The sequence below is a fragment of the Dromiciops gliroides genome, chromosome 4 (assembly GCF_019393635.1).
Source record: "Dromiciops gliroides isolate mDroGli1 chromosome 4, mDroGli1.pri, whole genome shotgun sequence".
Lineage (NCBI taxonomy): Eukaryota > Metazoa > Chordata > Mammalia > Microbiotheria > Microbiotheriidae > Dromiciops > Dromiciops gliroides.
In genome coordinates this window covers 483,787,572-483,930,444 of record NC_057864.1, presented here as the reverse complement: position 1 = coordinate 483,930,444, position 142,873 = coordinate 483,787,572, and the positions used below count along the sequence as shown (strand labels likewise).

General features: G+C 47.8%; 3 protein-coding genes across 3 annotated transcripts; all 3 read right to left on the bottom strand.

Annotated features, from left to right (window-relative positions):
- Nucleotides 1-9,929: 9,929 nt before the first annotated feature.
- CAPN10 (calpain 10) lies at nt 9,930-27,232 on the bottom strand. The gene is made up of 13 exons (XM_043963697.1): nt 27,115-27,232; nt 26,118-26,314; nt 23,893-24,024; nt 22,553-22,749; nt 21,206-21,423; nt 18,729-18,870; nt 16,997-17,163; nt 16,315-16,601; nt 14,423-14,625; nt 14,062-14,317; nt 12,941-13,140; nt 12,429-12,474; nt 9,930-11,819 (listed from the first exon to the last, which is right to left on the bottom strand). Exons 2-13 carry the CDS (start codon nt 26,268-26,270, stop codon nt 11,790-11,792), a joined length of 2,031 nt encoding a protein of 676 aa, XP_043819632.1. The 5' UTR covers nt 26,271-26,314; nt 27,115-27,232; the 3' UTR covers nt 9,930-11,789.
- Nucleotides 27,111-45,792, bottom strand: LOC122755322 (cytochrome P450 2J4-like). The gene is made up of 11 exons (XM_044003633.1): nt 45,622-45,792; nt 43,920-44,082; nt 42,563-42,712; nt 41,481-41,641; nt 38,159-38,332; nt 37,021-37,162; nt 34,264-34,451; nt 31,913-32,054; nt 31,631-31,828; nt 30,988-31,145; nt 27,111-27,389 (listed from the first exon to the last, which is right to left on the bottom strand). The coding sequence occupies exons 1-11, from the start codon at nt 45,790-45,792 to the stop codon at nt 27,111-27,113; spliced, it is 1,926 nt and encodes a 641-aa protein (XP_043859568.1).
- A 28,875-nt stretch (nt 45,793-74,667) lies between these two features.
- Nucleotides 74,668-113,127, bottom strand: RNPEPL1 (arginyl aminopeptidase like 1). Its single transcript, XM_044002255.1, has 11 exons — nt 112,154-113,127; nt 84,802-84,942; nt 83,454-83,605; nt 82,299-82,415; nt 81,243-81,478; nt 79,893-80,006; nt 79,546-79,658; nt 78,728-78,836; nt 78,163-78,393; nt 77,619-77,761; nt 74,668-77,321 (listed from the first exon to the last, which is right to left on the bottom strand). Exons 1-11 carry the CDS (start codon nt 113,012-113,014, stop codon nt 77,043-77,045), a joined length of 2,496 nt encoding a protein of 831 aa, XP_043858190.1. The 5' UTR covers nt 113,015-113,127; the 3' UTR covers nt 74,668-77,042.
- Nucleotides 113,128-142,873: the final 29,746 nt, after the last annotated feature.

Below are 142,873 nucleotides of genomic sequence, written 5' to 3'. Positions count from 1 at the left end.
AAGAGCGGCCCGGCAGCGGTTCCCTGTGCTGCTCCTTCCTCCCCGGTCCGGCTTTACCCAGCAGGGATCGCAGCTGCTGCTGCTGCTGCTGCTGCTGCTGCTCTGAGCCCCCAGCCCGGGCAGACACACACATCACCCACAGACCTGGAGATGGTGTAGGTCGTCCTACATTCATGCCCTTGTATTTGCCTGCTCACCCACGAAAGGCCAAGGGGTCTCACTCCCGGGACTGTCTTTGGGCCACAGACTGCCTCAGTTGCACTCCCAGGGTCATCACAGGTACCCCTCTCAAGCTTCACCTCCCACCCCGGGAGAACAACTGTGCTCAGCTGTCCAAGTGTGCTTCACGAAGATTCAGAGTCCACGGCAGGGAAACTGAGCCTTGGGGTAGGGAAGGTACTGTCTGTCTCTCAGCAGAACAACCAGAGACCTGGGGAAAGACCCTCGGACCACCCCAGACTCCCTTCCTCCCATCCTTTATCTTGAGATGGCATGGCCCAGCCGGCTCTCCACTGTCCTTCCCCAGCCTGGTGTTTCAGGGGCTCCTGTGGGAGGGGGCTAAGGGTCTGCCACAGGAAATGCCAGTTCAGGGGCCAGTCTCTCTCTGGGACTCCGGCCCACATGGAGCTCCTAGGGTCCTAGATGCAAAGCAGTGAGGACTTCGGAGCCCATCTGGTCTGGGTGAGTCTCCTGACCCCGGAATGAAATGATTTGGCTGAGGTCACACAGGGAGTGAGGAAGGCCACCAGTCAATGGGCAGGCCTTCCCAGGCTGTAGGCAGGAGGGTTCCACAGCAGCCACCCTCCCCTCTGAGCTCCTGCCTGGCTGTGCCCACTCTCTCCCCTGAACAGCCCTAGCTTGTGGGGTTCCCAGCCAGCACAAATGGTAAGAAGTCAAATTGGGATCACAGGAAGAGGGGAGCAGTGGATGAGGGAGGGAAGTGGGAGTGGGCACAAGAAGAGGGGATCGTGTGGGATGATGACATGAGAGGGAAAATGGAGGGATGGGGCCTGGGGCCTTTGCCAGAGGCCACCACCTATGGGAAGGCAGCAGGAGGACTCAGCCAGTCACCAACCCCTTCTTCCTGCAGGAGGGTCACTCTCTCCCACTGGGGACCCCATGTGGAGATTGCATGCAGGGACGTCTGGTCCTGGCCTGTGACTTCACCAGGATAGGGACTAGCCAGGGCAGAAACCCTCTACCTGTGAGGGCGGCACAGGCTGCCCATTGTAGACACTGAAAGGTTGAAGTGACTTGCCCAGGGTCACGTCCAGTATGGGAAAGAGGCGGGGCTTGGACCCACACTCCCAGTCTCCAAGGGCGGCCCTCTGCCCCAGCACCGCCCTCCTCTCAAGCCTCAGGAGCATCTCTAAGCTTCGGTCCCTGATTCAGCCCCTTCTGTCCACGTCCAAATGGTGTGAACTAGAAAGTTCCCTTCCGGGCTCAGAACCGAGTCCTGGCGCCTTTCATACGGGGCTCGGATTCCCCGGCTGTCCTGGTCCAAACCTGTCTCCAAGAAGCCCCTTTGCCGTCAGGGAGTCACCCAGACGTCCCTCAGCATGGCGGATGCCGGGGGTAGCTGGCGGAGGGCTCCTGGGGCCGACCAGAGGATGGGCAGCTGCCCCGACCCTTAGGGAGGAGGCAACTCAGGGCTTCCCCAAGGTCATGCAGCAACCAAAGGGAGCTCGGGGCCGTTTAGCCTGGGGGAGGTCGGGCTCCTATGAGTAAAGGGCTTAATAAAGTCATAACCGAGCAATAAGCGTAGTTTCATTTGTGTGGCCGAGATAGCCGCGGCTCTGTGCACGGGGACGGGGGTGGGGACGGGCATGGGGCGGGGCGCTAAGAGGCAGACCAGGGGAAGCGCCTGGAGCAGCGGGCTGGGTGGTTCCGGGCAGGAGGGGTGCCGTCTGAAGATTGGCAGAGAATCACCTTGTCCACCCCAAGGGCTCAGCGACTGGATGGTTCTAAAGGAGAACCACGCACTGCCAAGTTAGAGAGGAAGCTCCGCACCCACGCACCGTCCCACCTTCCCTCCGCTCCTGGATTCCTGGGGAGCAGCCCAGGTACCGCGGGCGGGACGTTCCTCGGGGTGTAGACTCGCGCTTAATACTGCTAGTGACTTGGGATTTACTTTCAGCTTTGTGCACACGTATATTAAGCGCCTGCTGTGTACCAGACACCGAAGTGGGTAATGATGACGATGAGAAGCTTCCTGCCCTCATAGAGGTTTGTTTTTCAGTCGTGTCCGACTCTTCCTGAGCCCTTTTTTGGGTTTTCTTGGCAAAGATACTGGAGTGGTTTGCCATTTTCTTCCCCAGCTCGTTTTATGGATGAGGAACTGAGTAAACAGGGTTAAGTGACTTTGCCCAGGGTCACACAGCTAGTAAGTGCCTGAGGCCAGATTCGAATTCAGGTCTTTCTGAGTCCAGGCCAGTGCCCTATCCACTATGGTGCCCAGCTGCACCCAAGCTGAGCCTTGAAGGATTCTGGGAATTCTAAGAGATCAAAATGAAGAAATAGGGAACAGCCAGTGCAAAGGGACAGGAGATGGACGGTTCAGTTTGGGAATGAGGATGAGTGTGAGGTAGAAGGGATTGCACACATTGTCCCTGGCAGGGGAGGGAGACTCTCCCTCTGCAGTGTGGCTGGTCCTCAACACAAGAGTCACAGTCAAGCAATCCTGGAAAGATTCTTGAAAGGGACTGGGCAGACATAGCCTGGAGAAAAGCTGATTGAGGAGTTGTTTGACCCATCTTCCAGTCTGTGAAGGGCAGTTCTGTGGAAGAGGCATTGAGGCAGGTTCTGCTTGAAATCTCTGCAGAAACATGAGTAGTGGGCAAAATTTGCAGCAGCAGATTTAAGGTAAAACTTCCCAAGTAATAATAGAAGAGTGGAATGAGCTGCCTCTGCAGACCGTGAGTGGATTTCCCCACAGTGGAGGTCTTCAAATTGAGTGTGGATAACTGGAACGTTGGAGGGGACCTGAGAGATGCTCAACCCAAGGATCCCCTCCCTGTGGAGTCTCCCCGATAAGTGGTTCTCTGGTCAGCCTTTGCCTGAAGACGGACCTCCAGTGAGGCTGAACTCATTGCTTCTTGAGGCAGCCCCCAGGGTCACTTCTGTTAGGAAGCCAAAAGGTGCCTCTCTCATGTCCATCCCCTTGGATCGATGACAGTGGAGAGCTGGCCACCCGCCAGGCGGTGGAGTCATTCACGGGCAGGAAGAGGGAACGCTGAGTGCCTCCAGCCCACCCAGGAAATACCTCGGCACCCTTGGCGGTACCTAGTGTGGTGTCTCGAGAACAGTCCTTAATGGAGAATTCTGCAGCTAGTGGGAGACCATCTCCCAGTGGAGAGGACAGTATCACCCATGGCACAGCCTCTCCCCTCACCCCCATCACATAGAACTGGACCCCAAGAGGGTCCCTGTTTCATGCTCATTGTCTCCTCCCGAAGTTACTGCAGGAAAATCTCCTACTATTCTTCGTGGTCTATCCACATTAGGGCAGCAAGGTGGTGCAGTGGAGAGAGCACCGGGCCTGGAGTGAGAAGACAAATCTCGAATTCAGATCTGGCCTCAGACACTAGCTGTGACCCTGGGCAAGTCACTTCACCCAGCTTGCCTCAGTTTCCTTATCTATAAAATGAGCTGGAGAAGCAAATGGCAAACCACTCCAGTATCTCCCCCAAATGAAAACCCCAAATGGAGTCATGAAGAGTCAGATACGATTGCAAAACAAGTATTTACATTTAGGTTTCCTTAGACGTCGCTCAGAAGGGTATCCCTAGCTCCCATATAGAAAGCATGTTGGGACAGCTTTTATTTCACAGGATCACAGAATTGGAAGGAAGGGACCCCCAGTAGCCACCTAGTTCGACCCATACATCAAAGGAGTCCCTACCACCACATCCCAGACAAGTGGTCACCAACAGAAGATGCATGGGATGCACGGACACACGTAAATACAGAAATCCAAATACCACATAAAGTCCATCAACTGCCCCAAAGGTAACCGACCTGGGAGTTATCCTTACAACAAACCTCTGACATTGGTGAGTGAAGATGTCACCCAAGCACACATTCAATGCCCCACAGCTCTCACAAGATCTGGGCTCACACACTAATACTTTGGGGCTGCAGAACAGGCAATGTTACAGCACCCTCAAGATCTGGGCTCTGTTGATGAGACTCACCAGTGGCCTGGGCAAAAGGAGAAGAGTTATGTTGGTGTCTGATGGTATGTCCTCTTCATTTCAGGAACATGGGAGGAAAAGGGACTTGTCCAAGGTCATTGCAGCCTGTGGTGGCAGAGCAGGGACTCAAACCTTACCTGCCCACCTGATTCCCATCTCGTAGTGAGCCTCAGATCAATTGAGGATGCAAGAGATGGGGACCACAGAAGACCATTCCAGTGGCCGGAGAGGGCCGCGGAGGCCACTTTCTCTGGCGGTTCTCCACTGAGCCACTGCTGCCACCGGCTACTTCTCCCCAGACTTTGTTAGGAGGGGGTGGTTACAGTTTTGTGAGATAGACCATAGCCTGAGCGTTCACTTCAGCCCTTGGGTGAGTTTCACAGCTGAGTCACCTCCTCCTTCGGTCCAGCCTGATTTTTAGCTTGAGATGAATCAGCTCCTTTCAGTTTCCATCATGGCCCTGGCTGTGAATCCAGGACCATCAAATTACCCTGGGCCAGGGGCAGCTAGGTGGTGCAGTGGATAAAGCACCTGCCCTGGATTCAGGAGTACTTGAGTTCAAATCTGGCCTCAGACACTTAACACTTACTAGCTGTGTGACCCTGGGCAAGTCACTTAACCCCCATTACCCCGCAAAAAAAAAAAAAAATTACCCTGGGCCTTCAATGAATGAGGCTGGGCTGAGCCCCAGTCTTCTGTCCTGCCCCTGCCAGAACTCTTGTAACCCAAGGAGAGGTACCTTCCTTCAAAGGAACCTTTCCCTCTGTGCCATCTTTAGCCTGATTAACTCTTGGTACCCTCATTGAGCCAGAGAGATGTAGGGAGAGGGTCAGAATGGGTCAGTGCCAACAGATGGAGCCAAAATAGCCAAGTAGAGTGAAGACACAGAGCCATTTACCCATTGACCCAAACTGATTCCTACCCATTTCATTTTCCTGCTAAGTAACATCCAACAGTTCACTTCCATCAAGCTCGGGCAGGGTCTGGTTTGACCCAGCTTGGACCTGGTCGTTGAAGATGTGGCTGAGACATGCAGGGCCTCTCCTCTTCCTGTTTAAGTTGTGGGAACTAAGACCCATATGTAAGTTATTTGATAAGTGAGTCTAATTTGCTTCACCAAACAGAATTGTCACGCTGAGCTTCTCAAAAGGTCTGCTTGGACCAGCAGAGCACCAGCCAAATTCCCAAATACCTGTCTATCAGTCAGGCATGGGGTTTTCTTTGGAGGGAGATGGGAAGAGGGGTGTTAAGGAGGATGGGGTAGCCAACAAAACTGCTTCCACAAGTGTGTCTTAGTTCATGTCCTTGTGAAATGAGGACAGTGGGACACTTGCTATGGTCTGCCAGGATTTAAAAGTCTTCAGGAAGAAATGCGGGGTCTAGCAGGTTACAAACTGGTGATTTGCTGGCCTACAGTTGGGAGCCAGGAGTTAGGTGAGCTCCATTAAGAGACAAAATCGCTCGTTAAAAGATAGTGACTTGACAGGCTAGGCTCATTAGGAAATATTTGGGAATAACTAAAGTTATGTATCACTCGGTTCACAGAAGTTTTCATAAAAATCATCTCTTACTATGCATATGCTTATTTGAGCTCACACAGTTAATACAAGGCAAAGGTGGTAATCCAGCCTAGGTGCTGACTGTTGGGATTGACTGAGTGGTGGCCTGACCTAGAAAAGGGGGAAAGGGGGATGAAACAGCACTCCTGGGGGGGGGGTCAAACTGGAGGGAGGAAAGGATGAGGAGGATTCTCCCTCCTCAAGAATGAGCAAACATCACAGTGTGTCCATAGCACATGTAGAAAGAGAAAACGCATCAAGAATGGGTTCTTGTGTCCAAGTCCTGAATTATCCTGGTAACCTTCAGAATGTGCTCTGACTTGTCTGCATCTACTAACATGTGGCTCCAGAACAGAACCATACCCCCAGCCTAGCCCCACCGGAGCAGCAGATGGTGGTAAGACCCCCACTCTTCCCCACTCATCCTTCCAGCCGCTGCCTTTCAGACAGACATCTCAAACTCGGTATGTCCAAAACAGAACTTGCTGTCTTTCCCCGACACGCACACCTTCCTTATTACTGGATAGGGCAACCTCAGGCTCCCAACCGGGGAGTCATCCTGGACTCCTGACTATCTGCTCTCCCTACATTCCAGCTGTTGCCCTGCTGTTCACCCTTCTCTCCTCTGACATTGCCACCTCTCTAGTGCAGCTGCTCATCGCCCACACCTGGACTATTGTAGGAGCTGCTGGAGGTGGGGGGGGGTCTGCCTGCCTCACATCTCTCCCTGCTCTAATCCATCCCCCATTCACCTGCTGAAGTGATTTTCCTCAAACGCAGCTCTGTCACCCCTTCTACTCAACCTCCAGTGGCTCCCCATCACCTCCAGGAGCAAATACACAATTCTCAACTGGCGTTGGAAGCCCTCCATGCCCCACCCCTCTCCTACCTTTCCAGTCTGCTTCCCCCTTCTTCCCCAACATGAATGCTGATCCAGGGATAGCCAGGAGGCTGCTCCTCAAACAAGACCCTCCATCTCTCAGCTCTGGGCCTTCTCTCCGCTGTCCCCATGCCGGAACACGACCTCCCAGGCTTCCTTGAAGTCCACACCATCTACAGAAAGCCTTCCCTCTGTTAATCATTCCCTATTCGTCCTGTCTCTAGCTTGCAATGTACATATTTGTTGTTGCGATGTACATAGTTGTCTCCCCCATTAGATTGTGAGCTCCTCCAGGGCAGGGACCCGCTTTGGCCTCTTTTTGTATCCTCAGTGCTTAGCACAATGCCTGGCACAGAGTAGGCACTTAATGTTTATCGACTGGTTGAAAGAAGCACCCTCTTCTCCCTTGAAGCCTTTCCTGATGCACTCCCTCCCTGGTATTACTCAACTAAATACTCTCCCAAACTCCCTTGGGTTTTTTGTACAAATTTATTCTGTATAAACCCCCCACACACACACACACACACAGACACATCTCCCCTGATAGAACGTGAGCTTCTTGAGAGCAGGGATTGCTTCACTCTTTCTCCCCAGTGTTTAGCACCGTGTCTGGCACATGGGAAGAGGGACTGAGCCTGTGACGTCATAGGTACAGGAAACTCCCTCTACCAGTACAGGTCAGCACTACAGCTTTAGAGTCTTAGAATCGCCGAGGTCGCGAAGAGGTCAGGTGACTTACCAGGGTCACACGTAAACTGGTTGTTTGTCCTTCATCTTCAAGGAGGACCAGTGACATGGGTGGTGTCTGGACTTGCACATGAATTGGATTTAAGTGAGGCAGAGTTATACAAAGTCAACAGCCTTACTCTCTCTTCCAGAGTCCTCAGAAGTCAAGCTGACTGGCGGTGGCCTGCGATGCAGCAGATACCCTTGGCATCTTTAATATCTGACCAAGCTCTGAGCACTCCGCAGAGCCTGCTTACATGCACACATGCATACACATATACATATAATATACACACATATGTGTGTTCAGAACTTCTTTGGCTTCATCTTAGCCAGGGGCTGGCTCACTATTCTTTGGGGTTTTGGGGGGTTTTGGGGTTTTTTTTAGTGAGGCAATTGGGGTTAAGTGACTTGCCCAGGGTCACATAGCTAGTAAGTGTGAAGTGTCTGAGGCCGGATTTGAACTCAGGTCCTCCTGACTCCAGGGCCGGTGCTCTATCCACTGTGCTGCCCCCTGGCTCACTATTCTTTGATCGGGAGCTCTGGTCCAGAAGTCCACATCCCAAGCTCAAGAACGTCCATCTTTCTTTCCTGAGGCTGCCGCCTTCAAACGGAGGCAATGATAAAGTCCCCCGCTCCCTGAAGGTCTTCAAGGATGCACCTCGCTGTGTTTCCCAGTCCAGTATACTCGTTTCTCCTTCTCTTCCTCATCTCTAGCCTGTTGCTGCTCAGCTGGAGTCTTAGGAGTTCTCATTCAACAGCACTGATGGATTAAGGGTAGGAAAAGCAGTAAGGTTCAGAGAAGACGGCAGTAGCCAAGACACATCACTCATTCCCCAGGGGTGACTGTATCTCCAGTTGTAACCAAAGGGCCCTTCCCCTCTTCGGAGAAAGTCACTTCCTTTTTCCCTCCTCAGCAGAATACAAGTCAAAGCCAACTCCACTTAACTCGTGGAAATCAGACCCTAGTTTGAACTTAAACCTAAATAATTGTTTTACCCAGATGAATCTCCACATTGCTGGGACTTTTCCAGTCCTTTAGTGGAAGAGTGGAGGGTAAACACAAGACACTCCAGTATGACAGTCCCGTAGCCAATTTTGAAGCCTACTGGCTGGGGATCTTGCAGGCAAGGTCTGCAAATGGCATTTAGCTCAAATTTGGGTTTGTGCAGAAGGCCATGCCAAACCTGGGGCTTTTTTTGTAGGTGACGTGGGCTTATGTTCATTTTCTGCATTTACATCTTGAGCATCCTTGGCTGCATGATATTTCTTAATCATCATTTTCTTGTGTTTATTCATTTCCTCAGCTTATTTACTGAACTAGAACTCTGTGCCAGGAGCCAGGCTCTGCACACTTCTGGAAAGAATCATCAGGCCTTCTCTGACACTAATCTGTAGTCTCTGGGTTCTGGGTAATATAAGTCAGATGTGTTTTACAAAAACCTCAGCAGCAGCTGGTGAAACCCCCACACTGGGATGGTCTATAGTGGACTGTCTACACCAGGGTGATCTGAATGGTGTGTTCGGATCTATTTTGCCCCTCACTGCTCTCCTGGTCAGAGCGCCGCGAGCTCTTGAGATTGTGTGGAGTCAGAATAACAAGATGCCCTGGCTCCCCTCCTTCTGGGCTACTATCTCTACCCCTAGCACATGACTTTAGGCCCTAAGGCCCCAGCATCCCCTGACCCACATGCTGGGAGCTCCCCAGTCAGGCTCCTCTGGCTGAACCCCTTCCCCAAGGCCTAAAGGCTTCCCAGGCTGCCTCTCTGTGAAGACCCAGAGTGTGGATTTCACCTTCCCTCCTTGCTGGAGTGGTTATGAGAGAGTGGGGCTTTCCCACTCCTCCAGCTTTGCCTCTTGGAACTCCTGGCTCCCTACGGTGAGGCTCAAGGGCCACACCCTACACAAGAGCATTCCTGAACCCCAGCCTCTCCTCAGACCACGAGTCAATCAGATTATGTTGTATCTGACTCTTCTGTGTGCATGATGGTTTTTTCCCAATAGAATGCAAGGTACTTGAGGAAAGGGACTATTTCCTTTTTGTCCTCGTATTTCAGTGTCTGGCACACAGTAGGCACTTAATAAGCATCCATTGAACTGAATTAATTCTCAAAGGCAGATATGTGGAAGCACCTACATCTGCATGGAAAGTAAGACTGACCCAGTGACCCAGCCAGCCCACAACACGCTCCCATGAAGAACTTTAGTTGCATTTCTTTCTTATCTTATGGGCACATTTTGGCAGAGAGGTGGCACAGCAGATGGAGCGCCAGGCCTGGAGGCAGGAAAGTTCACCCTCCTGAGTTCAAATCTGGCCCCAGACACTTCCTAGCTGTGTGACCCTGGGCATGTCACTTAACTGTGTTTGCATCAGTTTCTTCATCTGTCAAATGGCAAAGCCACTCCAGGATCTCTGCCAGAAAAGCCCAAATGGGGTCACGAAGGTTTGGACATGATTGAACAACTACGAATGTTTAAAACCATGTAAAAATAAATGGGTAATTCATCTAATGAGCACAGTCATGGCAACTTTCAAATAAACTTTAAAAATTTTTTAATTTATGTGTTTATTACCAAAATTACAATCTTAAAAATGTTTCAAAGAAGAAACAACTTTATAATGCGTTTCTTCCTGATGCTAGAGCATCTCTCTGAATTCACCAGAAGATGACTTAGAATATTGCAAACATCAGGAGAGGCAGTGCAACGTAGAGGACACAGGGCTCAGCTTGGGAGTCATACTCACTCCCGACCTGTGTGACCAGGGGCCTGCCCCTGGCCTCTCTGCACCTCAGGTTGCCGTGTGAGACAATGTCAGAGACGAGGCGCAATCTGCATGTGTGGGCTGAGTACCCACGCCAATGAAGGTCACAAATCCTTGAAAACAGACTATTCCCTCACTGAGATTTGGGTTCACTCGATCTCGTGCCAGAAGAGACCACAGGGGGCATCCAACCCAACTGATTCCCGAACAGGGATCTCCTTGACAATGTCTGTGTCAAGCCATGTCCAAGTGCAGGCTTCCCCGGGAGGGGGAACCCTCCCCCCCCAGCCCCAAGCACCCTGCCGCACTCTTGGCCAGCTCCTTCCAGGAAGCAGGTTCACCTATTACAGACTTGTTGACTAACATCGGTCTCTTCGGCCTACACCCCAAGCCCCACTCAAGGCTCAGTGCTTCATGCCCTGCTTCCTCCCGGCTGCCGCGTCCTCCTCCGAGCGCTTGTCCGCACATTAGCTGGGCTCTGGCTCCACAGACAAGTCAGCTCCTTGAGGGCAGGGACCATTCCCTTGCCTTTTCTGTCCCCGGTGCCCAGCACAATGTCCTGCACAAACAGTGCCCAATGTTTGCCCAACTGAATGGCCTGCTCGTGACTGTGAGGTCCCTTGGGGCTCACGAGCATGTAGACCATAAGTGCCAACAAGGCACTGTCCTCCATTCTGAAAACCCAGAGTTTCCCTTTTCCAGGTCTGTTCTCCAAAGGTTTTCCAAGGCCAGCCGGGCCAGTTCTTTCAGAACCCCAAGAGGCAGCTTGTCTGGGCCAGGGGCCTTGTGGGAAGCCGCCTGGCCTGTCTCCGCTGCCTTATTCGTCCTGGGCTTCCACACCCTTTCAACCATTTCTGTTTATCTTTCCAACTCAAAGGAGCTTCTAGACAGAGAAGGCAGGAGAACACTTGGAGCCCCTCGGCCTGCTCTGGCATCCATTAGTCCTGATCCAGCCCCGTACACTGGTGGTCACACAGCCCTGCTCTGGTCTTCCTCTCCCCGGGCACAGCCAATCCTTCCTTGCTGCCCTTCTTCTGTCTGTGCTGCTGTGATTCTGGAACCTTCTTTGGCCTTTGTGCCCCATTACAGGAAAGGGCAATGGAAAGAGCAGAGCTGGAGGTGCCAGGTCCAAACTTCCCGCCCCCTACGTACTCCCTGTGAGACCCTGGGGCCAGCAAACCAGACCCAGGAAACAGTCGTTAGGGGATGTCTCTAAGGTCCCTGCCGGCGCTAAATCCCACCCTCTACGAGCAGGCCCAACTCTCAATCCTCAGGCAGGGACTCCCAGGCTTGAACCCTGTCACCATTGTGCGGGGAGCAGGGATGTTTCCAGCTTCCCGCAAGCCTGAGGTTTATCTGTAAGAGGTGACATAATTCTGCACTTTTTCACCGTCAAGTACAATGAGGTTTCTATATAAAGTCAGTCTTGTCAAATCGGCAACATGGGGCAGAGTGAAGAAATGAGGTATATGTCCAGTTGTGGAACTCCGGGGAGGGGGCACTTCTCCTGGGGAGGGGCAAACAGGAGGGTGGGCCAGACCCTGCCGTGAGCAGACCTGGCTCCATGGCATTTTGAGACCATCAGTGGCCAGGGCAGACAGCAGTGTGGGCAACCTCAAGGAGGCTCAGTGTCCATCACCTCAATGCTCTTGCTGGGCATTTTCCAGTTATCTTTTCATCACTGCTGTGAAGGAGACCTACAAGGGAGGGAGAACACCACTGGTGAGTGTGTCAAGGACTCCACAGATCTTCAAGCTAAGGGTGTTTCTTACACTCCTATTTTTATTCTGGGCACCTTAAAAGAAAACAGTAACAAGGGGCAGCTGGGTGAAGGCAGGAGCCAAAGACTTCACCTCCCCCCAGGTACAGATGGCAGGAAGATGAGCCTAAGAAAGGTGTTAGGATTCCTGGGGAGAAGGAAGCTGGTGCCAGCTGAGTCCTCCCTCCCCAGGAGCTGAAAAACCATCTCTGTGCCAGACGGGAGCCTGTGACCCTGGACACAAAGACGTGGCAGTGGGCAAATGCTCCTGGGCATCAGTACTTATGGGGCCACGAGGCATTCTAGGCCAAGGTCACCAATGTTCAGACGACAGCCAATCGTACGCCTAGCCACGTGAACTGACAGTCAGCACCTCCTCCCTTCCAGAAGGTGCCCGGCTGGCGGCATCTCAGTCAGGAGACACTTCTGAAAGTCCGGCTCCTGGCAAACCTAACTGTACGGCTACGTTAGCCTGTGAGGCACAGCTTCATGCCCCCACCAGGGGCCCAGCCCCACCCCTTCCCACAACCCTTGTTAGGGTACCTACCTCCTGCAGGAGCTGCCCCAAAGTCTCCTGGCTCCGAATAGGCCTCCTGCAAAGGGGGTAAGGTGGGGAAGGGGGGTCAGGACATGGCCCCACACGCCCCACATAGCCCAGATCTCTGCAGGAGCGATGTGCTGTGGGCTCAGGGGAAGCTTCATCCTGCGCTTGGCTGGGGCCGGGCTGGATATTCTTGTCCCTCAAAGACCTGCTATGGGCCCTCCCTCCCTGTCTGACCCTCACCCACCTCCCCCTAACTCAGAAGCTGGTCCCCCCAGGTCGGCCTGCACCTAGGCATGACGGTCCCCCAACAGAACCCCACTTTTCATGGGACCCACACACATTTGGGGCTGTCTGCCACAGCATGCCCTTTGCTGACAGGACCTTGGAGAACCAAGCCAGGGGCACCTGAACCCACCGTGGGGTGGTGGGAATAGAGAAGTCGGAGGGGTGGGGGCCGCTCCAGAGGCAGCAGGTCAGGAGGACAGGGAGGACAGGCTTCCTCGGGAGACACACACCTGTCTATCTGGGTTGCTATGATGATGGTGAAGTCTCCCTCTGAGTCAGGCAGGTACGTGGAGGGCACGATCTTGTAACTGCCCGGAGAGAGTCGACACAGGTGGCTGACTTCCTGCGCATAGCGATGAGGCACACTGCTGAGCAAGGGCTCCAGGTGGAGCAGGGAGGAAGCCCCCCGAGGCCAGCCACCATCCGGCATCTACAGAGAGGCAGAGAGAAGGCAACCCCATCGAGGCTGGTCCCTAGGGCCTGGGAGGTGCTTTTGCATAAACTACTTCCTGGGACATTTGGCTCCAGGGAGACTGAGGGGCACTGGCGCCTGCAGCCTCCTTGCCCTGTGCCCCCCAAGCCTCTCTGGCCCCAGGGGCTGTCCTGCCTGGGGGGAGCTCCAACAGGAAGCCGCCTCCCACGAGCAGAAGCGGAGCTGATGGGAACTGTTTGGTCCCTGCAGAATGCCCAGGCCCTGAGGGCGGCCTCTGACCCCTGGGGGGAAGGGCCAAAGACCTGCAAGTGGGGGGCGGGCTGCCACCATCTCCTGCTGAACGTGGAAAAACCAGATGACTAATGCTGATCTGCGGTCTCCAAAGTTCATCTTGCCAGGAATGGTTACGATCCATGGAAGACACAGATGCCAACGCACCCAACGGGCGGCTCATTGTGTGAAGCCAGACAGACCAGGCTTCCGCCGAGAACTACTGTCATTTCATGCATCGGCTCATCCCTTGGGCCCTTGGGATCTTTGGGGCTTATTTCCCTGGTTAGATTGGTCACATCCTTAAGGGCCCTGTCTGTGTCTTTTCCCATCCAGTGCCCCCCAAGCTCCACATAGTGTTTGCTGGCCAGCAAGCAAAGACGTAAGAAGCGTCTCCGTTGTCTTGGGCACCGGGGCTTTGATGGCAAAAAAGAAGCTGTCTCTTACCCTCAGTATGCACAAAGTCAGGTGACAGAAAACAATGACAAGGTAATGGGGGGCGGGTAGGAGTGCAGAGGTAGGAGGGAACATCTAAGGGGAGGAGACCAAGGTGGAGACCTTGGGCCATACAGGGAGCAAGGCCCCCTCAGTGCTCAATAAAGCCTAACAGAGACACAATCCCTGCCCTCCCCAAGAGAGGAAGTTTACCTGGAAGATGTGGAAGCCAATTGGGTGGCACTCACTGTCCCCACAGTGCTGGCGCAATGTGACCCGGATGCTGCGGGGGCCCACGCCCAGGGGCACAGAAAGAGGGAAGCAGGGGTTGCTGGGATATGACGGGAAGTTCCTGCTGCCCCCTGCAGTGTGCCCACTCCTCCAGCATCCCTTCAGCTGCACTGTCTCCCACTCCCCAGCTGCCAAGTCTTCTCGGGCGGAGGCACTACCAGAGGCTGGTTTGATTTCACTGCCCAGTAAGAGAGGACAGACAAAGGGAACATGAGAATGAGGAGGGAGGGGGCACGCCGAAAGTGACCGGCCTGCCCGGAGCCTCCCCTTCCACCTCTCTCACCTGAGAGAGATCCTGCCGCTGGAAAAGGCCCGCAGCAGGAAGTGGCCAGCGGCGTCCTTCAGGAAGGTGCTGGGCACCACCAGGTAGTAGCCAGGGGAGAGGGGGCAGCGCACGTGGACTTCCCGGTCATAAGCATGGCAGGCAGTGCCAGCCACGGGCGGGGCAGACAGGACCCCAGGCAGGCTGACCCGCTTCTTCTCTACCTGCGCAACATGATTAAAGGTGAGAATCCAGCCGGGCTCAGCCCTGACCCAGAGACCCAGAGCATCATTCAATTGAGCAAAGAGGACCCTGCCCCACCCCCAGAAGACTCTAGGAGAAACCAAATTCCAGCTGAGTCCATCAGGCTGGGAGACGGCCGGAGCAGGGGCCTCGGGGGAATCTGACTGGGCAGAGCAAGCAGCCGGCAGAGGCCGAGGGGCTTCTATTAAGAACCTGTTCCAGGGCAGCAGATTCACGGCTTCCTGCACTATCAGCTGCAGAGCCAGAGCCGGAGACCCAGCTCTGGAGAAGGGCCCCTGCCGAGAATGGCTGAGGACAGCAGGCCTGCTCCACAGCTTGGCACACAGGACGAGCAAGTGTGGACGCCACAGACTGAGAAAACTCACCACACATCTTGGCTCTGAAGAACCACAGAGAAATCACAAGCTCCTCACAGCTGAGACTGGAGCACAGGCCTCGCCTGATTCCCTGACAGCCCCGCCAGGCCCGCCCCACCCCCCAAGATGCCCTCGGCTGACACCATACAGGGGGATGAGCAATGCAGGGGCCCCACGGCCAGAGCATGTGCTATCCCACAGGTGCTTTCTGGGCTTCTGGGTTCAACAGGAAATGAAGCTAGTCGGAGAGGAGCTGCCCCCACCACACATTTCTTAGGCCCTTCCCTGATTGGCAACTTGAGATCCCCCTTTCCTTTCCTGTTGTTCTCACAAAGACAACAGAGCCTTGGGGACAGAAGCTTCCAAGCCTGGCTGCCCAGGCTGCTGGATGCCTCAAGGGCAGCATAGGGGACTGGAGGTGAGCCCATGCATCAGGTGACCCAGGGAGGGCCCCTCAAACACGGAGCCAGAAGGGTACAGTTGAGGGGCAGCTAGGTGGCGCAGTGGATAGAGTATGGACCCTGGAGTCAGGAGTACCTGAGTTCAAATCCGGCCTCAGACACTTAACACTTACTAGCTGTGTGACCCTGGGCAAGTCACTTAACCCCAATTGCCTCACACACTGTCCTGTCGTCAGCACCTTTCCCTACAAATGGTAACACAGACAGAGCAGGAGACCTTCAGGCACTGCCTGTGTCAGGTGCCTCAGGAGGCAGCTGAGTGGTGAGGCTCTGCCTCCTGGTGCTGATGTGATGTGACATCCCATCTCTAGACACAGGAAAGGCGCCTGCAGACCAAAGCTTCTTAAAGTATAGGTCATGACCCCATCTAACAGAATGTGGGGGTTGCAAAACATTTGGCAACAGTAAAAGGTTATACATTCCTATTACACATACATACCCAGGGTCACATAAGAATTTCTCAGAGGAAAAAGGGGTCACAAGTAGGAAAAGTTTGAGAAGCCCTGCTCTAGACAGCACATCAGATGGTCATGGTTTCTATTAGGTTTCAGAATGTTTCACAAACTTACTTTTCATAATTATTATTACTCTCTTTCCTGCTTTGGACAAGTCGGATGCCTTTTAATTTCTGGAGTATGACCAGTCAGGGGGAACCACCCAGAAACACGCTGGGTGCCAAAGGGAGACTAAGTTGCCCGGCGTTTCAGATTCGGCGAGTTATCTATAGTGTTCCCCCACCCCACCATCAATCGGTCAAGGAGGCTGGACATGGCTCAGGAAGGATCTGAAGCCTCTGGCTTTTCCCCTCGTTTCTCTCCTCTTTGGTGGTTACCTTCCACACGTGGAGTCCCACGGCTTGGTAATCCTTCCCTGGGAGGCCCTGCGGGCTCAGGGCTGGTCTGCTGCCTCTGGTCGGAGCTGAGGCCAGGATCCTGCCTGCCCAGTCAGCCTGGCACACTCGGGGTCTCTGCAGGAGGGCAATGCACACCTCACTTGGTTCCAAGACCCGCAGCCAGAATTTGGGATTGCTAGGGAAACTGCTGTTGTTACGGCAACCTCCCGCAGACTGTCCTTTGACCCAGGCCCCTGGTAGCTTCTGAGTGTGACGTAACACCTTTGCTAGTACAAAAACACACAGAGCATGTCAGTGCGGGGAAAACAAAGACATTCGGTCCCTGCTTTCTCTGTGGCCAAGGGAAGGTGTAGTAATGACCCAAATCAGGATTACATTCGCCAAGGAATGTGAGGCAGTCTCATCCTTCCTTAAAACAGAAGGCTAACAGTCTTCCTCCAGAGGATCGCGGAGGCACAGAAGGGAGGCTGAAGAGGGCTTTGCTCAGGGCCGTACAACAAGGCCGAGGTGAAACCGTGACAAACTCCTGTGGCCCAACTACACGTCTGCACGTTTAGATACGCTACAGGTGCCCCCAAAGGTGACCTTTCTACGCCTCCTTGAGGTCCTGGGCCCGGTGCCCCTCCCCCTGTAGCCAGCCTGTCCCAAAGTGCCCACCTACCAGTATAGAGGCTCTGCAGGTGACCCTCCTCCGTGACTGGGTAGTTGATGGTGATTTCATCAAACTCCCTGATAAACTCCTCTTCTTCAACCCAGAATTCCCCTTCCTGGAGCTGAGACAAGAGTTCTGAGGCGTCTGCTGCGTCCACCTGGCTCCACCCCTCACCCCTGGAAAAAGATCCCCAAGCTAAACCGCTCTGAGTTTTCAGTCCCTCTGCGTCTGCCGGTCCATTCGCCAACAAACCCAGCCACGACAGCAGAGAAGGAAAACCCACATCCTCCTCCAGCTGCAGGAGTTCCCAGAACCCGGTGACGGGCACCTCCCTGCACCCGAGTCATTCTCACGCGCCCCGGCCTCGTCTGTGATGGAAACCCTGCCCTGGCCCTGCAGAGAGAAGCTGCAAACACCGCCAGGCCTCTCCGGTGCCCTGGGGCAGCCCCTGCTTTTCTTCCTGGCACAGCGGGAAAGCTGCTGGACGTGCAGGAAGGAGACCCTCGAGAGCAGGGCTTCTTAAACTTTTCCCCCTCATGACCCCTTTTCACTCGATACATTTCTCTGTGGCCCCGGGTTCAGAGGTGTATAAAATCGGTGCACAGAACCTGTTCCTGTGGCCACACGTCCGGCAATCCCCACATGAGGTCTAGACCCACCATTTAAGAAGCCCTGCTCTAGAACCCCCGCGAGAGCCAAAACACTGGGCAGGTGGGTGAGGAGGGGAGGAAATTCAGTCCGCAGTCCGGTTATCGAGGGTCAGCAGGAATGGTGTGGCACAGTTAGAGGCCCCAGGGCAGAGCTAACTGACCCAAAATCACAGCAGGGCTGCACGCAAGTTCAGCAGCCACGGAGAGCCCTGGTTTGGAGTCAGGAGCTGAGGCGGCACCGGCTCTGCCCCTGCCCTGCTGCAGATGCCGGAACTTCGCTGGACCAGATGACTTCCAAGCCCCCTCCAGCCCTAAGTCTATGACTCTCTTGCCCCAGGACGAGCCAGGATGAGAACTCAGGTGTCCAAGTCCCATTCTCCTACACTCCATAAAAGCCTGTCTCCATCCAGCAGAGTCTCCCTGGCTCCCATCTGCCCAAACAACTTCAGCACACACCAATACGAAGGCATTCCCCAGGGGGATATTCAGTTACTTCCTAGCGGGGTGACCCTGGGCAAGTCACTTCACCTCAATCTGCTCCAGTTTCCTCATCTGTGAAATGGAGATAACAGCAGCACCCAACTCCCAGGGCTGTTGTGAGGATCAAATGGGATAATATTCAAAGAGAGCCGAGCAGACCTAAAAGGACTCAATGTAAATGCCAGCTGTGATGATGAGCCAGCTCTTCTTAATGACCAGATCTAGCTCGGGACCAGGTGGCCAACTCCAGGGTGCTGGCTGGATCCCCAGCACGGGACCCTGGACAAACTGTCTCCCACCTCTCTGAGCGCCATTTACTGTTCAACAGAAAAAATACTGGCACTCGTGACTTCTCAAGCTGGTTGGCAGTAAATGACAAAGGGATAGATAAACGTGGACTCCCCACTAAGCAGAGCTCTGGCCACAAAGAGGGAGGCTCTGACTTATGTCCCCAGACCTCACACACAAGGGCTTCAGTCCCGGTTGCCCCTTCTCAAAACCACCCACATCTTCTTCCACAAACCAAGGGCCAAGCTAGTTTCTGCAGAGCACCATGAACACTGGGGCTGCCATGGCGATGCGAGGGCCCAGCCCCTGCCCAGGTCACTCACTCCTCTCTCCAGGGTCCTCTCCAGCACCGCCGACCCCATGGGTTCAGAATTCGGAGCAACAGCACCTCCCTGCCCAAACTGCTGCGTAGCTCCCGTACATCTGAGATGATGAAGGCGTGAAACTCCCCTAATTCACTGGCACCTGCATGAAGATGAAGGGCTCAGTCACTGGCTGATGAAGGAGACGTGATCCCCTCCCCTCCACCCCCCCCAAAGGTGTGCCATGCTTGGCACTGATGGCACGGCCATCTTGGGAGCTCTGGTGGGACATGCCATGGGCACAGTCCAGGTGTTGCCACCTTCACTTAATTGCTTTCTGTCTGTTACAAGCAAAGGCTCAGGCTGAGCAGGGACACATGCAGAAATGGCTGACGTGTCTAAACAAGTGTTCGATAAGACTTTTAAAAGTTAGAAAATGCAAGTCCCTCTTGTTGTACAAGGAGAGTCTCCTCTCTCCATGTAACTCCCAAAGGCTGGTTTGGCAAGGCCTTGAAGAATGAAGGCAGGCTGCAATTGTAATGGTCCCTGCTGTTTGGTGTGTAGTCAGTTAGTTTTGTCTAACTCACTGTGCCCCCATTCAGGGTTTTCTTGGCAGAGCCACTGGAGTGGTTTGCCATTTCCTTCTCCAGCTCATTTTACACATGAGGAAACTGAGGCCAACAGGGCAAAGTGACTCACCCAGGGCCACAGAGCTGTGTCTGAGGCTGGATTTGAACTTAGGAAGATGGGTCTTCCTGACTCCAGGCCTGGCACTCTATCCACTATGCCACCCAGGTGCCCCAATGGATCCCTGGCCATCTGACATTTCCCAAAAGCCCCTTCCCCAGGAACAAAGCAGAGAAGTGATTTGGAGACATTTCTTCTTCAGTAGGTTAACCATGTAGCCAAAAATCCACCCAAAGTCACTGTGAAGGGGGCAGCTAGGTGGCGCAGTGGATAAAGCACCAGCCCTGGATTCAGGAGGACCTGAGTTCAAATCCGGCCTCAGAACCTTGACACTTACTAGCTGTGTGACCCTGGGCAAGTCACTTAACTCTCATTGCCTCACCAAAAAACAAACAAAAAAACAAAAACAAAGTCACTGTCGACTGAAGGGTGATTTCTAGTCACTGGGCAAACACGAGTCCTCAATTGTAAAATGTGTAAAGGCAGACAAAGGGAGAACTTCCAAAACAAAACTCAAGACTGTGAATGTCCTGCTTGTGTTGAAGAATTCCTGAAAATGGATGAGGTGAAGGAAGTACAAGAGGAGGACTCTGCAGACGTGGAAGGGCTCAAAGTCTGCCTTCAATTTAGAACCTGACAACAAGGATCCACGCTCATATCTTACTTTGACAGTTTACAAATAGGTCCCTCCGTGCCTGGGAAAGCACTGATGTGAACAGTTCAATAAGGAGAGCCCTAAGAGGCAAGGACAGGAGAAAGTGAAAACACTGAGCAAAAGGGGCACCTCAACCCGCATATACAAAAATGTTTATAGCAGCTCTTTGTGGTGGCAAAGAACTGGAAACCGAGGGGCTGCCCATCCATGGGGGAATGGCTAAACAAGTTGTGGTATAGGAACGTCATGGAATACTGTTGTGCTGTAAGAAACGAGGAGCAGGAGGAGTTCAGAGAAACCTGGAAGGACTTACATGAACTGATGCTGACTGAGAGGAGCAGAACCAGAACATTGTACACAGTAACAGCAACACAGTGTGATGAACAATGGGGATCGACTTGGCTCCTCTCAGCAGTGCAACGATCCAAGACAATTTCAAACAACTCAGGATGGAGGGTGTTCTCAACATCCAGAAAAAAGAACTGTGGATTCTGAATGCAAACTGAACCATGTTGTTTCTACTTTTGTTTTTGTTTTTTGAGGTTTTTCCCTTTTGTTCTGATTCTTCTTTCACAACATGACTAATGTAGACATATGTCTTTTTAAAAAAAGCTCAGAGAAATGGAACAAGAAGCTAAGAGCCTGTAGGGGCCAAGAAAGATGCCAATGAACAGTAACACTTTGGGGAAGGGGCCTGAATACGACAAAGTGTCATCAACGCAAGGACAATGAGGATCGTGGCTTACCTGGCCGGTGTATAGTTTATACTCTGAAATTCCCCAAGGGATAAGGTCAGGTTTGTGCTCTGAACTGATTCTACGTGGCTGATTACAGGCCTAAAGCAGCCAAGTCCTGGAGAAGAGGAAGGGGAGCACACACTGGTGGCCCAGGGGCAGGGTCTGTCAATATGAATCCCCCTTTCTCTGCTTTCCAGTGGGTGCAGCAAAAAAGTGAACCTGAGATCGAGGGATCCAGGATCCAATGAGGAAACTAGCTTGGGAAAGGAAGCCTTCTGACAGGGTGAGATGCCTCACTTCATCCTAAAGTCAGGCCTGGAGGCTGAGGTGACCAGTAAAGTGTGTTCTGGGATGGGAGGGCTCAGGGCGGATGTGACAGACCCAGCAGCAGTGTCCCAGCCACAGCCTGGGGACGTTACCTTCCCTGGAGCTGAGCACCGAGCAGCTTATCACACACTGGTCCTTGAGGTGCAGCAGCTTCCGGAAGGTCCTCTGCTCCAGGCTGCCGGGACTGCTCGGCTTGTCTCTGTTTCTTCCTGGGTCTTTCAGGCTCCACCTCTCTGCCAGACCTCCCGTTAGATCCACCAGGGCATCCGCCACCTGCCCTGCCCACAGATGTTCATAGGACCCGTGCACCCTGGGGAAACACGGTGACAACAACGTGCATCTCGGCCCTCCAACTAAGCCACGCCTTCTGAATCCCTTGTCTGTCCCCACAGGAAGGAATGTGCCAGGGCCTCCTCCTCTCACTGCTCCAACCAATTAACTCTTCATTCCCTCTCTTGGCTTCCTCCTCACCTCTGTATTTTTGGTTTTTGCAGGGTAATGGGGGTTAAGTGACTTGCCCAGGGTCACACAGCTAGTAAGTGTCAAGTGTTTGAGGCTGGATTTGAACTCAGGTCCTCCTGAATCCAGGGCAGGTGCTTTATCCACTGCGCCACCTGGCTGCCCCCCTCACCTCTGTATTAAGTCAGAGCTCACTCTTGGCTTTCAGCATAGAAGCTGCTAATATTCTATTCACATTCCTTCCATCACTTCCCAGATCTTTCCAGGAACAGCTTCACTAATGATTTCCAGAGCTGCCCACTTCCTACCTGTCCAGTCTCCACCAAGACCAGGCCCCGCTTTCCCAGGGAGCGAGCCTTCTGGGTCTAAAAATGCTTGTTTCTGACACCCTGAACCTTGCCAAAGATAAATGTGAAGCTGTGGGTTCATCCTGCTTTAGCTGACCTGTAAACTCAGAAATGTTCACATAACCTTAAAGGACTATGAAAACGCCAGCTGGTATTATTGTCAGGGTTACTATGAGACAGAATCTCATCTTCACTGTTTGACAAAGCATCTTGGTTAGGCCCGGGCATCCAAAGTCGCCCCAATCAATAAGGATCCACGATAATGAGAAAAAGCACAGACACAACCTTCTATAAACGTAGCCCTTTCAGATCAATATTGCTGTTCAGAACGCAAGCAGAGAGCCGACAGGGTCTGGAAAAATTAAAAAGGAAGAGGAAGCTCTCCCTTTCTCTGGGAAGTTATGTCCTGAAATCTGTCCCCCAAACAGAGATAAAAGATACAGAAATCAATCTCTTCACTCCTTCCTTCCAGGTTAACCGTAAACACCAGTGTTGGTCCCCAGGATCCTTTAGGCTCACATGGACTTCTGCTGTCAAGCAGAAGAGAGGGGGCCCTGCCTGAGGCACCCAGGGAGGGTCTGGTCTCGTCTCCCCCACCCCTTCCAACAGGGCCCTGGTTGCTGGCACACATACTTGGCGTACACTTTTTCCAGCAAGGGAAGCCAGAACACATCTTCTGTCTGACACTGGGAAAAGCACAGGCGCCCCCCAAGGCAAGGCAGGCGGTCATCCACGGTCACCTCTACCCACTGTCCAAACTGCCACACCCGACACGTAAAACAGCCGCGGTATGCCAGGTCTGGCCAGCTGGGCTGTCCTGGTGGAATCACCTAACAGGGAGAGAGGGAGTCAGTGAGAAGTCACGGCAGACAAAACAGAAACGTCCTGAAATAGTGACTGTCCACATGGCTCTTGACCAGCACCCGGCTACACACCAACTGGCCATGCTTTCTTATAGCCAAGAAAGAGAAGAAGGAATTCATTCCTCATTACATAATTACTAATAGTAATTAGTATCTGGAGCTGTGATTTCATGCAAGTGGGACATCCCAGTGCAGAAACTCCCTCCAGTGATGCAGATTGGCCACTTGCCTGCAGCTGATGCTCTTAAAGACCTGCCTGGGACACTGGGAAGTCCATTTGATGTGCCATGAAAATGAAAATGACTTTTCAGTCAAAGATTCTAGGGTCAGATCAAGGGAGCTGACAGCTGAGAGTCAGCCCTCACCTTCACCCCGACCTAAACCGACATCAGAACAACTTCCACTGGCTAAACATATCCTCCGACCCTGGTGTGCCAGTCCCTCAGCTACCCTCTCTCTGCTTCAAGAACATTGGCCAGTGTCTAGCCTAAAAGGTGACCTGACGGGTAATAATGTCACCCAATATTGGAGGGGCAGGGAGGGACAGGATGGCTGTCGCTGGACATTACTTCGTTGGAAATGTAAAGCCCTTCGATGCCTCTGAGATCCTCAAAAGCCTATCTGTGCCTGCAGAGTTGACTCAGCTAGGACTGTGGACCATCTCCACTGGAATCTCCTCCTCATGCCATCCACACCCTGCTGGGTGTGTTAGGAGACACAACTAAGGCAGTGGGCGGGGCTGCTTCCCCCAGGTGAAGTTTTCAAATATATAGAATAGTTCTAGTTCAAGCTCATTAACTGTAAACCCCTGAGGCCACTGGAGGGCTTGGGAGACAGGGCAGGATGGCACAAAAACCAACTGGATCCAATTAAGCCAGTAGGCAAAGGAGAAACTGGCTGTCTGAATCCCTGCTTTTAAACTTTTAAACTCACTTCCAACTAACCATCCTGAGGCACCTGAAACAGCAAAAACTTCCATGGCCTCTTCCCCACCCAGCTTCCTGCCACCGCTCCCTCACTAGCTTTCTCAGGGGTCTCCTGACAGGAAGAGAAGAAGCCTGTGCTTTTCAGCCCCACGAAGGCCAGGGAGGGGAGGAGGAGCCCCCATACCTGATCCAGGAGATGTTTGCTCTTCTGCAGGGCGGCACAGGCACAGAGGAACCAGCAGTCTCCCAGAATCCCTTGCTTTATCTGACCTTCCTGGGGGTTATCTGGGAACAGTCGAGGAGTGGAACAGATTTCCTACAATAAAGAAAAACTGTTCCCAGTTAGACCATAATGAGGCAGAGGGGTTACAAGTCAAATTTTCCCAAGCATCCCCTGTACTAGGTGGCATACAAAAGAAACAGCTGAGATTTCTGACTGCCAGACACTCACAACACAGGTGTAAAGACAGAATGACTACGCACAGATTAACGATCAGAGTTAGAGGAGACCTGTACAAAACACCACCAAGCCCCGCACAAAACGATGAACAAATGACATGAAGATGTGCTGGAGGGACCCGGATAAATGAAAGGCATGGCCTGAATCCAGTGGTTGAGAAATGAGGCCATGGAACATAAAATGGAGGATGCCAGGGCCCTGGGCAATTTAATCCCCGCTGGTGACGTGCACGGAGGCCAGTGCCAATGGAAACAGATCAGCAATGACTACGTTGTTTTTCTAGGGCCCTTCACCCTTATTAGGTGCCCAAAGGAGGAAGGAATGGCACTCATGACCCTAAGGATCACTGCATAGAACCACACAAGCCTGGGCCCTCCCTATGCTGCACAAATAGGCCTTGGTGGCACGGTGGACAGAGCACCGGGCCTGGAGTCAGGAAGACTCACCTTCCTGTGTTCAAATCTGGCCTCAGACACTTACTAGCTGTGTGACCCTGGGCAAGTCACTTCACCCTGTTTACCTCAGTTTCCTCATCTGTAAAATGGACTGGAGAAGGAAATGGCCAACCATTCTAGTATCTTTGCCAAGAAAATCCTATATGGGGTCATGAAGAGTTGGACACAACTGAAACGACTGAACAACAACAACCCTGCTGTCAGGGGTCTGACAATTTTGTGGAAAGAGATTGTGAGCTCCTTGAGAGCAGGGGCTGTTTCTTCCCTCTTTCTTCATATCCCCAGCATGTAGCACGATACCTGGCACATATTAAGTGCTCAATAAATGCTTCTTTTTTTTGTTGTTTTTGTTTTTTTGCAGGTAATGGGGGTTAAGTGACTTGCCCAGGGTCACACAGCTAGTAAGTGTCAAGGTTCTGAGGCCAGATTTGAACTCAGGTACTCCTGAATCCAGGGCCAGTGCTTTTAACCACTGCGCCATCTAGCTGCCCCAATAAATGCTTCTTAATTTGAACTTGGGAGAGAGAACATGTTGTAGTGATTGAGATGTCCGTGAAGCCTGACTTTATTACCTACCACCTTCTACTCTTTAACAATTTGAGAAACATGTTACCTAATCCCAGCATCTTATGAGAGTTCCTCAGACACCATCTAGGCTCATCTATACCTGAGCAGGGCCCCTTTTTACAATAACCTCAACAAACGATTCTCTGACCTTGACCTGAAGGGCTCTGCTGAGGGGGAGTCCCCTACCCAGAGGTAGTCCACGCCACTTTGGGATTGCTTTTCCTTACCAAGCACCAGAATCTTCATCGAGGTCATGAATTGAGAATGCCAAACAGCAGAGCCAGGCCCAGGGCCCAGCACTGATCCACTAGAAAATGTAGGCCTTTGCCCAGCTCGAGTTTTGTGGCACTTCTCCTGGTCTTGATTTCTCAAATATAAACAGTGGTTCAGCAATCCCATTCATGAGGCTTTTCAGACCCAGGTAGATGTTTAAAATTTCAAAAGGACAATTACTTTTCTTTTTTTCTTTTCTTTTCCTTTTTGTTTTTTGGTGAGGCAATTGGGGCTAAGTGACTTGCCCAGGGTCACAGACAATTACCTTTTTTTTTTTTTTTTAAGTGAGGCAATTGGGGTTAAGTGACTTGCCCAGGGTCACACAGCTAGTAAGTGTTAAGTGTCTGAGGCCGGATTTGAACTCAGGTACTCCTGACTCCAGGGCCAGTGCTCTATCCACTGCGCCACCTAGCTGCCCCGACAATTACTTTTAATAAAAATATTAAATAATTAAAATACCCTTTAGCACAGGTAACGGTAGGTACTATGTAAGTGTGTATGCTAAACTGAATTGGGACTGGGGGGAGGGGTGGTGTTCACAAAATAGAAAACAGCATGTTCCTCCCTAAGAAAGGCCTGAGAAAGCCGTGTCCGGGCCCCCAAAATAATGTTCTATGGTGGACACTAGTCAACTTGTAAACCCGCCAACAGCACCTGTGGTCGCAGCCAGGTGATGTCTTCTCGGAACTGTGCCAGGGGAGTGGAAAAGGTACAAAAGAGGGAAGAATCACAGGCAGGGAACGTGGCATCCTTGAAGAAATCTCTCTCGGTGGGGGACTCTCTTCCATCTGCTGGCATTTTCAGCATCACAAAGGAACATTGGCTGCCAAAACTTTGTCTCCAACCTTAAACTGCAACATAAAAGTCGAACCAAAGGTTTGCGGAGGAGAAAAGCAGGTCCCTCAGGGTCTTTTACAGTTACAGAATTAAGCTGGTGGGGGGCAGCCCTGGGGGGTTCATAACATGGGACTTTGCCCTGATTCCAGATCTGGGGCTTCTCCCCCGAGAGCAAACGAACAGGGGCCGTGGGAAAACTCCAGCTCCCCCTCCCCCCTCCCCTGACAGCCCAGGACACCGAAGCTCTGGAAGAGGGCTTGACTTGGGGAATCCAGATATGGTGACTCTGAGGCCAGGGGGCCTCCCACTGGAGAGCACTGACCACAGGGCCAGCCTGCCACACCCTCGCCCCCCCTCAGACCCAGGGGCAGAAGGGGGGGTTCTCAAATAGTTGGGGGGGGGACAGGACTGATAAGGAAGAAAGGAAAGGGTGGGACAGAGCAGAGGGGGAGGGGAGAAGGGGGTCTGCCGCTGGGCCTCTAAAACTTTTTCCACGCGTGACCCCTTTTCACCCGAGAAATGTGTAGGGGACCCCGGGCAAAGAGGTGCATCAAAGAGGCGTCAGAACCTTTTACTGGGGCCAGTGACCCCCACGTTCAGTTACTGGACCTCAACCACAGCTTAAGAAGCAGGGTCCAAAACCCTGAAGAGAAGGGGCGGGGGGGGGGGGTGAAGGAAAAGGTTAGACCACCGAGGAGAGGGGGGAGGGGGACCAGGGGGCGGGGCTGACAGGAGGGGGAGGGTCCGAACCCCATCAGTAATTAGAACAGCTGCTGCCCAGCCAGCGACGCCCCCCGCCCGTCCCCTCGCTCACCTCCGCCCCGTCCCGGCCCACTCCTCCTCCCGCTCCAGCTGCCGGGGCCGCCGCCGCCGCCGCCCCGAACCCGGCCGGACCGTCACCCGGCTCCTGTCACTCCGTCTCCACAGCAACCGCTCCCCCCATGGCACAGCGGCCAACCAAACCGACCCTAGCATATCACGTGACCCGTCTGGCGAATAGCGTGCCACTTCCCCTGAGGCCGGCCCAGGCCCTCTGCGCAGGCGCAGAAGCCCGTTCCTAGTCTGGGGCGTTTGGTTTCCCTTGCTGGTCTCCAAGACAAAAAAAAGGAGTCGTCCTTTTCCCCAAGGGGCTGCTCTTCCAAAAAGTCACTGCCTTTCCCCGAACCTCAGTTTCTCTATCTGCATGTAACACTCCCTCTCGGGACAATCCCCCAAACTGGGCACTCACACCCTCGTTTGGGGTGCCCACAAGGTGCAGCTGCTTAGGCTCCAGCTCTTAGAGGTTACCCTGCGGGACTGTGTTGCCTCATGAACCCCCACCAGTGTGTTTCCCAGTAACTGTCGGCCAATCGGCTCAGAAAGCTTTTAGCGAAAGTATTTATTAAGAAGGTATAATAAAAGCCGCCGAGACAAACATTTACTGCACCAAAACCAGGGACGCAGATGTACATGTGTGAGACACGGTGAAGAGAATCCCTTCAGCAAAGGCGTGCTTCCCACTTCTGGTCTCGAAAGTTCTTTTCTTCCTTCATGCAGTCCTCACCAAGTTCCCCTTTGGGAACTAGGCTAGGCTACAAGGAACGCTTCCTTTCTAGGATCCAGAGCCGGCACATCTCTCCCAGGTTAGGACTCACACTTCCTAAAACCCATGCTGTTATTGGGTGTCTTTCTACATCCTTTTCTGCCACTTTCACAGCTGTCAGGTTACCGATATAATCACTATTACTGCTGCCATTCAAGTCTGATCATGGAGCCTCTGGATCTCCCAAACTTACATCATCTGAACGCTTCCATCTCAGAATACTCATTTACAAAGAAACAGAAAACAAAAAATTCAGGAAGGTGTCTTCCTGGCTTCCTGACTCTTGGTCTGGCACTCTATCGCCGTGCCACCTCCATGCTCCATATTATGCCACACAATTCCAACTCAGCAATACCCGAGACATCAATTCTTCTAATTCTGCAGCTAATTAGAAAACTTCATCATCACAGATGCCAGCCCCTTAATCACCCAATAGGCTCTACAAGTACAACATTCCCCCACCCCCACCCTCTCTAAGTTTCTACGTGGTTACTCAGACTGGTAGCAGGTAGTCAACAACTACAGATGAGTTCAGGCCCAAAGGTCAGTCTGCTCATGCTACCTATAAAAATAGGGATAATAATGATCGCACTCTACCTTGTCATAAAGTTGTTGGGAGAGTCAAAGGAGAGTATGTTACCAATCTTCTCAGAGAAATCTGATGGATTCAAGGTACAAAAAGAGACAGATACACTTGGACAGGGCTACTGTATGCATAGCATAAGTTTTGTGGGTCTGGGCTTATTTGTTACAAGGTTTTGTTTTTCTCTTTCTCTAAGTTTTAATGGGGGGAGAGGCAGGGAATCACAATAGTAATATAAAAAAGGCCATTGTAACATTTTTTAAAAAGACAGTCAGAAGGAAGCACAGACAAGCAGGATAGGTTTGAAAGTGTAGAATTTATTATATATTTTGCAACAAGCAATCAGTACAGATTTACAAAGAATAAACATGACCCCAGAGAAAAATTATGAAAAGGTCTCCCCCCACTCCACTCCTTTGCAAAGGAAGAAGGGCCATGGGTATGGAACATTGCTTTTATTTTCCAATTTTTTCCTTTTGTTGATTGATTTTCTAATTACTTTTTTATCCCTCTTATTGCAATTTTTAAAAAAAGGATTCTTAGTCATGGGGGAGGGGGCACCTCTTTGAGAGAGGGCTGGAAGAGGATTATAGGGGAAATTTTAAAATGATTTATGAACAGACACGTTTTAAAGAAAACACAGCACATGAAGGGGGAGGGATGGATATTTACTGCCTTATAAAATCCTCTCTGTTTTATTATGTATGGAATTGCTCATTATTTTGTTGTTTAAGTTCAGAATTAAAAAAAAATTTCCAAGGCCATAGAGTTAGTCAAAGCCAGGTAGCAGAATTAGAACCCAAGTCACTACTGACTCCAATTCTTCTACCACTTCTCCAAAGGGCAAGGATAAATGAAAGTGGAATCAGCTTTGGCAATTTTGAGGCTCAGCTGGGCAGTCCAGGAAGGTACTAAGGATTCATCTTGGGATGCTGTGAAGGTAGAGCCAGGAACCCTGTTCTCACTGCTTTGTGCATCCTTATCTTTAACCAGGCAGTGTGGTGGAATGCAGAGTGCTGAGTTAGGGGCCAGACCTAGGTTCAAATCTTGCCTCTACTGCCTAGCCCTCCACCTAGAGGTGATGGGTTTAAAAGGGGATGAAAGTGGAGAAGGTGAGAACTCTCAGGCCAAAAAGCAGCATGAGGAAACTGAGGCAGGGAAGAGTAGTACTTAAAATCTCTGTCCCCAAAAGGATAAGTTCACAGCTTCCTCTCCTGTCTGGGCTAGGGCATGGGATGGAGAACTGGGGCAGCAGAGTGAGGCACTTGAAATCCTAGAGAGGAGGCAGAGAAATCCCCCTAGAGTGGATGGTTGAGTGAGGGAGGTATTAAAGCATCACAGTGAGGGCAACGGGACTCCCCAGCTGACACTTCATTTTGCAGATAGCAACCCCAGCACTGAAAGTGACCACATTTTTTGTCACTCCTGGGGAAGCCAGCAAGTGTGTGGCAGTTGGCACCAGGGCTACAAAAACATCGACAAGAGGCCAGATGACACTGCCCCAAAGATCGGGCACGCCCTTCTCCCCTGTTGCTTACTGGAGATGTTTCCTCTTGAGAGGGACTGATCATCCATTATTCCATTGAACTCTTTCCCTGTCAGAAACAGAGCAAGAAAAGGAGGCAGCTGGGAGAGGGTTAGGCAGCAGCCACCAGCTACTTGCTGTTCTTGGGCTAAGCCCCTGAGACCTGAGCTGGCCTGGCCAAGGCAGAGCTGGGAAAGAGCCTTGTGGGAGTCAATCTGGAGATCGTGGGGTGAGGAGATCAACTGGACAGCAGAGGCGGAGGCAGAGCAGGCTGGGAGCTGACCGGCAATGGCCAGCTGTGACGCCTCTGCCTCAGGGGTGAGCGGGCCAGAGAAAGTTTCCCCTCATTTCCTCTGCTGTTTGGCAAAGCTGATCCCAGAGGCTTCCTCACGTGCACTCCTAACTCTTAATCCTTCCCACAATAACAGGAACCTGCGTCCTCATAGCCTGCTGCCTGGTCTTCCTGCCCCGAGCATCTCCCCACTTCAGCCCACCCTCCCCTCCCCCACCAAACTGATCTTCCTAAAGCCAGGTCTGACCATGTCACCCCTCTCCTCTGCACTCAGCGAACTCCTGTGGCTCCCTATTACCTCCAAGGCTGAATAGACAATGCTCTGTTTGGCTTCTGAAATCTCTCACAACTTCTTCCCCATCTCCTTGCTCTATATCCCCTCCACAAGCCCTATGAGCCAGCAAACCCACCTTCTTACTGCTCCTCACTCATCGTGCTCTGGCCCCTGGCTGTCCCTAGTGCTGCTTCCTCCTCAGCTCCCGGCTTCTTTGTCTTCCTTCAGGACTCAGCTCAGACCCTAGCTTGCACAAGAGGCCTTTTCCGTTGCCTCTGTCCCCGTTACTAGCGCCTACCCTTGGGGATCACTTGACATCCATTCTATGTCTCGTCCATACGTCCAAAGCTATATGCTTGTTGTCTCTTCCTTCAGGGCAGGGACTGTGCTTTGTTTGCCTTTCCTTGTATCCTAGTGCTTAGTACAATTACTGGAGCATGGGAGGTGTTTAGTAAACGTGTGGTGACTGACTGGAGGTCCAGTGTTGGATTGTCCATTTGCAGGCCCTGAGTGGAAGGCCACAGAATACACTGGCGCTTCTGGGCTAGATTTGCTTGGGGTGTTTTGGAGGGAGCAAAGGGCTGGTGTTCTGGAAGCAGAGTGAAGACCAGCCTTTGGCTCCCTCTGTGTCCCCCCCCCCCCGCCCCCCGTCAGCAGCAGGACCACCTCCCTAGCCCCTGAACAAAGCAGAGAGAAAGGTCCGGAATTTCCAGTATGGTCAGCCTCCTGCCTCTGCTCAGTCTCCTCCCTGAAGCCCCACATGGTTTAATGAGTCAGTGCCCACAGCAATAAACAAGCAGCCTCTAGGTACCAGCCAGCAAAGCAACAAAGCAAAAGTCATCTGCCTCACTCCTGGGCTGCTACAATTAACAATGAGTGCTCCCCCAGCGGCTCTGGGGCCACCTTGAGACAGCTGCAGGGGCTCGGCAGAAAAGCATCGGCTTCCTATTTTCTTCCCCCCAGCCCCCTCCCCCCACATCTCTCCCACCCTGACTCTGCAGAAGCCCAATGAGCATGAGGAATGGAGAAGAATGCAGGAGAACATCTCAGGATCTTAAAGACTCTCTCCCCCACTGCATCCTCGAGACCAATCTAGGCGAGGGGTGGCACAGATTTTGTACGTCTGGGGCTGCAGTGTGCCCCAGAAAATGTAATCTCGCTCATCGCCAGAGGCCCCCTCCGGAGCCTGCAGCTGAAACTCCCGGAGCAGATTCGTAAACATCAGGAAGAGTTCCGCCTTGGCGATCAGCTCGCCCAAGCACACCCGGTGACCTGGAAGAGGAATAGGAGCATAAGTGCCACTTAGGGTGTCTGCCACCCAAGCTGCTCCTGGGACTAGGCTCTTGGGGCTGTTACCTGCGGAGAAGGGCAAGAAGGCTTCATGGATCACAAAGTTTCCTTCTCCATCCAAGAAGTGCCCAGGATTGAATTGCCACGGGGTCTCCCAGTGTTCGGGGTCATACAACACAGAAGCCAGGTTGGGTAAGATGATTGTGCCCTACAGAAAGGGAAGGAGTTTGACTGCTGGGGTCTTCTCAATAAAGCACAAGCTAAGAGAGAAGCTGATGCTTTGCAGCTTCTCCCTGCCTCTTTTCCTCATTGGGACCTCCAGGGTTGAGAGATGAGTGCTATCCATTGGAGTCATCCATCAGGGGCTACTGAATTAATAGGATACCAGACCATTAGGAATGAATGGGCATTTCCCTAAATGCTTCCTCTGTGGTAATCACATTATCCACTACAACCCTGAGCCTCCTGTGGATAGTGAATTGTTCTGAATCATATTTGCAACCGAAATGCCAACTTGGAGAAGGTGCTGACATCTTGTTGATCCCGAGAAGGAAGTGAAAGTTCTCCCCCTGATCTTAATGAGCTTCAGGTTTGCAAGTAGAGATGGGCACCTTTCCTGCTCAGATGGAAGACCCAGGAAGCAAGGGTACAAAAGGGAGCTAGATCACAGTGCCCAGCTCTGCCCTGCTTGGAGGGAAGACTTTCTGTCTGTTTTCTTTTGCATTGCATTCTGTGCACATTAAGGCTGCAGTGAATCGTGTTTTGTGTTTAAATCAGTGGGTACAGAGAAAAGCAGAGAATTCCCTCAAGGGGTGGGAACTGGGAAAGAATTGTACGAATTTATGCATTTTAAATATTTTAGTCTCCCAGACAAGAGTTCAGCTCTGTTCCCACAGCATGTGAACACCACAAGTAGCTGGTTGGAGTGTTATGGAACAGGGAAAGCCAGGTGAAGTAGGTAGGTGGTACAGTAGATAGAGTGCAGGACCTGGAGTCAGGAAGGCCTGAGTTCAAATCTGGACCCAGATACTTCCTGTCTGTGTGACCCTGGACAAGTCGCTTAACTCTGTCTGCCTCAGTTGTCTCATCTGTAAAATTATCTGGAGGAGGAAATGGCAAACCATTCCAATATCTCTGCCAAGAAAACCCCAAATGGATTCACTAAGATTCAGACACAATTGAAATGATTGAATAGCAAAAATCTGTTTCCTCATCTGTGAAATGAGGATCATGATAGTACCAACCTCACAAGGTTGTGAGGATCAAATGAGAAGTGCTTTGTGTGTACGTATGTATGTATATGTATATATATGTATGTATAATTAGTATATTATTTTGTTCAGTCATTTCTCTTTTTTTCTTTTTTTTGGGGGGGGGGCAGGGCAATGAGGGTTAAGTGACTTGCCCAGGGTCACACAGCTAGGAAGTGTCAAGTGTCTGAGGATAGATTTAAACTCAGGTCCTCCTGAATCCAGGGCCAGTGCTTTATCTACTGCAGCTCCTAGCTGCCCCTTTGTTCAGTCATTTCAATCATGCCCAACTCTTCCTGAGCCCTTTTGGGGTTTTCTTGGCAAAGATCCTGGAGAGGTTTGTCAATTCCTCTTCTAGCTCATTTTACAGATGAGGAAACTGAGACAGACTGGGTTAAGTGATTTGCCCAGGGTCACACAGCTAGGAAGTGTCTGGGGTCAGATTTGAACTCAGGAAAGTGAGTCTTCTTGACTGCACTTCCAGCACTTTACCCACCTAGCTGCCATATATATGTGTGTGTGTGTGTGTGTGTGTGTATACATATATATATATATATACATATACATATACACACACATATATAGTATGTAACTATATATTTTTGTTGTTGATGATGATGCCCACACTTGTTCAGGCAATGAGACTAGCTCCATCTTTGAATAATGCGCTAGTGACCAGAGGGAATGTTTCAGCCTACTGAAAGGTTGGGACTTTACCCCATTCCACACACACGCACATACACACGCACGAACCAGAAACAGTTTGGGTCGAGTTCCACCTAGTGGTCAGTCTCATAATCTAGGTTACTCCAAAACCCTTGGCTGGATTTCTACCTGGGGGAGAGCGCACAAACACCTGTGCCCCACGTGATGTCGCATGTACAAAGTCAAGGGGAGACATCTGTTGGAGGAGCTCTGGCCTTGGGGAGGATTGGGTGCTGCCGAGTGGAAGAGATGGCAGCTGAGCCGAACCTGGAACCACTTTCCCCTGATGGTCCCGAATCAGGCTCAGTCCCTGGCACATCACGGATGCTCCATCAATATCTGCTGAACCAGCTAGAACTGATGGGGGAGAAGAGAGAGCTCCCCAAAACCATGGACATCATGGCGAGTTGACGGCCGGGCCTCCGGGGGTCTGTCTCACTGGAAAGGGGAGGGCTCTCGTACCTTGTGAATGGGGAATCCTTGCACAGTGGTGTCTGCCACACACTTGCGCACAGCGCCCACGGAGATGACGCTACAAAAGCGCTGTACTTCGTGCAGGACGGCGTTGGTGTAGGGCAAGCGTTTCCGGTCCTCAAAGCTGATCTCCTGGGTTGGACCCAGGACTGTTCCCAGCTCCTGCTGAACCTTTTCTGCAGAGAGATGCTCAGGGTCATTTGGGTCCTGGTCTTTTGGGATCCGATGCTCTTGGAGCTTGTCTCACTCCAGAGCAGGTGGGATTCTCTTCTAGGGAAGAAGCTTCCACTTCAGGGTACCCGAGTCACACCCAGTCCTATCATGTCATTCCAGACAATCATATCCTGATCACCTTTTGTAAGCAGGGTCATACTCTTGGCTGTGAGGAGAGAAGGCTGAGCAGCCAGAGATCAGGGGTGGGAGACCAGACAGACACACGTTTGGTAGGCGGCTAGGTGGCGCCATAGTGCACAGAGCACTGGACTTAGAATCAGGAAGACTCATCTTCGAGAATTTAAATCTGGCCTCAGACACTTACTAGCTGTGTGACCCTGGGCAAGTCACTTAACCTTGTCTGCCTCAGTTTCCTCGTCTGTCAAATGAGCTGGAAAATGAAACAGCAAACCCCAAATCGGGTCACGCAGAGTTGGACACAAGTGAAATGACTGAACAGCAACAACGAAGCAGTTGGTGGGTCCCCAAGATACTCTCCCCCTTCAACAATGCTATCAACCTTTTCCCACCCCTACCCCCACTGCCTGTTGCAACTTAAAACTGCACTAAGACTTTTGGGACACCCAGCATACATTTGCAGTCCGAAGATCAGATGAAGTCTGGCTGTAGATACTGATCACTAGAAAGTTGGTTTTGCCTATAGTAGCTCCAAAAGATGTAAACTTCTTGAGGACAGGGGCTACTTTGCTTTTGTCTGGCAAATAATAGGTACTTTAAAATATTTGTATTGATTTACTAAGGCACAGAGGAGTTGCATTCTATTTCAATGGGACGAGTACCCACTAGAGTCACAATAAGACAGGGAAACCAGGGTTCTGCCCTAGGGCACTGAAATAAAAATACATTCATTCTTCCAACAGCTATACTCCTCTAAAGTAACTAATTCCTTCTCCTGCTCAACAGAACTTGTCCTAATGACTTCTTGTATTAGCTGCACATTGTGGATAACAAAGTTGAATTAAAGACTTTTCATGCCATTTGTCCTGGACACCAAAATTCCTAGCTATTGCTCTGCAAATCACAGGTCTTTTGAAAGACTGATTGTTATATACATAGATGGGGAAATTAGGTAAAGTGGCTAGAGCAAGGTGATAGAGAAAGTAAATGGCAGATTCAGAAATTAGTACTAGGTTCTCTGAGATTAGCACATCTGCCCCAAGACACAATATAACTAGAGGATCACTCCAAAAGGTAGATAGATAATCATGTCCTAAATTCACCATTTGAGACTTTACTTTTGCTCTGTCTTTTGCCTTGAACAGAGACACTTATCCATTTTCAGAAAAGTCATCTTTCTTTTCTTTTTTCTTTTTCTTTTCTTTCTTTTTTTTTTTTAAAATTCCAGATTCTTTTTCTCCCAAAAAGACCTTAGAAGCCTTTCTGACCCGGGGGGTGGGGGGTGGGGTGGGGGAGGTTCTTCTTAGAAAATGGACCAAGACTCTTTCCTTCCTCACCAAGGAATTTCAAAACATCATTCACCAACACTGGTGAAAGGTTGCTTATAGGTCCACACTCAATGTAATGGATGCGGGGAGGGCACCTAGCCTCTATGATTCCTTTTGTTCTTCTAAAATAGGCCACAAAGGCATAAGACATTGAGATGATTCCATTAAACTTCTCACTACAAAGATGAGGAAACTGAGATTCAGAAAAGTGGTGACCTTCTCAAAGTCATCTACACCAATAAAAATAAATTAGTCTCCTTACTAATAAGAGCTCACCTTTCTAAAGCACTTTCTTATTTATTTATTTATTTTTATTTATTTTGGTGGGGCAATGAGGGCTAAGTGACTTGCCCAGGGTCACACAGCTAGTAAGTGTCAAGTGTCTGAGGGTGGATTTGAACTCAGGTCCTCCTGAATCCAGGGCTGGTGCTTCATCCACTGTGCCACCTAGCTGCCCCCCATAGAGCACTTTCTTGACAACAACCCTCAGTACAGATATGATTTCCCCATCCTACAGGTGGGGAAACAGAGCTCCAGAGAAGCAAAGCCAACTGACCAAACTCATCAACACTAGTTGATTATTTCTACAAATGACAAAAAACTTTTCTGTAGCTTTTTACAAAGCACAACCCTGTGAGGCAGGTATTTCCCCATCTTATGGATGAAGAAACTGGGGACCAAAGAGGAAGTGTTTTATTGAAGTCACATTCTTCTGAGTAGCAAGTGGCAGAGAGAGAGTTTTAATGCAGGTTTCTGACTCCAAGCCTGGCGCTCTGCATTGAATCATACTGGATCTCTGGGTGAATGACAGCCAGGACTAGAACCCAGGTCTGCTGCCTCCCAGCCCCATGCTTTCCCTTGGGAGGCTAGGGAGAGGGAAACATAACAGCAAGAAATTATAGCCTCAGGTTCCCTGGGAGGAGCTGATGAGCCATTGGGCATCATTCCATGTGTGTAACTGCCAAGCCTGGGGCATGACTGATCTGCCTTTGAGTGTCCAGGGATGGCTTCTCTGCCCAAGACCAGAGGAAGACTTCCTTAGGGTCTTCTCCCAGCCTGCTCTCACCTTGAACATCTTTGTGATGCATCATGTAGAGCAGTGCCCAGCGCAGGGTGGTGGCTGTCGTTTCAGTGCCCCCAAGGAACAGGTCAATGATTACTTGGACCAAATTCTCCTCATTGAAGGTGGACATAAGGTCATTCTTTCTCTGTGAGAGATAAACACCAGGCAGGATTATGGAGTGGATGCTCCTGGTTCTCTAGCCCCTTTCTTGTTCTGAATACCCACTGGTAGGTACTGATTTCCATGGACAATCAGAATCCTCAGGAAGTCATCCTTCATCAGTCAGCCTGATGCCTATACTGCTAGCCCCAGTCTACAGGGCTTCATCTCTGGTCAGTGTTGTTTAAAATCTAAATTGTGGGTTCTAATCTGTGCCCCACCCCAGTCTTGGGGGGAAGCTGGCTAAAATCACTGATAAATTCAGCAAGAGTTTAAGCTTTTAAAGATTTATTAAAATATATAAGTTAGTGAAGAGAGAGATTGAGAACAGATTCCTCATAGCATGGAAATCCTAGATCAGATCTAATTCAGTATAGCCAGAGAAAAAGAAAGCTATTTTCTTTCCTAGCAGCCCACATGAAATATCTCACCACCAAGCCGGTGTCTGAATGACTAAGAGGGCACCCCCCCTTCTCCATCTGCTGCTACGCTCATTTCTCCTCACCAAAAAGAGAGCTCTTCTCTGAGCGAGTATTCACTTCTTCATTCCTCTTTCCCTCCCCCAAAGGGGAGGTCCTTCAAACTGATTGTTTGAGAGTGGTCTCTTGCTGATGTCAGTAGTACACCGCCTCTGAGAACAACTTCACTCAGGGCCAGCCAGGTGTGGTCCCCATCCAATCACCCTTAAGTAGGTACTTAGTCAGTTTCTCATTCTCACCCAATTCAAACAATACTAAATCAATCAGGTGGGACCCCTGGGTTTGCCAAATAACATTATTTTATCACAGGTCCAAGCCGGAGAAAAGTCAAAGGAACGATTTGGGGGGAGGGGTGTCAAGGAGCTCTGAACCCTCTCCTAAGGATGGAGATCATTGTATCAGATTGACATATTGAGAAAGCAAGGGCTCCCAGGCTCACTACGAGTGTCCAAGAATAGAGCTGAATCTTGAAGGTGGCCCAGGATTCCTGACCTATCTCTTACCTTAGTGATTTGAGCCAAGTAGCAGCTGATAAAGTCCTCTGAGTCTTTGGGCTCCCTTTGCTTGTGGCTCTGGATCTCCTGGCAGATGAGATTCTTCACTGTCTCCTGATACCGAAAGACCTTGTGATGAGGTCCAGGGAGTTGGCGCAGTAGCCATGGAAAGACATCATACAGCTGGATAAAAAGAGCCACATTTAACATAAGAGTATGTGGGAGCCATTAGACTCAACTTGTTGGAACCAACCTGGAGAAACTTGGAGTTTCTAGAAGCTCATGAGACTAAATCAAAATGACAAATAGTGAGTCCACTGTAAAAAATGAGTGGAAGGAAAGATTAAAAGCAGACAGGAAGTTCCTATTAAAGTGGCAGGATAGCTAATTGCTGGCTCTGAAGTAGGGTGCTGCTTTCATCACTAACTAGTCATTGATCCTAGGCAAGTCCCTTAATTTTGCTGAGCCTTAGTATCCTTCTCTGCTAAGTGGGCTTAATTATACCTGCCTAACCTACCTTGCAGGATAGTTGTGAAGAAAACACTTTTTGTAAATTAGAAAGTTCTATTGAATAGTGTGACCTGTCATTGTTGTCCTAGTGTGTTACTACCCCAGATGACAAATGCAGAGGATGCTTACCTGGGCAATGAGATACCTGGAAGTACAATTGGACCTGGAATGACAGAAACATCTGAGGAAGGTAAAGGAAGAGTGAGGCTACAATGACAGTCATGATCGAGTCAGCCAGGGCCTGGTCCTCCAGCTAATCTCTGGGGTCATGATGTAGGAATCTTTGAACATGAGGTGCTTGAGGTAAGATTCTTTGGATAAGTCTTGAGAAATTAGAGTCATTTAAAGAGAAAAAGACCTCTTTGTAGAAAAATGTTGATAGCAGCTCTTTTTGTGGTGGCTAAGAATTGGAAATCAAAGGAATGCCCATCCATTGGGGAATGGCTAAACAAGCTGTGGTATATGATGGTGATGGAATATTATTATGCTATAAGAAATGATGAAGGGGCAGCTAGGTGGCACAGTGGATAAAGCACCGGCCCTGGATTCAGGAGGACTTGAGTTTAAATCTAGCCTCAGACACTTGACACTTACTAGCTGTGTGACCCTGGGCAAGTCACTTAACCCTCATTGCCACACCACACACACACACACACACACACACACACACACACACACACTCACACACACAAGACATGACAAGCAGGATGATTTCAGAAAGGCCTGAAATTCAGACTTGTATGAACTGATGTATAGTGAAGTAAGCAGAACCAAGAGAATGTTGTGCACAGAGACAGCCATATTGTTTTTTGTTTTTAGTCATATTGTTTTCAGTCATATTGTTTGATGAAGAACTATGAATAACAACAGTTCTCAGCAATACAATGATCCAAGGCTATCCCAAAGGACTAATCATGAAGCATACTCTCCATCTCCAAAGAAAGAACTGATATTGATTGAATATAGACTGAAGCATACTAATTTTTCACTTTCTTTCATTTTTTTCTTATTCGAGTTTTCTTATATAAGATGACTAATATGGTAATGTTTTACATAATTATACAAATATAACCTATATTTGCTTACCACCTCAGGGAGGGGGGAAGAGAGGGAGGGATAGAATTTGGAACTCAAAACTTTAAATAAAAATGTTTATTAAAATAAAGGAATAAGAGTCTTTGGGCATAAGTCTGTTCTGGGGAGCAAGCATGGCATGAATTTAGAGCCAAGAGAGAAGTGGGAGGCATAACAAGAACAGAATGCCTAGAAGGTGTATAGGAAGGCAGAGCTAAAGTATTTGGCCTAGTCATGGAAAGTTGTAAGTGATAATGAACACTTTTCTCTCTCTGGGGCATCAAGAGGGGAAGGTTTGAATAGGAACACTTGGCCTGTGTTTCTTTGAACTCTACAGCTCAGGCTTGTCTGAACCTGAAGTGGGAGGTTTGAATCTGAGTCCCTGGGCTGTGTCTCCTTAGCCCTTGTTTCAGACTACCTAAATCTAGGAAGGATTTGGGCTCCCAGGCAGTGTTGATGACTTTAATCAATTTGGTTTTAGTCATTTATATATTCAATTTGCACAAGCCTTCAATAGATATGCATTAGGAATGTGACAATGGGCTGAGTTTTCCAGAAACTCAAGACTAAAGATTGATCCAAAAATCTGTCTGGATAAAATCCAAGGGATTAAATCCTTTGACTAAGAGATGAGCATTGCCACACACAAAAGAGTTAGAGTTAGGAAGGAAAAGACTCCTAACCCCTCAAAGCCAAAGAGAGCTTGGCATCATCACCCATCCCAGAGTGCCCTCTAGTGTTGGATAGAGACAGATGGGGAGGTATATGTTGGGTCAATAACACCTGAACAAGATCAGGAAACTAATCAACAGAACCCCTGTTGGTTAAATTTTTTTTTGACAGCAGACACATAAGTGACACTCAAAAGTCAAACACTGACCTAAGGTTAGGCTGCTCCTTCAATTCCCAATGGTATATTTTTCCTTTTGTGCCATTTTCCAATGGGAGGGGAGTGTGTCACATGATTGGCTGGGCAACAAGTAGAATAATTGCTAGCTATGTATGCCTGGACTATGGTAGAGTCTCCTAGTTGGGCTCCCTACTTCCAGTTTCTCCTCTCTTTAATCAATGTGCCAAAGTAATCTTCCTAATGCACATTTCACTTACCTGATTTTGAATGGCTTCCTATTGTCTATATGATAAGACACAAATTACATATTCTGCCTCTGTACCTTTGTAATGCTGGAGTGGTGCAGACCCAAATTACAACCACCAGCTGGTCTGGTACCTTAATTGAAGGTGTCCTAGCACAATGCTCCACCAACATTGATTGAGAGGCAAGAGGCTTAAATAAGGTTGCAAGTCCAGTGTGTTCTGCCCACTTCTTTGTAGAATTTTGCATAAAGGGTGGGAAGGAGTCATGCTGGCTGGTGACCAGGGATTTTAAGACTTATGATTTTAACAATTGGGATTCCAGGGCTGCCCTAGTCTCCCTAAACCCTACATGCCTATTCACTCAGCTTCCCACAAATCCCAGTTAACAAGGAACCTCCTTTCCAATGCAAGTAGAAACCAGGAGATGCTTCTACCAGAAGAAAAAACAACTCCTGGGGAGAAGAACTTGTCTTATCTTTTCTCTCTGCCACAATTGTTTAGTCAGATGCTTCTTATGTTTATTTCCATTGGACTTCAATAAATACTGGCTGAGGAGACAGACTATAAAGGTTGCTTCCTGTAGGCCACTATCCAAGAAGGCATCGAAATAATTGAATGAATGACTGACAGCATGAGCCTAACCACAACTTACCCGGCGCCAGAAGGTATTGACAAAGGCCAGCCCAAAGTCAATTGCTTTCATCAACTCTTGGAAGAAGGGATCCCCATGGGAGAAGCGATGGCCAAACACTAGAGCACAGATCACATTGGCTGCTGTCCTGACGATGGGAATGTGGGGGTCAAAGGACCTGCCTTTGGGAGAGAAAGGAGAAGGGTTCAGGACAAGGACATAAAGGTTCATGGCAGGGGAGGTTCTGGCTCCACCTGCATGGTATCCCAGACTGATCGAAAAAGAAATAATAACTTCTTTATCCCTCCCCTCCTCATCCCTTCCCTTCTCCCTTTCCTTCTCCCTTCCTTTCTTTTTCTTTTCCCTCTTCCTTCCTGTCCCTTCCCCCTTCCCTTCCCTTCCCTTCCCTTCCCTTCCCTTCCCTTCCCTTCCCTTCCCTTCTCTCCTTGACCTGACTCAGCCTTGATTTGTAACTACAGTAGCTATTACCACTGACTCACCAACTCATCACCTCATATACATGCACACTTGAGCTGCATGTTGGAAAGGCAGTGTGGTGTAGTAAAAAAAAAAACTGGACTTGGAATGAGAAAAGACCTGGATTCAAATTCTGTCATCAGCACTGCCAACTGTACCACATGGTATCTGTGTGACTGACCCCAGACAAGTCACTGAACCTCTTTGTGACTCTCCAAGAAGATAAGTAAAGAGTAGATGCTCATCGACACTGGCAAAGAGGGTTTCCTCAGGAATTCCCTGATTTATTCTTTTTTTTCTTTTTTTTAGTGAGGCAATCAAGGTTAAGTGACTTGCCCAGGGTCACACAGATAGTAAGTGTTAAGTGTCTGAGGCCAGATTTGAACTCAGGTCCTCCTGACTCCAGGGCTGGTGCTCTATCCACTGCACCACCTAGCTGCCCTAAAAGGGTTTTTGTCTGTTTGTTTGTTTTGGTAGGGCAATGAGGGTTAAGCGGAATTCCCTGATTTATAATGTTGAAATCCCTTGTCCCAAACCACTCAATTCCCAGGGCTGTGACAGGACCCAGTGCTATATGTCAGCACTAGTATTGCTGCCCACTTCTACCTCAGCTTCCCATTCTCTACCATTCTCTCTGCGAAAGATCTCCACCAGGCACTGCGCCTCCTCCTGAAGCCGCTGCTCCAGGACTTTCTTTCCCATGCCCAGGCTTCGTAGGGTGGTGAGGCCAAAACGTCTCTGCTGTGTCCAGGTATGACCACTGGTGGAGATGATCCCTGATCCCAATGGAGAAGAGAAGGGTCAGGAAAAAGTATTTTGTCGGGGGCAGCTAGGTGGCATAGCGGATAGAGCACCGGCCCTGGATTCAAGAGTACCTGAGTTCAGATCCGACCTCAGACACTTGACACTTACTAGCTGTGTGACCCTGGGCAAGTTACTTAACCTCCCATTGCCCCACAAAAACAAAAACAAAAAAACAACAACAACAGTATTTTGTGTCTATTTGCTAGGACCAGTGGCCACACTCCCAGGTTTCCAGCAAAGATACTATGGGATAGGAGAGTTCCCTCAGCCCCCGGATGGCCTTTTGGATGCTGTTAACTGGCTCTGTTGTCCAATATGGGACGAGAAGTATGAAAGGCAGAAGCTGGGAGGAGACTGGGCAGTGGGGTCTGCGTTCTACTCTAGCCTTCTTTTTGCCTTTCACTCTGCCTTGCTGCTCCCTCTGACCAAAGGCCACAGGCTGGGCAACTTAGCACTCTCAGCTCTGAAACTGCTTCCTCGGGCCCCATGCTGATCTGGTTATCACATACACTGCACAGCCCACCTTATCTTAGCAGCTTCTGGGCAACCCTGGCCATCTTCTAGTCATTTCCCCTGCTGTCATGCACGGGTCCTCTTCCCAATCCCAACCAGGTCTGAAGCCACGATCAAGTCGGTGCTTTCAATGCTATTGAAGAGTGTGTGTCAATCTACTGCAGTGCAGCTGCTCTCACCATCCTGGTTATTTCTCTAACCAAAACTTCCTTCCCTGGCCACCAATCCCCTCTATTTGCTGTCTCCCCTATTGAGAATGGAAATTTGTTGAGGGGCTAACTTGCTTTTCTTTTTGTAACCTGTCACTTGGCACAGTGCTTGGCACGGAGGGAGCATGTTGTAGATGCTTTTTTATTCATTTCAACCATTCATTGATATGTTACTCTTGGGTTCAGCAGCAGTTCATTATAATACCCATAAAACCTCCTGGGTCTCCCCACTTCTGTTTCCTCCTCTAAGTTTCTCCATTCACACCTCCCAGAATGCAGCTAGAGAAAAGCATAGACAGAGGCTGAAGCAGGTTCACCAAGTACGTTTCTTTGGCAACTCATGTAGGGAACAAGCCCCAGGCATAGCCCCACTACCTGCAACATCCCGAAGCCTTCTCCTCAGACCTTTCCAATGGCCTCTCTACCATGCTGCTCCTGGACATAAGGAGAGCATTACCTTTGTCACCAAACAGGTCCTCAAAGAGGGGGGTAACTGGCCGATCAGCAAAGTTCTCTGAATGAGTGACCAAGGCATCCTTCACTGCCCGGAAACCATTCAGTACGACCACTGGCGTTGACCCCAGCCACACAGTAAAGATGCTCCCATGTTTCTTGGCCAGCTGCAGAGGGAAAAATGACTGTATGGTTTGGTGGCATCAGATGAGTGGGGTTTAAAACCTAGCTCTGCTACTAAGCTCCTGGCCTGGGACAAATCACTTCTTCCAGACCTCAGTTTCCTCTTCTATAAAATGAACAGATTGCAATCTTAAGGACATGGTCATGGAGAATGTGAAAGCTTAGTTGGCCCCTTCTCCTTTGTGGATGGTGTTAGTTATACTTTCAGCATAAAGGCCCATCCCCCCCACTCATGGGCCCAATTCCAGGTTTGCCCTGGGTTAGGCAAACTCCTGGAGCCTCTCGGGACTGTCAAGACTACCTTAGGGGCAGCTCCTCTGGAAATCTGTATCTCCAGGATACATAGGCAGGTAGGGTAATACAATGGAAAGAGGATGGCCTGTGGGTTCAAGTCCTACTTCTAATACTTAGTACCCATGTGACTTTGGGCAAGTAATAGAGCCTCTCTGGGCCTGTTTCCTTGACTGTAAAGTGAGGGGGTCAGGGACAGATGGCCTCAGAGTTCTCATCCAGCTCTAAATATATGATTATTGATAACAGACAAGTCATCCTGTAGCCTTTGCTTGGGAATTTCTAGTTATTAGGAAAATTTCCCTTCTATCCAATCAAAACTTTACTCATTATAACTCCCAACCATAGGGGCAGCTAGGTGGCACAGTGGATAAAGCACTGGCCCTGGATTCAGGATGACCTGAGTTCAAATCCAGCCTCAGACACTTGACACTTACTAGCTGTGTGACCCTGGGCAAGTCACTTAACCCTCATTGCCCTGCAAAAACAAAAACAACAACCAAACAACAACAAAAAAAACCCACCAAAACTCTCAACCATTGCTCCTGTTTTGGCCTTTGGAAGCAAAGAGTGAGACTAATGCATCTTCTATCAGGACAGCCTTTCAAATACTGGAGGACAGCTCCCATGACTCCTCTTCCCCAAGGCAAACATCCAGTGTTTGCTCCTTCCCCGCCAAAATCCTGACCAGCAGGAAAGTGGGCTAGCAAGCTACAGGAGAGGCACAATTGGGGTGAACAACAACCATAAAAAAGAAGGACCAAAGACTGGGGGAGGCTTGTGACCATGCCATTGGTGGCAAGGCATTAGCAATTGTGGACCTCAGGAGGGATGGGGATCAGAATCTGAGATGAGACCACTGTCTTTCCAGAAAGCTCCTTGGGTATTGCAGGCAGCCCACAGTCAATTATTCGAGCAGATTCTTAAACACCATTAGTACTCCCATCGGTATCTTATGCACCAGTTGAAGTTCACCAATTCTGGGCAACAGAAGTCAACAAGCACCATCTCATGTTGCTCCCTCCCAACCCAGAAATCCAAGGATGAGAGTTGGGAGAAAGGAGAGCCCTTCCCTTGCATTCTCCTTCTCTGCTCTCCTCCTCTTCCCTTCCCTGAAAAGTTGACTCCCTCCCATTGCCATGCTATGACTGAGGGCCGGGGGTGGGGGTGGGAGGAAAGCTAACAAACCTCAGACATTTTCGTCCCCTGAGGGGTCACCAAGGAAGCCCTACCTGGCCAAGCTTCTCAGGGTGAAGCTGAAAATTCAGCTGCAACAGGTTGCCAAGGACGGGCAGTGGGAACGGGCCAGGAGGGAACTGGTTTCGATCCAGGAAGAAGGTGAGCATTCGCAGGAGCAGGAGGGAGGCAGCCAGCAAGGCCAAACCACTGACCAGGGAAAACATGTTCTCTGTGTCTCTGGCTCAGCTTGGCATCCCAGACTTCCCTCTCCTCTCTCTTCCTCCTCTCTTGCCTCCTCACCTCCACTCTCTGCTTTCCCCTTCTACTCTCCTTTTCTTCTTTAGCCTGTTTGTCTCTCCTGTCTTTTATTGTCTCTATCCTTCTCTTTCCTCAATGGTGTTCTTTCTTCTCTCTCCTCTCTAGCCCATTCTCTTATTTAGTTCATGTTCTTCTCTTCTTTTCTCTTCTTTTTTATGCTCCTCTCCTCCCTTCTCTCTATCTCCTGCCTTCTATGTTCTAATACATTTATATTCTTTTCCTCTTTTCCGTTGTCTTCTCTATTTCCTCTCTTCTTCTCTTTTCTATTCTCCCTTTCTCTATTTAATTGTGTTTATTCCTTCCTCTTCTCTCCACCTCTACTCCTATTCTGTTCTCATCTGTTCTGCTCTGTTCTTCTCTACTCTACTCTACTCTACTCTATTCTATTCTAACCTAGGCTATTTTCTCTTTTGGTTTTTTGTCTCTCCTTTCCCCTCTTCTTTCCTTTCTGTCTCCTATGTAACCACACTAAGTTTCCCTTCCTATCTCTCCTCCTTTTATGTCAAGAGCACTGTGTAGGTTCCAAGCAACAAGAAAAAGCCTCAGGCATTTTCTCCTTGGTGGAATGGAGTAATTTCTATTTGGTCACAGTAGCTGTGCCCACACCCTTATCTCCTAGAAGGAGCTTAGCCGGGCATAAGCAGAGGCGGCCTCACCCTAAGTGAGGAGTACCACTCCCCCAGCTGACTTTGGAGAGCCAGCATTGTCTCTGGATCATCTCTGACAATCACTAAATCAATGGGTCAAGAAACTGACTGCCAGATCCCTTTCCCATTTCTCTTGACCTTAGACCCCAGAGTCAACTAGCCACAGCTAGCATCCACATCCAGAAGAACCCCATTTCCATGGAAAGTAATGGAAGGGGAATCAAACAGTCCTCTCTCTAATTTCAGGAAGTAATAGCCTCTTTTTAATTTTGTTTTTCCAGACCTTTATTTTTTTCCCAATTACATGTAAAGATATTTTTCAACATTTACTTTTTTATCATAAAGGTATTTTGTTATTTTCTAGTTACATGTAAAGATAGTTTTCAACATTTGTTTTTATAAGATTTTATTTTCAAAATTTTCTCCCTCTCCTTCCCTCTCCCTCTCCCCTCCCCAAGACAGAAAGCAATCTGATATAGGTTATATATGTACAATCATGTTAAACCTATTTCTGCTTTAGTCATCTTGTGAAAGAAGAATCAGAACACAAGGGGAAAACCTCAAAAAAGAAAAAAAAGTCAAAAAGTAGAAACAATATGGTTCAATCTGCATTCAGAATCCACAGTTCTTTTTTTCTGCATGTGGAGAACATTTTCTATCATGAGTTCTTTGGAATTGTCTTGGGTCATTGCACTGCTGAGAAGAGCCAAGTCTATCACAGTTGATCATCACACAATGTTGCTACAACATTCACTTTTGTAAAATTTTGAGTTCCAAATTTTTCTCCCATCCTCCCTTCCCTTCCCCCTCCTGAAGCCAGCAAGCAGTATGATATAGGTTATACATTACAATCATATTAAACATGTTTCCACATTAGACATGTAAGAGAAGAATCAGAACAAAAAGGGGAAAACACAAGAAAGAAGAAACAATAACACAAGTGAAAATAATATGCTTCAATCTGCATTCAGACTCCATAGTGCTTTTTCTGTAGGTGGAGAGCATTTTCCATCATGAGTCTTTTAGCATTGTCTTGGATCATTGTATTGCTGAGAAGAGCTACATTTATTACAGTTGATCATCACAAAATGTTGATACTGTTTACAATGTTCTCTTGGTTTTGCTCATTTCACTCAACATCAATTCATGTAAGTATTTCCAGGTTTTTCTGAAATCTTATCATTTCTTACAGCACAATAGTATTCCATTACATTCATATACCACAACTTGTTTAGCCGTTCCCCAATTGATGGGCATCCCCTCCATTTCCAATTCTTTACCACCACGAAAAGCAGCTATAAATATTTTTGTACATGTGGGTCCTTTCCCTCTTTTTATGATCTCTTCGGGATATAGATCTAGTAGTGGTGTTGATGAGTCAAAGAGTATGCACAGTTTTATAGCCTTTGGGTGTGATTCCAAATTGCTCTCAGAATGGTTGGATCAGTTCACAGCTCCACCAACAATGCATTAGTGTCCAATTTTCCCATATTTCCTCCAACATTTATCATTTTTCTTTTTTGTCATATTAGCCAATTGGATAGGTGTAAGGTGGTACCTCAGAGTAGTTTTAATTTGATTTCTCTAATCAGTAGTGATTGGGAACATTTCTTCGTATGGTTGTAGATAGCTTTACTTTTTTCATCTGAAAACTGCCTGTTCATATCCTTTGACCATTTCTCAATTGGGGAATGACTTGCATTCTTATATATTTGATTCAGTTCACTATATGGTAACAGCCTCTTAGTGGGTGTCCTCACCTCTAGTCCTCTCCCCATCCTTTTTACCACTCCCAGACAAAGTGCTAAGGAGCCAATAGCCTCATGTGACTAGTAAAGCCAAAGGTATGGATCGCCTCAGGAGCCAACTGTCTTTTCTGTGCTCCCCAGTCTAGTCCCAGAGTTATCAGGTGGTAGAATATTCTGAGCTTGTATTGGTCTGATCAGCCACAGTGGGATGCAGTATAACTTGATGCTAACATAGTGAGGTCATTTTGGTCCTCTTTGATCACAAAGGACAACAACCATGTAACACCGCTAACCACTATCACCACCAACCCTTCTGGATGCTTTCTGGGTTTTCATGGTGTCGTTGGTTCTTCTCTTGCATGTCTGACTGCTCTTCCTTTTTCTCTTTTGATGGATACTCAGAACATTAGTAGGTGTTGATTGATCATCATTCATGTCCTACCCAATATGCTTTTGTATACAACAGAGCTGTTCTCTGGGCCCTCTTCTCTACTTTTTCTCTACAGTCTCTCTTGGGGATCTCATCAGCTCCATTTGGGTCAGTTATCATCTTTATGCAGATGGCTCAACAATCTACAAATCCAATTCTCTCCTGAGCTCCAATTCAGCATCACTAATTGCCTGCTAGACAGAGGCATCTCCAGCTCCTCATGTATGAAATGCAACTCACTATCTTCTCTACAAAATCTACCCCTTTTCCTACCTCCTCTTTCTGTAGAAGGCATTACCCTCCTTCCAGGCACTGAGGTTTGCAGTATCAGGGAGATCCTTACTCTTCCTTCTCTCTCATTCCCATATCCAATTGGTTGAAAGTTTAACCACCATATGCAGTTAGTAGCCATTATCCCATGTCTAGTCAACAGGAAGGAACTGGAGCTCACACTGTCCCATGATGCCCAAGTAATCATGTGTACCCATCCCAGTGTGAAGAAATTTCTAGAGTTCTCAGAGAGCAGGGGAGGGGTTCCCTCCATTTCTCAGAGTCCTTTCTCTCTCTCTACTGGACTATTTTCTAGGTGGTGCCTAGATGATTATAGATTCACCCAGTCAGAAATCGGTGTCCTATACAGTGCTTGGTACATAGTAGGCACTTGATTTAAAAAATTGAATTGAAATGGAATCTTTCTACATTGGACTCAGGTGTGATCATCCTTCATTTCCTACTGTTCCATCACCACCTATGATGAGACTTGAAAGATTTAGGAAATGAGACTAGATTAGATATAGTCCTTGTCCTTGAGTAGCCAAAGAGGGGAGTTATGAACACACTAATAGTTCTGAGCATATTTCTGGATTAAATAAGAACATTGAGAAGCAGACAACAAGAACGGGTCATTGGATTTGGCAAAGCAAGAGCTCATTGGTAGCTCTGGAGAGATCAATTGAAGTTAAGTGGTGGGGTTGAAAACCAGACTCAACAAAAGGTCAAGTGAGTAATAAATAAAGAAGAAAAAGAAGCTTTTTCATGTGTGTTGTAATGGAACTCTTATCTAGTCCTAATCTGTTTAGCCCCTACTTCTTTCCCTCTCTTCCTCTTCCTCCTTCTCCATAGGGTTGTGAAACTATCCAACTAGAAGAGACAGGGTCCTGCTGGCTTCCACAGAGACCTTTCTCCTGACTTGGAGACATGCCTCACTGATAAAGCCAGACTGGGACCAGGTTTCAGAGATGATAATCTCCCAAGGAGCACAGGTATGTATTTGGACCCTGTTAAAAACTTTCATATTTTACCACACTACCTTTTGACTTTTGGCACAACTAGGCTCTTAATGAATGTTTGCTGATTGATTAACTAAGTCCACCAGTATATAGCTACATAGAATTCTCAGCTGGGTAGCTAGATAGTGCAGTGGATAGAGCACTGGGCTTGGAATCAGAAAGACTCATCTTTATGAGTTCAAATCTGGCCTCAGACACTTCCTAGCTGTGTGACCCTGAGCAAGTCATTCCACCCTGTTTGCCTCAGTTTCCTCATCTGTAAAATGAGCTGGAGAAGAAAATGGCAAACCGTATCTCTGCCAAGAAAACCCTACATGGGGTCATGGAGAGTCAGACACAATAGAAACAGCTGAACAATAAGGATTCTCAACTGCCGTTGGAGCTAGAAGGAACCTTAGAGATCAGCTAAGATGATCTCTAGTGGAAGAACCCGAGTCTTTCACTTTAAAAACAGAGTTCTAGACAGATAAAGGTCTTTGCATAAACTAACAGAGAATAAGAGGTAGAACATGGTTTGAGATCCAGGTCAAACACTTTCTCCTATTGCTTCACTTCCAAAATAAGACTTAAACAGGGCAGCTTTGTGGTGCAGTGGATAGAGCACTGGCCCTGGAGTCAGTGAGACCCTGGGCAAGTCACAACCCGTTTGCCTCACTGTCCTCATCTGTGAAATGGGCTTAATAACACAACCTACCTCCTAGGGTTTTGCGAACATAAAATGAGATCATATTTGTAAAGCACTTTGTAAACCTTAAAAAGCTATAGAAAGACTGAGTGTGATCATCATTATTATTATGAACATGCCCTCCTCCCAACATAAGAAACCAAAGAGACAGACTTTGGCTGGGCCTACCCTTCTGCTTCCCAGCACAATCTCTGAGCCAGTGAGTGCTCAGCTCTCCTGCACTGTGGTTAAGGCATCAGTCTAGAGTTCCCCTAGAACAGAGACACTCCAATGTGGGGCCGCTGGAATCAGCCAGATCACTTCCTTAATCCCCCAGCTGCCAAGTCAGCAAAAGTCCAAATCATGGAAATAGTGCTAGGTCAGTACCACAGGGGTAAAGCCAGGCAGGGCAGCACCTGGCAAGGATTTCAGATTTAGTAACTTGAAGGTCCTGACAATTAAGAAGCGTCACTAATCGAGATTGTCAATTAAAAAGTTCATTAATCCTTCATTCCTAGCTAGGATCATAGGACCTAGGACTGGAAATATCTAAGTCCAACTTCTCCATTTTACAGATGAGGAAATCGAGGCCCTAAGAGATGAGGTACTGGTCCAAGGTCACGCAGATTGTAAGAGGCAGAGTTCAGCTCCTCTGCCACCAAATTCCCTAAGATTCTCTCTTAGCATTTTCCCATTGGTCCAAGGACCCTCTGGGTTCTTGGAAACTGCTCCATGGAGCACACATCTGGCAGGTCCAACAATCTGAAAAGTCTGCCAGGCCAAACTCAGGAATGGACAGAGATGAGCCTTTCCACCCTGCAGAATCTCCACTCTGAGGCTCCCTCACCTGTTTGGAGAGGCCTGGCCCTGGCCACCATCTCAACCACGCTTGTTTAACGCCCAGTTAAACTTCCTTTGTCTGGATTTGTTCCCTTTTGTCCCTCTGTCCCCCCCCCCCCAAACTCTTCCCTCTCCTCACTGAGCTTTTTTATCATAGAAAGAAAAACCTCCTTAGGAGTCATGTCTGAAAACGTGTGACCTGCATGTTAAGTTCCTCACCCCTCTCTCTGTCAGGAGGCAAGTGGCAGGTTTCATCCTTATTCTTTCAGGCTCCTGGTTCATCACTACAGGGAGCAGAGCTCCAAGGTCTTTCAAAGCTGTTTTTCTCTCTAATAGTTCATCGTGTGCATTGTTTTCCTGGTTCTTCTCACTTTACTCTGAATCAGTTCATAGAGGTCTTCCTCATTTCCTACTAAACTATCCATTTTGTCATTTCTTATCACGCCCATTAATACCCCATTACATTCATATGCCACAACTTGTTTGGCCTTGTCCCAGTGGACACTCCCTTAGTTTCCAATTTTGGGCTACCATGAAAAGAGATAATATGTTCTTTGTAATTATAATAATAATAATATAATAATAATTATAATAATCTTTGTAAAATGGGTCCTTTTCCTATTTCTTGGGTTCTTTTTTTAATATTTTATTTTTAATTTATGGAATAAAACAAGCATTTTTATAACATAGTATAATAAAAAGATGATTGAACATGAAGCTGCAAATGTATTCTATGCAAGTTGCTATTCCTTTTTAATATATAATAAAATAATTTCTTGGGGTATAGCTGGGGCAAAGGGTAGTCGTGATGATAAGGGTTAGGATTCAAACAGTGCTTTAAGGTTTGCAAATATTATTTCATTATATCCCCACAACAACCCTGGGAGGTAGATGTTATTATTATTCCCACTTTGTTAATGAAGAAACTGAAGCAGATAGAGGTTAGATGACTTGTCCAGGGTCACACAGCTAGCAAATGTCTAAAGCCAGATTTCACCTCAGGACCAGCCTTACTCTGGTCGCAGAGTATACCTTGTACCACTTAGTTATATACATAGTAACCCTTTGGTCATGGTTACAAATTGCTTTCTAGGATGAGTTTGATTCAGTTTCCAGACTTCATCTCCTTGCCAGCCATCTTGGCCCCATGCAGATGCTCTTTCCTGCCTTCCATGGTTCCCGCTTCTTCCACTCCCCATGCTTTCCAGTCCCCTTTAGGTCCTGCCTTCCCTCATCATTAAGTTTCTCTAGGGGAGGGACTGTCTTCTTTGCTTGGATTCATATCTCCAACACAACACATTGCTAGGCATATATTAGGTTCTTAAATGCTCTACCTAGCTAGCAATTGACCCTACTTAATACACAGGTCAAACATCATTTGGACACTGTGTTGTATTATTTCCACTCCTTCCTATACTCACCGGAACAATGATTGGAAGGAATGAAACTATTGTGTCTTCCCAGAGGCTCCTGGCTGGTTGGCTGCTGTCCTTCATTCTCAAGGAAGACCAGTGACATCGCTATGTTGGAGTCAAGGCGCAGTGCCTCCGACATGGTTGGTCAGACCAGTAGGAGCTGAGAAGACTCTCCCTCAGGTCAGACTCAAAGAGTCCACATTAATGTTTGGAGTGGAGCTGGCTCTAAATTTGCACATCTCACATTTCCTTTGAGCCACTTCAATTTTTCTTCCCTCATAGAGCACAGGCCTTCTCTGAGGAGGGCATGCCTCGTGGGGTGGTCCTGCGTGAGGGTCTCCCACATTACACAATCGATTCCAAAGTTATTCAGGGAGACCTTACAACTGTCTTTGTATCTCTTCTTCTGACCCCCATGTGAGTACTTGATTTGTGGGAGTTCTGCATAAAATAGGCAAGCATATGTTGGGCATTTGAACAACATGTTAGCCCATTGAAGGTGCGCTCTCTGCAGGAGAGCTTGAATGCTTGGCGGTTCAACTCAAGAAAGGACCTGGGTGTCTGGTACCTTGTCCTGCCAGGTGATCCTCAGAATCTTCCTAAGACAATTCAAATGGCAGCAGTTCAGTCTGCTGGCACAGCACTGGTAGGCTGTCCAGGTTTCACAGGCATACAACCGTGAGGCCAGCACAATGGCTCTGTAGACCTTCACTTCAGTAGGCAGCCTAATGCCTCAAGGTAAAAAGAAAATACCTCGAGAAAAAGGTGAAACCTGGGAGTGGAGAGTAAGCCAGACCCATGGCTGAGCGAGGACATCACCATGACAAGCAATGAGCCTTTATCAGTGAGTCGCCACTTCTAGCTTCAGAGGAATGATTTAAGGCCTAGATGGGACATGTAACTGAGATGATGTCATAGGGCCAGGTGGCCAAAGTGGAGACATGGAAGAGACCAGTGAGCCCTTTGATGGGGCCACCCTTAGATCTGGCCAGCAACCCCAAGTCAGGAAACCTGGATTTGCAAGGACAGAATGCTGTCAAAGGCAGGAGAAGTCATTGCCCATGCAGAGAATCTGTAACAAGCAATGACCAAAGGCCTCATCATGTGCCAAGAAAGGGAGAAGCTGCCACATTTTCTATGGCTTTCCCTACTCACTTTCCCCGTGACTCCTGAAGCCAAAAAGACCCCCACCCCTGCCACCCTCTTCTACATGAATTATCTCCTAGACAGGGACTGATTTACTTTTACTTTTGTATCTTCATGCTTGATACATAGTAAGTCTTCTCCTCCCCCCCCCCCCACCAAGGCATTGGGGGTAAAGTGACTTGCCCAAGGTCACACAGCTAGTAAGTGTCAAGTGTCTGAGGCCAGATTTGAACTCAAGTCCTCCTGTCTCTAAGACCAGTACTCTATTCACTATGCCACCTAGCTGCCCCATAGTAAGTCTTAAGAAATATTTTTCATTCATCATTCATTCATTCATTCATCTATCCATCCATTCATACCGTCCATGAAGAAACTACTTTGGAGTTTTGTATTCAAGGAACAGTGTAGCCAGAAGATGTAGATGCATCTAGATTGCCCCAACAATAAGTCAACACAATGACCATCTCTGACACAATAGACTTATTAGAAAGAGGAAGGGGGGGGGCAGCTTGGTGGCTCAGTAGATAAAGCACCAGCCCTGGATTCAGGAGAACCTGAGTTCAAATCCGGCCTCAGACTCTTAACACTTACTAGCTATGTGACCCTGGGCAAGTCACTTAACCCTCAATGCCCCACAAAAAAATAAAAGAAAATTTAAAAAGAAAAAGGGAAGGGAAGGGGCAGAGAAGAGAGAATGACAAAGAGGGAAAGAGAGGTAAAATGCCCAAACACTTCCATGCACGTGAATGATGTAAACAATACGAGAGACTCCACCTGGTCACCCAGATACAAAGTTGGCATCTGCTGTGGAATGGAACACTAGGCAGAAACCTGAAAGGACAGAGGATCATGGGACCCACCAAGGGGTGCAGGAGCCTGAGGCAAAAACCCAGAAGCAGAACCGGCTGCAGAACCATCATCTGCTCTAACTGTGCCTGGGGCTGCCACGTGAATGGGTGGGACAGGCTATGGTCAGGCCCGTCCACATGGCCAGGGCTGGGACAGGCCTGAGGGGCAGCTAGAAGACCATGAGGATAGAATTTCAAGGAGAAAGTCCTCATTCTGACTGTGGGACAAAAGGACTACAAGGCATGTGGAAATCGGGAGATGCTGCCCCTGTCACGTAGGCAGCCAGAGTAGAACAGTTTCTTTGTCTTGCAGAACAGTGGAAGACTCTGCCCTGGTGACAGGGCTCCTGGCATCCCCCTGACCCTAGGGCGAGCACTGGCCATGGCCACTTCCCACCTCCCCGGGCCCAAAGGCTTCTTCCTTCCATAGTGGCCCCATTTACCACCACTCAAACATCATTGCTACAGAAAGAGAGACAAAGGAAAATGCTGGGTCTCAGTCAAACTCGATGATTTGGGAAATAACAATGTGTTTGACAAATGGATCTGTCCCATCTAAACAAGGCTCGCCTGATGCCCTTTGCATCATCTTAGTACCTATACCTGCTGTGTGGCAGATGCATTCAGAGGACGAGTGCTACCCTCATTTTGGCAAAGGCTGTGGTCTCTGGCTCCTGCTGGAATGGAAATGACATCACCAGAGAGTCCCAAAGTCTCTCTGTATAGTTCATTGAGGCAGTGTGGAAGAAGACTGAAAAGATTCAATTGTGTGTGGACTACTCAACTTTTTTTTTTCTTTTTTTTTTTTTTTTAGTGAGGCAATTGGGGTTAAGTGACTTGCCCAGGGTCACACAGCTAGTAAGTGTTAAGTGTCTGAGGCCGGATCTGAACTCAGGTTCTCCTGACTCCAGGGCCGGTGCTCTACCCACTGTGCCACCTAGCCGCCCCGATTAGTCGATTTTTAATGAGAGAATGAAAAAGAAGCAGCAACACCCCTCACAATGCTCCAGACTTTGTTAAGTACCCAGGGCCCTCAGTGCTAGACCTGCACAGTGGGTACAGTCAGATGCCAACGGGAGGAAAATGATGAAAACAAAACCCTTAATCGTCCATCGGGATCCGACTGATTTGCTGCACACCAACACTAGCCTGGAAGGCACAGAACCGTGCTTTGTTTCAAACAAGTAATGGACTGGTCCAATTCGGCAGTGGACAACTTACAGAGGGAAGGAATCACTGAAGGCTCCACAAAGCAGAGTTCCTGGCTTTGCCATGTACCGTCACAGAAAGGCTCCGAGACTGTGTGTGGAGTGTCATTTCAAGTACTGGCCGACAACAATCCACTGTCTTCCATTTCAGCTAGTGCTAAGCTGAATGCTGCTTGTCACGGATGGGCCTCGACCAGCAGCTAGGAGCGAGTGACCAAGGTTGGGGAGAAACAGAAGATGTGCTTCCTGAGGTCGCCAAGTAATGCCCCTTAGTGATTCCTCTGATGTGTGTTTGGGGTCGTAATTGCAAAATGTGTGGGACCCACATGTTGGATGTCACCCCCAAGTTTGCTGTGCATTGTGCTGGTCTTGCTGTATGCTCATTGGTTATTTACAGTAGTGTACATTTAATACATGTACAGTTATTCCTCTATGTCCATGTGGGACTCATAGTGAAATGTGTTACCTCCCTCCTGAGAGAGATCTGATAGACTCAGAGTACAGATGGGGACCTTTTTTGGGGGAAAGGGGGAAGAGAGCTGAGCATATGGCCCACATGGGGATTTGTTCTGCTTGACAGAATAAATAATATAATACATATATATAAAGTATGTATATTTATTATATGATACATATTTTATATATGTTTATATATAATGCTTACTATAGGAAAAACAAAACCAAAAATGTCTATATAGACTAGAACATCATATATAAGCCATCAATTCCCTGGGTGAGGCATCTGATTTTATTTATCTTTTTCAGCTTATAGCAAGATGTTTTGCATAGAGTAGAGGTTGAACAAATATTCATTGAATTAGAAAACAAAATTAAAATTAAACTGGGGCAGGTAAGTGATATGGGATAGAGTGCCTAGCCTAAAGTCAAGAAGATCTGAGTTGAAATCTGGCATCAGACACTTACTAGCTATGACCCTGGGCAAGTCTGTTTGCCTCAGTTTCCTCATCTGTCAAATGAGCTGGAGAAGGAAATGGCAAATCACTCCAGTGTCTTTGCCAAGAAAACCCTAAATAGGATCACGAAGAGTCGGACATAACTGAAAAACAACTGAACAACACCAAAAATTAAATTAAGCCCATAATACAACAAACCCAAAGAATCCCAATGGCCTCATCAGAGCTGGGACCCCCATAGAAGAGCACCAACCTTCAACACCCTTAATTCCACGCTGGCTACTCTAACAAACGGGGAAGCATCTAGACATGCTGCCCCCTTCCTTGAGTTTTTGGCTCAACTTGACATATGAATCAAATATCATGTGGAAACTGTGTTGCATCATCTACATTCCCTTGCCTACATGTGGGAGCAATGTCCATGGGGACCCAAGCTAAAGCTCTGTCTTTCCTGAAACTCCTGGGCTCCAAGGAGATATACTCTAGAGACTGATAGGTAAAGAGTCTCTCCAGAGAGCTCATCACTTATTGTTCAGTGTTTTTCTATTTCCTAGGCTAAGAGGAAAGGCTGGATTCAATACCCCAAATGGCTCATCCTCTGAGGAATCACTTCTTTTATGCTGATGTTCTGCACAATATCTGGAGGAGGGGGTTGTCAAATGTAGGGACTTTAAGAGTTATTGGGGGGGGGCAGCTAGGTGGTGCAGTGGATAAAGCACCGTCCCTGGAGTCAGGAGTACCTGAGTTCAGATCCGGCCTCAGACACTTAACACTTACTAGCTGTGTGACTCTGGGCAAGTCACTTAACCCCAATTGCCTCACTAAAAAAAAAAACAAAAAACAAACAAACAAACAAAAACAAGAGTTATTGGGGGAGGGACAGTTAGGTGGTGCTGCAGTGGATAAAGCACCGGTCGGGATGTAGGAGGACCTGAGTTCAAGTCCAGCCTCAGACACTTGACTCTTTTTTTTTTTTTTGCGGGGCAATGGGGGTTAAGTTACTTGCCCAGGGTCACACAGCTAGTAAGTGTCAAGTGTCTGAGGCTGGATTTGAACTCAGGTACTCCTGAAGTCAGGGCCAGTGCTTTATCCACTGTGCCACCTACCCACCCCGACACTTGACTCTTACCAGCTGTGTGACCTTGGGCAAGTCACTTAAGCCTCATTGCCCTGGGGGTAAAAAAAAAAGAGTTAGTGGGGGGTTTAAATCCATAAATCCAGAACAACCCACAGCCTCTAGATCCTAGCTTCTTAAACCATGGTTGGGGTTGTGTAACTGAATGTGAGGCTCATGAAAAAATTGGCAACAGTAAAAGGTTCTGTCTACATATTTTATATACCTGTATACTTGGGATCACATAAAAATTTCTCAGGTAAAAAGGGGTCATGAGTGAGAAAAGTTCAAGAAGCCCTGCTCTAGGTCACAGGTTGGTACTGCCCCCCCCAGTCCCCCCCCAGTCCCCCCCCCAGTCCCCCCCCAGTCCCCCCCCTCCGCCAAAGGCAGAAGGGAGTGGTTGGAGGTTATTAGCTCTCTGAGAATCACTTCTATAAATCTTGTTGGCTGGGTCTCACCTCCAGGGAGATCACCGGGTCTTTTTTTGTTAAATAAGATCAAGACAGCGGCCATCAGCACTGCCTGGAGGTTAAGACAGACGCCGTTATTGACAGAACTATAGGGAATAGGGATTACAAAAATCTCCTTATCCCTTAGTGCTGGCCCCTAATTCCTTGAGACAGGTACCTGTGCCACAACGAGTTGGCTTTTCCCCACCTGTCTATCTTTGAGAAACCTTCTAGGGAGTGCCTCCTCTTCTTTTGCATCACCCCAGCAGCTGCCTTTGAAGAGGGGAATAGGCAGAAAAAGAGTGGGAGTCTCTCTAGACCCCAAGACTCAATCAGCAGGGGTTGACATGAGCAAGGTCTCTGCTACCGGGGCAGAAGGAGACAACCAAAAGCTAGAAATCTCCTGGGTGCCCACCCAAAGTGGGAAACATAGGCCATTTGGCTGACCGAAGAAAGAGACATGGAAATGTCTCTACCTGAGGAGTCCCTTTGTTGGGATCAGGGGTAGTGGGACCTGGAGCATAGAACTCCATGCGGGCTGCCCCAGAAGCAGCTGTGAGACACAGCACAGACTTCCACCTCGCTGGTGCCCCTGTGCAAGGTGGTTCCCTCGTTCACAGGGTTGTCTGTGTGTCTGGTCTGAAGCTGGATCACCACAGTGGAAGAAGGTCTTCCAAATCTCCTGGGCTCAGATCTGAGTCCTTTTTGGGATTTTTACTTTGTAAATAAAATCCTTCTTTGGGGAATGTCAGATACTGAGGTTCCCATGGCTCCCAGGGGAGACCTTTCATGTGAAGGGAAGCTCTACCTGGGTGGAGACAGTTAAGAAAGAGGGGTGGCAAAGTGAGGCTGGGACATTTGTGTCTGGTTTCAACCCCATGCCAGCGGCCTCTCTCCTTAACTAGCTGGTATTTATTGGCATCAATTCTTTATATTCTTGTATATAGGTACTTCTCTCCTCATTAGAATCAAATCTCCTGCCAAATGGCAATTGTTTTATTCTTTTTTTTTTTTTTAGTGAGGCAATTGGGGTTAAGTGACTTGCCCAGGGTCACACAGCTAGTAAGTGTCTGAGGTCAGATTTGAACTCAGGTACTCCTGACTCTAGGGCCAGTGCTCTATCCACTGCACCACTTAGCTGCCCCAATTGTTTTATTTTTAATGAGTCTCTGCCTGGGCATCTTGGGGACCCTTCTAAGTGGCATTGTCTTCCTCGTCTTTGGTCCTCAACTGCATCCAAAGCCTGAGCAGCCCTTTGGCAAAGTCCTCAGCCCTGAATCCTCCGATACTTTTCAGAGACCAGCAAACCCCTTGGCACAGTCCTTGCTTCAATAGGATTATGTTGATCTTAATCCCCTTTTTTCAATATATCCCTTCTGGTTCATTTGCAATATATGTTGTTGTTTTACCATAATTGTTTTTAATGTCTGGTAGGGTCAGAGACACCCTTAATAGCTAGGAGGAGCATCAGCGATCTAGTTTAACCCCTTCATAAAGCACTTGACCATGACCTTGTCTTTTACCTGTGGTCCTAGGAGTAGTTGGGCAGCTAGGTGGCTCAATGGAGAGAGTGCTGAGCCTGGAGTCAAAAGACCTGAGTTCAATTCTGGCTGTAGATACTTACTAGCTGTGTGACCCTGAGCAGGTCACTTAACCTCTGCTTTAATCCACTGGAGAAGGAAATGGCAAACTACTCCAGTATCTTTGCCAAGAAAATCCCATGGACAGTATTGGTGTCTGTGGTCTACCAGGCCATGAAGAGTAAGACGCAACTGAACAACAAGCCTAGGAGTAAGCTGGAGCCCACTAACTGTCCCTGGAGAGCTAGTTGTTCAGTTTATTATATGAGCATTTATACCTTGGAAATTGTCAAATATCACCAATCAGGACTTGAATTATTGTTTTGTTGGTCATCTAGATTTGGGGGGGAGGGGGCGGAGGCAGGGCAATGAGGGTTAAGTGACTTGCCCAGGGTCACACAGCTAGTATTAAGTGCCTGAGGTCGGATTTGAACTCAGCTCCTCCTGAATCCAGAGCCGGTGATTCATCCACTGCACCATCTAGCTGTCCCAGTCATTTAGATTTTTTTAAATGATAAAGAAAATATTAATAATACAGACCAAACTTATCAGTGTATTCTGCATTTTCAGAGAGCTGGTTGTTAAACATTTACCAGCATCCTCTGGAGTAGAGCCTCACAGTCATGAAGTTCAAGGATTTTCTGGCATACTCACTGACTAAGGGGATAAAGGGAAGGATTGAGGAAGAGATTCAATTCAACAATTCCCCTCCTTCCCCATGGCAAAGTGAAATTTACTCTCAAGAGGTGGGTTCTTTATAGCTGTTTCTCTTCTCTGGTGTCAGAGAACACATTCTACAAACAGTTCCTTATCTTGACTCCTTGATTGATTCCTTAGACAGAATATTTCACTTTTAAAGGGCCACCCAATCCTTTGCCAGTCAATTGGTTTTGTTATTGTTCAGACATGTCTGACTCTTCATTACTGAATTTAGGGTTTTCTTGAAAGAGATACTGAAGTGGTTTGACATTTTCTTCTCCGGCTCATTTTTTTTTTTTTTTTTTTGCAGGGCAAAGGGGGTTAAGTGACTTGCCGAGGGTCACACAGCTAGTAAGTGTCAAGTGTCTGAGGCCGGATTTGAACTCAGGTCCTCCTGAATCCAGGGCCAATGCTTTATCCACTGCGCCACCTAGCTGCCCCCCTTCCCCAGCTCACTTTACAGATGAGGAAACTGAAGCAAACAGAGTCATGACTTGCCCAGGGTCACACAGCTAGTAAATGTCTGATGTCAGATTAGAATTCAGATCTTCCTGACTCCAGGACTGGTGCTCTATCCACTGAACCACCCAGCTGCCCAGTCAATTGCTAGCTGAACTTTAATTCCATCCATTTTGATTAAAGAACTTCATACCTCATAAAAGGATAATAAGCATAAGCCTTTCTTTACAATTCATTTAACCTTTAAACCTCACTCTCTCAGGCAGCTGGCTTTTCCTCAACTATGATTTCCACACTGGGTTTAAAGCTCCGAATAAATCAGTTGATCAGGTGTGTCTGGATTGACTCTCCTCCTCCTCCTCCCAACATTCTGTTTCTTCCAGATTCAGCTCAGGTGCCTGAACTATTTTCTGATCCATTAAATCTTCCCTAATCTCCACAGCCACTCGTGCTAAGTCCTTGGACAGATTTTCCATGAGCATTTTGTCTCCGTCTCTTCTTTGCCCTCTTTCCATCCTTACCTTATTTTTATGGAGCAGGGATGTAGGGCTGAGTATCCTCCTAACCCACACAGAGGTGGACTTTGGGCCTACTACTCCACTCATGATCCCATTCATCTGCATTCTTCCAAATTCTAAAGTAATCCAGGAGAGTATTGAGATATTTCTCAATGACTAAAATTGCAACCTCTTTCACTAATTAATAACTGGCAGAAGAGGGGGGCAAGAAGGATGGGCAAGAGATGCCAATCGTGTCGAAGCTTGTATCCCTTTATCCAACCTATTTTCTGTGAAATCAGCAGGAGAGAATAGGACAGAGTTAGTCCCGCCTCCAGGGCACAGCCCAGTGCCAGAAAATGTTGCCACGCAGCTAGGTAATGGGGCAGCTGACTGTTCCATCCATGGATTTGACATCAGTTAGGAACATAGAATATTACAATGACTAATGTTTCATAGTCGCTTCATAGAGGTACCTTTCCTCTACATATTTTTTTTACCTTACCTGGTGAGAGGCAGAGCAGTTAAGGTCTCTGTATGAGCAAGGGGACCGACTGAGGCACAGGAAGGCAAAGTGATTTGGCCATGGTTACCCAGTGAATGGAGAAACCATCTGGGAGAAGTCAGCAAAGAGCACTAAATGTGAGCAGGAAATTGTGCTCAAAACTAGGATTGGGCTTTGATCAGCTTTTTTTTTTTACATTAACTAAAACCATTCTGTATTTTTATTCATATATTTTGTGGTGTTCACTTTTTTTGTTTTTGTTCAGCAAATATAACACTGTAGGTGATGAGAAGCTGCAGCACTATTGTTTAATAGCAGCAAGTTATATTTTATATCAGGATATCTGAATAATAGTCTGTTTCTTTGGGTGTGAATGTTTAAAATGAAGTGCTAATGCAATGTGATAATGAGATTGCTATTTCACAGAGTTTATATACAAAAAAAATATACCATCTTTGCCTGTATTTTATACAACAGTAGTTTGTGAATACATTTTAAGTATATATACATGAAAAGCAATTTGATTTCCCATATCATAGGATAGCAATTTTAAATGCAAGAGCAATATACAGGGGGCAGCTAGGTGGAGCAGTGGATAAGGCACTGGCCCTGGATTGAGGAGGACCTGTGTTCAAATCCAGCCTCAGACACTTGATACTTAATAGCTATGTGACCCTGAGCAAGTCACTTAACCCTCATTGCTCCCCCACACACACAAAAAAGAGACATACACAAATTCAGATGGTATTCTTTTTGATCAGGAATTTAGGAAATTAGGAAAGCATTTCTCAAGCATCCAAATAATGACAAATAATTAAAAATTAGTCCCCTACGGGGGTTTATATATGCACATCAGTTGGGGAATTCTTTAAAGTTGTGGTTCATGAATGTAATGGAATATTGCTGTATGTATGTTGTGCTATAAAATTATGAAGATAAGGGATACGGAAAAGCATGGAAAGACTTATATGAACTGATGGAAAGTGAAGTGGGCAAAACCAGGAAAATAATGCACCTAATGAATACAACAATTAAAAGAATAGAAAGGACAACAACAAAACAATCAAAACAAAGTTCAAAAGTATGATGACCAAATTTCATCCTATAGTTTGTTCAGTCATTCCCCAACTGATGGGCATCACCCCAATTTCGAATTCAGCTTCAACATGAGTTCTAATGTAATTCAGGAGTATGTTTGGATATATCTCTTTATAAATCACTAAGGTTGCAACTTCTCCCTCATTTGTTGTCCTAGAGGACCCAATCTAGTTGAACAAATATTTACCAAACTAGAAAAGCTTCTTCCTATAAGCAGTTGCTCATATCTCACTCTATCAGAAGCCCTAATCTCCCAAACTTCAATAAACATCAATGTTACTGGTTATACAATGTATTAACAATGTAACAAATAATAACACATCAACATAAATGATTATTCGTGGTTTTTTAGCTGTGAGAAACATCACATTCAGTGTGATATCCAAACATCACTTGAATTATAGATATCTGCTCCTCACTTCTAGAAATAACAGTCCCATAATTTGGTTCACCCAATTAATACCCTTTTTAAAAAATCAGGGTTGATGTTATAAGTTTATTGGTCCTAACATTTTTTGTAAATGCTTTTCAGTCTCCTGAACCCAGGTTATAAGATACATTTTTGCTCATTCCATGACTTCTCAGCCCGTTCAGCTGTGCTATAGCAAGAAGAGCACAGGAGGGAGGAAGCGTGGAGTGGTGGAGTAACTCCAGGAAGGGGTACAAGGAAGAAAAAGAATCCAGTTCTAGAGAGGATAGAAAGAACTTCAGCATCTTCTGAAGAAATCCAAGTTTTTATTAGAATCAGGAGATAGAAAGAATATAAAGAGATCTTGGTGGAAGGGAATTTTATTAAAAGCTGAATGAGGTGGAATGGGAAGACAACAGATATGCACTGTGGCATAAAAGAGATGAGAGTAGTAGGAAAGAATGTGGGAGGGTAGTCTTTTGGTCTGTACTTTTAAAACTGTATAGCTCGTGGCAGCTAGGTGGCCCAGTGGATAGAGCACTGGCCCTGGAGTCAGGAGGACCTGAGTTCAAATCCTGTATCAGACACTTAACACTTATTAGCTGTGTGACCCTGGGCAAGTCACTTAACCCCAATTGCCTCACTAAAAAAAAACAAAAACAAACAAACAAAAAAAACCCTGTATAGCTCATGAGCCCCCACTGATGAATTATCCCTTACTCTTGTCATTCAGTAGAGACAATTAACTCAAGAAAAAAAGGTATTTATTAAAACAGACAAATAAGATGAGTAGCATACAGCTTCCTCATAAACTTGGGGCACACTCTCCCAAAGAAATATACAGTATCAATGGGAAGACTGGACACCCACAGAGCTCTCAACAGGAGAGGCACTCATGTAAAGGAACACATGTGGCCAAGACTTTTTCAAGGAAAAGTAACTCATGTCTCTCTTACATTAGTATTGTAGGGCCTCTGAGATCTTCTCAGTGGTTAATACCATTCTTCCACATCTGCAAATTTGGTGTCATCTTCAACTCCTTAATCTCATTCATGCCTGTAATGATTGGAATGATGCCACCTGCTGGAAACTTATTGTAGGAAAGCTCCACCATGAGAAGAAGGTCTCTGAGGGCAAGACCATGCGTCTTTTCTTTGGCATCAGGAAGTGGCATTTGCTTATGGGAGGAAGAGGGGGAGGCTGGTGCTCTGACTCTCTCTTTCCTGAGGACTCCGATGGAGAAGGGAGCTAGAAATGCACTCTCCCTTTAATAGATAGATGAATCTAGGCCTTTCTCTCTCTCTTCACCAAATTCTTATTCTCCTTAATAGATGCTTAAAAGTCTAATTCTTGCTAACACTTATAATTTATTGGCAACCACTCACTAGATATTTTAGACAGACTAGCTAGAATTTTGGCCCCTTACATGCCACATCCAATCAGTTTCCAAATATTGTTCTTTCTATCTCTATAACTGCTCTCTCCTATGTCCCCTTCTTTCCACTAATGTGACCATTTCACCATTTTGAACTATAATCATTCCTTGGCTAGACTATTGCATTGGACTCTTATTTGGTCTCTTAGCTTCAAGTCTCTCTTTTCTCCAATCCATCCATCGTAGAGCTGGCAAACTAATTTTCTGAAAGCACAGGTCTGACCATGTCACTTCCCTATTTAACTTCTAGTGGTTCCCTATTACATGTAGGATCAAAAATAAACTCCTCATTTTGACATTAAAAGCTCTCAATGACTTTGTCTCATCTTTCCTTTCCAGTTGTCAGTATCCCAGTGCCAAAACCACCCCCTCTCTTTTTACTCCTCTTTTTGCTATTAGGAGACACAATGTTTTCTAGAGCTAAGAGCCAGCAAGCAAGCTGTGCCTTGAACTTGGAACAACAATAATCCTTTGCACTCACCATCTGGATGATCTCAGCTACAGCTAGATTTGTTTTATACCAGCACCAGGCAGTCTCTGAGCTTGGACAAGAACTGTAGTACCCTTGTTCTGGTCATGAAGTCCTGCTATGACTTAAACTTGTCTCATTGTTGCTGTTACCCCTCACTGTCAGGGTTACGGTTTACCATGTAGACATTGGTATGAGTCCTAAGATTTGTCCACACTAAAGTGGGTCTTCTACTGAGGGGGTGGAGATGGGTGGCACATATGTGTCTAGTTTCCCTCCTCCAATGGAATAAATAAAGCTTTTTGCTCATAACCACTGTTAGTGATTTGGTTTTATTTTATTTTATTTTTAGAGTTCACTGTAGTTTTGATAACCCATGTGACCTCTCTGGTTTTTAAAGAGTTAACAGCAGTTGCAGAGCTGCTGTGGCTATTTGCTCATTAGGTTAGGGTTGACATAGTCTAACACTCCCCTCCTTGCTCTCTATCTAGTATCCAGCCATACTAGCCTACTCATGCTCTACACACACACACAAAGTTCATCTCCCTCTCTCTCTTTGCCTGGAATTCTCTCCCTTCTCACTTCTACCTCTTGGAATTCCTAGTTCCCTCAGCTCAAAAACTGAGTTCAAATGTCAGTTTCTGCATGGGGCCTTTCCTGATCTCCTTCCCCCCCAGTTACTAGCATAGGGTGAGCATAGTACACCCAACACCAATTTCTTTTTATTGAACCAGACCAGGATAGTGGCTATTGATGCCACCTAGTGGGGAAACTTAAATGAAATTCAGGGTCCATTAGGGGACTATGTTGTTGAAAATTGTGTCAGAATGATTGTAATGTATAACCTATATCAGACTGCTAGCTCAACTCAGGACGGGAGAGGGAAGGGTGGGTGGATGGAAGAAAAATGTGGAACTAAAAATCTTACAAAAGTAAAAAACAATAAAAATTTAAAACCTTACTAAATCTTACTAAAGTAAATGTTGAGGGGCAGCTAGATGGCGCAGTGGATAAAGCACTGGCCCTGGATTCAGGAGGACCTGAGTTCAAATCCGGCCTCAGACCCTTAACACTTACTAGCTATGTGACCCTGGGCAAGTCACTTAACCCCAACTGCCTCACACACACACACACACACACACACACACACACACACACACAAAGTGAATGTTGAAAACTATCTTTACATGTAATTTGAAATAATAATAAAAGTCTGGTAAAATAAAAAAAAGAAAGAGTATTAAAACTAGAGGTGTGGGTTCATGTGCTGACTCCTTGATTTACCAGCAACTTGAAGTCATATGATCCTGGACAAGCCATTTCTCTTTCCTGAGACTCAATTTCCTTGTCAATAAAATGCATCTCCAAAGTATTAATATACTTTGGAGGAAAATGCTATGTAAACTTTGTTACAGAAATTTGAACTAGTTATGAATGTTTTCTCTGTGCTGAAATTGAATGCCGGTCTGGTTTCAGCCTGTTCAGCCACTCCCTCTTTCTTCTCTTCCTCCCTCCCACCCCCAAATTCCAGACATATGGTAATACAACCACATGTGCCAGGACCCTGATAGATTCCACCGGGATAGTTCTCCTGGAATAGAAACACATCTTGCTGATGAGGCTAGAACTGAACCAATTTTCCGAGATGACAGTCCCACAGGGGACACAAAGGAATGTCTCTTAGAAAACAATAATCCCAACACTTAGAGCTATCCAAAATTTGAATGGTATTCCTCAAAAACACTGGGTTTCCCTTCACTTAAGGTCTTTGAGCAAGGGCTAGATGAACTCTAATTCGGTATGTTTTATAGACTATTCAGGTTGGGGTTGAACTAGATGATTCTATGATTCATCTTAATTGCTATTTCCCATTCCTCATCTAGCATATTAAGTATTGAGGCATCCAGGCAGTAGGTCAACAGTCAATAAGCATTTATTTAATGCATTCTATGAAGCAGGCATTGTGATAGGCATTGGGGGTACAAAGAAAAGCAAAAGATAGTCCCTGGGAGTTCCAAGTTCAATGGGGACAATATGTAAACAACTATGTATAAACAAGCCATTTGTTGTTGTTGTTCAGTCATGTCTGACCCTTCCTTGTCCCATTCAGAGTTTTCTTGGCAGAGATACTGGAGTGCTTTGACATTTGATTCTCCAGTTCATTTTTATGGATGATGAAACTGAAGCAAACAGGGTGAAGTGACTTAGAGTCACACAGCTATTAAGTGTTAAGTGTCTGAGGCTGGATTTGAACTCAGGTCCTCCTGACTCCAGGGCTGGTGCTCTATCCACTGCACCATCTGGCTGCCCCCCTTACTCTCTTCTTAAAGGAAGTATCCATGATCTTCAGGTGTGGGACTGCTGAGTGGCCTACAAACCTGGGCATCATTCATTTCTTGACACTGAGCCATGTTTTTTCCTCTTCTGTGTTTCTCTTCACATTAAAGACACCAAATATCAAGGTCTACATTAACTTTGTTTGGGGGATCTCATGAGGTTCACTGCTAAATTATCTATTGAATCATCTGCAACACGTGCTGCATAAGTTACAATGATGTTCAAGGTGACACCATTTTCTACCTACATCCATCCCAAGCACATCCAGGTAAGATGACCAAGAATAATGAAACCAACTCTAGTGAATCCTTTTGTTAGTCCCTTTGTGGTAAAAATTATTGGAGTTTTAGCTAACTCATTTGGGAGGGGCCACACCTGGCCCACCCTGAAGTTACATATGCTACTGAGGTCAGAAGGAGAACTCTCCATAGGCAGTTTTTGAAGGACCTCCCCTTTTGGGGGAGGGAGATTGAATGCTCGCTGAGCTCGCTCACACATTCTCTCTCCCTCTCCCTCTCCCTCTCCCTCTCCCTCTCCCTCTCCCTCTCCCTCTCCCTCTCCCTCTCCCTCTCCCTCTCCCTCTCCCTCTCCCTCTCCCTCTCCCTCTCCCTCTCCCTCTCCCTCTCTCTTCCCTGTGATGTGAGAAACTACCAGATGTCCCAGGTGTGGTGAGTGAACACAAAACCCCTGCATTTCTTTGAATGAGCTTAATTGGAAACAATCTGGGGATTGTATAGATTTTAGGTTAGAGTTAGGAGAATTTATCTGTATTTCTTTTTCCCTATTTCCTTATCTTTGATATTTTAATTAATTTCACCTTGGTTGTTTAATTAGTTCCCAAGTAATAAAATCTGATCCTTTTGTGGAAAAGAAGCTGTAAGGCTCCTTTCTTATTGGCCTGGAAGAAATATCTAAAAGGGCAGTTCAGAGGGGAGGGAACTTTGAACCTAGAGGTCCCTCATTATTTCCAGGATCCCAATATTTCAGTGAGTCACCCAATTAATGCTCCATATATTAAATTTGGGCCCCATATCTTAGAGAAGAACCTGTGAGCAGTTTTTCCTTTTAGTGGAAATTTCTGTAGGTCTTCTGGCTTCATTTACAGCACAAATGTGGTCCAGTTAATGTGGATATGGGCCAGTGCCCTCAGCTGTGTCTCAATGCACTGGTCTCTGGCCAAATTCCTTCCCTTTAGCAGTCCGACAGTCACACTAATGTTCGTAGGCAGTCGAAACCAGAATTGTTATCCTCCTCTGCCCCCTCTTCCACCACCACTCCATCATCACTTCCAGAAGTAAAGAGGGTTGGGCAGGACTGGGGGTCATTTTCTATTTTTACCTGCTAGGTGGGTGCCAGCAATCTTTTGCCTTGCTTCATATCTCTAGCGCTTAGTATAGTACTGGCCACACAGTAGGCACTCAATGTTGATTGATTGATTGCAATATATAAATAACAAGTGTTAGAAACACAGCTAACCACTCTTCATGTTGCTCAGCTCTAGTGTTAGCAGCTCAAGTGTTGGCAGCCCTATTGTTGCTAGCAGGTCTCTGTTCAAAAATCCCAAGCAGGCAGCAGTTGGTGAGTAAAGACTTTATTCATCTTCGAGAAGATGGGCACTCTTCTGAATGTGCTGGAGAGTGCACTGAAGTGAGGTCCCTCACCTCTATTTATACCCCTCAAGGGGTCCCCTCCGACCAATCACATTAAGGCCTTTTGGCCTCATTTACATTTCAGTTATTACAGTTGCTATTTATATAGAATGACAGTAACAGCCTAAGAATCCATCAGGTGGTACCAGTTAACCAATCAGATTTTACAAACTACGATACCAGGCCTTAACCTATTCTGGACAGGAGTGTTGGCTCCCCGTCAGAACAATACTGTGTTAACATACATAACTCTTCAAGAAATAAAACCTGTCTTGGGGTTTGACCAATCAGATTGCCCCATTTACCCACCAATAAGATTTCGGCCTTAGGCCCCACCCCTATGCTGGAGTAAGAATGTCCCAGTTCCCCACTAAACAGTGCTTGTGTAAACATAACTGTTCAAAACAAAACTAAAGTCAGGGCTTGAGCTCTGAGTCACGTGGGGATCACCTCAGGCACCTCAAGGTGAACTCCCAGCCCAGCCCCACTCCCACAAAACCCAGGCCCTTCTTCAGGCCCTTATTGTGCCTAAGGCCCAGGAGCCTCAGCTGGAAACCTCGTGTGCCCAGCGGCCCCCTGCTGGGAGGTTGGGGGTCAAAAGCTACTGGCCTGAAACCAGACTCACTCTCTGCCTTTAGGGCTCTGAGAAGAGTCCAAATATAGTCTTTTCTCTCACAAGGAACTGTGAAGAACTGGAGAAGAGGAAGCATTTCTATTGAAGCATTATATGATTGGAAGAGAAGCTGGAGGAATGACATGGCAAGGGATGAAGAATGTGGGCTAGACAGCCAGAGGGCTCCACTGATAGACACCCTTACAATGCCAGGAGAAGTAAGGAATACTTTCAGAGTGCTTGGTGCAGCCCATGTAGCACACTTATGGGAGGATATGGACAAGAATTGAAGAGATTGGCTGGGTGTGGATGGGCTGCTGCCTGTACCAATGGAGGAAAACTCCCAAATCAATGCCAGCAAGAGGTGAATAGATCTGACTAGGTCAGTGGATTTCTGCTCATAAGGAAGCTTGTGATTGCTTTCTACCTGTGTGACCTTGAGCAAGTCACAACCTCTTTGAGCTTTAGTTTTATTATCTATAAACTGGGGGCTGGGTGGATGAGGTAGCTTCTGAGGTTTCTTCCAACTCTATAATAAAATACTTGATGAGGTAGCTATAAATGGGACAGTGGATAGAGCCCTGGACCTGGAGTCAACAAGATCTGAGTTCATATCTGGCCTCAGACACTTACTAACTGTGTGATCCTGGGCAGGTCACTTTACCTCTATCTGCCTCAGTTTCTTCATTTATAAAATGGGGGTAATAATGGCACCTACCTCCCAGAGATTCTCAAATAAAATATTTGTAAAGTGCTTTGCAAGCCTTAAAGCTCTATAGAAATGCTAGCTGTTATTATTGGGTAGTTGGTGAAAAAGTGGATAGAGTGCTGGACCTGGAGTCAGGAAGACCTGAGTCTGGACAAGTCACTTCACTCTGTTTGCCTCAGTTTCCTCATCTGTCAAATGAGCTGGAGAAGGAAATGTCAAACCACTCCAGTATCTTTGCCAGATGAGGTCACAAAGAGTTGGGCAAAATTGGAAAAAAAATGACTGAATTATTGTTGCAAGCTACAAAACTACCTGTGTGACCTTGGGCAAGTCATTCACCTCTTTGGACTTCCATCAAAAATGAAGCCAAGGGGGCACCTAGGTGGCACAGTAGATAAAGCACTGGCCCTGGATTCAGGAGGACCTGAGTTCAAATCTGGCCTCAGACTCTTGACACTTACTAGCTGTGTGACCCTGGGCAAGTCACTTAACCCCCATTGCCCCACAAAAAAAAAATGAAGCCAGACTCCACTGCCCAAACCAGATTAAAATGTAATTGGGAGGGGAAAAATATAATTGGGATATTTAACAAAATAAAAAATAATACAATGCAATGTAGATAATGCTAATTTGTGGTTTTCTAAGCCAATAAGCCACCCATAAGGATCCACTTCTATTTGAGTTTGACACCAAAGGGACTAGAAGATTCTCTCCCTTCTAGTTCCAACTCTTTGTGTTTCTGCCCATGTCAGAGTATGGCAAGCATGGGCCAATTACACCCCCCACAGGCAATCAAGCAAACTGCACCATCCCACTGTGGGAAAAAGACAATCCTGAATAAATTTGTTTACCCAGAAGCTCTCACTGTAGCAAGCAGGTATAGAAAAGAGGTTGTGTGTGTCAACAGTCAGCTACAAAGGTCAGCCAAGGGCTTTGCTTAAGCAAAGGGCAAAAAATATGGCTTGAAGCATACATGGAGAGCAAGGGGAATGTTGCAGTGATGTCAGAGGCTGTGTAAGATTGGGGTTCTGCAGGGCCAAGCAGCAACCATGGGGGTACAATGTTAGGGGTGTCTATTCTAGAGGAATATACATAGTGAACACTTCTCTACTTCCCAGGTCTTCCAGGGCACAGGAGGATCCTGATCTATAAGTTGGGAGGGGGAAGAAACTGGACATTAGGAGCTCTTCCTATATACAGGGTGGGGGAACTGCAACAAGTAATCAAGAAATGGCTTCTTTTTTTTTTTTAAATGAGGCAATTGGGGTTAAGTGACTTGCCCAGGGTCACACAGCTAGTAAGTGTCAAGTGTCTGAGGCTGGATTTGAACTCAGGTCCTCCTGACTCCAGGACCGGTGCTCTATCCACTGCCCCACCTAGCTGCCCCAAAATGGCTTCTTAATCTCCGAAGAGTGATGATATGATCTATGTGGCATATGTTTATTGACTGACTATGGGAGCTGCTATGTGAGAGGACATGCAGTGTCTTCTGAGTGGTACTTGGTAAACTGAGCAATACCTGGTGACCCCACCCCCCACCCCCCAGGATTTCTGGCTGAGAGATGGTTTGATGCATATGGGCAGAGAAGTGGCCTTAATCCTGGGTTGAATACTTACAAACAGTACAATCCACAGAATCAAGGAATTTCACCTCCTGGAGCCTCAGTTTTCCCATCTGAATCTTTTTTTGGGGGGCGGGGCAATGAGGGTTAAGTGACTTGCCCAGGGTCACACAGCTAGTAACTATCAAGTGTCTAAGACTGGATTTGAATTCAGGTCCTCCTGAATCCAGGGCTGGTGCTTTATCCACTGCACCACCTAGCTGCCCCTCCCCATCTGAATCATAATGCTTATTCTACCTACCTTGCACTGTTGTCATGAGGCTCAAATGAGATAATCTGTGCAATAAGAATAGCTGAAATTTATATAGCATTTTTAAGGCTTGCAAATCATTTAACATATATGATCACAATTGATTTTTACAGCCCACTTGTGGAGGTGGGGTACTGCTATTTTACAGAAGAGGATGCTGAGGCTGAAAGAGGAGAAATGACTTTTCCAGGGTCATACAATTAGTATGTGTCAAAGGCAGGATTCAAACTCAGGTTTCCTGACTGCATTACACAAGCTAACCTAGTTTTGCACATTTTAAAGCACTGGAGGTCACCACGATGGTGGTTGTGGTGGTGGTAATGATGCTGGAGCTGCTGGTGCTGCTGGGGATGGTGGTGGACTTACAGCTGGAGAGAACTTCAGAGGTCATGAAGTGCAATCCCCTCAGTTTGCAAATAGGGAAAACTAAGGTCCAGAAAGCTTCAGAGATTTACCCAGTCACACAGTTCATGTTAGCAGTAGGATTTGAATGCAGGCCTTCTGGACTCCTTGAGCCAGAGAGCCATCTCTTGTAAGTAAATCACCAAGAATAGCAAGTGCTCCCAGCCCCAGCATAAGAGCTAGAAGGTATCTCAGAGGGTATCCAGCCCTGCTTTCACTTTTTGCAGATGAAGAAACTAAAACCCAGGGAGAGTCAGTGACTTTGCCAAGCTCACACAGGGAGTAGGTGTCAAAGGTGGAATTTGAACCTGGGTCCTCTGACCCCATAGCCAGTCAGGAACATTTAAATTCAGTCGCGTTTTAGGACAGGCAGTGGGAGAGAAGAAAGAGCCCATTGGGGGGAAGGACTTGAGTTTTTAGCTTTAGAGTTTAAAAGTTAAAGCTGTCAAGACCTTTCCGAAGAGTCTTCGCTATATGGAGGATCTATCTGGGCGTCTCCATCACATCCCTATCCCCAGCTCGCTATGCTAGAGACTTTGGGCCGCTTCCCCTTGGCTCTGCCCAGCAGGACTCAACACAGGAGATGCTTGACTCAGCTTTGGACACTACACATTCTCGGCTCCCTGTGCCTTCTCCCACTCTGATTGGAGAGCTGGATGATGGAGCGCTCAACCCCTCCCAAAGCTTCTTAAATCGAGGGTCGGCCGCATATGGGGCCGTGTCACTGAATGTGGGGGTCATGAAAAATTTGGCCACAGTAAAAGGTTCTGCATCCCCATTTTATAGACCTAGGATTTGAGGTGCCCCTCCATGCCACGCCGCTCCTGTTTTGCATCCCATCCCCCTAATAGACAGCAAGCTGTGTGTGAAGGCAAGCTCTGCTCTTTATCCCAACTTCGCATCATCCTCGTACCTCAAGGGGATGCTCTGCACTTGGGAGCAAATGAATGGGGTGGGGGCGGCAGGTGTTCCACTGTAACCCCTAAGATTCAGCTCTTGAAAAAAGATGCCCCGGGAGCCCCCCCAGGGCCAGAGACAAGAGAAGCCGCAGAGAGAACCTGAGGAAGTCCACACAAGAGCAGAGCTAAAACCCTGATCTCTCAGAAGCCAATGGAAACCTAAGAAGTAGGAAGGGAGGGGGGGGGGCATTATTAGGTGCCCACTGTGTTCCTGGCTGGCACTGTGCCCTTTCCAGATTTCAAGTCATCGGATCCTAAAGTGATCCATGGCAAAACCATCAAAGAGAATAAGGATAGAAAAACTCTTCAGTTGAGGAACAAGGAAGCCCCCAGGGATCTTGGTGTGAGCAGCAGGAAGACCAATGAGGAGGAAAGTGTTCAACTCAACATTTATTAAGCACCAACTGTGTGCAGAGCATGGTACTAGGTTCAGTGGGAGATACAAAATTTCGATAAGACACAATGTCTGCCCCCGTGGAGCTTACAGTCTAGTAGGAATTGGTGGAGTAGACAGAGCAGCAAAGGCCACTCCCTTGAAAGGTTTGACCAGGAATGGAAGGTCAATGCTGGGGCCAAGGTGGCTGTCATGCCCTCAGGGCCTCTTGTCTGGAGCAAGCAGGGTTAGGAGAAGGATGTGTCCCTGCTGAAATCACAAGAGGAATTGAGGGGGAAGCATCTGCTGGGGCAGGATGCCCCCCAACAGGCATGGATGCCAACCACTTCAGCTTGGGCCCTTCTCACTCCTTTCTCTCCCGTATCCTACCCTTCCTTCCCCGCTCAGCCCCCAGCCTTGGGGAACCCGCCAGGGCCCCCACGGGCCTGGTCTCTAGAGCTGGCCATGTGGGCGCTCACACAATACAGGGACCACCTTCCTCTCATCTTTCCAATTCTTCCTGCCCACCCCACTACCTGCCCCAAGGCAGCAGTGGCACAGTCCTAGTGGCTGTCAGAAGTCTCCTGTGAGGAAGGAGGCTGTGGTTAGTAATGCAAAGCCTCTCCCCTCAGGTTAATCACAGGAAGGAGCTTTATGGTAAGTTAGCCAGTCTGTGCCCCCACCCCAGGAGGGTGTGAACCCCACTACTGAGGGTGAGGAGGCAGAGCATGGTTTAACTGGATGATGACTGGTAACAGCATAAGGCTTTCATGCCAATCTGACTGGTTCTTGGCTAGGCTGGTGGTGGGACAGGCTCTCCTTCAGGGCTGGCTTTCACGGTGGCCGCTTCCAGTTAGGACACGGCCCCTAGAAGTGGTGTCTGGGGCTTAGGACCCCTCAGTGGGAAGGCCAAGGGCCCTGGGGAGGAGGTACCTCCCCATTCAGTTTCTATTCAATGGGGAACAGCAAGGCCAAGTTGCATGTTCCCCTCCCTGACATGATTCCCTGTAGACAGGGGAATGAAGTCAACTATGCATCACAGGGTTGGCGTGAGTTGGGGCAAGGGGCAGGGGGAGGGGCATGGCTGGGAAGGAGTCCTGTGGGGACCTATCCTTCGGCGGGGGGGGGGGGGGGGGGGGGGGCGGTCTTATTGCTTCCATGCCAGTCTGGCTCCCAGATGGAACTAAAGCCAAGGTGTAGATAGATAAAAGGCAGGGTGTTTAGTCTCCGTCAACCATCCCATGGAGGCAAGGGGCCTGGGGCAGCCAGGCTACATCTTCCTGTTTGACCGAGCGTGGTGGTTCCCTGACCTTGGCTGGAGACTCCAAGGGCTGGGAAGGTACCGACATCTTACCCACCCACCCATGACCCTCCTCCTCGTGGGTGCCCTCCTCAATCTGACTTCCTATCTCACCTGGGTAGCATGGGGGGGGGGCGGGAATGGGGGGAGGTTGGCTGACCGTCTCTGCCTTCTGGAAATCTTGGGGCAAGGGTCTGGCTCCAGGAGCCTCTCATCTACCCCTCTCTCCGTGGGCCAGCCTCAGCACAGAAAGCCCACCCCCAAGGCTGGCTTGTAAATTGTCCCCAAAGGAGAGTCAGGAATGGAGGAAGGGGAGACAGGAGTCTGGGCTCCAGGGGGTCATGTCTAGAAAAAGGCTCATCCTACGCCTTCACGGGCAGACGTAAGGCACAGTGTGGCGGTCGTCAGGGTCAGGGAGGGGAGGGGAGGAGAGAGAGACAGACAGAGAGTAAGAAACCAGGCCTGGCTGCTCCAAGGCCTCCCTGCAGGAGCAGCCTGGGGGGAGGGGCAGGGAGGGTCGTGCTCACCTGCTCTGCCCCCAGCCCCATCACGAGACACGTCTCAGGCCTCCCTCATAGGAGGAAGGCCCAGCTGCAGACTCTACAAGTGCAAACTCGGGGCAGTTGGGGAGGGGCACGGCTCAAGGGGTCTGGCCCTTTCGCAGGAGACCCTCCTGGCTTCTCACCACCCCAGGAAGTGGTAATGAGGTTGCTTGTTTCCCAAGGGGGCAGAGAATCCCTCCCATGCCCTCAACAACCCTGAACCCTGAGGTAAGTGGCCAAGTGCCTCTTGACAAAAGCCCATCCCTGGACGGCTGCTGGGCAGACTTCTCAGAGTACCAAGGAGTTCTTGCCGGGAGCCCTGCCTACAAGCCCCTGCTCCAGGTCCAGGGAGGGCTTCAGGGTGCCCACTGTAATCCTCCAGGACCCCCCTCCAGCTTCCACTCGGAAAATACCCAGAGCCCCATCCAGGATGGGCGTGGGAAGGCACATTCAGCTCGGTAGCTGGAACTGCCAAGCAATCCCAGACCAAGAGACTCCCGCGGGGGCCTGGGGGCCGCCCCAGAACCAGGGGCCGGGCTAGGCAGACACATTGACGTCCCTGAGAGAGATGGCACCATTCGTGGCTTCGGGGGGCTTGTCCTCCAGCAGCAAGGCTGGGGTGTCTGTGGCAATGGCCAGGGTGGGGGTGTCCGTGGGGGCAGGAGAGGCCAGGCCCTGGGCCAGGATCTGCTGGATGGTTTTACGGAGGTTGGGGTGCAGCCGGCCCTGGGTCTGGTAGAAAACTTCCAAGGCGAAGGACTTGAGGGCCCCAGTGCAGAGATCCTCATAGAGCGGGATGGTGTACATGCGGGACATCTGTAACACAGCAGGCACGGCTGCGGCACGGCCATTCACCGCCACCTCTAGCAGCTCGGGAGGCTCACATCGGGACTCTCCCATCTGTCCACTAGAGGGAGCCTTTGGCCACGAGCTTCCAACCACTGGGAAGATGCCGGACCCGGCCTTTGTTGTCATTCTGTCCCTGGCTCCCTCCCAGCTCCCAAGGTCCCTGTTCTAAGGCACTCTCCCACGTTCTGACGACCCGCCTCTTCTGCCCGTCCCTTCTCAGGCCCCTCCCAGCCCACGGTCCCAGTACCAAGGTCTCTCAGGTACCTGGCTCTCCAAGAAGCGCCGGACTTTGTAGAGGTCTGGGTAGTAGTCATTCCGGACAACGATCTGGAGCCACCGGATGCGAATCTCAGCATTCATGGAGTCCAGCAATGAGGAGTAACACTTAGACAGCCGTATCACCACTTCTGAGGGGGCCACACAGGCAGACCCATCAAAAACATCCTCCCCAGAGGCCTCTATCAGGCAGGCCAGGCACCAACATCTTGGGGTCTCTGACGACCCTCAGACACTAGCGATCAATCCCCTTGGGCCAACAAGGATCCCCACCATCACCCCAGCCAGTGCCCACACTCTGGGTGACTGGGGACCCCCTACCAGTACTTGCCACAGAGCAGTGGAAACCCCCATCAGCCCCAGCAGGGAGCAGTGGGGACCCCAACCAGCATTCCCCATAGGGCAGTGCTCACCTGGTATTGCAGGGCCCTAGCCGGCCCTAGCCAAGGCTCACCTGGGGTCCACAGGGCCCCTGGCCACCCCCTGGAGCACTCATTGGCAATCCCCGGCTACCCCCGCTGCGAGTGCTCACCCTGGGGCAGTGGGGACCCATCTAGCAGTCGATCCAAGAACAGCACAGTCTGGAATGTCTTCCACTTGGTGATGTCAATGCTGCTGGCTGAAGCGGCTGCCTGGTCCAGGGGCTCTGCCGTCCATAGCCGGAACAGGGTCTCCACTGGCCTGGTCAGGCTGGAGCCCTGTGATAAGTCTGGCTCAGCGAGAGGAGGCCCCGTGGCATTGAGCCAGCGCTCAAACTCCAGCCCTGGAAGGAAAAGCAGGCAAGCGAGTAAGAACCAGGACCCAGGCAGTAGGCCTGGGCGGGAGACAGGACCCGGGCAGGGGGCCTGGACCATGCAGTATGCTCCCCATGACTGATCTGGCATCACAGAGATGCCTCAGGAACCATCAAGGGCCCAACCTTTAGGTTGGCACTGCTGGCAGCCTGCCTGGCACAACCCCAGCCCTCCACCCCTCAGCTACAGAGAGCAGGGAGCTTCCCACCTCATTCCCTGAGCCTAGATTCTGGTCCCTCAGCCCCAGGGACAACGCCCTTCTGGGAAGGACAAAGCAGAGAAAACCAGGCCTCAGTTGCCCACCTGCTTTGCTGTCCACACTCTGTTCCTTCAGCTCAGGAAAGAAATTCAGGAAAGAATCCAAAAGATCTTGGGCAACAACACTGGTAAACTTGTACTTCTCCACGTAGGCCTGAGAGAGAGAGGGTGGAAGGGCAAAGAAGAAGACTCGCTGGGTTCCAGTGGGGGCAGTGAAAGGGTGAGGCTTGGGCCCCCTGAGCACAGAAGGAAGGCCTCAGTGCAGGCAGCCCCACAGGGAGGTTTGGGGAAGAGGGCACAGACATCTATCTGATCCTGGGGGCTGGCTGAAGAAATGCAGAGATCTGAGGCCCAGCCAATGACCCCGGGCAGCAGCTACCGGGCATGGGGGCATCTCTCAGCACTAGACGCAGCCCAGCCCCAAGTGAGGTGTTGGCTCTGTGGGTGTCTGAGTGAGGAGGTTGGGAAGACCATCTAGGGGGGCACTGTAGCAAGATGACCCCACCCCCGGGAACGTTTCTTTCCTTGAGAAACTAAGTCAAGGCCCTGGAGCCCAGCTTGAAGCCCATGGGCTCCCCTTGACAGGCCCAAAGACCCTCTAGAGAAGGGGCCACAGAACATGCCACCGCCAGGTCCAGTTCTCTGGTTTTACAAAGAAGGAAACTGAGGGCCAGGAAGATGATTGGCCTTGTTCAGGGTCTCGGAGGCAGAAGTGACAGAGCCAGGGTTCAGACCCAGTCTCCAGATTCTGAAAGCAGGGCTCTGTCCACCACACCATGCTTGGGGCCACTGCCCTTCCCATAGCTCACTGCCCCCAGGGATGGTAGTCAAGGCTGGGGTGAGGGGAGGACCGGGGCACTAACTCGAAGGAAGGAGTCAAAGTGCTGGGGGTCTCCGCAGAGCTGCGACAGGTAGTAGACAAAGCAGTAGCCCTTCTCGTAGGTGAACAAGTTCATGAGGTTGCTGGGATTCACTCCTGAAAAGAGAGGAGTGGTCACCCAAGATGGCACCAAGATTGGGAAGCCCCCAGCCCCGGCCTGCCCCTGGGAGGTGGGGAGGGGGCAGAGCAGAGCCTTCCATGTCCCTGGCCCCGATGAGACGTGGGCTGCAGGTTCTGTTGAGTGCCAGGAAAACAGAGGAAGGTGGGCAGGCAATGGGGAGGGGCCAGAATGGAAGGCGGGTGAGGCAAGGGCGGGACGAGGCAAGGTACCTGGCTCCAGCTTGACCTGCAGCTTGCTGACTGGGTTGTCCTCCCCAAGGAGCTTCATCTGCCGATGGAGAGCGTCGAGGCGGAACGCTGTCTCCAGGCACGTGAAGGCAGCGCCTAGCCCGGGAGGGAGGCGTGGTCAGTGTCAGCCCTGGCGAGAGGGCAGGCCAGGGGATGGCAGGGAGGGGGCCGAGAGGAGGGTAGAAATAGAAACAGCCCAGCGAGGGCCAGTCCACACTGCTCTGTCCAGGCCAGGGAGCCTCGGGCACAGGAGGACTGAGCAACACATGCATTCATGCATTCATTCATTCATTCATTCATTCATTCACTCATTCATTCATTCACTCATTCACCCACCAAGCATCTGCTATGTTCCAAGCATGGGGCTGGGCACAGGGGATAAAAAGATGGAAAGAAAAGTGTCCCTCCCCTCAGAGAGCTACCACTCTATCAGAAGGGGGCAAGAGGATGGTGCGTACACAGAAGGGTGAACATGAAGAAAGCAAATACTGTGGGAGGGCCCTTAGCACCTGGGGGAATCAAGGCAAGCTTCCTGGAGGAAGTGACACATGTACTGAGAAGTGAGAGAATCTAAGAGGTGCGGATGACAAGGAAGAGGATGGGCATCTCAGGCAGGGGGTTCAGCCTGTGCAAAGGCATGGGGGCCAGAATGCACGGCAGGGGGCATAACGTCTAAGCATAGGAAGACAGGCTGTAGCCAGTTCATCAAGGACTTCTGGCAGCTGGGAGTCATTGAGGTTTCTGGAGAGGGAGAGTGACCCGGTCAGACCTGGGCATTAGTAATGCCAATTTGGCAAGGCTGGAGATGGTAAAAAGCCCCTAGACAGCCAAAGTGGAAATGTTTTGCATCATTTCATACATACAATTGATCTCATATTGCTTCCCTTTTCAGGGGGTGTGGGAGGGAGAGAATTTCATTGAAAATAAATAAATGAGGGGCAGCTAGGTGGTGCAGTGGATAAAACACTGGTCCTGGATTCAGGAGGACCTCAGTTCAAATCTGGCCTCAGACACTTGACACTTACTAGTTGTGTGACTCTGGGCAAGTCACTTAACCCTCATTGCCCCACAAAAAAAACCAAAGAAAAAGAAATGATAAATTAAAATGTTTGAAATCCAAAGCCCCAGGACCAAGCTGCTGGAAGGAGGTCCTGCTCTGCTCTGGGGTCTCCCTGCCACCGCGGCCCACGAGTAGCAAACCCTGGCGGGGACGACTGGTCCCTGGAGGCTGAGCAAACGAGTACAAGGAGAAGGGTCTGGCTTGGCCCCTGCTGTGGTCGCTGGGGACCCGCATCCCTGCTGTCCCCTCCCATCGGTGCCTGGCGGCAGTACCGTAGGTCTCAGTGGTGATGCGGCGCTGGGCGTAGGTGGCCAACCCCTCACTCAGCCACATCTCCTCCCATGTGGCGTTGGTGACCGCGTTGCCGAACCAGCTGTGGGCCACTTCATGGATGATGTCAATGATGAGAAACTCATCACTCTCCAGGATGGAGGAGATGATGAAGGTCAGGCAGGGGTTCTCCATCGCCACGATTGGGAAAGAGGGGGGGAGGAAGACAATGTCATACCTGGAGGGAGGAGACGACAACCGGAAGGCTCAGCCTGGCTCTGCCCTTGGGGCCAGAAGGCTTCCTTGGCCAGGAAGCTTTCCCCAGGAGCGAGAAGCTAGCTGGTGCAGCAGATAGTGCTCCTGGCCAGATGCCAGGGAGACCCAAGTTCAAATCTTGGACACTTGCTATCTGTGTGACCCTGGGCAAAGCACTTAACCTCCCTCTCTGCCTCAGTTTCCACAGCTGGAAAATGGGGGTAACAACAGCACCTACCTCCCATGGCTGTTGTGAGGTCAAATTAGATAATACTTACAAAGCATTTAGCATAGTGCCAGGCATAGGGGCTAGAGAAATGTTAGCTATTATGGTGATGACAAGCTCGCAGAGCGCGGTCTGCACCCCTCAAAGGCATCGTGGCGCTCTCTTGTGTGGGCTTGTCTCTTCCATCCCCTTAGACCATGAGCACTTCAAAGGCAGGCACAGCCTCACCCCACCTTGTACTTCCCCCATAACTTTGTGCAGGGCTCCCCCACACAGTTGGCGCCTAATAAATGTTTGGGTGAATTTGAATTTGTGACCAAGCTGATCCCCCAAAAGAGGAGAATGCACTTCCCCCATTCTCTGAAGAGGCAGAGGACTCCAGATGTGGAGCATGGTTGGAAATGGCAGAACCTGGTGGGGTCTGGACCAGGCTGAGTTTAATATTTCACCTTTGCCTTTTTAAGTGATTGGCGAGGGAAGAGGGGCAGAGTGGGAAATGAAGGTGATAGAAAGCTCCCACCCTTCACACGCTGGAGGTGCCCCTCCCCCTGGCCCCCCCCCCGCCCCCTCCACTCACCTGCCCCACAGGTAGGGCCCGTAGAGCTTCTCTGCTATGCTCAGCCACTGTTCCACCAGCCCAGACAGTTTGCTCGTGGCCGTGGACAACAGACAAGGCTCAGCCCATACTCTGCTCCTGCCACAAAGCAACAGCAAGATTTGAGGTCGTGCATCCAGACTGATGGAGAGCTGCCTCTGCAGCTTCCCTAGAGGATCTGGAAGATGATCCAAGAGACACCTGGGTTCGAATCCTGCCTTGGGCTCCCGCCGGCCCTGTGGCCAAGGCCTTAGCACATTTACCTCTTGGAGATTCCGTTCCCTCATGGGTAAAATGAGGATAAAGATACCTGTAGCTGCTTGGCCCCAAATGAGAGATACCAGGAGACATCTCTCCCCCTTCTTAGCAGAGGTGGGGGGCTATGGCTGTGAAACACTGCATACAATGTCAGATTTTTGTTTTCCTGTTGGTTAGTTTCACTAAACTGTTCTCTTTGTTCTAAGGAGGTGGGAAGGTGCTTCTGGGAGGGGAAGAGCAGAGAGACATTGAGCAATGGAGATGAAGCCAAAGATGACAATGAATGTTTAAAAAACCCCTATCAATTGTCATCTCTCAACAGGGCTGGTCTGTTGATCTTTAAGAGGGGAGGGGGGGTGTGCTTGGCATGTCACTGCTACAGGAAACTCCTGGATGAGGAAAGTCCCTCCACCAAGGCTGGTGGCCATCTCCTATGGCCTCAGTTTCAGTGACTTGGCCATGGTCACCCAGCCAGGAGGTACTCAGAGGTAGGACTTGAACCCAGGCCTTCCTGATTCCAAGGTGGGTTCTCCCCTCCTCAAAGCTGTATGTAATTATCAGCTTTGAAAATCCAGGTATAGGGGACAGCTTAGGTGGTGCAGTGGATAAAGCACCAGCCCTGGATTCGGGAGGACCTGAGTTCAAATCTGGCCTTGAACACCTGACACTTACAAGCTGTGACCCTGGGCAAGTCACTTAACCCTCATTGCCCTGCCCCCCAAAAACAAACAAAAAAGAAAATCCAAGTATCACTGCCTGTTCCCCGCTTGGGCACTGGTCACTTGTTCTAGGCTAGAACTGTCTCATGAGCAGGGCAGAGTCCAGACCCAGGTCACATTCCTCAGGACACTCCCCTCCCAGACTGAAAGAGTCTCTTACCTGGGCCCGATGTCAGCTGGCACGAGCTCTCCCGCTACCAGTGCCACCAGGTAGGCGGGCACTGGATACTCCATGTGAAACTGGTACACGCCCTCCTTCTCCAGGTAGGCACTTTGGGTGGCGCTCATCAGCACCTGGACCCCGGCGGGAGCCTGGAAGACAGCACCAGACACTCAGAACAGGGGAGCGTGCAGGCCAGCCCAGCAGCAGGCAGCCAGCAAGGCCCACCTTGGCAGAGACCCCTAGGATCTACCCCACGCACCCAGGCTGACCTCTCTGCCCAGAACAGGCATCTTGATAGAGGGGAGGGAGGGCAGGTTGGAAGATACAGATAGATGGGGGGGGGGGGGGATGGGGGGGGATGCAGATGTCCCTCCTCCCCAGCTCCACCCCTTTGGTTCAGACATCATGAGGCTGGAGTGGGGGAATCTGGCAGGAGGCCCGAGGCGGGGGGCATCTGTGTGGGAGGAGAGGAGACCCCGAGTCAGGGGGTGTGGGGGCTAACAAGAGACTTTTGCTCAGGGCGCTCCCACCAATGCCCTCCCCGGCTGGCCCCACCCACATTTCCAGTCTTATCTCCTGCCACACCCCTGCTCCAGAAAGGTGAAGCTGGCTGCAGTGGCCAGTCCTTCACACCACCTCCAGACTCTGCAACTTTGCCCAAGCTGGGCCCCCTTCCTAGAATACCCTCCCTCCCCACTCTGTCTGTGGAACCCCGCCATCCCACAAGCACAGCTCTGACAAGGTCTTGATTGGCTCCCAACTGGGGGTGCTCCTGCCCCCCGCGATGACACAGGGGTTCCCTCTGTGTACACTTTGGGTTTTCCTATCTAAGTCCATGTTGTATCACCCCAGAACGCAAGCTCCCCAAGGGCAGGGACTACGCCCCTTTTTGTCTCAGGGTGCCTAGCCCAGTTCTGCTACATGACTACCCACGTGACCTTGAGTAAGTCACTTCTCCCTAGGATTCTGTCTCCTCCTCTGTAAAACAATGGAACTGGACCAGACGACCTCTGAGTCCCTTCTAGCCATGGAGACGATCCTCTAATTCACGTTACCTCCCTTCTCAGGGACTCAGTTTCTTCAACTGTAAAATGAGGGAGGTGGAGGAGATGATTTCCCGCCCCCCACCACTGCACTGAGAAACTCCCTTTTCGAACCCAGGATCCCACCATCTTTCTCCCCAGTTTCCTCCTCTGTAAAATTATGGGACTGGACCAGACGACCAAGAGAGGCCCATCCAGGTCAGGGCCCAGGAGCCCAGGAGAGCGCATGGGCCGTGAGCACAGGAAGGGAGGGGGGGTTCTCACCTCCTAGAAGCAGGCCCACGGGAGGAGGCAGGACTCACCTTGACCGTTGCAGAGTAAGTGCATTTCACTGCGGGTGTGTCGAAACAGGGGAAAAAGGAGCGGTTGCACACCGAGTGGCCTTGGGTGAAGACAAATGGCTTGGAATTGCTGTAGGTCAGCTCGGGATCCAGCCACCATATCTGGGGGGCAGGAAAGGGGACAAGGTCAGGGTGAGTGTCCAGAGGATACCCAGCAGAGTAAGTGCCGTCCCGGGTTCAAACCCCGTCTCGGCCATTCACTAACACCTCTGTGATCCTGGGTAAACCATGTAATCTCGGCTTCCTCATCAGTAAATCAGGGGGTTGGACAAGATGGCCTCTGCGGTCCCTTCTTGACCTAGGACAAGCCCCCACTCCTCGGGATACAGGTCATGTCGCCTCCCTAAGCCTCAGTCTCTCCTTCAGTAAAACGTGGACAATAACCCCACTCTCGCAGGATTGTGACATCCGTCAATTCCAGCAAGCTGGATAAGCCAGACAAGACAGTGTTGTAGCGAGGGGGCTGGCCTCGGTGTCCACAGTCCAGTGCTGACCCCTTGCTGCCTCTTCAGCCCTGGCCAAGTCACAACCTCCCCAGGTGCTGGGCAACAGTCTAAAATTGGGAAGTGCAGAAGAGGCGCCAACCTTCACTGGCAGAGGGAGTTTCCTCACTCGGAGTTCTCTACACAGATGAAACCCCAGGCCAGGCCCATCGCATAACACCCAGGCCCCATCACAACGCGTCCCCTTTTCCAACCCTGCGAATGCTCATCCTGGAGCCGGAGGCCCAAGTTCAAGTGCCAGAACGGACTGACCATGACTAGCTGTGTTGGCCTCCACTGATCGCATGAGTCTGTTTCTTCCTCTCTAAAACGAGAATGAAAACTCTCCTGTTCCCTAATTCCTTCAGAATGCTTGAGAAGGGGCTTGTTCATGGAGACAGAGACAGCAAAGTGGACCCTTCCTCAGAGCCGGGAAGGAGGGCAAGAGAGGGCAAGGGCGTCTGGACACGGCTGGGCAGCCGGAAGAACCAAGGACTAGAGGCCTGTGCCAGGGCAGGAGAGGGCAGGAGAAGGAAAGGGGCGAGCTTTGCCAACGCCTTGGCTGCTCCATTTGGCCTCCTCGGCAGGGCATGTGCAAGCCCCTGGAATCCTCAGGCTTCCCTGGCCATCATACTTAATGGCCCTGGGCTGTCTCTGCAGGCCCGCTCCTAACTCCTTCCTTCTGGGCCTCCCAAGTACTGTCAGATCATCTAGCTCCCCAGCCAGGGGCACCCCCCCCCCACACACACACACAGATGCTTAAGAAAGGTGGACTGGCAGGTCTGTCAGAAATCCCATTGTACAGGTGAGAAGCCTGAGGCACAGCAAGGAAATATTAAGAGCTAAGGGAGGCCTGACCAGGAAACAAGTCCCCTGAACATCACAGACTGTCCTGTCAGTCTGCACAGAGCAAACAATGTCCCTCCCACACAAGCTGGGGCGGGGGGGGGGGGGGGGGGGGGGTACCCTGTCCCTCCCTCCCTGGGTTACCTTGGCCAAGTCATGGGACTCCTGAGTGTCAGCTTCCTCTTTAGAATGAGGGAATGTGGGGCAGCTAGGTGGCGCAGTGAATAAAGCACCAGCCCTGGATTCAGGAGGATCTGAGTTCAAATCCAGCCTCGGACACTTGACACTTAGTAGTTGTGTGACCTTGGGCAAGTCACTTAACCCTCATTGCTCCAGAAAATAAAATAAAATGAGGGAGTGAACTAAAATACTCCCAAGGTCCCTTCCAGGTCTAACCCTTTAATTCCAAGAACCTAAGGCAGCCAGACGGACACCAAAATAAAATATACTGGTGAGGTTCATCATTTCCAGCTGTGGTTCTGCTCAGCCCCAAGGCACTCCCAGTCTTCTCGAGGACTACCATGAATTCCCCCAAACCATTGACTGAGTTGGTTTCACTTCAATCAATCAGCATTGATTTATCAATAAATTGATAAAACCATCGATTAGGTTGGCTCTACTTCAATCAATCAGCATCTACTCTGTGCCAGGCCATGTGCTCAGCAGTGAGGGAGGTGATGTGTAAGCAAATCGATACCAAACAACCTACACACAAGATCATTGGGAAATGTGCAAGAGGGAAGGCCCCAGAATTAAGGGGATGGGGAAGAAAAAGGTTGGATTTTGGCTGGGACTTAAAGCCAAGGGAGGTCAGTAATTGGGGCCCAAAAGAGGGAAAACACTCCAGCAAGGGGGTCAGTCAGAGCAAACACCTGGAGCTGAAAGGCGAAGGTTCGTGTTTGTAGAGCAGCCGGGAGGCTGGTGTCCTGATCCAAGAGAAAATGTTGGGATCGGTGTGTGTGAAGAGCGCACAGGGAGGAGGGGGCAGGTTGTGAAGGGCTTTTGAGGCTAAGCAGAAGATTTTATATTGGATCCTGGAAGTGACTGGGAGCCACTGGAGCTTATTAGGTGACAAGGTCAGACTTGAGCTTTAGCAAAATCCCTTCAGTGGCTGCATGTGATGTAGGAGGCAAAAAGGAACGGTTAACAGAAAAACCTAAGACCCAAGCTCTAATTCAGATATGAGCTCTAAAAGGGATTCAGACCTCAGGTAATGGATAATTTTTGGTTGTACCCCCACAGCCTTTCAGAGCGATAGCCAGGTTCTGAAGGTGGGTGAAGGGAAGTTTCTGACTTCTGGATATCTTTACAGGTGTATGTCTACTTAAGAGTTTGAATTTAAAATTGGGATGTAACTTCTTTTCTAGGCATTCATAGCCTTGGATGAACATTGTAAAAGCTGGTTTGAAAATGCTGCTACTTTGAAATCTTTTGTAGTGGAATGGTTAAAAATCAGAAACTAGGGGCAGCTAGGTGGCGCAGTGGATAGAGCACCGGCCCTGGATTCAGGAGGACCTGAGTTCAAATCCGGCCTCAGACACTTAACACTTACTAGCTGTGTGACCTTAGGCAAGTCACTTAACCCCAATTGCCTCACTAAAAAAAAAAAAAAAAAAAAAAAAAAAAAATCAGAAACTATTTGTAATGTGTAAAAGTTTCAAAGCTAGTGAAGCGTGACTTGTGCCACTGGTCTTTTTCTCCCTCCCTCCTTCTCAGGTGCTGGCTGGCTGGCTGCGCAGCACAAGAGTGATGAGTGGGTGAAAAATGTTTAGAAAAAATTTTAGAAGCTGTCCAGAGTATTTTAAATAATTGGTAAAAGAAAACAGAAAGAAAGCCATTTTGTACTGGCTGTTCAAAGAATTTGGAATCTTGAGGGGAAAAAAAAAAGGGGGGAGTATATTCAAGGTGCACTGCCACTTTAAGTACTCACCTGCCATTTCAAGGTTTGTGAATTCTGGAAGAAACCAAAGAGTAATTGATTTTGATTGGAAAACTGAAATACTGTTGGAATACTGTTAGAGTTTTAAAGTTACTTTTAAATTGGTGTATGTGTGTCAAAAACAAAGCAATTGATGGTTTTAACAAAAACAACTATAGTTGTTGTTTCCTCTAAGGCACAGAGGAAAGCACTGGTATTAAGCTGGTAAAATATTATACAGAAAAGGACCTTCTAGACTTCTTTTAACTTGTAAACTTGCCAGAAAAGAGCTTGTTACAAGGAATGGTTTTGCTGAGAATTTATAAGGCTGCTTATTGTATAGAAGTAATTTCTAACAATTGATCTTTACGCCAGGATAAAGTTTAAACCTGAGAAGAAGGAAGGAAAACCCAAGCAAGACGTGTGTGTGCCCTGGCAAATCTTTTTTGCTCATTGCAATTTCATGAGAGTAGAGGTTTGCTATTTAAGATAAAATACTCTGTGACAGTAATTAATATTGTTTTGGGTTTTGAATTCATGTATAATTGTTTGGATGGTTAAGCCAGTAATCCAAGTACTGGAGAGAGTGCCACAAGAGGGAATATGCAGCTCACAGGTGGAGGTATCTGGAAAAAAGCTGAGAGGATGATTTCCGACTCAATCCGAGGCTCCTTTTGGCTTATTGTGTTCTTCTGAACAGGAACTGTTTCCCCACCTGGCTATCCCTGAATTTGGCTAGTACTGTATGACTGACTGGTGGTCACTTGTAACTTTTACCTGAAATCAAACAAAGCTAAGTATGTTTTATCCTGGCCTTATAATCATATCCCTGCTTTTTCTTTTATAGCAGATTTCTACAATCAGAGCAAGTAGTCAGTACAAGAAAAGAGCACAATGCAAGTATGTAAGATCTTACTGTTTTCAGTTTAAATGTGTGCTCACTTGATATGCCAAACAACTAGGTATATTAAGATTCAGGTTTGCCATCTGCTTGCTAATGTTTATATGGTATTATGATAAGGTTAAATTAACTGGGTATCTTTTCGGTTTAGAAGGAAGTGAAATTCCTCACCATTGCAGATGAGAGGGAGAATGGTAACTAGGAAACATAGTTATGCATTTTAAGTTTTACCATAAATCTGCCCGGTCAGATCTCTGTTAGTACTGCCAAGGGCACCAAGCTACCAATTCCACAGCACAAGGGAATCACAGGGCAGATCTTGCTGCTAGATTGGTTGCCAAGTCCATTCACCTGCCCACCCTAGCCCTGGTCCCCTTGCACCCTACTGCGCCCCAAAGGTATTTCCCCTTCCTATAACAAGGAGGAGATTAGAGTAAGTCTTTAGTGTTAACTACCAACTGCTTTAGCCCATATGTTACTTTGGGCTATTTGGATCTCAGAGTAAGAATCCTACTCTCTCTTCTCATACTAGAGTCAGAAGAGGAATCTGGGATAATTTTCTTTGGTGGGTCTGGAAGACTGAGGCCCTCACTCTTCCTTTTGTTGGGTAGCGAACATGAAGCTATGCTTACAAATTTAACATTGGTAATAGAACAAGTTTCTAATTTTACTGCATTAGGGTTACAAGAATTGGAAGAGTGCTTGAACTCTCTGGAAAATGTGGTCCCGGCCTGAGATGGAGTCTATATGGTTCAGAACACCTCCGGAAGGTTGAGTTCCAGTACAGAGGTTACCTGGACGGCTGAAATTGTTCACAACTGTTTGCTTCATCCAGTTTTTTCATGGATCTCTTAGATTTATTCTGTATTAGGGTCCCTGTTGTCCCTTGATCTATTTGTTAATCATTTGTGTTTTGTGTTGTGGTCCTTGCATTTGTAACACTAGCTCCTAGATCTCCTTCAATTCATAACCCCCCCCATGGGCCCCTATGTCACCCCCATTCAGCAGGAAGCAGTAACAGAAGAGATGATCTTCGTCCTTTTTCCTGGGGTATATGAAAAGGGGGGAATGATGTGGGAGGCAAAAAGGGGTTCATAGAAAAACCTAAGACCAAAGCTCTAATTCAGATATGAGCTCTAAGATTTGGAAAACAAGTTAGGGCCTAGGTTCTCTTACCCACATAAATCAGTACCTATGACAAGAACATACAGGGGCAGGTCAAAAAGGCCCTAACAGTAACAATGATATACTGACAGGCTATAGAAACTCAAACTGGAAATAAATGAAGATGTTTTGAAACTAAGCATGGGAATCAGAAAGAGACATGCGCAGAAAAGGCGAAATTTGTCCCCAGATTCACCTTATGATGTGTAAACCCCCAAAACACACCTCTACTGAAAAAGGTACCCGCCTCGGGGGTTGGCTTAGGCCCCTAGGAACTCCAAATTAGGACAGGCCCTCCCCTGTACCTCCCAAAGGTGGAGATTATTACAATGAGACTGATAATTTATCCATACTGTCTTTTCTTTCCCTATTCGAGAGATACCTTTCTATTTTTCTGGTTTTCTCCCTGTGTTCACTCACAGTATTGCAATAAAACTGAGTCTTCTAATTCTTTTCTTTTCTTTTTTTTTTGGTGAGGCAATTGGGGCTAAGTGACTTGCCCAGGGTCACACAGCTAGTAAGTGTTAAGTGTCTGAGGCCGGATTTGAACTCGGGTACTCCTGACTCCAAGGCCAGTGCTCTATCCACTGAGCCACCTAGCTGCCCCTGAGTCTTCTAATTCTTTTGGGATGACTCATGATATCAATTTGACCCTAATTCCATCCCACATCACATGGATGATGGACTGGAGCAGGGAGAGACTGGGGAGAGACAGACACCCCCCCCACACACACACACCCAGCACTACTGCAACAGTCCAGATGTGAGGTGATAAGGGTCTGCACTCGAGGGGTGAGAAAAGAAGGTATGAGGAGACAAGGGGGAGGGAGGATCTGAGAGATATTGCTAAGATGAAATGGACAACAGATGTGGCCAAGGTGAAATCGACAAGCCTTGGCACCATATTGGATATGGAAGGGAGAAAGTAAGGAATCCATGATGACTCCTAGGTTGGGAGTCTGGGGGACTGGGAAGATGGGGGTGCCCTCCACACTAGCAGGGAATGTAGAGAGGAGGAGGATTTCTCTTTTGGACATCTGTTTGAAACGTGAGATTGGAGGTGAGCAGAGAGCTTGAGAGTGATTCGACTTAAGGAAATAAGGCTCCAACCTGTGTGTGTGTGTATGCATGCATGCAGGCTGCCAAATAAGATATGTGTCCCAGAAGGAACTTCCCAAAGGCCGGAAGGACTTCAGCGCACTTGGCCAACAAGAGCTACCATTAATAACCTTAATATTAAAGGCAGTATCTAGAGGACACTGAGACAGCCTAGAAACCAGAGGGAGGATGCCACCTACAGGGAAGTGAAACGGTTGGCTGACTCTTAAGTTATTTGAACATTACTCTTCAAGTACCTAAGAAAGGTATTTTTAAAAACCACCAACAAAGAAACAACCTTGACTACATCTCAGCTGAATTAAGGCAGAAGTGTCCAACAATCCAATTAAGTTCAATTCAACAAGAATTTATGCCAACTCCTGTACCAGACAATGAGGAAACCTCCCATGCACCCATGTAGCTTACAGACTAGACTACTAGATGTATACAAAGGCTACATAATCATGTATGAACAAGGTAAATATTTTAAATAAATACCATCATCAGGGAAAGTGCGCCAATAATCATCGGCGGGGCGTTGGGCTTTCCTGGAAGCTAAGGATGAGGGGAGGGGGGGTCAGTGAGGAGGAAGTGAAGCATGGCTGAAAACAGACAAGGAGGAGAAAGGGAGGTGCATGCTGGGGGTCATATACAGCAGAGCTCCAAGAAGGAACTGATGTGGGACAGAACACAGAGGATCAGGAATCAAGATGGAGGATGGCAGTCAGTGACCAAAGGGATGAAATATGCCCCCACTGGATGGCAGTGCCTAGGGGTGGAGGCCTTGTCACCTACCTATACTCCAGTTCTGACCTCTAGTCCTAAACTGAGTAGACTGCACCAAAGAAAAAAGAAAGAAGGGATTGTTAAGAGACAGGCACTCTGTGTACTCTGTGAGAAAGTAATTATTCATAATGAGTTTTCTTGGGGGGACTCAGATCAGTTTTAGCCCTTTTTCCTCCCACTTTAGAGTTCAATTCTTAGGAGGAACTTTAGCTGGTTTGGGGACCAGCCTAAGGGTACAAGAGAGATGGAGATAGATTCTTTTGTCTAGCTAAATTGAGCTGATGGGATTATACCGCACCTAAAGACTGGATTCACTCTTTGGGTCCCTCTCATTAGGTCATCCCATCATTAGTTCATAGGTAGAACTCATTTAATATGGACCACCCTCAAGTCATGCCAACCAATGGAACTGAATGAGCTTTGCTCATGTATAGGGACAAAAACCCAAGGTGGGGGGTGGGGGTGGGGTTCTTGGACTACAGTCTTGGTGTGTGCTCTCCTCTTAGAACAGAGTAGGTAATGTAGAGACTACATGGTGCTGGGGCTTTTCTGCTTGTGTTAACTGCCACGCAGTCAATGCATTACTCATATTTAATATCAATTAATAATGAATACTTACTGCCAAAACAGGTGTAATACCCATTATCATAGAAATAGCCATTAATATATAAGTAGCAATAATTTAAGAAAGCACAGCCTAGCCACCAATAATTTAGCAAACACACCAACAACATGTGAAGTCCCCCTCCCTGACTCCCAAGAGAGCAGGTGCTGAACTTGGAATAGAAGGGCCTGAGTTCAAGTCTCCGCTCTGCTACCTGTGTGCTTTGGGGCAGGCCACTTTACTCCTCTAAGCCCCGGCTGAAAGGGCTGGGCTGGCTCTGAGGCTCTTCTGCCTCTCCAACTGGGGCCCTCTTTCCTCCAGCGACCTTCATCCATCCCTACCAGTTTGGCTCCACATCTACCTATGCTTTAAACAGCAAAGACAGAACGTTGTGAGCAGGCTGCCAGGCTCCAAAGAGATTTCTCCTTTGCACTCTCAGGATTAAGATATGAATGAGCCCCCAAACCAGGTAGAAATATTCACCCAGGAAAACCCCCTAATTCCTAGGAGAACAAAGGGGTGCCCATCACAGATTACGTGATCGATTGATTGAAGGTACAGCAGGAAGGGGCCACTAGGTGGCGCCATCATAGCGCATCAAGTGCCAGGGCCAGAGTCAGGAAGACCTGAGTTCAAGTTTGGCCTCAGACATTTTCTAGTGTGTGACTCTGGGCAAAATAAAAATACAACACAGAATAAATAATGTGAATTTGTGGGTTTCTAAGTTAATAGGGCTATCACATTCTTTTAAGGTTTGATACCACTGGCTTAAGCAACTGCTGGACATGGCGGGTCCTACTAGATATTTACTATGTTATCATGAGATTGGAGAGAAAGAAGAGATCTAGTCAGTAGACTTGCCCATGGTCACACGGGCAGTGTCAGAGGGAGGAATCCTGAGATCCCAAAGCCAGTGCTCTTGCCATTGTACTAGGCAAGGCTAGCCGGAGAAGCTCCACCCCATAGAAGTCTGTTCTTGGAGCCAAGAGAATTACTGGAGAGTTGGAACTGGAGGGGAGAAAATTCTCCATTTGAATTTGATTGTGGGAAACTCCAGTCTCAGCTTGGTCAGTTATCATGACAAGAAAATAGTCAAGGCACCAGCCCAGTCGAGCCAGCAGCAGGCCCAAGGACAGGTCTTGGTCCAGTTCAAATACCAGTTGGGCCAGGCTAGCAAGGCTGTAGCGCACAGGATGCTGCTGCCAGGGGCCAGACCATGCCTCACCCAACTCAGGGATCAGGCACCCAAGCAGCGATTCACAAATTGTGCCTGCCTGTCACAAGCACTGGCCGGACATAGCTCAGGGCAGCAGATGAGGCATGGGAGGCCAAGGTCTCCTTTAGTATCTGGAAGCCAAATGGCTACCACGGAGAGGGGTTTCCTCAGATCTATTTCTGTCATTCCCAAATTCCCTTAAGATGCCCCAGAGGCAGAGAAGATTATGAGGTGATATAAAGAATTAATTTTGATTTGGGGTTTCCATGGCCACATCTTTGCTTCATGATGGTCAGACTGAAAAGATGTCATCTTGAAAAGCCTAAGAGAAGATGGGTGTGTACTTGAAGAGATTATAGAAAAGAACAACTAAATATCTAAATCTCCTCTAGTAGTTCCCCTATGCCCACATGGGCCTGGCCAAATTATAATGGGGACAGCCCAGGGGGTATGTTGAACCAATTGGAGACTCGGCAGGGTTAAGAACCTCCCCTTCCTGTGGGAGAGGAAAAAAGAGAGAGGGAGAGAGATGCTGGTGTGGTGGTGAGTTTGTCTATCCCCTTTTTCATTGTCCCTAGCTCTATTAACTTCACCTGTGTTTTAAATTTGTTCCCATTAATAAAACTTGTTTTGTTTTGGTTTTTAAGAGGCTGTTGGGAGGAGCTAGGTGGCACAATGGATAAAGTACCAGCCCTGGATTCAGGAGGACCTGAGTTCAAATCCATCCTCAGACTCTTGACACATACTAGCTGTGTGACCCTGGGCAAGTCACTTAACCCTCATTGCCCTGAATCTCCCTGTTAATCTCCTTTCTTACCCCAATATTACAGCAAGCCTCCCAATTAACTCTCCCCATACTAAATTACAGTGAAGAGGTACAGAGGAGGGTATCCTTCCACCTCACACATTGTGGAGTCTCAGCCTCACCCCCATCAAACCAAGAGACAGTCCACCCCGCCAATAAAGCAGACCCTTCCAGCCCTGGCTCAACAACTCTTCATCAAGTGGACTGTTTGGATGCTCTTGAGAGGCCTGGGAACAATCATAAGTGAGAACAGTTTAGTAGTGTCCAGCTCATATAAGCAAGTGGTGTTTCTGCCAACAGAATGGAAACTCCCTGAAAGCTGGGCCTGTCTCTCTCTTGTCTTTGTATCTCCACAGCCTGGTATATTACCTGACACTCACAAGGTACATGAGAAATGAATGTGCCTAACAATCATTAACAATATGTATGAGAGGGGGCAGCTAGGTGGTGCAGTGGATAAAGCACTGGCCCTGGAGTCAGGAGGACCTGAGTTCAAATCCGGCCTCGGACACTTGACACTTACTAGCTGTGTGACCCTGGGCAAGTCACTTAACCCCCATTGCCCTGCAAAACAAACAAAAAAACCCAATATGTATGAGGACAACAAGGATGTAAATGGAAAGAACCCCCCTAAAAAGTGAATGCTGTCTAATGATAATCACCAACTCTGCCCCCAGGGAAGAAATGAGACCCATATCTCCCTCTTGGCTGGGGGGGGGGTGGTCTCCAGAGTTAGAACACCCCTCCATGGACAGACGGATTCATTTTGTTAAAATGCCTTTCATTTTTTCCTTCTCTTTTTCTCCAATCCTTTGTCACAAAGGAAGGCTTGCTGAGTAGGAGGGGAGGAAGGATATATTTGGAAATGAACTAAAGATTTCAATTAAAATGTTTTTAAACGTCCAAGGCAGAGGGTTGGGATTGGATGGAGTGTGGCAATCCAGATGTTCACCTGGAGTCTGGGGTTTTTCAGGCTCTGTCTCGGAGAAATAGAGGGGAAAAGAAATATGACCAAACAGAAGGTGGAAAATGCCAGGGAGAAAGTGGGAGAAATGAGTTGCTATGTGCATGTGGGCAAGGAGATGAAAGCCTCTTTAATGAATTAACTGCTCAGTGTAAGCTTCCCTGAGCCCAGCCCAGCCCTGGAGTGGCAGCTATTTCCTGGAGCAGAGGGAGGATGACAGGAGACTGTGGCTGGGGCTGGGGGCACCTGGGGGCCCTCCAGAGCTCTAGTTGCCAGGAGGGAAAACCTGAGAAGAGCCGTTCCTGGTGACTGAAGCCAAGGGGTTTGAGCCTGGAGCAGGCAGAGAGACTCTGGGGGGGGAAGCAGGAGACCAGGAGAGAGGTCTGGGACTAAGAATGTGGGAACAGCCTCCACTAGGGGGTTAGGTTGGCAGGGCAGCCAAAGAACAGCCCTTGGGACCACAATCAGGTCATAGCTCAAGCACCAGTGGCTCCCTAGTGCCTGGAGGAGCCAACAGAAATAAACGCCTGGGCTTGGCATTCAAAGCCTGGCACAATCGAGTCCTGGCTTCTGGGGCCTTCTCCCAAGCTGTACCCCATACCTGAAATGCTCTGCTTTTTCACTTCTGACTCCCACAATCCCTTGCTCCCCTCAAAGCTTAGCTCAAGGGCCACATTTCAGGAGCCCTTCCTGGTCTACTAGGGTTTCCTCCACAAATTTAGGTGAAGTCAATGTGCATTTATCAAACACCTATCGAGTGCCAGGCCTTGAGCTAAGCCCCCAAGGGTACAAAAACAGAAGTCAAACAGTAGCTGCTGCCAGATGCCAGATGCGTGTGTAGACATGCATTGCGTTTACTCTAAATCCTTTGGGTTCATCTGATTTCTTTCTCTTTTAAGATATTTGAAATGCAACTTTATTTTGTTCAAAAGGAAAAGAAATGGGAGTAGCAGTAACAAAAAATATTCACCACTGAATAATGTGCTGGGATTGCAGAAGTCTTGTCTTTGAAACTCAAGGGGGTGGGGGGGCATAGCAGCTAGGTGGTGCAGTGGATAAAGCACCCACCCTGGATTCAGGAAGACCTGAGTTCAAATCCACCCTCAGACACTAGCCACTAGCTGTGTGACCTTGGGCAAGTTGCTTAACTCTGGGGGGGAGAGAAACTCACAGGGGCCAGAATTATGGATTCAAGACAGCAAGATACACACACAAATCCAAAATAGGAATTCTTTTTCTAATGTCGCATCCACTCTGAGGCCATTCATCTCCTTCAGCATCCCAAAGATTAAGCACCTGCTCCCATTAGGTATACAAGAAAGAGGGAAGGGAGGCAAGAAGCATGTATTAAGCACCTACTATGTGCCACAGAAAACCTTTCCAAAGCTCTCTTCATTCCAGTGCCCCCCCCATCACTTCCTATTTATCATATACATGGCTACTTTGTATATATTTGTCTGCCTGTGATCTCCCCCACTAGACTATAAATTCTCTTTGGCTGGCACATAGTAGGCACTCAATCTATGTGGATGAATGGATTGATCAGTTGCTAGGCACTTAAAAATATGATCTCATTCGAACCTCCCAACAACCTTGACAGGCAGGTGCTATTATTATCCCCATTTGACAAATGAGGAAACTGAGGCTGGCAGCGATTAAGTGACTTGCTCAAGGTCACACAGCTAGTAAGTTTCTGAGGCCAAATCTGAACAAGTCTCTGTGACTCAAGACTCAGAGCTACCCACTGAGCCACCTGGCTGTCCCACTGACATCCCAGGACAGTTACCTATAAAATCCTGGACTCTTAACTTCCCGTTACAGGTCATTGTCTTCTTTGGGAGCACAATGCCTGAGGTGGATCTATCTGCTAACATCGATCCTAACTCCATGCCTGGTCCAAGACCTCTCCTCTCTCCCCATTTATGACCATGCGCCCTCCTCAAAAACCTCACCAGTCCCCTGTGACTGAGCGTTCATTCACTTCAATCCCAGAAACCTTTACAACTGGCGCCTGCCAGGCTCTAGAAAGACAGACACAGGGGAGAGGGTCCCTTCTCTCATTCTTTCAGGAATACGTGACAAGAAAAGAAAAGCAAGAACCCTTGGGGGGGGCGGGCCTAGCAGTGCGGGGAGGACACAAGGGGAGTCCGGAAAGGCCTCAGCTGGTGGGGGCAGCAGAGCCCATGCTCCTCGCCATCACCCTGCACTGAACTGCCTTTTTCTCTCCCAAGCCTCCAGCCTCTCCTCGGCCTCATTTCCTGCCCTTGCATCCCATTCTTTTGCCTATGTTTGCGCGCGCGCGCGCACACACACACACACACACACACACACACACACACACACACACACACACACAGACTTAATACATGAGAAGCAACATGGCTTAGCAGATCGTCAGCCTCAGAGCCAGGAAAATCCGGGTTCAATTCCTGCCCCTCAACTTACTGACCATGAGATTCTGGACAAGTCATAGCCTCAGAGTGCTCTGAATGATGAACTCTAAGCGTGTAAGCCACAGAGGAGGTGCTGCCCTGCTCTGGCGGAGGGGGTTTCCCTTTCCAGGAATCCCCTAAGTCCCCTGTCCCTACCCTGCTCTCATTTCCCAGGGATGACCTCTCCCATCCAGCCACCATCTCAAATGTCCATTTCTGCCCTCCCTGGCATGACCTAGTCTTCCTTTCTCCTTTGTGCCCATGGGGCAAAGGAATCCAGAGCGGGAAGGAGAGAGGACAAGAGCTGTCACAAGAGAGCCAAGCCCTCAACGGGCACCAGGCATTGTTCTTCTGATCTTTATTTAGCTCCAACCAAACACGCCACATGACTCAGGCAATAAATAAGTAAACAGACCTTCTTTGGAGGCCAGCGCCAGAGGTCTCCTGCGGAGGATGGCTGTTTTTCACATCTCCCACAGAGGCGGTTATGATGACTAAAATACAAATGCATCTGAAAGCACTCCTGAAGCCATTGTGTCACTGGGCATTTTCTCAAACAGATGTCACTGTGACAGCAGACTCCAAGGAACATCCTGATATTTGGGAAGGGGGAACCATGGATGTTGTCGGTCCAGGCTGACGTAAAGGGTCCCAGCCTTTCTTGAACATGATGGGTCCAATGGAAGGGGCCTGGGTTCAAATCCCAGCTCTGCTCCTTATCCCTGGGGCCACTGCCCTCTGCGCACGGGCCAGATGAACTATTCTAAATTCCAGTTCTAAATCCACAGTAATCTCCCGATTATCCTCTCCTTAGTCGGCCTTTCAAGCCAACTCAGACTTGTGCCCTTCACCCCGGCTGACCTCCCTTCTCTGCTCCCTTTCCCACCCCCCTTTCTCTCCTCTACAGCTACTGATGTGAAACAGCTTCAAATACAGAAAAAACAGGCTTCTGGCCAGGGACAGAAGGGATCGCTTAAGGGCTGGAAAGGTTGCGTGTGGCATTCAGGAAATCTAATCAGAGGATCACCAACTTGGGGCTGGAAGGTCCTTAGAGTTTATCTAGTCCATCCCCTTCACTTCACAGATGAGTAAACTGAGGCCTGGAAGTTAGGTGGCACTAGAGCGCATAGAGCACTGCACCTGGAGTCAATAAGCTTCATCTTCCTTAGTTCAAATCCCACCTCAGACACTTACTAGTGGTGACCCCAGGCAAGTCACTTAACCCCGTTTGCCTCAGTTTCCTCACCCATAAAATGAGCTGGAGAAAGAAATGGCAAACCACTCCAGTATCTCTGCCAAGAAAATCCCAAATGGGCTCACAGAGTTGGGAACAACTAAAAAACCAAGAAGAAACTGAGGCACAGAGTGGGAAAAGTGACTTGCCCAGGTACATGAGTACAAAGGAGCTTTAGAACAAGAAGGGACCTCTGAGATCATTGAAGCCAACACCTTTGTTTTGCGGATGATGAGAGGAAGGGTTTGCTCAAGACCACCCAAGCACTAAACGGCAGAGATGGGGTCCGGCCTCAAGTCCTCTACCTCCAAGGCCAGCACTCTGCACTGAACCCAACGCCTCCTCAAGGGGGATTGGAGCCAAAAGGGATGAGAGGAGGGCAAAATGCTCTATTTATATCCCCAAGCTCGGTACCAGAGAGTTGTTACAGAGTAGGGGGAAGAATAGAAGTCCATTATGCCCAGCGATCCACAGGAGAGAAAATCTATGAGAGGAGCCAACAATAAAACCCATGGTCTCAAATGTCTCCACCAAACTGTGCCGAGTAACGAGGAAGATGACCTGGTAGGTAAATTTAGCATCACTCACACCACAGAGACACGATGTGATAAAAGGCGTGACTGAGTTATGGCTCAGGCAATACCTAATTAATGAGGAACAGATCTGCTCTATGCAAAATTGCTCCAAACTACAGATAACAAGAAATACAAATTAAAGGAACGGTGCATGTTGGAGGGGCTGTGGAAAGGCAGGCATACTCACTAACGGCTGGTCCAGGTCTCTGAGGAGCAATGCAGAATTGTGCTAAGAAAGTAAGTAAAAGGCCACCTCCTTTGACACAGAGGCACTGAATGGGGCATGTACCCAAGAAGGTCAAAGATAGAAAAAAAAAATCTCATACATAATAAAGTATTTCCAGCACTACTTTTTGTGGTAGTGAAGAACTAGAAGCAAAAAGCATGCCCAATGATTGGAGATGGCTGCAACAAGCTGCTATTCATGAGTGTGATGGAATATCACTGTGCCTCAAGAAACAAAAAATATGCAGGTGGGAGGTATGGGAAGGTTCATATGAACTGATGCAAAGTAAATGGAAGCAGGAAAATGATATACACAATATAAACAGAAAGAACAAAAAAATCAAAACTGAATGTTGTGAAAGTATAATGATCAAGCCTGACCCCACAGAAGAGATATGAGAACTCCCCTCCCCTCCACTTCTGGAGGTGGGGACTATGGATGCAGAATATGGCATATAATATCAGGCTTGATTGATGCGCGAATTAGTTTTGCTGAATTGCCCCTCCCCACTTTTGTTTTCAGTGGCAGTTGGGTGACTTTATCAGTGGATAGAATTTGGGATGAGGAGTCAGGAAGACCCAAGTTCAAATTCAGCCTCAAACACTAAGTGCAATCCTTTCCTCATCTGTAAAATGGCAGTGATAATAGCACCTACCTCCCAAAGTCGTTGTGAAAATGAGATGATAATTGTAAAGTGTTTTGCAAACCTTAAAGCAGTCTATAAATGCTAGCTATCTTTATTATGAGGAATGGTTGGGAACAGGAGAATTAGGGAAGAAAGTTGATATAAAAACAAAAAACTACTTTGAAAAATAAGGAACAGAATTTACAAAGGGGGAAGTGTGTGTGTGTGTGTGTGTGTGTGTGTGTGTGTTGTGGAGGAAGGGGAAGCAATGGATTCGGCCTTAATTCATCTTCAATATCCTCTATTCTTTTCCATTTCTTTACATATTCTTGGTGGCCTCCAGAGAACCCCTCCTTCCTTAAGATAATGCATCCCTCACTGCCATCTTCAGTACTCGATGCTCCTTCTCTTCTGTCCCTGGACACAGAGAGCCAGGAAGAGGAATTGGCAGTCTTTCTGTTCTTTCCTGCCACTTCCAGACCCTCCCCCCTGGACACCATCACTTAGCAACCTCTCCTCCTCTGAGGCTCAGACCATCTGTCTATGTCAGCCAGTTGGGATCCTTACTGCTAGGATTCGGAGGCCCCCAGGTCACGAGTTCTCCCTCCTTTCTCAATACCTGCCAGGTCCTCTCTCAACAATCCATTCCTTCCCTTCCTAACCAGAGATTTCAATAAACAAATCTATCCACTCACAATTCTCTTGGCCTCCAATCCATCATTCCCTACAGCTTTACTCTATCTGACCTGCCCAGGAAAATACAGGACTGTGTCACCTCCAGTAGTGGAAACTTTAAAATGCCCTTTTCTGCTCAGTCTAGCCTTGTTTCACCTCTGCTTTCCTTCTCCTAAACGGATTCTGTAATAACTGAAATCTTCAGGCCTGCCATCATTCTTTGCTCCCCAAATTCATTATCCTTATTCTGGCTTCACTGTCCTCCTGTGTCAAAGCACAGCAGTAAATGAATATAGCAATCTCCTATTTGATAAAACCAAAGAATTTAGCTTCCAGGATAAGAACTCACTATTTGACAAAAACTGCTGAGAAAAATGGAAAATAGTATGGCAGAAACTAGGAAACAACATCTTACACCGTACATCAAAGTAAAATCAAAATGGATACAAGATCTAGACATAAAGGGTGATACCATAGGCAAATTAGAAAAGGAAGGAATAGTTTACTTGTCAGATCAATGGAGAGGGTAAAAATTTATGACCAAAGATGAGATAAAGAACATTATGAAATGTAGAGTGGATCATTTTGACTATATTAAATTAAAAATGTCTTGCATAAATAAAACCAATGCAAGACAAGAAGGAAAGCAGAAAGCTGGGAAACAATTTTTGCAGACAGTGTTTCTGATAAAGGCCTCATATCTAAAATATAAAGAGAACTGAATCAAATCTATAAGAATACAAGTCATTCCTCAATTGAGAAATGGTCAAAGGATATGAACAGGCAGTTTTCAGATGATGAAATTAAAGCTATCTATAGCCATATCAAAAAATGTTCTCAATCACTACTGATTACAGGAATGCAAATTAAAACTACTCTGAGGTACCACCTCATACTTAGGCAATTGGCTAATATGACAAAAAAATGAAAATTAATAAATGATGGAGAAGATGTGGGAAAATTGGAACACTAATGCACTGTTAGTGGAGCTGTGAACTGATCCAACCATTCTGGAGAGCAATTTGGAACCATGCCCAAAAGGCTTTAAAACTGTGCATACCCTTTGATTCAGCAATATCACTACTAGATCTATATCCCAAAGAGATCATAAAAAAAGGGAAAAGGACACACATATACAAAAATATTTATAGCTACTCTTTTTGTGGTGGCAATTAATTGGAAATTGAGGGGATGCCCATCAATTGGTGAATGGCTAAACAAGTTGTGGTATACGAATGTAATGGAATACTATTGTGCTGTAAGAAATGATAAGCAGATGGATTTCAGAAAAACCTGGAAAGACTTAACATGAATTGATGCTGAGTGAAATGAGCAGAACCAAGAGAACATCGTACACAGTATCAACATTTTGTGAGGGTCAACTGTGAAAGACTTAACTCTTCTCAGCAATACAATGATCCAAGACAATGCCAAAAGACTGATGGTGGAAAATGCTCTTCACAACCAGAAGAACTGTGGTATCTGAATGCAGATTGAAGTATATTATTTTCACTTTTGTTGTTGCTTTTTTGTTATTCTTTTTGTTTATTCTTTCCTCAATCTTTTTTTCTTTTTGTTCTGATCCTTCTCTTACACCATGACTAATGTAGAAATGTGTTTAACATGATTGTAATGCATAACCCAAATAAATAAATAAATGGCTGGATGAATAAATAACTATATAAGTGAATCTATATGTGTTTTAAGTATATATTATGTATATGTATATATAATGTATATAGGTGCATATGTATATATACCTATATACATATATATTTATCATTTCATTATTTTAACTTTAACTTTAAAATTAAGTCCTGGGGCAGCTAGGTGGCGCAGTGCATTGAGCACCAGCCCTGGATTCAGGAGTACCTGAGTTCAAATCCGGCTTCAGACACTTGACACTTACTAGCTTGTGACCCTGGGCAAGTCACTTAACCCCAACTGCTTCGCAAAAAAAAAAAAAAATTAAGTCCTGAATTCTCTCCCTCCCTCCAGTCCCTCCTCTCTCATTGAGAAGGCAAGCAATATGATATGTAATTGACTAATTCAATAATACACTGTCCTCCATCCTTGTATCAGCCAGCAAGTCCCACCTGCTTGTCCTCTATACTAGATAAGCACCAGGTTCAAACACCATCTCAGCTCATGGGATCACACAAGAATAGATTGAGAAATGGAAAGGATCTTAGAAGCCACTAAGTCTGAGCCCTCATTTTATGAATGAGGAAATTGAAGAAGAGAGAGGTTAAGTCACTTGTGCGGTGGCCTCCCCTAGCATCCCACAGACATTAAGAGCCTGGGTCTGTCTTTCTGACTCTCCAGCCAGTACCCGCCCATGGCCCTATCTGCTACACTGCAGCGCCTCAGGGCATATGCTCTCATTTCTTGTTCATCTCTGCCAGAGGAAGCCACAAATCAGCGCCGTACCTAATCTCCACTCATCCTTCTTTGCTGTGTGACAAAGGGTGTCTTCTTCACTGATTGGCTCCATCCAAGGCCCCGCAGTGGCTGTTCTAAGCCTCCTTCTTTTTTTTTTTAGTGAGGCAATTGGGGTTAAGTGACTTGCCATGGGTCACACAGCTAGTAAGTGTTAAGTGTCTGAGGCCGGATTTGAACCCAGGTACTCCTAACTCCAGGGCCGGTGCTCTATCCACTGCGCCACCTAGCTGCCCCAACCTCCTTCTTTCTTTCCCCAAGACATCGACACCACCCCACAACTGCCTGATCTCAGTAGGTATCTGAACGTCCCACTTACTAAGAAAATAGAAGGATGTTGGGGCAGCTACGTGGTGCAGTGGATAAAGCACTGGCCCTGGATTCAGAAGGACCTGAGTTCAAATCCGACCTCAGGTATTTGACTTACCAGCTGTGTGACCCTGGGTAAGTCACTTAACCCTCATTGCTACACATACACACACACACAAAAGAAGAGAAGGATGAGCTCCCTCTACTTTATGCCCCCAAACCCTCCAACACCCCCACCCATTCCGTCCTCCTTTATTCTCTTAAGGAAGAGACCACCAAGGTCTCCTCTCCCTCCCTCCTGTCTCATCTGAGGGCTTCTTGCTCGGTCTTCATCTTCCTTGACCTCTCTGGAACTTCTAAGACTGTCCAACCCCTTCGCTGAGGGATGCTTTGTGTCCCTTGGCACTGCTTTCCCCTGGCTTACCTCTTACCTGTCTGACGGCCTTTTCTTATCTCCTTTGCTGGTTCATTCTCCAGATGCCTCCCCTTAGCATGGGGATTTCCCGGGCTTTGTTTCTTCAGTTGATCTTTCCCCTCTTTCTCTCCTCTCTCAGAAACCTCATCAGCTCTCCCGAATTCAGTGTGGACCTCTATGGAGCTGCCTTCCAGATCCATCATGTTAGCCCTAACCTCTCTGCCAAGTTCCAAGAATGAGGCACCACGAGTCTGGTGGCTCTCTTCCTGCATGCCCTGTGGGTATTGCCAACAAACCTTGTCCAAAACAGAACTCACTAACTTCTCCCCTGACCCCGCCCCTCCACCAGACCCCCTATTTCTGTGAAGGGCACCACTGTCCTCGCAGTCACCCAGGTCAAAACCTTGAAGCCACCCCTGACTCTTCCTTCTTCAATACCACCTAGATCTAAACACTTGCCAAGTCTCATGATTTCCAGAGTCAGCAAGGAGTAGCCAAGAGAGCTCTGGCCTTGAAGTAAGGAAGATCCAAGTTCAAATCCCACCTCAGGCACTTACCAACTGTGTGACTCCTGGACAAACCTCTGGGCCTCAGTTTCCAAATCTGTAAAGTGAGGAGGCTATACACCAAGGATTCCAATGTCCTTTCCAGCTTTAAACCTGTTATTATTTACACTTTAGTCCTAGTATTTATGTCCACTCTCTAGAACATCTCCTGTGTCTATCTCCTTCTCTACCTTCACAGGGCTACCATCCTCTCAGAACTCTTATCACTCTGGTCTAGGATAACCTCCTAATGTGTCTCCCTGCTGCCACCCTCTCCCCTCTCTAATTTACCACCCAAACAATTGCTAAAAGAATCTGCCTGAAAGAATTGGAAGTTGAGGGAATATCCATCAATTGGGGAATGGCTGAACAAGTGGTGGTATATGAATGTAAAGGAATACTATTGTGCTGTAAGAAATAATAAGCAGATGGATTTCAGAAAAACCTGGAAAGACTTACATGAATTGAGGCTGAGTGAAATGAGCAGAACCAAGAGAACATTGTACACAGTATCAACAACATTTTGTGAGGGTCAACTGTGAAAGACTTAACTCTTCTCAGCAATACAATGATCCAAGATAATGCCAAAAGACTTAAGGTGGAAAATACTCTCCACATTCAGAAGAACTATGGAGTCTAAATGCAGATTGAAGCATACTATTTTCACTTTAGTTGTTGCTTTTTTGTTCTGTTTTGTGGGGCAATGGGGATTAAGTGACTTGCCCAGGATCACACAGCTAGTAAGTGTCAAGTGTTCGAGGCTGGATTTGAACTCAGGTCCTCCTGAATCCAGGGTTGGTGTTTTATTCACTCCACCACCTAGCTGCCCCCACTTTTTTGTTATAGTTCTTGTTTATTCTTTCTTGAGTTTTTTTCCCCCTTTTGTTCTGATTAATGTGGAAATATGTTTAACATGCTTATAATGGATAACCTATATCAAATTGCTTGCTGGCCTTGGGAAGGGGTGAGGGAAAAGAGGGTGGGAGAAACATTTAGAACTCAGAATATATCTTTACATGTAACTGAGAAAAATTGAAAATAAAAATAAGATAGAAAAAAAAAAGAATCTGCCCGAGGCACAGGTCTGACAAGAACCTTCCCATCAGACAACCTTCCCATTGCCTCTGGGGTAAAATACAAGCCAGTCTGCCACTGAAGGGCTGCCACAATCTGGCTGCCCCCTACATTCCATTCTGTACCCCTCCATTCTAGCCAAGCTGAAGTAGCAGCTATTCACCATGCACACCATTCTCTACATCTGAGAAAACACCCACACACACACACCACCTCTCAGAACATTTTCCTTGGAGAAGCCTTCCCTGACTTCACCTCACTGGTGGTGCTTCCTTCCCTCAATTTTCTTTACACTAGATTTGTTTGTGCACCACCAGTAGAGGCGTAAACTCCTGGAACACAAAGAATATCTCTGTGTGTGTGTGTGTGTGTGTGTGTGTGTGTGTGTGTGTGTGTGTGTCTCCCTCCCCGCCCCCTCTCTCTCTTCTTTGTATCCCCAATACCTAACACAGTCCCTGGCACATAGTAGACTCTTTACAACCATGTGATTAAATTGAAGATCTACTCCTATGAAGAAAGAGAAGCACTGTGGAGAACATTCAGGTGAAGATTAACGGATGTAGGAACAGAACTGATATTGTCACTGAAATATACTACAGACAGCTGGGCAGAAACAGGAAAATAGAGGAGCTGGTGAAACAGATCACAACAGGCCTGGATAGAAGGGAAGTACCACAGAGCAGTGACTGGGGATTTCAATTATCTATACGTCCCAGGACAGGCCACGTAATCATTTTGCGCTTTGCTTTCATGATTTCATCTTTCAAAAGGCTGAATGAATCTGTTCAAAGAAATAAGTCAATAAAGTATACATATACGAGACAGACTTGAGGGTCCATAAGAGAGGCTGACAGTCCTCTAAGAACAGCATCAGGTGTGCTGAAGCTCTAAGACTGGTGGAGAAAATGAATAACATTAAGGGGTGAAATGCAGGGCTTGGCTATATTGGAGAAAGGGGGAGGATCCAGGGAGGGATAGGACAACTGCTCAGGGTGGAGAGGACAATGATGATCAAGGAGGAGGAGAAGGCTGTTCTGTTCTCCCTGCCAAAAAGGATAGAACAAAAGTAGACAATAGGGAGGTGATGTTCGAAGTGAGTAGAAAGAGAAAGGGAGCAACTACCCTTAATGAGTTTAAGGCACCAGGCCCAGGTCAACTAAATACCAGGTTACTGAAAAAACTGACGATACTATTGTTGATCACTGTCAGTAACCTTTGAAAGATCATGGAGGGCCAGCCAGGTGGCGCTGTGGAAGGACCTAAGTTCAAATCCAGCCTCAGACACTTGATACTTCCTAGCTGTGTGACCCTGGGGAAGTCACTTAACCCTCAATGCTCTACAAAAAAAAAAAGAAAAAAATTCTACTGGATACAATGCAATGAAATTTGTATTGACATGTAACTTAGGGGGAAAATTCGAAATGAAAGATCATGGAGCATCAGTCACAAGGCTTGAGGAGGGTTAAGGTACCAATTTTCCAAAATAAAGAGGAGAAAATGGGGTCTGCAAATTATAGTCCACTGAGGTTGACTTCAAATACTGGAAAAATTCCAGAACTTATAAAGAGACGGGTAGTGAACATTTAGAAATAGAAGCAGCAACCACAAAGAATATGGCTTACTCAAGGTCACGGTCATGGGAGACTAACTTTATTACCTTCTTAAACAGGGGAGATTAGGGAATATAGTCTACCTAGGCTTTTTCAAAGCATCTGATAATTTCTTGTGCCATCCTTATGAAAAAGATGGAGAGATGGCAGTTCGTTTGAAAAAGATCTAGGGGTCTGAGTACACCTGCAGACTCAGTACATCAAGAATCTGATACAGCAGCTGAAAAGGAAAAAGGAATTTCTAACAATCAGAACTGTCCAAAAGTGGAAATGGGCTGCCTCTGGGAACAATGGATTCACCCCTCACTAGAAGTCTTCAAGCAAAGACCAGAAGACCACTTGCTGGGAATACTGCAGAGGGTTTTTTTTTTTACCCCAGGACTGAGTGGACCAGCTCATCTATGAAGTCCCTACTGATTCCGAGCTTGTGTGCTTTTCTCTCCTGCCACACTGGCTTATCATTTCAGGTAGAAGGTGTACCTCGTGCTTTCAGATGGAGAGCAAATCAGGAATCCAGAAACCCTCTGCACAGAAATCCACAGCTTCCAGTATTACCAGCATCCTGTACATTGTTCCCTCCCCCAAAATCTTTTTCACTCCCAGGGGCCAGTTTCTCTCCTATCTGGTGTCCTGAAGTCTGCCTAGCCAGAAAGGACAGTAGCTCTGGCTCAGCTTGGCTTGGCACAACCAAATGGACATTTTGAGCCTGTCAGATGTATACCGGGCGGTGCCAGCCCTTACTGCTAGCACGAACCAAGGGCCTGGCACTGCCAAACTGTCCCAGTGAGCTTCCGAACAGGGGATGTTCTGCTTTAGAAAGGCTAGCCACATCTGCTTTGGCTTCTAGGAATGAGAGGAATTTTTCCACTCTCAAGGAAAAACAAAACAACCAAACAAAGCCCTAGGTTGTTGGCTGGAGGGAAGGGGTCCTCAGCCTCCCATCAATCCAGACTCAGGGGGCCAAAGGTCTCACTGGATTCCCTGGGAAGGCTCTGCAGGGGAGCTGAAGATGTGTGCCAGGGGACTTTAGGAGTCATCGCAGGGATGGGCAGAAGGCCTGGCTGCCAGCAGCCCCACCTATCCCTTGCCTTTGGGCGTGCGGAGGGAGTGGCATCCAGACCAAGCTAAAGCAGTAGGGTGGTGGCAGCTGAAGAAGCTGAGACATGCCCCAGGCAGCCACGTGGCCATGTCTTATGACGTGGGCTTCTTTTCAAATGATCAGAAGGGGCAAATATGAACTCCCTGAGCCAGAAGAAGGAAGTACCAGGCTTCATCTTCCATGAAGAATATGCTACACATATGGGAGGTACCTGGGCCACCTGCTATCTGGAATTTGGTCAGCTCTGATACTTACTAGTCATGTGACCTTGGGCAAATCAATTCCAGTTCCTTTGCCTCAGTTTCCCTATCTGTAAAATGACAGGATTGGGCTTTCTGCTCTATCATACACACCTGCCTAAACTAGGTTAATCCAGTTTCCCTTAGTTATTAACACAGTCTCTTGAAATTATTTGTATCATTTGGTATAGATTGTGGTTTGTTTTTAAAAAATAGTATTCTTCCTTAAAGACAGGAACTATTCAATTTTCTTATTATCTCTGCCCACCTGAGCTGTGCTACATAAATGCCTCTTGGTTGACTGACTGACACTTGGGCAAAATGTAAGCCCCTTGAGGGCAGGGCCGGTTTCCTTCTGGCTTTGTGTCAGAACAACCAGCACACTGTCTGGCACCTCGCAAGGACTTTAAGGAGTGCTTCTGGGTTGCGTGACAGATCTGTGTAGACTCCCAGGAGAATGGAATCTGGGGGATGGGGAGGAAGGCTGAGGAGGGAAGAATCTGGTTGACTCTTGCCTTTCTGTAACCCCTAAGGGCCTACCACAGTGCCTGGGAAAAAGTGATTGAAAACTAGCAGTTTTTCTTCCTAAGCAGACTTGGACCCCATCTTGAGGCAATCCCAGAGGCCCCAGAGTCTGCTCCTGGTGTCCATGTCAAGGTCAACCAGGTGACATTTTGTTACTGACATTAGCTACTACAGATCCACTGAGAAGCCTGACTTCACAGACCTGCCCCTTCCCAGAAGACCCTGAGTGGTTCTTACTCAAGTCCTTCCTGTATGAAGGGTCACCCAAATGCTTGTCAGCATCTGCCTGGTCCCTGATGTCTCCTCCACAGTCCAGGAGCATGGGCTCAACTGTAAAAAGGGGGTAATTGCACCCATCTCCCCGGGGTGTGCTGGTGTTTATAAAGGGCTCAGCACACCCCACTACACAATTGCTTGTTTCCTGCCCTTCGGGCCCTCTTTAAATTCAGATTTCAATTGGTCGTCATTCCTTCACTCTCCATTGCCCAGGTCCTTGGAATGCAGACACAGCTGAGCAGAAAGAGGCCCTCAATCCGCCAAAGGAAGCACTGGGTCTGAATGACACCAGGGAAGCCTGCCCTGTCCTGGCATAAAGCGGGAAGGGCTGCTCACCCACCTCTCCAGACCCAGTTCTATTCACAGGTGCTGACAGGCTGGGGTTGGGAACCTCAGTATCCCAGCCCAAACACCTGGCCTCATTCGCTCCCTGACCCTACCAAGCTGCCCGTGCCTTGGCAGCACACATCCTCAAACCGTGCTGCTACACAGACTGAAATGAGATGAGAGACGGCCCCCTCAATCCAGTGTGATATGGTACAAAGAGCACTGGGTTCAAATCCCACCTGTTGCTTCCTACCTCAATGACCCTGAACAGATGACTTCACCTCCTAGGGCCTCAGTTTCCTCATCTGTAAAAGGAAGGGATTGGATCACATGGCCTCCGAGGTGCCTTCCAGCACAGTCTATGGTTCCATGATCCAGCCCAGAAATATTCCAACCTACTTTTTTTTGCTACATAAGCTCTAAGTCTCCCCTCTGTTCTGATAAGGAAGAGGAAGGCCTGGCCATTATTCAGACTTGACAGCCTTTCCTGACAAAGACAGACTTGCCTAGCTCGGGGTATTAGAGGAGTCTGTGAGCTGTGCAGAATCCAGGGGTTTGGGGGAGGGGAGGAAGGGGCAGGAGAGGCCCAGCAGGAGGGTTCCCAGGTCTTGTCAGGTTCTCAATATGGTCTAGAATGTTAAAGAACTCTGGAGTGGTTCTTGCCACAGTTCTCCTAGACGCAGGCCAGATATCTACCTCATGGCTCATTCTCTCTGGGTGCCAGGAACCCCACCCATCAGACACATGCCAGGCTCCTCTAAACCAAAAACAAAATTTGAAAAAAGGGGGCAAAAAGAGCACCCACAGATGCCCTTTCTGGAATCTAGAGGCTGTGTTTTCCCTAGAACTTTGCCCACTGCCCAGCCCAGCAAAGCTTTGCCTCCCCAAAGCACTATCCCAAGGAGCCGGCTACCAGGCAGGGCCAAGTACCACCCTGTGCCTCACACCCTCACTGTCAATAGCAACAGACAAGCCATTTATAAAAATTATTTTAGATTGTAGAAATATACCCTGGGGGGGAGGGGCTCCTTCTGTCGCTGATTCTTCCCCAACCGTGAATGAAGCTGTTTTTTCGAAAAATGCATTTGAACAGTAATCTCCCCCGGGTTCCCTGAAACTGTCAAACTGTCCCTTGAAGTTTCCCTCCCCCACCCTGGCTTGCTGCTTGGAAACCTGGGCCTTTCAGGGGGTCCCGTTCCTGGGAAGTTGCTGCTCTGATCCATTTTTCCATCGTAACTGAAAAGGGGTAAGGGTCTTGCCTAGGGATCCCATAGGGCCCTTGCAGGCACTAGGGGAGGCTGGGATATGCAGGGGAGGCTCTGCCCGCCCCAGCCGCCTGCAAGGGCTCCTGGGTGATCCTGGACAGGCGGAAGCATACATGGCATTCGGCAGGCCTGGCCCACAAGCTGTCAGAGGCAGTTCCCCTCCCCGCCCCCACCCCTGGGAAGCCTGGGCCTCCTCTGGGCAGTGGGCAGAAGCGGCCACTGTCTCGTGTCCCGACAGGCCCCCCGGACACTTGCAGCTCCCACCCCAGGCTCCAGGGCAAACCAACCACACCCAGCCCAAAGGGCCCCAGGACTGGGAGTCTGAGGTCTCAGATTCTGCTGCAGCTGGCTACCAGTCTGACCTTCAGCAATCGTCCCCCATCACCAACGTGGGCCTCAGTTTCCTCCTCAGTAAAAATGCTTCGAGGTTGGCCTGGCAGGCCCCCGAGGGCTGCGGGCCATATCAGTGTTAGATTCTCCAGCTCTTCTTCAAAAGAGCAAAGGAAAACAGAGGACGTCTGGCTCTCACCCGACAGCCGCCAAGCCCTCTCCCCTCCACCTCGGGGTGCCGGGGCGGGCAGGCTGGCAGGCCGCCGCTCCGGCCCCCCCCCCCGCTGGTAACCCCCTCCCCATACTCACGGCGGGGGCGTCGCTGCTGGTGTAGCGCAGCACGATGTGGAAGGGCTGGTGGGGCTGCAGAGCGCCGGGCAGGCTGATGGTCAGGGACGAGCCGTAGTCCGTGAAGGGCTCCACCCGGAAGAGCAGAGGGTGGCAGGGCCCCGGCGGCGCGCCCGGGAAAGTGGGCAGGGGCGGCGGGAGGCTGGGCGCCGGGGGCGGCTCGGGGTCCGGAGGCTGGCCGGCGTCGGGGGTGCGTCCGAGCGAAGGGCCGGGCGGCTGGCCGGCGTCCGGGCAGGGGCCGAGCGCGGGGGCCGGCGGCTGGCCGGCGTCGGGGGAGCGTCCGGGCGCAGGATCCGGCGGCTGGCCGGCGTCGGGGCGGGGGCCGGGCGCAGGGTCGGGCGGCTCGGCTGGGGCCAGGCCGCGGGGAGGGGCGCAGCAGGGCGCGGGGCCCGGGCGCTCGGCGGAGGCTTGGGGCGCGGGGCTGGGGCCGAACTCCGGGGCCGGATCCACCTCCGGGGCCGGGGCCGGGTCCGGGTCGGGCGCGAAGGCGAAGGCGCAGGGCGGCTGGCCTGGCGCGGCGGGCCGGTAGGCGGCCGAGTGGAGGCGCACGGCGGGGTGCGCGTCGAGCACGAGAGCCGGGGGCCCGGGCCGCAGCGCGCACAGCTCCAGCACCAGGCAGCCCGCCAGCTCCCGCGCAGCCGGCCGCAGCTCGAGCCCCAGCTGCAGATGGCGCAGGCGGAAGAGCTGCGAGCTGGCGGCCGAGGCCACGTCCGGGGCGGCCGCCGGGGCGGCCGCAGCAGCAGCAGCAGCAGCAGCCGCAGCCGCCGCGGCCTCGGGCCCCGCGGCCCCCGGCCCCTTGCGGCAGCAGCACTGGGCCGCCATGGGCCGGGGCCGGGGCCGGAGCCGGAGCCGGGGGCGCGGCCGGGGGGCGGGGGCCGGAGCCGGGGCCGGGCGGGCCGAGGCCGGGGCCGGGCGGGCCGGAGCCGGGCCGGGGCCGGCGCTATGTGAAATCCATGGGCGGGCAGGGCCTTCCGGAGGGAGCCGGGGCCGGGCCGGGGCCGGGGCCGGGCGGGGCGGGCCGGGGCGGGGCCGGGGGCGGGGCGCGGGGCGGGCCTGCTGCCCGGCGGGGAGGAGGAGGGGGAAGGGGGAGGGGGGAGGGGACCGGCTCGGAGCAGCCGGGGAAGTCTCGCGCGCAGAGACGGCCCGGGCCCGGCCCGGGCTCCCGGGTCCAGATCCCCGCCGAGCCTCGTGCCCGCTCTGCTCCCCTGGGGCCCTGCGCGCGCGCCCGGGTGGGCGGGCGGGGGAGGGGAGAAGGAAGAGAAGGAGAAGGGGGGGGGGGGCCGCTCGAAGAGGAGAAGGAGGAGGGGAAGGAGGAAAGAAGGGCCAGCCCCTGGGGAGGCGCGTCTGCCCGCCTGGCCCACTCCCAGGGCTCTCCGTTCCTCGACTGGCCCTGGGGATCAGGGATCTCTGAGAGCGGCTTCTGGGGACGGAGAGCAGAGGGAGTTCTACGATCTCTACACCTAGAAGGGTCCTTAGAAGCCACCTAGTGGTAATGTGGTCTCTGGTGAGACATGAGGACGCACGTTCAAATCCTGCCCCTGCTGCTTCCTTAGAGCGGCAGCCTGAGGCAGGGGCTCTTAGACAAGCCCCGTCCCCTTCCCAGCGCCGGCAAAATGAGGGGGTTAGGCCGACTCTGACAGTCTAGAGCAGACGCGCCCCTTGGCACACCTTGTCCTGAAGTCAGTCTCACTTCAGAGAACTTTGCCTGAGATCCTCGTTCTGCTGCTTGGGAAAGTGATCATCTAATCCAAATCTTACTGCCCCTCCCTTTTACAGATAAGGAAACCGAGGCACACGGAGAGGAAATTACTTACCCAGAGACATATAGCAAATGTACCTCCTGAGGGGGACTCCCGACCTCTAGTCAGTCCGATGTTCTTCCCAACACACTGCTTCCCCCATTCCTCTTGTCCCCCACTCCATGGCTGGCTGAGGCGCTCAAAATCCCCGAGTTCTTGGCTAGAAAGCCACCTCTCGATGTCAGCGATCAGTCCTGTTTTGTTCTCTTAACGTGCTAAGGTCACACCATGTTTAGCAACGCTTCTTAAATTGTGGTTGGGGTCGAGTGTAGGAGTCGCGAAAAATTTGTCAACAGTGAAAGGTTTTATACATATATATATATATATATATATATATTATACATACCTATATACCCCGGGGTGGTCAGGGCAAAGGGGACACAAGTGGAAAAAGGAAGCCCTGATCTATAGCACCGCAGACATATTTTCTGTAAAGAGTGAGTGAGGGGCGGGGTATTAAATCTAGACCTGGGTTTGGAGTCACAGAGACTTGTCTCTTTTCACCTCAGCTATTCTCCAGCTGTGTCACCCCGGACCTCAAGGAGAGCATCCATTTCTCATCTGGAAAATGAGCAAAATAAATCACTTCTCTTACAGAGAACCCAATCGTTGTTCAGTCGTGTGTCTGTGACCCCATTTGGGATTTTCTTGGCAAAGATATTGGAGTGGTTTGTCATTTCCTTCAACTCATTTTATAGATGAGAAAACTGAGGCAAACAGGGGGCTAGGTGACTTGCCCAAGGTCACACAGCTGCCAGACTGGAACGATAACATCATAGAAACTGAAGCCATCACCTTCAATCCCATCCCAAACAGCTAATAGTGGTCTTTTTGATGAAGTTCAGATCAATTAGGATGAGGCAGGGTGTGGTCATGGATAAAGAGCTGGTCACCAGGCCAAGGAGACCTCTAATCTCTGATACAGGACTGGGTGGCCCCGGGCAAACCCTCATCTCTTGGGGCTCTGATCATAGGTCTAAGGAAAGGGAATACTTATTTAGTAAGAAGTTACTATGTGGCAGGCCCTGTGCTAGGCACTTTATAAGTATTATCTCACTCTATCCTCAGAACAACCCTGTGAGGGAGGTGCTATTATTTGCTTTCTACACATGAGGAAACTGAGGCAAGCAGATTAAGTGACTTGCCCAGAGTCACACAGCTAGTAAATATCTGAGGCTGAACTTGGGTCATCCTGACTCCAGGCCCAGCATTTAATTCACTGGATGACCGGCTTCTTCTAAGATTTTAAGTTGCATCCATCTCTTTAAGACTTTAATTTGCAGAAAAAGTGCAGCCCTGCCTTGGTAGAGGGAGTTTCCTTACCTGGCTGTGGTTCCCTCTGCCAATGAAATCCCAGGCCCGTCCGGCCCTTCCAGTTCCTTTCATATAATTAGTATTGGAAGACATGGACTTTCCAAGTGAAGGGGTCATTTAGGAGAAAGACACCCTTGATGCTGTGATGATGAATATTGGAATGACTTCAGCTCCCTAGGCCTCAGTTTCCTACTCTGTAAAACTTGGAAATCTCTAAACCTGTGATTCTATGACATGATGCTCCCATATCATTTAATCTCTCTGAGCCTCAGGTTCCTAGTTTGCAAAGTGAGGGTGTTGGACTGGCTCGCTTCCAAGGCCCCTTCCAGCCTGACCTCTTATAGCTTCTGAGCGTGGAACCAGGAGAAGGGACTCGATCAGGGTTGATTTCATGGTTGTCCTTTGTGACTTCACCCTTACCACCCACCAGGAACAGGCCTTTGCCCCCTCTGCCCTGCTCCAGATGCACACACAATGTGGATACAAAGTGATTTTCCTAGAGATCTTACTAAGGGGGTTTCTGCCTGGCTCTGGGATTTGAATCCCAGCTCCCTGTGTATGTGTGTGATCTCAGATAGGGCATGTGACCTCCCTGGGCCTCGGTTTCCTTTTTTATAAAATGAGAGGGTTAGACTAGATGGCCTGAGATCCCTTCCAGCTCTTAATCTAAGATCTTGATGATGAAACATCCCACGGTTTCAACATCGATGACAGATGATTCTAAGAGTAGATACCAAAAAATCTCCTCTGGAAGGCTCTTGTAATAGAGGGGGAGGGGGAGGGGGTATGAGGAAAGGCCTCTTTCATCAGGTCTAATTTGAGCTGAGTCTTGAAGCAAGTCAGGAGGCTTGGGGGACACAGGCAGGAGAGGAGACATTGCAAGGGTGAAATCATCGAGTCTTGGCAGCAGATTGGCAATGGGGGTGAGAGCCCCCAAGTTCAGCCCCATTGCAGGCAATTCTCATAGTCCTCCTAAAACTTCCCATCCTCACTCCCTGCCATGGATCCTAACACTGCCCTTTGCCCTCCTGGTCCCCCTCTTCAAGACACTGTCCAGCCAATCACCAGGGGGCAGCTAGGTGGCGCAGTGGATAAAGCACTGGCCCTAGAGTCAGGAGGACCTGAGTTCAAATCTGACCTTAGACACTTGATACTTACTAGCTGTGTGACCCTGGGCAAGTCACCTAACCCTCATTGTCCCACCCCACCCTCCCCCGAAAAATGTGGCTCCTAGCGTGCAACAAAGCACCCTTGGATGGGGTTTTTAACCAGGCTAGAGTACACTGGTGATAGCACCTTCATTTCCTGGACACTCTCAAAGAGACCTAAGATTCAGGTCAGTTTGGGCAGCTCCCTCATCACATTGCTGATACATCATGTGCTTCTGGCCATTGACCTCTCATGGTCTTTTTCAGATGCATTTTGCATAATCCTGCCTCCCCACCACCACCCACCTTGGACTTGGGAGGGGGATGTTTTTAAACCCAGGTGTAAAACTTTACATTTGTCCCTAGAATGGGCCATGCTATCTGGTTCGATACGCTGCTCTAATCTAAATAGATTGTTTTGGGGGCTGCTAGGTGGTGCAGTGGATAAAGCACCAACCCTGGACTCAGGAGGACCCAAGTTCAAATTTGGCCTTAGACACTTGACACTTACTAGCTTGTGTGACCCTGGGTAAGTCACTTAACCCCCATTGCCCCGCCCCCCCCCAAAATAGATTGTTTCGGATAGAGATTCGACCATCCAACAATTTGCCTTAATTTTTCATCTGCAGATTTGATAAGGTGCACCATGTATTCTTTTATCCAAGTCAGTAATGAAAATATCAAACAAAAGAGGGCCAAAGACACTAGAGGCGTTCCAATATGCTACTCTTTGAATCCCTCCAGTCAATCTTTATTATTATCTAACCCATATCCTTCCATCTCATCCATAAAAATAAATATTTCATCCAGTGTTCATACAATGAAGAAATGCTCCAAATCACTCTTTAAGATGACTCCCACATCACAACAAGTCTAAGATTTTACCTCACACCCAGACAAAAAATGGGAATGGTCAATGCTAGAGGGTTGTGGAAATAAAAGCATACAATTGCATTGTTGGTGGAGTTGTGAATTAACACAACACTCTGGGAGGCAATTTGGAATTTTGTGATTAAGGTGACTTAAACACCCATACCCTTTAACCAACGGATGCCACTGCTAGGAACATATCCCAGGAAGGTCACTGACCAAAAAAAGACAGGCTCTGTACACTCTGTATACACCAAAATATTTATAGTGGCACTTTTTGTGATAGCCAAGAACTGGAAAAAAGTAGATGCCCAATGGTTGGGGAATGGCTGAACAAACTATGGGCTGTGAACAGAATGGAATTTTCTGTGCTGTAAGAAATGATGAATATGATGAATACAGAGAAGCTTGGCAAGACTTGTATGAAACTGATGCAGAGTAAAGTGGGTAGAGCTAAGGAAGTAATGTACCCAATGACTACAACCATGTAGGCCGAAAGAACACAGGGATGGGAGGAGGCGCATTTGGCTGGACCAGAGAGTACAGAGGATTCAAGTGTAATGGAACTGGAAAGGTCGTCTGAGGCTAGGTTGTAAAATAATCAATCCACCACTAGTGGAGAGGAAGTGGGTGGAGGTCAAGGGAAACCACAAGAAAGAGTAGAGAATAAATTTGAAGGGAAGAGGGGTTGACATCAAAAGAGACCAGGGATCAAGAAACAGCCAAACAGGGGGCAGTTAGGTGGTGCAGTGGATAAAGCATCAGCCCTAGACTCAGGAGGATCTGAGGTAAAATCCGGCCTCAGACACTTGACACTTACTAGCTGTGTGACTCTGGGCAAGTCACTTACAAAAAAATATTTATAACTATTTCAATAAAATTTGTTTCCTTGGTAATTTTATTTTGTGCATTTAAAAACATTATTCTAGAAGGGCTTCACCAGACTTTCCAAGGGATCCATGACTCACCAAAAAATGTTGAGACCTTGTGTTCTGGACTCTCCTTTAAGGAGAAGGAAGTAAGAAAGGGATTGTGGGCAAAAGGGCCTCACAAATTCATCTCAGCTTCAGAGAACAGGTGTAGTGAAGGGAGGTGAATACAGAGAAGCCAATACTGCACTCTTATGTGAATTTGCAAAGAAACTTGTGCTTCCAAGTGAGGCTTCTTTAGCCCTACTGTCAATACAGTCTAACATTACTTTAGCTTCATTGTTATTCTCCCTTAACGAAATACTTTTCTATTTGATCGGTGCTTTTTCTATGGTCTGAGAGTAGAAAGCATTGCCCTGTGGGGGCTTTAACTTTGATATGCTTGCTGGATTACCCAGAATACCACATTCAACCTAATAAATGTAGGAAAGGGTGCCAGGGCCAGAGTGCTCAGGAGGCTTTCGGGAGACTTGCGTTACACAAGATGTAATTCATGTGGGTGTGGTGACTAGAGCTCCTCAAAGCAATAAGGGAAGACAGGTCCCCATGACATCAGCACCTACCACTTTTGGTTTCATGACACTGTAATCTACTTCCTACAACTCTGGAGATGAGACTTCAGCATAGTGGTCCCCAACAATTACTTGGCCATGGCTTCTTCTTACCAAAACCTCCAACCTTTGGTTGCCCAAGGAGTTCCTTTTAAATCTGAAATGACCTGGAGCACTTTTGGGACAAGATGAAACTGGGGCAGGTAACAATCATGGACTTGCATGCGCCATTGCAACACAGCATGTTTTGTCAGGCAGAAAAAGTGAGGCAACCTATTGGACTAGTCAGTAGACTTAGGTTTAAAACCTGGCCCTTTTACTTACTATCTGTCTCATTTTGGAAAGGGCAGCAGATAGCAAGCTGGGCCTGGGGTCAAGAGGACTCTTCTTCCTGTGTTCAAATCTGTCCTTAGATATTTACTAGCTGTGTGACCCTGGGCAAGTCACTTCACTCCGTTTGCCTCAGTTTCCTCATCTGTCAAATGAGCTGGAGAAGGAAATGGCAAACCACTCCAGTATTTTTGCTAAGAAAACTCCAAGTGAGAGTTGGGTATGACTGAACACCAACATCAGGACAAGCTAATTCCCTTTTCTTGGTCTCCATTTGTTATGTATAATGAGAGGGTTGGTTTAGATAACCTCTGAGGTCCATTTGAGTTATACATTTTATGATTCCTAAGATTTATGTGCCTCCTGAAGCAGCATTAATATTAACATAGGAACACTCAGAGAGCTGGAAAAATCTTTAGAGGCCAATGGTAGTTAGAGACCATTGTTGCTTCTATCCACCCTACAAAGTGTCCACCTCTGTAAGCAGAAAGGGCCAGAACAGTGCTCTGAGAATGGGCAGGGGTGTTGGGTCTCCAGGAGGAGGAACACTAGCCATGGGGTCGGCTAGGTGGTTCAGGGGATAAAGCACCGGCCTTAGATACTTGACACTTACTAGCTGTGTGACCCTGGGCAAGTCACTTAACCCCCATTGCCCAAAAAAAACCCCAAAAAACAAACAAACAAAAAGAACACTGGCCATGACCTTGGATCCAGCAGTCCCATTTACCAGACATGTACCCAAGTCAAAGAAGACCCCAACTATACTAAAATATCAGGAGCAGCATTTTTGTTGTTGCTGTTTCATATGGTAGCAAAACAACTAGAAAAAAGTGGGGAGCAGCTAGGTGGCGCAGTGGATAAAGCACCAACCCTGGATTCAGGAGGACCTGAGTTCAAATCTGGCCTCAGACACTTGACACTTACTAGCTGTGTGACCCTGGGCAAGTCACTTAACCCCCATTGCCCCACCCCCCCAAAAAAAAAAGAAAGAAAGAAAAAAGTGGGAGCCCATCCATTGGAAAATGTCTGAATAGACTGGGATATATGATAGTGTAACCCAGGTCTTAGAATCCCCCAGACTCTAGATTCACATGAACCAGGTTCGATCTCAGAGACAAGCCTTGCTCAGCTTTTTCAGTTGTGTCTGACTCTTTGTGACCCATCAACCATAGCACACCAGGCCCTTCTATCCTCTACTCTCTCTCTCAAAGTCTGTTCAAGCTCGTGTCCATTGCTTCCATCTCATCATCTGCCGTCCCTTTTGCCTTTTGCCTTCAATCTTTCTCAACATCAGGGGCTTTTCCAATGAGTCCTGTCTTCTCATTATCTAGCCAAAGTATTGAAGCTTCAGCTTCAGTGTTTGACCTTGTAGTGAATGGCCTAAAACTGAGGAAAATTAGGTTAAGTGACTTGCCCACAGTCCCCCAGCTAGAGTCTGAGGCTGGCTTTGGACTCAACTCTTCCTGACTTTAGCCTTGTCTAGAGTCCTCTAGACCATGACTCTTGCCACCTACCTAACCTGTGCTATCTAGCTGTCCTTTGAGGCAGGCCTATAATATTTTTTTTCCATTTATACCCCCATTCAAAGTTTATTCTGGAAAATCTCTGAATATAACATAGATACTTTGTGTTTCCACAAACATGAACAACAGGGCCCCCATTCTTTTACAAGCATTCAAAGTAGCAAAAAATATGTTGGCTAAAGGACGGCCTTTATTACACCTCATAGAAAATGTAGAAGTCTCAAAGTGCTCACAGGGGACCTAAACAAATACAGAAGACACATAAAACCTATAATCAATTGACACAGTTCCCTCTCTGCTGCGTCCCACTCTTCCACCAGTGTCCCTGACTTCTGACTCAGCACCACTTACTATGTTGAACTGATCTTAGAAAGGACTTCACTTAAGGTTTGACAACAGAGCCACATCTTCAGAGAGTAAAATCACTCTCTCCCATAGAACAGGCAATCCACCTTCCCATCTGGCTGCCACTGTCTGCATAACTCCCAGTAATAGGGCAGAGTCAAGTCCATTCCCTCACGTTGTGAGGTTAGTCTCTTGCTCTTCCCGTTTCTGTCAAATAGACAATCTTCTCTTTCCAAGAAGTTTGCTGCTCAGGAACTCATCTTCTCTTTCTGGAAGGACTGCCATCCCAATTCCTAAACCTAGGGCCTACCATCATGCCCCTGCCATGGCTGAGAATGCTCAAGAAGTCCCCTTTGTCTGACTAGAAGGCTAGATTCTGTCAAGTCAACAAATGTTTATTAAGCACCTACCATATGCCAGACATCCCCAAAAAGGCAAAAGTCCTTGCCCTCCAGAAGCTCACGTTCTAAATAGAGAGACAACCCGAAAACAACTTAGTACAAATAAAGTATAGACAAGGCAAATCACAGATAATCTCCCAAGGGGAAAAAAACCCACTAAGATTAAGGACGACTTGGAAGAATTTTTTGCAGAAGTTGGGACTTTAGCTGAGATGTTAAGGCAGCCAGGGAAGCCACAAGGCAGAGATGAGGAGCTAGAGCATTCCAGGCATGGGGAACAATTAATGGAAATGTCTGGAGGTGAATCTACTGGAGGAGATGAGACCAAGAGTAACCAGAGGGTTGGGCCTTGGCAAAGAAGACCTCTCTTCATCTGTGACTGGAGAAAGGGGAAAGAAAAAGAAAAAAAAAGGTCACTGGAAAAACAAGAGTCTAGTAACCTCCTGTCCTATCTGTGGTAGAAACTACACCTTCCAGCTTTGTATCATTTGAAAATTTGAAGTCTCAACCAAGTCATTGATAAAAATGTGAAATAGCACTGGGCCAATGGCAAAGTCTTGTGGCCTGCCACTAGATACTGCCCTTGGGCTGGAAAGGACCATTAATCATCACCCATCAACAATGGGTGAGTAACAAACTTTTTTCACTTTCTATTTTTTTTTTGGCATTTTTTTGCAACATGACTCATATGGAAATATATTTTGCATGACTTCACATGTATAATTGATTTCATATTGCTTGCCTCCTCAATGGGTGGAAGAAGGGCTGGAGGGAGAGAATTTGGATCTCAATTTTTAAAAAAATGAATGTTAAAAAAATTTTGTAAATGTATAAATTAAAGAGAGAATGTTTGCTCAATCAGCTCAACTGCAAATCTACCCCAAAGAAGCATCATCTAGCAGGAGCCCATATTTTACCACTTTATCCACAGAGACAACATGGGAAACTTCAGAACACTTTGCTGGAATCAAGAATATATTAAGTCCATGGCATCCCCTGATCTATGAGCTCAAAAACTTTCCTTTTTAAAAAGGATATGAGGAGGGGCAGCTAGATGGCGCAATGGATGGAGCACCGGCCCTGGAGTCAGGAGTACCTGAGTTCAGATCCGGCCTCGGACACTTAACACTTACTGACTGTGTGACCCTGGGCAAGTCACTTGGCCCCAATTGCCTTACTAAAAAAAAAAAAAATTAAAAAAGGATATGAGGGGAGCAGCTAGGTGGTGCAGTGGATAAAGCATTGGCCCTGGATTCAGGAGTACCCAAGTTCAAATCCAGCCTCAGACACTTAACACTTACTAGCTGTGTGACCCTGGGCAAGTCACTTAACCCCCATTGCCCTACAAAAAAAAGATATGAGGCAACTTACACTGCTAAAAAGTATTTCAGAAGGAGGCAAAACTTTTTTCAATCTTATTTATTTTTTCTCATAGTACTCCTTTATTTAAAGTTTTGAGTTCCAAATTTTATCCCTCCTTTCCTCCCTCCCCTTTCCCCTCCCTGGGGTGGTAAACAATCAAATATAGGTTATACATGTGCAATTATGTAAAACATTACCATATTAGTCATTTTGTATAAGAAAAATTGGATAAAAGAAAAAAATGAAAGAAAGTGAAAAATAGCATACTTCTATCTGCATTCAAATGATATCGGTTCATTCTTTGGAGGTGGATAGTATGCTTCATCATTAGTCCTTTGGGATTGTCTTGGATCATTGTATTGAGAATAGTTAAGTCATTCACAGTTCTTCATCAAATGATATTTGCTGTCTCTTCTAATGTGCGCAACATTCTCCTGGTTCTGCTCACTTCACTATATATCATTTCATACAAGTCTTTCCAGGCCTTTCTGAAATCATTCTGCTTGTCATTTTGTGTAGCACAATAATATTCCATCACCATCATATACCACAGCTTGTTTAGTCATTCCCCAATTGATGGGCATCCCTTTGATTTCCAATTCTTAGCTCCTACAAAAAGAGCTGCTATCAATATTTTTTGTACAAATAGGTCTTTTACTCTTTTGGGGGATGTTTTTGGGATATAAACCTAGCAGTGGTGTTGCTGGATCAAAGGGTATGCACAGTTCATAGCCCTTTGGGCATAGTTCCAAATTGCTCCCCAGAATAGTTGGATCTTGCAACTCCATGAACAGTGGGTTAGTGTGCCAGTTTTCCCACATTCCCTCCAATATCCAATATTTCCTTTATTGTTATATTTGTCACTCTGATAGGTGTGAGGTGATACCACGGAGTTGTTTTAATTTGATGCAAAACTTTTGCACAAATAAATTCAATGCAGCTAAGATTAGAAGGGAAAGTTAACTGATGGGGGAAAATCTTTACAGCAAGTTTCTCTGATAAAGGCCTCATTACCAAGATATATAAGGAACTAAGTGAAATTTATAAGCATATGAGCCATTCCCCAATGGATAAATGGTCAAAATATATGAACAAAAGAAAAAATTGTAACAATTAACAACATTATGAAAGAACTCTCTAAATCACTAACAGTAAGAAAAAAATCAATCAGAACAACCCTGAGGTTTCATCTCTCACCCAGTCAATTGGGAAGAATGACCAAAAAAATAAATATGAGAATCATTAATGTTGGAGGAGTTGGAGGAAGATGGGTAAAACTAGGGTATTGTTAGGAGAGCCAAGAATGAATTCAACCATTTTGGAGAACAATCTGGATTTATGCAAATAAAGTAACGAAAATGTCTGTGCCCTTTAGCTCAGATTCCAATACCAGGCTCCTACTTCATGGACTCACTGATAAGAAGAAAGTCCTCACATATACCATATATATTTGCTGATACATATTCATATTGTGGTAGCAAATACTAGAAACAAAGTGGATGCCCATGGATTAGGGAATGACTAAGCAAACAGTGATACATGAATATAATGAAACATTTTACTTTGCTGTAAGAAACAACAAATATAACGAATACAGTGATGCCCCGAGAGACTTACAGGAACTGATGTAGAAAGAAAGCAGCAGAGCCATGAGAGCAATATACACACTGTCGACAACAATGTAACCAGAAAGAACGGCCACCTCAGAGCAACCGAACATGAATGTTAGAAAATTATAAGGCTCAGCACGACTCCTAAGAAGAGATAGCAAACAATATCTTCACCCTTCCCCTTGGCAGAGATGAGAGGTCGACCAAGCATATGGTCGTTTTCACATATTGGTCAGTGTTGCTGACTTTTTCTCTCTTTTGTTTTGCCTTTGAAAATATGTGGGGGGGGGCAGCTAGGTGGCACAGTGGATAAAGCACCGGCCCTGCATTCAGGAGTACCTGAGTTCAAATCCAGCCTCAGACATTTGACACTTACTAGCTGTGTGACCCTGGGCAAGTCACTTAACCCCCACTGCCCTGCAAAAAAAAAAAAAAGAAAATATGTGTGGGGGCAGCTAGGTGGTGATACAGTAGATAGAACACTGGTCTTGGAGTCAGGAGGACCTGAGTTCAAATCCGGCCTCAGACACTTGACACTTACTAGCTGTGTGACCCTGGGCAAATCACATAATCCCAATTGCCTTTTGTTTTGGGTTTTTTTGTTTTGTTTTTGTTTTTGAAGGTTAAATGACTTGCCCAGGGTCACACAACTAGTTAAGTGTATAACGATTGGAATGATGCCACCTGCTGGAGAGACTTAGACAGGCAGACCCCCTCCCCCAGCAGCAGGCTATTACAATAATAACTCCAGGTGTGAGGGGATAAGGGCCTGTCCCAGGGGATAGCCGGAGGGTTGCCTAGATCCATTTTACAAACTGGGGGGATTGGACTAGATGAGCTCTAAGGATCCCTCCAGCTCGAACGGGGGGGGGGGGGGGGGGGAAGAGACACAGGAAAGAACAGGTAGTGTTGGTGGCACCTGGGCCAGCGATTTCCCACAGTTGCTGTCCCCACTCTGGGCCAGGCCTTCACTACTCATTGTACCTGGAGTACAACCATTGGCTCTTTCTTCCTCCCATCTCCCCTTCCAAAGGGGAAGAAAAGAGAGACTCACCTGAGCTCTCCCAAATTCCCCTCGTCGCGAATACCTTTAAAATATTGCCTTGGGGGGCAGCTAGGTGGCGCAGTGGATAAAGCACCAACCTTGGATTCAGGAGGACCTGAGTTCAAATTTTGTCTCAGACACTTGACACTTACTAGCTGTGTGGCCCTGGGCAAGTCACTTAACCCCTATTGCCCCGCAATATATATATATATATATATATATATATATATATATATATATATATATATATATATATATATATATATATATATTGCCTTAAAGCAAATTCTGAAGGGGCAGAATCTCAAAAAGGACAGGGTGAAACAACTTTCCAGTCCAAGACAACTTTGAAGGTCAGGTTGGCGGGAAAGGTCTGTCTCACCTGGGTGAGAGTGGAATGCAGTTCAGCACAGGCTATGCCAGTGCCACCCAAGCCCCAGAAAACCAGGAGCCGGCCTTGGGGGTCACAGAATCTGCAGTAGCAGCAGCTGCTTCCAGCAAGCTTAGCCCACAGACAGTAAGGGGATCAAACAACTGGTCAGAAGGAGAATATAGGGGTCCCTTTGCTGGCACTAGGGGCAGGAGGACTCTGTTGCATTGCTCATATTCAGATCTGGGTCACAGTTCTGCATCTCAGTCCCAAGGCAGAGAGGAGCACTAGCACACCAGAGCTTGTGGCTGTGGGGGAGCAGAGACCCTTGTCACAGTTCCAGGATGGAAAAGAGTGCTTGTGGTCACTCACAGATCAGAGCACAGGCCAGGAGAGTAGTAAACATACCTCTCCCTAGATCATAGCACCTTGGAAGAGCTGAAAGCTTATAGACCCCCAGAACTAGCTCTGAAAACAGTTGCACAAATCCCCTGAAGCTTGGGACAGTGCGCCCTCCGCCCCAGAAACAGAGCCCTACCTTAAAGAGTTAAAAGTCAAGAAATAGGCTGGAAGAATGAGCAAACACCAGAGAGGAAAGTCTCTTTTTTCCACTCTTTCCAAATGTAAGTTTCTTGAAGGCAGGCATTGTTTTGCTTTTGTCATTGTATTGCTAGTGCCAGGCACACAGTACTTAATAAATGCACATTGGGTGGTTGATTTATATTGTGTATGTGAGTATATGGGTGCATGTTATCTCCCCAGAGAGACCAGAAGCTCCCTGAGAACAAACACTGATGGCATCCCCAGCAGATACTTTGATCCTATACACCAGGGTGGAAAACCACCCTGGTGCTTTTGAGACCACCCAATGTGATGTGCAGAGAGCTGAACCAAGAGTCCAGAGGACACGTGTTAGAAACACCCCCCTCCACTTCCTGATTGCCTGACCTTGGGCCAGTCACTGAACATCCCTGAGTCTTGAGCAACATTCCAAGATTATAAGTCATAGTAGGGTTGATGGAAGTAGTTCCACAGGCATGAAATCACAGGTCTGGCTGTACCAATGGGTGTACAGATGGGTGTACTTACTGATGGGTGTACTGATGAGTGTACAGATAGGTGTATTGATGGGTATACAGGTGGGTGTACAGATGGGTGTACTGATGGGTGTACTTACTGAGGGGTGTACTGATGGGTGTACAGATAGGTGTACAGATAGGTGTACTGATGGGTGTACTTACTGATGGGTGTACTGATGGGTATACAGATGAGTGTACTGATGAGTGTACTGATGGGTGTACAGATTGGCCCATTCATGAAGTTTCTGTAAAGTGTGCCCATTGTTATTATTCCACTGGTGTGGGTATTTCCCCTGAAAACAGCAATACCCCATGTTCTCCTAGAACCTCTTCATAAAGGATCCACCCAACATGTTGGAAGTCTTCCCCTGACTTTCATTGTCTCAGAGGGCTCTAAATCTATGATCCTTTGAGCCTATGGTATGTACCAACATATGACCCTGCCTCTTCCCCTTGCCACCCAGGAGGAAGGGAAACTACAGCCATGCACCCAAGTATGCCAGACCCAAGACTGGCCCAGTGTTCTCATCAATATCCCTTGGAGACTGAAAGCTTTACCACCCCCAAAGAGCCCTATGGCTAACCATATCCAGCCTCCTGTTTTCCTTCCTCTTCCTGTTTTAATCCAACCTCTACTTCCTGCTCTCCCCCCACTATCTTCCTCAACCCCATCTTCCCCACCCATATTCTATTCCATCCCTTTCTGCTTCCTACCCTTCCACTGTGCCCTTTGAAATTCCTTTCCATATTGAACAAACTTCCCTTCTCCTGAGACCTTTTTCTGTCACACTCTTTCCTTCCATTAGTCCTCCCTTAGACTTGGCTCTGCTCTCATGGCTATCCTCAGTACCCCAGGCTGTACCTGCACCCAAACTCTTCACCCCTTAGTACTAGAGTGGGAGTTGGAATATTCCTTGGTCCCATTGTCCCTCCTAGACTTTACCATCATCACTCAGCATCCTTTCTTTTGAAGTTCACAGTATCCAAAATCTTGACCCAATCCAGATTAGGGAGACTCTCACATCCTGATCCTTCCAGGTCATTCTTCCTCCTTTCTCAAGGACTCAGGACCTAGCTCACCATCTGCCTCTCCTCTTCAAATCCTGCCCTCAAACTAGGGGACATCGACATTCACAGACATGCTCTCCCAAACTCCCATGGGGCCACTAGGTAGCACAGTGGATAGAGCACTGGTCCTGAAATTGGGAGGGCCTGAGTTCAAATCTCACCTCAGACATTTACTAGCTGTGTGACCCTGGGCAAGTCACTTAACCCTGATTGCCTTAAATATCCAGGGACATCTCCAGATGTCCTGATCTTTATTTTGCCACCAGACCCAGATGGCTCTGGAGGAGAGAGTGAGCCTTGTGACCTTGCACAGCACTCATTTAAATCCAATTCACTGCAAGTCATGACATCAGCCCAATGTCATGGTCCTCTTTGAGACTGAAGGACAAACAACTCCCAAACTCCCTAACCTAATTCCTAAGCCTCCCCAAATCCCCTGACCTCCTTCGTTCTACTTCAGCCATACACAGGGATGGTCACACCCTGGATGCATCCTTAGCCACCAGTGTTCCACACCATTCGTCAAGAACTCTGATATTCCTCTATGTGACCCAAGCCTCCCATCATGTGATTTCTCCCATGCCTCAGTCTGTTCTTGGCCTTCATCAACATCTCCAGTCCTCTCAGCAGATCACTTCTCTTGCTCCAATTTCCTCCTTTCCCAATCTTGACTCTATAATTAGCATGTCCATTCCATGCTCTCCTCTGTTCACAGAAGTTTCAGGTTCTTACTCATCTCTTGCCCAACCCCTTCAAGAATTTGAAAGGTTCACTACTCATTTACCACATCAAGGCCCAAGTCCTCGGGGCGCCATTTGAGAGTCTCTAAGACCTAGGCCCATGCTCCCTGTCTAGACTGACTTACTTTCTGCTGTTCCTAGTACTGGCACCGGTCACAAGACTATAATGCCATAGACCTAGAGCTGGAAAGGATCTCTGAGGCCATCTAGTCTGATCCCAGGCCTGGAGTTAGGGAGACTCAGCTTCCTGAGTTCAAATCTGACCTCAGACACTTATGAAGTGTGTGACCCTGGACAAGTCACTTAATCCTGTTTGCTTAAGTTTTCTCATCTGTAAAATGGGCAGGAGGAAGAAAGGACAAACCACTCTAGTATCTCTGCCAAGAAAACCCCCCAGATGGAGTCCGGAAGAGTTGGACAAGAATGAAAACTGACTGAACAAGAACTCATTTTATAACTGAGAAAAATGAGGTGCTGAAAAGTTGCATGATTTGCCCAAGGTCACCCTGATTCCAGATTCTAGCTCCCGTCCCCTGACCTCCAATCTTGTGCTGGGCAGGCTTCTCTTCTCCTTCTGCCCTTGTACCTGGGGCTCACCCACTCTGGCCATTCCTCCTATTTCCTGCTCTCCTGAATCTCCTTCTGCCCCCAATTCCTTGTCCTTCTCACAAAATCAAATGATATTAGAGGAAGGCAATATGGTACAATGGAGACAAACAAATGAACAAACAGAAATTGGAATAAGAAAGACCTGGGTTCAAATCTCTCATCAGACATGTTCTAGTTGAATGAAATTCAGTAAATTTTTGTCTTAGTGTCACTGAGCCTCAGTTTCTTCCTCTGTGAAATGGGGCTGATAACATTAGCACTTTTGTCACAGGACTATAGTAAAGATCAAATGAGATAATGTATATAAAGTGACTTGTAAACATTAAAAGACTATATATGGGGGGCAGCTAGATGGCTCAGTGGATAAAGCACCGGCCCTGGATTCAGGAGTACATGAGTTCAAATCCGGCCTCAGACACTTGACACTTACTAGCTGTGTGCCCTGGGCAAGTCACTTAACCCCAATTGCCTCACAAAAAAACCAAAAAAAACAAAAAACAAAAAGACTATATATGTTCAATATTATTAGAGTGGAAAGTACCTTAAAATCCCCTGGTCCGTCTCTTTCACTTCATTTTATAGACATATATTGTTATTGAGTCGTTTCAGTCATGGCCAACTCTTCGTGACCCCATTTGGGCTTTTCTTGGCAGATCCTGGAGTGGTTTTGCCATTTACCTTCTCCTGCTCATTTTACAGATGAGGAAACTGAGGCAAACAGGGTGAAGTGACTGGCCTAAGATCACACAGCTAGATAACTTTCTGAGTCTGGATTTGAACTCAGGGAGATGAGTCTTCCTGACTCCAGGCCCAGCACCATGAACTATGGCACCTCCTAGCCCCCATAAACAGAAATACTGAGGCTCAAAGAGGGGACAGGACTCTTCCAAGAACACATAGTATGTAACAGTTCTGGGTTTCAAATCCAAGTCCTCTGCCTTCGAATCTAACATCCCTAAATCTTAACCGTAAGTCCAGTTTAAGTCCTAAGTCCTAATTTATCCTTAAAACTGTCCATCACTATTTCTTTTTTTTTTTTTTTTTTTTTTTTTGCTGGGCAATGGGGGTTAAGTGACTTGCCCAGGGTCACACAGCTAGTAAGTGTCAAGCGTCTGAGGCCGGATTTGAACTCAGGTCCTCCTTAATCCAGGGCCCGTGCTTTATCCACTGTGCCACCTAGCCGCCCCCTTGTCCATCACTATTTCAAGGGTGTGCTAGTAAATGTTTAACAATTAGCTTTTTTTTGGGGGGGACACACTTTAAAGTTTAATCGGGGGGGGGGCAAGCTAGGTGGTACAGTGGATAAAGCACCGGCCCTGGATTGAGGAGGACCTGAGTTCAAATCCAGCCTCGGACACTTGACACTAGCTATGTGACCCTGGGAAAGTCACTTAACCCTCATTGCCCCACAAAAAAATAAAAACAAAACATTTTCTCTATCACTTTCTAAACTCTAGACAAGAAAGAAAACAATAAATCAATAAATCAAACTCTGAATTATAATATTTGCCAATATCTGAGGAAAATTGAACCATCAGTTGGCTTCAGCATATCGCTCATTGTAGCCCACACTGTTGTCTCATTTCTCTGTCCTCCACTTATAAATATACTTGGTATCATATAACCTGGTGTTTAGTTGTAATTTTTTGGTAATTTAATTGTAAATTCTTAGATTTTAGCTGACTTCCAGACTAGATGGAAACCCCCCAGAGGGCAGGGATTCTGTCTCACTGCTTCTTTGTATCCCTCATATTACTGACCTCATAGCCAACATACAGTAGCTATTTAATAAAGACCTATTGAATAATATTTGCCCCATAATAACTGCTTGAATTTTTATAGTATTTGACACTTTACAAATGTAACACACATTTTAAGCCTGGAAATTTTAACACAAGACTTATCTAACTGATGGAAAGAATGATTCCTCAAAGCTATGTGTCTGCATGAGAAATGGAGTTGGAACGAAAGCTTTAGAGAGGAGATAGGGGTTTTTTTTGTTTTTTTGTTTTTTTAGTGAGGCAATTGGGGTTAAGTGACTTGCCCAGGGTCACACAGCTAGTAAGTGTCAAGTATCTGAGGCTGGATTTGAACTCAGGTACTCCTGATTCCAGGGCCGGTGCTCTATCCACTGTGTCACCAAGCTGCCCCAGAGATAGGGTTTTCATTCCCTATTCGAAAGACACATGTCAGGGCAGCTAGGTGGCACAGTGGATAATGCAGCAGCCCTGGATTCAGGAGGACCTAGGTTTACATCCAACTTCAGACACTTGACACTTACTAGCTGTGTGACCCTGGGCAAGTCACTTAATGCTCACTGCCCTGGAAGAAGAAGAAGGAGGAGGAGGAGGAGGAGGAGGAGGAGGAGGAGGAGGAGGAGGAGGAGGAGGAGGAGGAGGAGGAGGAGGAGGAGGAGGAGGAGGAGGAAAGGAAGGAAGGAAGGAAGGAAGGAAGGAAGGAAGGAAGGAAGGAAGGAAGGAAGGAAGGAAGGAAGGAAGGAAGGAAGAAAGAAAGAAAGAAAGAAAGAAAGAAAGAAAGAAAGAAAGAAAGAAAGAAAGAAAGAAAGAAGGAAGGAAGGAAGGAAGGAAGGAAGGAAGGAAGGAAGGAAGGAAAGAAAGAAAGAAAGAAAGAAAGAAAGAAAGAAAGAAAGAAAGAAAGAAAGAAAAGAAAGAAGGAAGGAAGGAAGGAAAGAAAGAAAGAAAGAAAGAAAGAAAGAAAGAAAGAAAGAAAGAAAGAAAGAAAGAAAGAAAGAAAGAAAGAAAAGAAAGAAGGAAGGAAGGAAGGAAAGAAAGAAAGAAAGAAAGAAAGAAAGAAAGAAAGAAAGAAAGAAAGAAAGAAAGAAAGAAAGAAAGAAAGAAAGAAAGAAAGAAACACACACATGTGATTTCAGACCCTTTTTAGGGAGAGGACCTATGAAGGGCAGGGGAAAGACTTGGAAGTGGCAAGAAATATGGAGGGGGCCAGTGCCTCAATACATCCCAGATTTCTAGCTTGCCTCCCTAGGAACTTTGGGGATTTCCCCATGGGTAAGACTGGGGCTTCTCTCTTTGAGTTGAGACAGCTGGCTTCCAGTGGGAGATTTCATTCACATTGTGTATTTTCCGATACATTCTAGTCTTTATAATTTCTCCAATTCTTGTTTGTTATTTACTTGGATAAATGAGTTTACTCACTATTCACTATTTGTGATGTTCTTTTTTTCAATATTAATAGTATTTTATTTTTCCCCAGTTAGAAGTAAAGATAGTTTTCGACATTGGTTTTTATATTTTGAGTTCCAATTTTTTGTCCCTTCCTTCCCCAAGACAGCAAGCAATCTGATATAGGTAATATATGTACAATCACATTAAACATGTCTCTGCATTAGTCATGTGAAAGAAGAATCAGAACAAAAGAGAAAAACCTCAAAAAAGAAAACAAACAAACAAAAAAGTAGAAACGGTATGGTTCAATTCGCGTTCAGATGCCACAGTTCTTTTTTCTGGATGTGGAGAGCATTTTCCATCATGAGTCCTTTGGAATTGTCTTGGATCATTGTATTGCTGAGAGGAACTAGGTCTGGTGATGCTCTTTTGTATAACTAGTATTCAGTGGGAAGGAAGCAATCCAGTGAGCGTAATCTTTGGGTTACCCTCTCCTTTTTAGACATAATAGCCAGGAAAATGATTGATACCTAAAAATCATGCTCCTAATTCAATAACATATAAGGGAGCAGATGCATATAGTTCTAATCTGGTACTAGGACCAGAGAAGACTAGAAAGAAGAATAGAGTGGTCAGCCTCTTGGTCCTTTCTCTTGCTCTCCTCCAGGCAGGAATCAAAGAGTCTCTTGGAGAGTGGCAGGCAAGATTCCAGAGAGATCCAACCATTCCTCCTCACAAACTCCATTTAGACAACCCATGTGTACATCCATAGAGGCAAAACACACCCTACACAAGACACTGTCCTCACAACACCCCCTGTATGGCACACGGGGCAGACACTGTTGCCCTCTCTTTACAGGCAAGATGACTGAGGCTTGGTGATTTCATTAGATCAGTGATCAAAGTAAAACTCAGAGGTTAATGAGGTCTCTAATACAGTGGAAAGAGTATTGGCCCTGGAGTCAGGAAACACCTGGGTTTCAGTCTTGGTTTAGGGATTTACTAGATTGGTCACCCTGGGCAAGTCACTTAACTATTTGCCTCACCTACTTTGAAGGGTTCTTATGAGGAAAGTAGTGCTTAAAATGATCTATGCACCCTGTCCCCATACACACACACACACACACACACACACACACACACACACACACACACATGCACACACACGCACACACACATACACACACACACACACACACACACTTTCCAATGGTTTATGGGAAATGCAGTTGGCAACATGTGGCATCTTATGCAGGCTGGGTGTTCACTGGGCAATTTGTATCATGAGTGATACTCAAGCTACTGTGTTGGCAATGTGGGCCACCTCGGACTCTTGCTTTCTGTAAGCCTGCAGAGAAGTGGGCTGTCATTTATTACTTAACTAACCAGTGAGTGAGGCCCTCTTTATGTACCTGGAAGAAAGATTCTCTTTAGGGTACTTGTAACTTCACCAACCTGAGCTCAATATAAAAAAAAGATTTCAAATTAGAGCAGAATTCGACAAATCTGCCTGCTTCTATCCCAACCCATATCTGGGAAATACCCTATCTCTGTTTGCCCCATCTCTATTTATATGACACAGGCAATAGACTTTTCTTCTATCACATGTTTTATTGAACATAGAAAATTAGAAATCATCAAAGTTTCTGCAGAAAGGGAACACTTCACCAAGTTGTCTCCAAACCTCTTCTTGTTCTCTCCTCACTTCTTAAGGAGGGTCCCTGGAGAACAATCCCACACTCCTCCCTGTTTTGTTTCAAGATGGAAGATAGGATAGAGCTCTAGGATAGGACATTGAGCTTGGGATCAGGAAGACCTGAATTCAAATCCAACCTTGAATACTTCCTGGCTGTGTAATCTTGGCCAAATTACTTAACTTCTTTCTGCCTCAGTTTCCTTACCTGTAAAATGAGGGTAATACTAGCACCAACCCTCCTAGGGTTGTTGTGAGGATCAGATGAGATAATATTTGTAAAAAAAAAAAGTGCTTAGCACGGTGCTCAGTACATTGGGTGCTTAATACATTTGTTCTCTTCCCCTTTCCAACTTTATGAGGCTATAACAACTAAGTATAATTTTCCACTGTCTTTCTCTGTATGGTTTTTATAAATGACGTTACATTACCCAACCACACCCAGTTACCATATTGCTTTGGCCAGGGAAGCATCTGTATGAGTAAACTTGTCTTAAGAAATTATGGAAGTCTTTACTACTACCTGTTCTTTTCCTTATTTCCCATTTGGGGGCATTGGCATCTTGTTTAAATAGGTCCAGGTTAGAGTTGCTTCAATTGCAGACTATATCATCCCATTTTTATTGTTTATTTTTAGTTTGGTATTACTTTTTGGTCTTTACACTACCAAGTCGGTAGTATGATTATACACAAATAGCTGATTCAGAAATTTCTCCCATACCTGGTGACTAGTCATTTCTAGTCTGTTAAATTATAATCCAGGGGCAGCTGGGTGGCACAGTGGATAGAGCACCAGCCCTGGAGTCAGGAGGACCTGAGTTCAAATCCGGCCTCAGACACCACTTACTAGCTGTGTGACCCTGGGCAAGTCACTTAACCCCCATTGCCTCACCAAAATATACATATATATATATATAATCCATTTCATTTTTTATAGTATTATTTGGTAATTGACATATCTACCACCTTCCAACTCTTTCAACTTCTATTTTATTTTATTTTATTTTTATTTTTATTTTTTTTAGTGAGGCAATTGGGGTTAAGTGACTTGCCCAGGGTCACACAGCTAGTGAGTGTTAAGTGTCTGAGGCTGGATTTGAACTCAGGTACTCCTGACTCCAGGGCCAGTGCTCTATCCACTGCGCCACCTAGCTGCCCCCTCAACTTCTATTTTAAAATCATTCATGATACTAGTGGAAAGAATGGTGGAGATGAGAGTCTCCTTGGGATCACAGAGACTTCCTGGGCTAGAGTGTATGTGAGTTTACAGGAGAGTCTCCCAGGCAGATTGGGTTTCTTTTTTTTTTTCCTTTTTCTTTTTTGCAGGACAGTGAGGGTTAAGTGACTTGCCCAGGGTCACACAGCTAGTAAGTGTCAAGAGTCTGGGGGTGGATTTGAACTCAGGTCCTCCTGACTCCAGGGTCAGCGCGTTATCCATCACACCACCTAGCTGCCTCCTAAAGACTGACTTTCCAATCCCTACTATACTACTTACCATCTGTGTGACCTCAGGTGAGTCACTAAACCCCTCTGAGCTTGATTCCTCGTCTGTAAAATGTTGGGACTCTAGGTCTGAACTCGATGATTTCTGAGGTTCTAACTCTATGATGCTGTGATGTTGTAGGAGGGGAGAGAGCAGGCTGTGGGGGAGCAGATAATCCAGGGCCCCATCTCAGGACCTTAGAGTTGAAACAGTAAAGAAGCATGAGGAGAGAGGTCCTTCTCCCTGGCCCCCCACTTCTCCCCGTTTAGGGATAATTGCATGTCCCTGGCATCTTGAATTTTCTCTCAATCCATCCTCCTGCTCCTAAACAGTGCATTTTGGTAATACTGCTCCTGGCACAATATTCATTTCCACGGGGAATTCAGGCCACACCCAGGATGGCGAGCCATAGTCTGTCCTCTTCTCTGGCTTCACCAGTCCTAGTCAAAGTAGATAAAGGTGCGGGCCACGCCCACTAACAACAGAAGAGTCCAACCCCCAAAATCAGCCACCTTCCTTTGAAATGGCCAAACGTCTTAGTCCTCCTTTCCCCTGTCTTTCCACTTTCTTTGCTCCACGGGCATGGATACTGAAGCACAAAAAGGAACAAGAAAGGAGGGAAGGCAGACACATGCATATGAAGCAGAGATATGAGTGTGGTTGGAGAGGAGGAGTTAGCTAATTCCAGGCTAGGCTCCCTGTTAAAAGTCACGTTCTGAGGGACAGCTAGGTGGCGCAGTGGATAAAGCACCGGCCCTGGATTCAGGAGGACCTGAGTTCAAATTTGGCCTCAGACACTTGACACTTACTAGCGGTGTGACCCTGGGCAAGTCACTTTTGCCCCGCAAAAAAACAAACAAAAAAAGAAAGTCGTACTCTGAGACCTCAGTGCTACCTTCCCCCTCACTCACAGGTTTGCCTCTCTCTGGGATCAAAGGGAACATAGCTAGAAAGGATATGCTCTAGAATTTGCCAAGAAATTATATAAAACTGTCTCTTTCCAACTGACTCTGAGCCCCCATTTTTTCTCACACAATTCTCATCCTTTCTCATTGTTGTACCTCCAGCTTCACCAGATTAGATTGCTAACCTGGAAATTAAGGAAACAATCAATATAGGAGAAATAAGGTCTTTAATCGGGGCAGAGGAACTATAGCTTGTGATATCGCAAAGCAAGAAGCTAGGTGTGAGGAAATGGGGAATGGTCTCCTCTCAATAAGAATATAATAGTCACCATTCAAATTACACTCCTCCAGACCTGTTTGAGGAAAAAGTTCTCCTTCTCCCCCCCAACCCCCCCACTCTAGCAAACAAAATCACATGGTTCAGGGAAACCCTGGCTGTACAAGTGGGTGATGGGGGAAGCTAGGTGGCACAGTGGATAAAGCACTGGCCCTGGATTCAGGAGGACCTGAGTTCAAATCCGGCCTCAGACACTTGACACTCACTAGCTGTGTGACCCTGGGCAAGTCACTTAACCCTCATTGCCCCACCAAAAAAAGAAAACAAAACAAGTGGGTGATGAATACTCACAGGTTGGAAATTGGGCTGAGGTTCCTGGAACTACAACTGTTCCAGCTGTAGACCGAAGATGGGACTATCATGATAGAGAGGACAGGGCCTGTAGAAACTGATGTGGGTTGGAATTTGGGATCAAATTGATTGTGAGTCATCCCAAAAGAATTATAAGACTCAGTGACTCAGTTTCCCAAGTTTTATTGCAATACTGTGGGTGACCACAGGGAGAGAACCAGAATAGTGGAAAGGTATCTCTCAAAAAGTGAAAGAAAAGACAGTTATATTTATAGTATAGTGAAATTGGTTTATCAGTTTCATAATAATAATCTCCACCTTGGAGAGGTACAAGGGAGGGCCTGTCCTAATTTGTAGTTCCTGGGGTCCTAAGCCAACCCCTGAGACAGGTACCTTTTTCTGTGGAGGTGTGTTTTGGGGGTTTACGTGTCATAAGGTGAATCTGGGGACAAATTTGGCCTTTTCTGCACATGTCTCTTCCTGGTTCCCATGCTTAGTTTCAAAACATCTTCATTTTTCATTTATTTCTACTCTAAGTTTCTATAGCCCATCGGTGTATCATTGTTATAGTCTTAGGCCTTCCTAGCCTAGCTCCCTCTGTTCCCATTATGGGTGTGGTAAGATTATTGGAATTTGGCTGACTGACTGGGATGAGCCACACCTGGCCTGCCCTGAGTGATGTGTGCTGCTGATGTCAGCAGGAGAAACCACTCTCTACAGGCAGTTTTGAAGGACCCCCCCTTTTGGGGGAGGAAAAATAAACGTTCGCTGAGGGGAGTCGAAGTCTCTTCCAGAATGACTCTCTCTCTTTCAGTGGTGCGAGCAGCGGCAGATGAGTCCTGTGGGCCCTGTCTGAAAAGCTGTTTCCCATTGAAGCTACGGACCCCAGGTGGTGAGTTAACATACGAGCCCTGCTCTTTTGAATTAGCTGAACTGGAAGCGAGTTTGGGGATTGTATAGACAGGTTAGAGTTAGGGGGATTATCCTTATTTCTTTCTCCCTATTCCCTTGTCTTTGATTTTATTAATTTCACCTTTGCTGTTTATTTCATTCCCATTCATAAAACCCGATTCGTTTGTGGAAAAGAGGCTGTTAGGCTCCTTTCTTATTGGCCTGGGAGAAACATCTAAAAAGGCAGTTCGGGGGGAGGGAGTTTTGGACCTAGAGGTCCTCATTATTTCCAGGACCCCAATATTATGGTGAGCCACTCAATTAACTCTCCACACATTAAATTTGGCCCTCACATGGGTACTGGTTACTGTGGGTAAGAGAACTTAGCATCCTGACTTGTAAGTTATCCATTAGCTGGGGTCTGAATCCCTTTTAGAGCTCATATCTGAATTAGAGCTTGGGTCTTAGGTTTTTCTGTTAACCCTTTTTTTTGGCCTCCTACATCAGAAACCACATGGTCACCTACCTGGTTGAGGGAATGAGAAGCGGGGCGGGGATTAAGAAACAAGTCAATTATGAGAAGGTGAAGGAGATCACACAGGGGCCAGATGAAAACCCAACTCTTTTCATGAGTCACCTCATGGACTCTCTGAAAAAATATACTAATTTAGATCCAGAAAGGATCTAAATATACATTTTATTAGCCAATCTGCTCCTGACATTAGGAGAAAACTCCAGAAGTTAGACTGGCATCCTCAAACCCCACCCTCACAACTCCTTGATGTTGCTTTTAAGATTTTTTATAACAGGGACCTTGTGGTAGCCAAAAAGAGAGAAAAGATGGCTCGTGCCCGCTCCATAGAACAAGCCTCGCTAATAGTAGCCGCCATCACATCTGCTACCAGCAGATCTCTGGGTGGCCGAGATTCTGGCAGCTGCAGTAAACTGGGACACAGGAGTGGGGGACGCTCCTCGAAGGTGAAGCTACCTCCCCTACCTCCTTGTCCCCAGTACAGCCCCCAAGAGGTTGGCCTAGCGAAAACCCAGCTCCCTGCAGTCTGGTCTCCTGGCCAGCCCCTTGTTACTGACATTTCTATGGCCAAGCCCAGGGTCAAGCTGGATGTAGGAGGTAAGTTTATGGATGACTCAGGGGCAACCCCTGTCTTACTCTCTCGTGCAGGTCCTACTATTCCATCAGAAGAGCAAGTTGTGGGGAATGGGGGAACACCCCATAAACGTAGGCCAACATTGCCTTTAATGTGTATGCATGAGGATCACAAATTCCTTCCTGGTTTTACTGTCTTCACCTTGGACCTTATTGGGGCATGATGTCAAGAAAAAGTGAGCTCAATGGGAAGTTCCCAGCTTATGGGCTCTTAGTTCACTGCATAGACCAGAAGAATTAACCTGGAGCCATCTCACAGTTGTTGATCTGTTTACTGCTACTCTTAAAATCTTTTATGGTAGAATAGTTTAAAATTGAGAATTATTTGTGATGTGTAAAAGCAGCAAAGAAAAAAAAATTTTTAGTCTAACCATTGAACTGCACAGAATTAAGCTTTGATCTGATTACTTAACTCTTGAAAGGCAGGCCATGCCCGGTCTTGCATCCAGCCTTGCCAGCCTCAGCGCCCTTATCTGATAAGTCCTTTTTCATTTTTTGCTCTGGTCTCTTTTAAAATTTTTGTTTAAGTCTGTTCCATCTAGGCTCAAGGGCTCAACATCATGGCCCCTCTCCACTGTGCCTATGCGTCTCCTCCCACCCTCTGGATGTCACATCTCGTCGCACTCCACCAGGCCTTCCCCACTTTTCCCCACTTCCCCGCTCCTCCCCCGTGCCGTGATTTCTTTGACTGCCTCAGCCTGAAGCAGTTACAGAAGAAAGACCATCGCCCCTTTTCCTTAGATATAGAGAAGTGGGGAAATGTCATGGGCCCAGGCCACCCCAGGACTTCTCTGGGGTACATCAAATAAACTTCTCCTTGAGAAACTAAACCAAAAGACAGACAAAACTAAAAAAAATAAGTGGCACCTGATCAGGACTGAGATAGCGCTGGGACCACCACTCTTCATTCCAGTCTCCCTCAACCCTGGGGAGATAAGATTAGGTATGGCTGCTGCCTTTGTGGCAGCAGGAGGAGAGAGATGGCTTGAGAGATTCGCAGCCACCCCTCACCCAATTCCCCCAGCTACCACCAGTGGGGGATGGTCCTCCCTCAATAAGGGAACTTTCCATAGTCAGATGATCACCCCCATCAGTCCTCTATAAAAGTATCTGCCTGTCTCCTGCTTGAGGAGATTGGTATCTCAGAGCCACGCTCTGTGCCATGCCTTCTCCCCATGAGAAGAAGTCTAAGGATTTCTCTCTTGGATTCCCTTCCCCAGCCCCTAAATAAACTATTATCTTATTCTATTGTTTTTGTGTACAAGAGGGTGTAATTCTTTAAAGAGGAATTCCTAAGGACCCCAAACCCCCCTACCCTATTTCCCTACAACACATTCAGCTTAGTGTAATGGGGGGCTGACAAATTGAGGGAGGGGGAGTCCTTGAAGCAGGTGCAGATGTTCCATGACTGGCTTCATTCCTTAGAATATGCCCAGATGTTCTCTGCCTATTTCCACCCTAACTCTCTGCAAAGGTGTTGTGTGACCGAAGAGCTGCTCCAAGGTAGAACTGCTGTGACCTTCTGGGTGGGAGACTGGTAACAAGCCTCCTTCTTCCACCAGCCCCCTTCTCAGCACATGTCTTCTCTACTTCTTTTGTGTTTATTCTTTCCTAACCTCCCATGAATAAAAATTCTAAGAGGAGAGTGCCCAGACAACTGGGAGATTCATCAGAGCCACTAGAGGCCCCGTGGGACAATAGAATTGGTGGCAGAGTCTCCAAGAGCAGCAATGGCCAGTGATGAAGGAAATACCTACAGAAGAAGTAGAACACGCTGGCAGCTTCAGAGGCCATGGTCCGTCACAGGAAGAAATGCTGCCTACAGACTGTAGAAAGGCAAGAACACCTGAATGTTGGGCTCTGAAGCCCAGCAGAGAATTAGGCCTGACCTTGTGTGGACACCAAAAAGGGAGAAAAGGACTTCCAGGGTGAAATCTACAGAAGTGCCTTTAAAAATAATAATAATAAACATTTCATTTACAGTTTTGTGTTCTAAATTCTATCCCTCCTCCCTCCCTCTCCCCGCCCCCAGGTGGTAAGCAATCGAATATAGGTTATACATGTGCAATTATGCAAAACATTGCCATTTTAGTCATTTTGTTTAAGAAAACTTGAATAAAAGAAAAAATGAAAGAAAATGAAAAACAGCCTGCTTCAGTCTGTTCCATCCATATCAGTTCTTTCTTTGGAGGTGGATAGTATACTTCATCATTAGTCCTTTGGGATTGTCTTGGATCATTGTATTGCTAAGAGTAGCTGTCATCAAATGACAGCTCTTCATCAAATGATATTGCTGTCTGTGCACAACATTCTCCGGGTTCTGCTCACTTCACTATACATCAGTTCATATAAGTCTTTCCAGGCCTTTCTGAAATCATCCCACTTGTCATTTCTTATAGCACAATAATATTCCATCACCATTATATCCCATATACTTGTTCAGCCATTCCCCAGTTGATGAGCATCCCTTTGATTTCCAATTCTTAGCTGCTATAAAAAGAGCTGCTATAAATATTTTTGTATAAATAGGTCTTTTGCTCTTTTTGGGGGGATGTCTTTGGGATATAAACCTAGCAGTGGTATTATTGCTGGATCAGTTCTATAGCCCTTTGGGTACAGTTCCAAATTGCTCTCCAGAATGATTGAATCTTTTTACAACTCCACAAACAGTGGATTAGCATCCCAGTTTTTTCACATCTCTTCCAACATCCAACATTTTCCTTTTTTGATATATTTGCCACTCTGATAGGTGTGAGGTGGCACCTCGAAGTTGTTTTAATTTGCATCTATAATGATCTAGAGCATTTTTTCATATAACTATAGATAACTTTGGTTTCTTTGTCTGAAAACCACCTGTTCATATCCTTTGACCATTTATCAATTGGGGAATGACTTGTGTTTTAATAAATTTGACTCAGTTCTCTCTATATTTGAGAAATGAGGCCTTCATCAGAGATACTTGTTTCAAAAATTCTTTCCCGGGGCAGCTAGGTGGTGCAGCGGATAAAGCACCAGCCCTGGATTCAGGAGTACCTGAGTTCAAATCTGGCCTCAGACACTTGACACTTACTAGCTGTGTGACCCTGGGCAAGTCACTTAATCCCCATTGCCCTGCAAAAAAAAATACATAAATAAAAATTCTTTCCCAGTTTTCTGCTTTCCTTATAATCTTGGTTACTTTAGTTTTGTTTGTGCAAAAGCTTTTTAATTTTATATAATCAAAATTATCTATTTTACATTCAAAGTACCTTTTGTATTTAAAAATTGAGACTATTTCCCCCAAGGACATTGCATATACAAGGGGAAAGTACACCCCAGTTTGGGGGATGTTTTTTTGTGTCTATTGCTCTTGCTATACTTTCTTAGTAAATTCCTTTTCTAAAAGGTAATAGAGTGCTATTGATAATGTCAAACACACTGAGTGGTGGCTCAAGAGTGACAGTGTTAAAAGCCATAATATTTCAGGATTTCCCATAGATCCATAAGGGGAATAATAGTTAAGAGGACCCAACATGCAAGTAGGAGTGAGTAGGAGTTAGGAGAGTTAAGGGGGCGGGGATGGGACATTTTTCATCTGGGTCCAACTCTTTGTGACCCCATATTGGGATTTTCTCTGCAGAGATACTGGAGTGTTTGCCATTTCCTTCTCCAGCTCATTTTATAGTTGAGGAAGCTGAGGC

Excerpts from the sequence above, each read along its gene's own strand:
- CAPN10 (XM_043963697.1), bottom strand. The coding sequence starts at position 26,270 with ATGCTGAAAATGCCAGCAGATGGAAGAGAGTCCCCCACCGAGAGAGAT. Across the intron at positions 17,164-18,728 it reads AGAGGACCCTGGAGAGAGGA|GGGTGAGGGGTGGAGCCAGG; the intron begins GTGAGTGACCTG and ends ATCTTTTTCCAG. Across the intron at positions 14,626-16,314 it reads TGGGACTCCACGTGTGGAAG|GTAGAGAAGAAGCGGGTCAG; the intron begins GTAACCACCAAA and ends CATGTTGCGCAG.
- LOC122755322 (XM_044003633.1), bottom strand. The coding sequence starts at position 45,792 with ATGTTTTCCCTGGTCAGTGGTTTGGCCTTGCTGGCTGCCTCCCTCCTG. Across the intron at positions 32,055-34,263 it reads AAGGATTCCCCATTCACAAG|GGCACAATCATCTTACCCAA; the intron begins GTACGAGAGCCC and ends CCCTTTCTGTAG. Across the intron at positions 31,829-31,912 it reads CTTCTTGCCCTTCTCCGCAG|GTCACCGGGTGTGCTTGGGC; the intron begins GTAACAGCCCCA and ends TTCCTCTTCCAG.
- RNPEPL1 (XM_044002255.1), bottom strand. The coding sequence starts at position 113,014 with ATGGCGGCCCAGTGCTGCTGCCGCAAGGGGCCGGGGGCCGCGGGGCCC. Across the intron at positions 78,837-79,545 it reads ACTTTGACTCCTTCCTTCGA|GCCTACGTGGAGAAGTACAA; the intron begins GTTAGTGCCCCG and ends TCTCTCTCTCAG. Across the intron at positions 77,762-78,162 it reads TGGGTCCCCACTGCCCCAGG|AAGTGGTGATACGGCTGTCT; the intron begins GTGAGCACTCGC and ends TGGCCCCCTCAG.